Source organism: Psittacula echo, assembly GCF_963264785.1.
Source record: "Psittacula echo genome assembly, chromosome: 7".
Classification (NCBI taxonomy): Eukaryota; Metazoa; Chordata; class Aves; order Psittaciformes; family Psittacidae; genus Psittacula; species Psittacula echo.
The window spans coordinates 40243149-40363643 of record NC_137740.1 but is presented as its reverse complement, the minus strand read 5'-3'; the positions used below and the strand labels follow the sequence as shown (position 1 = coordinate 40363643).

Below are 120495 nucleotides of genomic sequence, written 5' to 3'. Positions count from 1 at the left end.
GCGCCGCCGGAGTCCTGCTCTGTGCCTGCGGAGCCGGGTGGTCCGTTGCCGGGAGCAGCTGCATGGCCCAGCCATTGCCGGGGATCGCCGCAGGCGGAGCAGCTGCCCCTTCCTGTCAGGCAGTGTAGTTACATGGGGCGTCGCTTCAGTGTTCAAGGAAACTCGAAGGATTTTGTCTCCTGATGCAACTGAATTTGTGTAAACCTAATTAGCTTTGCTCTAAAACCATTATTCATGAACTTCATGGGTGATACTAATTTCTGGAGGCAAACCGATGCTTAAATTAGTTCACATACGATCTTCATAGCACACTTCAGTGATACTATGGCAAGGGGGGGAAAAAGGAAGGAAGCATTCGTAGTGACATGGCCCACAACTATTTTGTTGTAGTTTAGGTAAGGCTTAGTACTTTGCTGACAGGTACGAATTTGGTGCTGAGTTGTATCATAAATCTTTCCAACTCACTATCCATAGGTGGTTTCAGATACAGCTGTGACATTTCATGGATCTATCCTGACCCCTTTGACACAGTTGCTTGTCCTCTATTTAGTCTGTACTAGAAGCCAAAGCCACTATCAAAATGCATTCTCTAGGCTTCTATAAAGTAAATGTAATACATTTGTATTTAATCTTGTCTCATTTGCTTGGTGCACTTGGAACACGTTTTGAATAGTGATGTGACCAGAATTTGCATCTGTAGCTGCAGTACATTCAGTAGCTGCATCTGTAAAGAATGATGTTCACTTTCCAACTTCAGTGTTAGTTTTTACAGTAGAAAATGTAGAAGGCTTTTATGATTACACACATACAGAGATCACACATTCGTTATGCAAATATACAACTTTATTTTAGTAAAGCATTTCTTCATTTTATTTTTGCACTTTGGACAGACTCCGGGTTATGATGACTGATAAGAATACATCCTCCTCAGCAATAAGAATCCACAGTAGAAAAGTCTTATGCAAGTAATTTTTTTTTTTTTTAACTTACTTATTTCTAAGAACCATCATAAACTGTTCTGAACATCATTTTTGGCATCAGAGCTAGGACCTGGCTCTTGAACAATCCTTGTCCCTTTATCAGTGCAACACTTAATGTTGGTAATGCAGAGCTTGTACATGAAATCTGGATTAGAATCAGCCAGGTCTATGGAACAGATATTGCTTGTGCGTTTCCTGATTTCCATGCTTCAACAAATATTCCCTGTCATTTACTTTTCCTTACATTTCCTGCTTATGTTTCCATTAGCTAGGCAGATCTCCTTCTTGCCGATTTTCTTTTTTTTTTTTTTTTTCTTCCCACATCTGCTATATTTCTGGTCAGGAAATCCAGTACTCCTGAGATTTGTTTACGCTTCCTTTCCCTAAGAATTTTCCATGCTATCTTTTGTACCATTCTTCTACTGCTTCCTTATGGGGTCACTTGCTGGCGTTTTTACTAGCTCAGACAGGTGTGCTAATTACAGCACCTGCTCCAGGGTTATGCAGCTATTACGTATCTTTTTTCTTTTTTTTTTTTTTTCCCTGCAATTTCCTTGTTTAAAACCTTTGGATATTAGATGATTGTATGTGTGTGTGTGGTTTTTGCACAGATAGTGATCTGAACATGAGCGGTTTTTTCACACAGCCTTTACAAGTGCTTTTTTGCTTCCTCCAGGCCTCTGTATCCTTGAGTAAAGGCACACCCAGCTACCGACTACATTCCTTTCCAGACGACATGGCTGTTCAAGGGAAAGCTCTGATAATGTGGTGCCCTCTCATATGTGTTAATTAGACCACTTCCATAAGAGGGTGTTGTATCTCATGAGTAAGTATATTCACATCTGTTCTAAACTTAAACAACATTTACTACGGCTAGAACTGTCTCCTTCAGCAAGCTGCATTTTTTACTGAATAACAGAATTAGCTGCTATTGTACCAATGTTGTAGGCTAAAGCATCTTTATCTACTAATCTGAAAGTGATTAAAACTGTAAGACTAAATTCTCATAGTATTGTTGTTATTCTATGTTTAGAAAATAGTAACTTCCTTCTTTGGACATAAAAATAGGATATGACCACCAGCTTTTATAGAAAATGACTCAACATGTTGAAGTCCATGGAAGACAATGCCACTTCCCTCACAATGGGATTGGATTAAGTGATAAAAAAAGCAAACCATAAGCGTGACGTACAAAGTCTCCTTATCATTACTTCTTTCTTCTAATTACAGGATTGTACATAAAAAAAAAAAAAAACAACAAAACAAAAACCCACCAAAAAACCCCAACCCAATAACATTATTTTATCTCCAGTCCATGTGTGGTTCAAATGTTTTTTAATAGCACAGATTTTTTTTTTGGTTTAACTGAAGGATTTATAAAGTACACTACTTTGAGTATACCCTATTTATCATGCATTTTTTAGCAGCAATTTCAGTCTGTATTTCAGTGGCACACTAAGCAAACAGATAAGAAATAAGTTCACTTTCAAATTTACCCTTAGATAATGTGCATCTAATGGTTTGAATAAACAATACCATGTTGTAATTTTTAATCTGGATACATCACTGCTTTGCATTAAAGCCCTACTTTTTTTTTTTCTTGATTTTTTTTTTTTTTCCCCCCTGAGAAAGCCCATACAGGTGAAAATCCATGCGTAATGTCTGCTACAAAAAACCTATTCAGCATTCCCTGGAAAAATCTCATGGTTTTGGGGTAACTTAGTAACAGTTACATAGTGCAGACCAGGAAGAGCTGCACAGTTCCTGCCTTCTGTTTGGGTATGTACTACACAAAGAGGCTTTAAAGTGGTCATTAACTACATCTAGTTGTTTTCATATACTTCAGTGAAGAAGAGCTGTATATAAAAAGAAAGCTTCTATTCCCTCCAAATAAATAATGAAGAAAAAGAATACAATGGAACAGCAGATGTATTACCTGAAATTTCACTACAGAAGGCATATATGTGCATCATACACACACATTTACACTTTGAAAAAAATATAGTTTGTCACGCAAAGGAATGATTTGCACTTGTGGGTATTGTTTGATAGGCTTTTTCGTATATTATGCTTTTGCTAATAGTTCTATATTAATATAATTTTCAAGAAACTTCTGGAAAGGTATACTTAAGAAAAATGTACTGTGTTTTTTAGCAAATGGGTCAGTGCTTAAGTTTCTGGTTTTTATCTGCATGCATTTCATAGCTATTTGTTTCTCAGGTAGCCTTAAACTTCAGTTGTCACCTCAGAACACACGCAAAGCATATGTGCATAGACAACTGTGCTGTGGTTTGTTTAATACAAAGAGCTGGTGTGTATTACAAAGTTTCACCAAAATAGCTATGTAAGCAGACGTCCTTTGCCAACATCTCCAGGCCAGCAAAACCTCTAATGTGAACACAGTCGGAAAAAAAACCCCAACAAACCAAAACCAAAAACAAACCAACAATTGAACTTGTGTCAGCTTAGTTCATGTTGTTTTATAAGTTGATGTAATTCTGCTGGCAAGGAAGCTATGTGAACATCTATAGATGACTGCTCAGGCATTCATTTCAGAAACAGCTGTGCTAATCAAAAAATGGCACTAAAGTTTGTGTCTCAGGGGTTATTCTCCTTATAGCAATGCCAGTGGAATGGGACATACAAACACTGCTCATCACATCAGTACAAAGGCAGATTTTACGTAAGCAATTTGGAGCAGTGATTTGGGAAAAGATGTAGTGCCTGGTTTGCAAACAGCTGAAGCCCTGTCAGTAGTCACCATGCTACAGCTTTAAGCTTCCTCACTGAGGTTAGCATGGCTCCTCCCAAAAAGACAGTTGAACAAAACACATAAAATACATAGGCATGCCATAATCAGTTTGCCTTGGGTAGCTTAAACTGCTGGTGAAAATGAGGCTTGGTAATACAGCTGACTTTGTATATAAATGACTTACTTAGGAAACAAATCCGTGTTTGTGGAAATGGTGGTAGTGTTAAAAGGACAAAAACACAGCTAGTCATTACAACTTTCAGTTACTCCAGACAGATTTGGAAGATGATTTTTGGCCAAATTATCTGGGATAAATAAGTCCTAAAATAGTCATGTAAAATAAACTGAGACCTGATCTGTTGCTTCAGGCTAGAAGTCCATAATTGCAATAAGAAAAGAAGAAATTGCTTAGTACAATATGATCTTATTGGCACGAGTTGTTCTGGAATAGTTACATCAGTCTGGCTCCCTCTGTGAACTCTGCTGACAATACCAGAATAACAACCCAACCAACAAGACTGAAATTCACAGGAGAAGCAGCTAAAGAAGAAAAATATCCTGGAATAGCTCTGCAAATATTAGCTGAAGGGTAGCATAGAATAGTGCTGAGAATCATACCAGCATGAAAAATACTTTTTCTAGCCTAATTTAACTTGCAGGAAGATACAGTAAGATCCACCATTCTTTGTTGGTAATAAAACCTGCATGTACACAGAGGGTTTTCTGGTGTAGATTTTGCCAGGAAACAAAGCTAATAGTTTAATTACAATCATTCAGATTTGCTGTTTTGGAAGAGTCTTCCGGTTTGCATTTCCTGTGTCCAACACAGAAGGCGTATGATTTGCTCAAGCTTAGCAGAACAATTTGAAGTGAGACTGATTATTCTGACATCTGCTATTGCTGTTAGTGTAAAATATTTCAGCTGTTACCCAATAAGTGTATAGATACATATAAATAAAAGAACAGAGTCGTATACTTCATAACACATCATGAAGTGTGGTTGGTTGCACTTGCTGCTCAGCCCTCTGTGTTCACCTTTCCTCACTTTGTAGAAGACCTACATAACTTGTTCTGCTTTATTTTTGAATTGCTGGATCCTCTGTTTCCCCTAGCGACTAGAAACAACACTCATGATCAGTATTCCCTGTTTTCGTCAAGTGTTTTCTTTTTGCCTGGAAAGTCATACTTGGTACTGATTTTTAACCTTTGCGGGAGAACAAGCAGGGATGAGAGAGAAATTGTTGTTCTAGGAAGCATGAGAGTTGACTAGTATAAAACCAGACATTTAAGATGTGGTCCTGTCATTGAGCATATACGTGACAGCAAGAATAGTTATCAAAGCAGAAAAAGAAGTACTTCTCTTCCATATCCCTTTTTGTTTAACTGCACAGGGAAAGGCCCGCAAGTGGGGGTGCATGTAGACCAGAAAGCAAATTTAGTCGTCAGGTGGACAGAAACAGGCAGCAGGGGACACCTGAACATGCTTGGCCTGGGTTCAAACAGTGACACACTGAAAGAGACCAGCTTCGTCAACACCACAGGCTAAGACAGCTCCCCTGTTACAAGAATGGTTATGGTGAGTACACACTTCCACTTCAGACTGTTTGCTGCCTGCCAGCAAACCAGAACTGCAATCTCCACCAAGAACTGAGAAATATTCATGAAACTTGTAAACTCTTAGATCTTAAAAGATACATTTGGATGTCGAAGAACACAATGGTGATTTTAGAAGCCATTCATGTAAAATTATTAACCAATTCCTGAAATTCAGAGCAAAAGTGTTTACAAGTTTTGTTTCAGTAACAGCTAAGTACTAATGGAGGGATTTCTCTAAAATTAGGGTTTGCTTAGGGCTTCTGCTAAAGACAAACCTATGAGGACAGAAATTCTTCTGTTATGTTACAGTAGATTTACAAACACAAAACACGTGAACAGCTGGGTAGAGAAGCTTCCCAACTTCTGCAGTTCTGGTATTTTAAGCATCTGTTCTAAGGAGTACTACTTTGAATGTCCATGCACACACAAGCACACCATCAAGTAAGATAGACTCCATAAAGTGAAATTTAGTTTTAATCTATTTACTTTAGCATTCTTTTTGGAAAAAAAAAAAACCCAGAACAACAACCTAACAAACTCAACACCATCCTCCCCCCCGCCAAAAAAAACCCCCAAAAACCGAACAAACAAAATGCCCAACAAACCCCCCAAAACCAAACCAAAGTAAACCCACTTTCACAGAGCAATAGATATGGAAAAGGAAAGAGTAAGATCAGTAGAAGATTCTTACATATTTAACAATGGTAAACAATGTACTTAATGTGTTTTGCAGCATATTTGGTCACTATGGTTTGCATCTTAGCCTGAATATTACCTACATTTTGGACCAATCAGAATGCAACTATTTAGAGTGGTGTCCCTATTACAAACTTTGTTATTTTCACAGATGGAGTGAAAGATTGCCTTTCCTTATGTAGTTAGAATAAATTTTAATAAAGAATCTGGAAGAAACAAGTTGTAAAACTGATGATTATGGTAATTCCTAAAATGTATTCTAAAATTTATTACACGGTCAAAGCTGCACTTTTATGTATGTAAAAGCACTCTGCTCACTATCTGCCATAGAACTACTGGTAGCCTTTAAAACCTGCCACAATTCAAACAAATAAAAATCCAGAACCCTAAATGAAATAATAGTATTTGCTATGGATACAAATAATCTGATGGACAAGTGAAACTTCAAGATACAACTGTACTAATAAAACTGCCACAACTTATACCTGAAAATAAAATCAGCAAGAGTATTTTAAAAAAGAGATTGTGCTGTAATATACCTGACCCTGAGCACAAAGCCAAGCACAGTGTGAGAGGAGACTTCCTTCCGTTTGTTTAGAGCAGTAAGGACCAGCAGAGCTTTACTCATGGAGTTTTGCCAAGTTATTCCTAACCTTGGGACTTCCTTTCCTATGCACTATCTATTGTTAATCTTTCAAAGTCACAGCATAGGAAACAGGCGTTCTTACAAAAACTAGGACTGAAACAAAGTCACCATTCATACCTTTGACTCGATACATGGACACATTTCCTAAACAGCACTAAATTTAAACCAGTAATATATTTAACATTAAATTCAAAACACAGTGTTAAAGACAAAATCTTAGTTCAGTGGGTTTTCTGTTAAATGAGAATTGTAGGCCTAATGCAAAGTTCAGGTATTGATTTTATTTATGTATGTATAAATTAACTCCACCGCTGTTTAGATGAAAATAGTTTTCCACGTGTAATTCAAGGAACATATAATTAATTAGCCAGGTGAAAAAATACTTAAGTCCAGTGCATTAAAAAATCATGAGAAAGCGTGGCAAGGACAAGCAAAAGTGCAAGAAAATATAGCTTACAGGAGATACTAAATACACTTCAGAGATGAGGAACTGATTCAAACCTGGATCAGAGACTTAAACGACAGATTTTACAAAATGGACAGTGATTATATGAGTTCATTCAAAGGATTAAAAACCAGAGAAGGAGAAAGAAAAGTGTTGCCTCGAGTTTACTCAGTACTTAAAAGAATATAAATATTTTTCAACACCAAACAAATTATGTTATCCTGAGCTTTAAGAATTGGGGGTTATATATTCTTAGCTAAGTGGCTTAGCAAATTCATTAGCAGATCGAGAAAGAATGTCTTAGTTACTGAAAACTGGAAGTTCTATTGTTTTCAGTTTAAAATTAATCATGAATTCAAAAAATATAAAGTGAAATACATCCCAAGCTAAGTATTTAGACAAACAATTCTTACTGGAAGGCAAACACCGAAATGATTATGTAGCGAAACTTCTCTTTTGTAGACAATAAAAAACAAACTTTCTGCCCCCTGCTGTTTAGACCAGGAAAAATATCCGGGATACAAATCTGTTGAGACATGTATAGCTAAGGCTGAGCCTACTTTGCTTTTGAGAAAATAATCCAGTTTGTACTTGAACTAGTTAGATGTTTAGTTGTTCTGTGCACTTGGACTCTGCACTGGCATAATGTTTGCCTGAATTTAGTGCCCCATCAAAAAGGTGCCAGGGAGCAACTCGCAAGTTGCTGAGTTGGTAAACCCAGACCTTACTGACACCCACAGGAAGGGCAGCTCTGCAAAACAACATTAAGTCTGACACGAAACAAAACAGTCAAAAGTTCTACTTCAAGGTCAAAATATTATACTCCATAGTCAAAAGATGTTATAGGTGAAGCAGTAATGTAATACACTCAGAACTTAACTGATGTTTGTAAACTGCTTCAAGGTTAAAATGTTGCATTGCCTACACATTGACTTTGATTAGTCACTTTGGAAAAAAAGTTACTGAACTTTCTAAGACACAAAAAGCTTCTAGGACTGGTATCCAAAACTTCTATTTTGCTGCTGTAAGTCCTAAACTACAGCTACAGTGAGAAGCTGGAATAAAGAGAAAAACCTGGCCTACATATAAGCTGTTCTGTATTTCACCTGAAAATGTAGACCAATTACAGGGGAAAAAAAAAAAAAAAGTACTAATCCAAAATCCTAAGTAGTAACAATTAATTACTTTTAAGTACCACATACTAGATGTGAAGAAAATTTTGTGACTCTATGAAAAAAGTCACCACATATGAATGGTAAATGAAACCCGTTACCGACTTGCATACAGAAGAAATGAAGTTTGTTCACACAATCATCACACTGCACAAAGCAATTACAGAACAAGCAACTCCCTGTTCCAGGAAACTGACCTCTTTAAATGAATGTTACTGATTAAAGCACTTTTGCCAGGCAGGTTTCCTTTGGAACAGTAGCTCTCAGAGGTCCAAACATTCAAACCAACAAGAAAACAATGCATTTGGGACCATAAAGACCCAGTCAATGCAGAAATTTGTGGTGTTGCCATGACAGTAAACACACAGCTACTGCCAAGATCTGTGTGTTATAGTTCCCTCTTGCCCATCTGTCCTTTTCAACGGCTTTATGATGTACCCTCACTAGTCACAGTGTAACATTAGGAAAAATATTTAACCCTAGTCCCAGAAGCTACAAACATTTGTATTAGATTACAACTGAAAAATTATTTTTGACATAACCTTTGTTAACACTTTTTTCTTGAAAATGGAAAAGCATCATTTACATTGCAATACTTGGCTAGTCTTTCCTTTGTGAGCACACTACCCAAGCAGGTAATAAAATGGTTGTGTTTCAACACAAGATCAGATTCAGCAGAAGTCAGTACTATTAACCTGCCTCCCAGCCTACAGTTTTGCTTCTGCCATTTCTCAGATCACCTTTTATCTCTAACCAGGATATGCTAGCTCACATCTAGGGCATGGGGTTGTCTGTGGCAACTGCTCCCTGCAGAAAGCTGAGGCTGCCTAAGCAGGGGCTACAGCTGACTGTGTTAGAGTGGATTACCCTGGTCATACTTACATAGAAGGGCAGAAAAGCAATGTAATGTCCAGCCTCCAAATTGACTGAATCTTCCACAGGAAGAGGGCAGCAGTCACACATTGACTCCTGCATGTACATGGGTCTAGATGGCGGAACCATTCTAGATGGAAGTGGTGAAGGACCATTCCCACCAGTATAGTTTTGTGGGTTTTTTTATTTTATTAACTTCAAACAGAAGCAAAACCAAGGGAAAAAGCTACTTGATAAATCTAAAAACAAATATGCAGCTTCATATAATATTGGGACAGCTCTACTGAATGTAGGAGAGCTCTTCAAGTGGAACAATACTGATTTACAGCTAAAGAAATTCTCAGCATAGCACACCACATTTCTACATTTGCAAGTAAAGCAAAACCAATTACCTATCTCCTATCAGGCAGGTGTGTCAGGTTAGCACCCAGAGGACATTTAGCCTATAATTATTACTGGTTCAAGATCCTGGCACAGGACAGCATTTCATCTGATCCAGATGTTTATTTTTCTTCAAAATCTATTTGTCAACATTGTTTTCAGTCATTTCACAAACTGCTCAGTAAGACAGCAACCACTGATCATTCCTATTTCATGTTGCGCACTATTCTCCTGCAATGGTTCATTTTCATTTCCCCCAGCGCCTGCTCCAGCTGCTGGATTAGGTGCAGGAGGGTGGAAGGGTCCGCTTGCAACACGTGGGCAGTGTGATCGTTGTTCTCATTAAGGTGTAGTTTTATAGTCACAGCAGGCTTGATCTGTTGTCTCAAACTCCTGCTTGCAAGCTGCATGGTGGGGTACAGATGAAATGGGAACAGGGAGACAAACAAATGTGGGTTATCAGCTTCCACATTTACAATTCACAACTGGTTTGAAGGACCTGCTCAGAGGACTGCTTAAAAAATCATTTTTGAATCCTTTAAAATCCACATGAAAGACACACACAATCTATTACTCAGTTTTCTCATTAGGCAATACTTATCCACTTGAATCAATGTGATAATATTTCTGAAAATCAGGTGACAATTTGAGATTGAATATATTTAGTATATGCAAATATTTTTAACCCACCAATGGAGCTATGAGATCAGTTTTCGTAAGGCAACAAATATATTGCATCATTACATATCCTAATCACCTCATAACTAGCTATCTCAGGTGCAATCACAAAATTATGTTGGTTTTAAACACATGAAAACCTGCTGCCTCTATTTCTTTAAACAATATAAATAGTTTAGTACTTGTTTATGATGTCAAAAACACGTAAAGTAAAATGCTGAACACTGAGAACAGCAGTTACCTGCACATCCAGTCTCCACTCAAGGTTGTGGTAGCTGGGAAGCTTTGGTGCCAGCTCACTCAGAACACTCCTGATCTCTTTCCTGTTATCAAGGTACAGCTGGAGCAGCAACTTGTTCAGTTCATCTGAGAATCCCAGAACATGAATGGAATCTTGGAAGTCTGTCTCAGAAATCTTGAAGTAACAATTTAGGATTTAATACAGAACTGTGCAATAATCATTATTTCTTGAGAAAAAAAAATAAAACTAAGTAAGTATTACATATGCTATGGTGAAGTTGTTCTCCTGCATGAACATATGAGGACAGATCTACACCCAGGACAAAACAAATAATCCGGGTCAAGTGACTTACATGTGTTGATGTATTACTGCTGGTTATTAGGAGCTTCAGGAACAGTTTTGGAATAGGTTTTTATAAGAAACATTCAACACCCTCACATTTAAGCCTTCATACCAGGGAACAAAATGCAACACAACAAAGCATCTGAGCTTTGTCACGAGGAAGTACATATTTTGGTTGTCAATTTATCAACAGTATGTGAACATAATACTGATACTCAAATACTCTGAAATGACCTGAATGTTGGCAGATGTAAGCAAGCACCAGGTACAACTTCAAGGCCCATGTTACAGTAACTCGGCAAGGCACCTAGAAGCCAATTCCCTCAGCTTCAGCCTTTGTGCTGAACCGGAAACACGTGGCTCACCCTGGTGGCAGCAGTTACATATTCAACAGCAAGCATCACGTCTTTACAGCACATTCATTCATAAACACATTCTGCCACATTCTATATTCTGCCACAGTACTCTGTATTTATCTGTTATTCAAGCCACCCTACCTCCCTCTAGGGAAGATTCTGCACTATTTCAACCTCTCCTCCACCTCACTTCACAATGCCTGCTTGAGTTTTATTTGGAATTCCTTGTCTCTTTATCCCTTCTCCATGTCATCATTGTTCAAATATCCTACTTTATCAAAAGTAGGAAGTTCTCCCAATAGAATCCATAATTATATTATTAACACCTGTTTACACCCACCCAAACTTCTGATGACAAGAGCTGGAAAAGATCTCAAACCCACCACATCAGATAAATGTTAGGATGCTTATCAGGCAGCTAGAACAGCACACATCCTGCGCAGCAGCTGAACAACAATAAAAACACCTTCACTCAAGTTTTGTTATTTAGAGCATGCTTAATCCTGAAGTATACTTCTCTATACCAACTAAATTACTGCATGTTCTCCCTATACATTATTAAAGCAGTGTCAAGTCTTAGCTTCAGACATGGAATACAAATTCCAGTCATCCACAGAGATACAGTGTTTCAGTAAGAGACCCCTTTTTTTTGAAATTAACACATGCCATCAGAATTGTGAACTAGGTTTTCTCTATTTATCGGTATTTTCAGAGCTCTACTTGTTTAGATGACACCTCTTGGTGTATCCTTGAATTTGAGAACAAAGGGATCCTCACCATAACTTTGGAGCTTTCAGTGAGAAGATACATCAGTCCTTCCACTCCATGCTGAATGGTGTCAACATCGATGTTAAGTTTTCCTTCAAAGAAAGCATAAAGTACCCTTTACTTCCCCATTAAGCTGCCAGAGCATCAATGCAAAAAACCTGCAAATTCATCCCAAGCCAACTTATAAAACATGCATAGAAAAGTAAAAAACCCGAGAAGGTTGCACCCCCCTCAAATTCGAATGTAAGGGGGACAAACAGCCAGTTCGATCCCCGACCCAAAACAACCCAGAACCCCCAGAAGCCCTAAACCGCTTCTTACGGCTCAGGAAGGAACCTGCGCACTCTCGCCCAACGCCGCGCTCGCGCACGCAGCAACGCAGGTTTTGCCGCGGCCGGGCCGGCCCGACACCCGGTAACACCACCCTAGACTGGGTTGAGCCAAGCCCTCTCTCTCTCCCCTACCCCTCGGGCCCCGTGCAGCCCGGCTCCCCCCGCCACTACCCGTGCCTTACTGGCGGCCGCCTCGTAGGCCCGCGGCGCCGCGCCCCGCCGCAGCAGCTCCACCGCCAGGCGCCCCAGCTCGCCGACCGCTGAAACGAGAGAAAACTACCCTGCACCCCCGCCGCGGCCCACGCCCGTGTGGGGTCTTCCCCGCCGACGACAGAGCCGCACCCCCAACCCTCCCCCTCCTCCCCATGGTGCCCATCTCGGTGCCGAACCTGCGGCGCCCGCCCGCGGCAAGCAGCCCAGATCCGCCCTCTGCGCCTCCGACAGCACCAGCAACATCTCTCCACCCCGCTCAGGAAAGGGCGCAGCTCTGCAACGGTACCCAGCTCTGCACCGGTACGCGCCTGCGCGGGCCAATGCGGGGGGTGGAGGCCCCTCCTGGAGGGAGGCTGGAGGCAGCGAGGTCGGTGCAGTGACCACCACCATTTGTGACCGCCTTGACACCGTTCTCGGTTCTGCCGAGCTGCGCTGAAGTGACGTAACGGATCGCAATCCCTTGTGCCCTTCGCTTCCCAGAAATCATAAACTAAAGGTGATTAGACAGTAAGTTTGACAGTGAAAAAAAGGAATACATATCTTATGCTTGAAAAGCAAGTATAAAAATGATGGGAAAAGGTAAAAGAGAAAATAAAACAATGGAGATAACATGCATGAAAAAAAGGAGAGGGAAAAAAACCCCAAACCTGAATATTTGTACACGTGAGTGAACTTCTCTAGGAATCCTGATAATTGCCTCAATGGCAGCTTTCTTTGTGCCAAGAACATCAACAGGATAGTGCAGAGAAATAGACTATACGCTGGCAAGGAAAAAAAAAATACACAAAGCCGAAGACTCGAAACATACAATGAGCCAACAGGTGATACATGCTATGTGACCCCCACCTTGCTACCTTCCTTCCCCCACCCTCTCCTCCTGTCCTAATACTTTTTGTGTTTAGTGTAACATTTCTCCAGGGTACTTTTCTGGTTGATTTTTTTTTTTTTTTTTAACACAGAGTGAGATTAAAGCTAGAGGAAGGGGAAAACCATCTTGTCTCCCGCACAGTGCTGGAGTTCGATGTGGCAGCTTGTTAAGCCCCCTCCTTTGCCGGGTGCACCCCGCCAATCCGCACGACCGGCGGGCTCCGCACTGAGGTAGAGGCACGGCGGTTACGTTACTCTCCGGCACCCGATCCCCACGTACTTCGGCGGGACAGTTCCGCCGTCCCTCACTCCAGCTGAGAGCTTGAGGGCGACGGCACACTTCGGCCAGGCCACGATTCCGCCACGCTCGAGGGGCTGAGGAGGCCGCTCTGGCTGCCATCATCGGATACCCGTGATAACAGCCACGGGGCTCGCCTTTCTCAGGTTCCGCTATTGCTGACAACACAAGCGACCTAGGAAGTCCAACAACCAACCACCGCGACCCCGCACGATGAAGCCAAACCCTTCTGCCTGCCCGGCCGCAGCTGCAGCCCCTGGTGACGCGGCACAGGAAGCCCCGCCCCTCGCGGGCGGGACCTGCTGCGGAGCACAGCACCGCCACTCACCCGCTAAGCCCGCCCTGCGTCACGCGCCAGTGCTTGAGTGGCAGCCCGGGTAAGCAATGGCCTGCCCCCCCGGCCAACGTCTCTTATTGCTGGGCGGTGGGCGGGACTTCCGCTGTGGCCGCGGAGCGGACTGAGAGGGCCATGGAGTTGGTGTAGGCGCGGCTCTCGGCTCCCCGCGCCGGGCCCTGTGCCGGGCCTGCAGGTGAGGGCCGCCACGGTGGGGACGCGGTCGAGAGGTCCTCTCAGCACCTTTCCCTGCTCCTGGGCGTCCTGGTTTCGTGGCGGTTAAGGGGTTACGGGCTCTGTCACGCCATTGCGCAGCGCTTATTTGCCTCCACCCTTGGAGCAGCGAGGCGGGGCGTCTGTCTGTGCAGCTTTGGCGGAGCCACGGCCGGCTCCGCTGCGGTGAGCCTGGTTGCTCCTTCCCGCAGGCCCTCACACAGGCTGCGCGGAGGTCCGCCTCATCGGGAGGGAGGGTGGTAAGGAAGGAACTGAAAAGGTCTTCGAACGTTGCTCCAGACTGGGTAAAGCTTGAAATCTTGCTCTGACATGTCACGGACCCGCCTGGTGTGTGATTCCCCTCGGGCTGGCTGTGCGCTGTGGGACTGGTTGTGCTTGGAAGAGAATGATTAGCGCGGAGCCTGGCTGGCTGACAACTCAGTTGCTTGTAGAAAGATGGAAACTGGTTGAGAGGAACAGCTCGTGCATCTTACCAGATCTGAACACGGAGCGTGTTCTGTGTGCGTTAGTTTTCAGTTTTGTGGATAGGTGGATGTTCTGTTGATAGAGATTTAGAATGTTGTCACTGAGTTTGTGTCAGGACAAGGTTTTTATGTGGTCCTGTGATTTTTGTAAAAATGTTTTTTTGTAAAAATGTTGTAAGCATTGTAATCCTATTCAGCACTAAAGTAGAAATGTACAGGTATGCGAGGTTTTTTTCACTAATGAAAGGGGAAAGAGCTGTTCTCTTGAGAGTTGTAGTATGAGCATAACTACTCAGATAAGGAATTGCTTTGTGTTGTCTTCTGTTGTGAAATACTTTTTGAGCTGATAGAGAGGTAAGCATCAAATTTTCAGAAGCTTCTATGTACTTTGTGGAGCTTGGTTTGTGGATAGTTGCCAAAAGCTCTGAAGATTCTTATCTGTGTCCCAAGCCATGTAATTTCTTTATGACATCTGTCTTAAAAGTGCTCCTAAGGCTTGTTCACATTGGCAAGCATGAAACTAGTATTTTTGGCAGGATGTAGGTACTGTATCTAGGAGAATGTTTTCCACTGAAGTTGTTTATTCTGGTTTGGGAGTCAGTGCATTAGTGTTAAAAACACTGTGTTTCACAGCTCCTATTATTAATGCTGACAATACCGTTAATGACTTAAGAGGTAGGCAAGACATTCTTAGTGTCCAGTACAGCAGATATCTGTTATGTGTTGTCTCTGTGTCGAGCTTATCCAGCCATCCTTATCTTCTTGTGAGAAGGGAGGTTTCGGTCTCCCCTTTCTTTGAAAGTGTAATCAGAAACATGTTATCTGTTGTACAAACAACAGTACTACTGCTGTCTTTTCTTCATGGACAATACCTTGTCGAGTATATTCCAAGTCAGCATGTTTACTTCATGGTTGTCTTGCTGCTTGTAGATGTGCACACCTCACGTTCTTCTCAGTTCTGAGCTGGTGATCCTGTTCAGTCCTGTGAGGGAGTGGTGTAGCTCCTCAGGCTTGTGAGTTCAAGAATGTAGTGTGGGAGGAAAAATGATTCTCAAAATACCTGGAGTTACTTAAGGAGAACTTACACTGGAAAATCAGATGTCAAGTGCTGAAGATTAATGCAGAGTCAAGTTTAACTTCTTTTGTGTGGTTTACTGTATAATCTTTTATTGCATAAACCTGTATTTCTGTGTGCTCTAAGCTGCCTTGTTCAATTAACAGTGTAATCTACAAATGAGCCACGGAATTCCAGGAATTGTAAGGTGGTTTATTTTTGGTTTTGTTTTTTAAACTTGTATTTGAGGCAATAGTTGTTAGGCCCAGAAGAATCTGTGTGTAACTCTTTGAGAAGACTGCACTTGCATGCATGTTGTTACCAAGGACAGCTCTAGTTCTGGTATTTTTCTGACTTGCTCAATACTATTTTAATGTTTCTCTGTCTTGTAAGGTACATGCTGAATTTACTGTCTTGGTTAAAATACTGTGATAGCTTCAAGTGTATTGTTGCTTCTGTCTGGTGGAAGTTGTTATTTTTTTAATTTTTTTTTTGTTCTTTATCCTTTCAGTTTCACTGACATCCTCTTTTTAGGCCAGGCTGATAAGGGAAACTGGTAAATCTTAATTTAGAAATAAAAATTCATGAATGTCACAATTAATTACAGGTTCCTCTGACTGTAGCTTCTGTTCCGCTAACTAGTTGAAAGTTGCACGAAGTATCATGTCTGAATGACCAAGTCAGAGTCATGAGAACTGTTTTTGAAAATACCAGCTGTTTCTTCCCATTAGTAATGGTGAACTTTAATTATCTTCGTGTTAGTGTCAGTTTAAATCAAATTTAACTGACTGGTATTTAATGTAATTAATATTGAGGACCTCCGATCATGGGGCAGTGCTTTTTGCTTAAAAACCCCATAAAGAATATGGCAGTAAGACAGGAGTTCTTAGGTACTTCTTGATTGTGAAAGAAAATGTAGTAGTCCTGAAGGAAAATGTAGCAGTCTTGGCTGTGATTCCTCAGTTAAGTCAACAAAGTTACAATTTTCACTATGAATTATCTACAGTCAAAACAAATCCACATAGAACCATTTAAATAAGAATCCTCAATTTTGAGGTTTTTAACACAAAAAAGTACAAACAACTTGAATGACCTAATTGAGTTCAGTTAGAATTACTTCTAATTTCTCCAATAAAAGAAGTTAGAGGAGATCTGGATGCTCTGATAACAATATTAATCATGTACCATCTAATTTTAAAACTTGAACCTGATTTTTTTTAACTATTATAGCAATATTGGATCCAATGTATTTGCTGCTGTTTTGTGTTACCACCATTTTAATTTTATGTCATTTCAAGTAATTCCTCACTGCAAGATTGTAAGAATCAGTGCAGAGGCTTAGGTGTTCATTTGTGGACCAAGAAATTCTTCCAAATTCAGCAATGCAGGTGGCTAGATTTCATGCTGAAGATAGCACTTAGTTGTTGCTTGTTTCATACTCTGAAGTAGGTAGTGCACTGGATCATATGGTTTTTGTTGAATATGTTGGAGGTTTGAATGTTGGATTTTTTTAGCTCAATCACATTTAGGTGAGAGTTTTTATAAGGGGCATAAGGTATTTTGTACCTCTGTCTTCTTAAGAGATTGCTTGTGTATGGACATGCTATAGCTAATCCAAAGAGGAATGTGGAGTTCCTCTGTAGACAGCTAATCATTGTCTGTCTTAAGACTGGATTATGACTGTAGCAACAGCGCAAAAAGAAATTGTCATATGTTAACTTGTCAGTGGGAAACGGAGGTCATGATCTTCGGCAGTGGGTTGTGTTTTTGTAGTGAAAGGCATTTGGAAGTGAGAGCTGAGGAGGAGGTTCTTCCTGGCTGCTCTCATAAACAGTGACTACTATTGTTCTCATGGGGATATTCCTGATGCCAGATGTTTTCTGGGAATTAATGGTGATCAGGTTGCACACTCGTATCTTACTGTATCCCAGGTTAGTTAGAGGCTGTGTTAGGGTACTTATCCATGACTACTTGTTCTAAAGAGTTTTTGTTGTTAAAACAGTCCTCTTCAAAGAAAAACAGAAAGGTATTTGTTTAAGCATGAAAATGTATTGCCTCACTTGGTGAGTAGTATTGTTTGGAATAAACCCATTCTCTGTCACTCCTTTTTAAGACCCTGTACAGCAGACTCACCTGTTGTCCAGGTGGGTCGTAATGAAGAATCCCACTTAATCTTTCCTCTCTAAGCTTGTGTGCTTGTAGCTGTCCCACTGAACCCATGTACTAGGGTCAGATCATAAGAGCATGTCACACAGAAATGAGCCACAATTGTTGTACCTCATGTTCTGTAGATGGAAGTGCTGCTGTTAAATGATCTAGGTTATTATGTAGCTAAAACACATTCTTTTAAAATGCAAATTCAGAAAACATCTCCAGTGTTATCAATGCTTATATATAGGCTCCTAGATTAAGTCTATTTTTTGTGACTCAGAGTATTGATGCAGAACATGTTGTATTAGAAGTTTGAAATTGTACATTGATACTGAGTTCTGTTTTAATAAAATGAAGTTGCTAGAATGTGACATCTGGGGAAAAGAAAGTGAAAGGGTTGAGTCAATAGAGAGGTATAGAAAACAAACACTGGTTTAATTCTTTTAGGGGTGGGGCAGAGACACATGGCAGTAATCCATCCTGTCTTTTGGGAACATTATACAGGACAGAAGCCTCAACATGTAGTGCCTGAGAGATGGAGAGAATATAGATGGGCATCTGGCCAGAATTCTTACACAGCTCCATGTCTTTCCAGTTCAGGTTGCATTTCTCAACAGCACAAGTTAAGCCTAAATCTCAAACCCTCACATTACTGCAGGCTGTGGGAAGTATATATTACAGGAATTTAACCCTCTTTAAAAACATTAGGAAACTTGTAAGTCATGGGGGAAGTATTAAAAGGTACAGTTTATGTGGAAATCCGAGGACTCTGAAACTGGGAAGTGCTACTTTTATGGCTGGTTGCACAACTTCAGTTTATCCATTTGCCCTTTTGTGTAGAAATAGGTATACAGTTTAATAAATTATATTCTCATATTTTTCCCGTACAGAACCTTGCTTCATTCAGTGCATGAGTGGCCTGCACTAAAAGGCATCAGTCATTATGTTGAAAGCTGAGATTTCTTCCTCTTCCTTGCCCAACCCAAGTTTTTGGATGCTTGATTTTGAGATTTAGCTAGTAAAATCTTAACCTTCATGTGAGTGTGTATTGCCTGTTGTTTCTGTTACCAGCTGATAGACCCACATGAGGTTAAATGCTCAAGGGCATTTAATGGTGTTCAGCATTTTAAATGAGAGCTTTGCAGACACCATTTCTTACTACCTTCAATGTGATATTTAGTAAATGTTGCAGATTAGTACCATGTTGTTCTTATTTTTGTAGATTGTGTGAGCATAAATTTGAGGGCCCTATAATTGTGAAGGAAGTTGGTCCTTCATGGGCATATAGTAAATTCTGTGATCCTAAGGAGCAGCCTTTGTCAGTCGTGGAAATGACATTTCAACCTGAATCATGTTTGTTGTCTAGACTAGGGACTCTTTTTGGTGCCAGAAAAATAGTTATGTGGAAGAGATAAGTGGAAAGTAATCTGTAACCCGTTTCAAAGAATACTGAGTTTCTAAGCTGTGGATTAATTAATATCTTGTGTTAGCTTTTGTCTTTGCTGAAAATAATTGAAATGTTCAAAATCTAAACACTGTATCTTTAGCACTTGTGTTGTATTTGATGGGCCAAATTTTGTGATTTAATATACACATGATTGTAAAATTGGCCAATTTTTGATAACTATAAATTACAGAACAAAATCTGTTCATTCAAATGTTTGGTTTTGGGCGTGGTTGTTTGGGGCTTTTGCTGGTGGTTGTTGGGGGGTTTTGGAGGAGTTTGGGTTGTTTTTTTGGGGTTTTTTTTTGGTTTTTTTTGAAGGAAACATGAAAGTCTCAGTGACTTCATTACGGGTGTAGGTATCATTCATTGCTCATACAAGGAAGGCAGTCAGGCCCTTAGTGTATTTTTTCAAATCATTTAAAAAAAAAAAATCTTTATGTGGCAAAGGAAAAATACGGAAATGTTTCGTTTGCTTCTTTCTAACCCCTCTACACACTTTTTTTCCTTGATTAATGATAAATCAGCAGTTTTTAAGAAGAGTTTCTCTCAAGAACCATGCCTATTTCCAGACACAAGCTGTTGCTTTTTGCTCCTATTTTTAATGAAAATTTATTAACAAAGCAGAATTAACCTCCGTTTAATACCATGAGCTTGTGAAATGCATACAGGCATACTTTACAGAGTACATGTACTCTTTTTTTAAAAGTCTTAAAAATACACATAGTTCACAGGAGAGTAAATCTCCTGTCCAGACTGTAAGTCATATATGTACGTTTGTGCATTTCACTGAAGCTTGTAGAACTAGTTTGTATTTCTTGCCTGTTGGTATCACACTGGTTTTGCAAGTGTGTATTTAGAAATAAATAAATGCTTTTAGTACAACTATTCCAGGTACATGAAATTTTGCTGATTTGGACTTATGCTAGAAGAAGGAAAGATTAAAATTAACAATGTCTAAAGTTTGTTAATAGCATATAAATGTTCATTCCTGTATATAGTTTGCACTGATACATGTTTCCTAAAGCTCTTTGAAGTGGTACTATTGCAGTTTTTGTTTTATGCATGCATTCCCATGGAGGTTACAAGCTCTTGAATGAATTAAAGATTACTTGTAATCAAAAGTAAACATAGAACAAAGTTTTGCGTACTACTTTAGAAAATTTTAACTGACCGATAGACCCCAATAAAAATCACAGAGGAAAATATTTGCTATATGTCTTGACTCTGGTTTGGTTTTCTTTGTTGCAGGTGCTAAGTAAAATATGCTGTTGTCAATAGGAATGCTGATGTTGTCTGCCACTCAGTTATACACTATTCTGACTGTTCAGTTATTTGCATTTCTGAATCTTTTACCTGTGGAGGCAGATATTTTAGCAGTAAGTATAAGAATTTTTTTCTATATAGACAAAATCTCTATAAAACTGAATCTTCTTTTAAACTATTCTCTTAATGAATCAGTAAAATAAATATTATAATAAGTAGCTCAGAATGGAATTGCCTCAACATTTTAGTTCAATAAAAAAAAAAAAAGTACATTTTCAAATGAGCTTACAGATGATGTGTGCTCAGATACTGTGACAGTGAGAGTACTTCATTCCCTTAGACATTTTAAAAGTTCAAATCTGATTAGATACCCCATAGCATGTTATAATCCTGTTAAACAATTTCATGATTCATTGGTTTAGACAGCAGTTTAAGTTTTGATGATGGATGCCGTTTTGTAGGGTAATGGTATATAAATGAAGTAAAATAATCTTTTGTGAGTAGTATAATTTATGTGTGTGCTAGAGGCTTTGTCAGTTAAGTGTGTGTTGCACCTAGATAGATGTGTATATATAATTTTTTTAAATAGCTGATAATATCTGCTATCATTAAGAATAATATTGTTAGTGTATGTAGAACTTTAAATTATCAGGCTAATAAAGAATATAATGACCATAGGGTTAGTGGTAAAAGTTGTTGCGGGGCTATATATTACTAGTTTTATATATAATTAAACATAAGTACTGCAGTCTTCATAGTCTCTGCTAGTTACAGTAATATCCAGGAGAGTTGTTAATATCAATTAATTTAAGAGAACAGAGTGAAAAAACCTTGAAACTAAATGTTAAAATAAAAGTACTTAAAATGTCGTGGTAATGTGGGGTTGATGAGTACTGGATTGTGCAACTTGGATCTTTGGGATGTTACTGTTCTATTATTTTTTGTAGATACAAATTTTAAGGAACAGTGCAGATAGATAATTGCTTTATTGTGGAACTTACATCGCCATTCTATTGTGAGATTTTAAAAATTACTTTCTACTGTAAAACTGAATTTCCCTCCCCCCGCTTCCTCTCTAACCAAGCACGTGCTTCCTCTTTTCATAAGAAACCTCGCTTTCGTTCTTGCTACTTCCTCCCTTAGATATTTAAAACAAAACAATCCACTAACCTAAAAAAAAGGGCATTTTTTAAGTTTAGTTTCATTTCTTTTATTTAAACGTGTGTGCAGTATTCTAAAATAATTCCATCTAAACATAAAGTGTGTTATTCATGAAGTGTTTGGGTATTTGGAAGTTACGGATCTATTCTGAGAATATCTCTGCAGCAGGAAATGAAAAGATGAACTAGGCACTTCTTTAAAGTTTGCTATAAAAAGAAGTCAGTGGAAAGCTTATGAGATACTCAGAAGAGGGAATGTTTGCACACTGTGTCACATGGAGTTGAAGGCAAACAAATATTTTATAATCTTGGAGATTTCATGGTTTAATTATTGTCTGTGGAGCAAGATTCCGCTCAAATTTTGGGTTCTCCAACAAAAGAAATTATTTTCCAGCTGATTTATGTGTATTATGCTTCAGTGTTCTCATGTAGTTGCAGCCTCGAATGATTATGTTTGTATAAAGTAGTTATATGTATATGAAGCATTATTGTTTATTTTTAAAATAATGGCTAAAAATAAACAGGCTTATGTCTGACTCCCACCTTAAGTTGGGGCTTGCTAAATGATTCAAAAGAGTAGCATGAGCTCAGGAAGGACATTTTAAGAAGGTGGATGAGTGAGTAAGCGAGGATGGAGGAAGGCAGGTTTTACTGGCGCAGTGCTGTGCTATGTGATGGTAGGATGGAAGATCAAGAGAAGAGGTTTTATGGAGCAGGTTGATTAAACAGAACAAAAATGCTTCCTTCAAATTTAGTTCCATTCCTGTCTTTTCCCTCTCAATTTTATTAAAGTCTGTGGAAAGGCAGCTCCTTTGAAATGTTGCTCCTTTGAAAGAGTTAAGGTAAATTGTGGTAGTGTTTTTCTGTGAACTATAGTTTGAGTTTCTGTGCCTACGTCTGGCTGTTAGGAAATGCCTTGTCCCTCTGAAAGAAACATAATCCTTACTTAACTGTTCTGTATGACAACTGTGTAATATAATGAATAGGCAAATATTTCTGAGTCACTAAGTTATGTAGTAAGACTTACCAGCTGATGTGCATTCAACTCAGTTATTGTATAATTCACAACTTTTGCAAGAAACTAACTCTATCACTTTTAATGAAAAAATACAGCATACATAAAATTTTCTTTTTTTTTAATTGTGTGAATTCTGCATTGGTTAGGCATATCATAGAGCTACAGAAGATGAACAGAGAAAAAGGAAACCAGTTTTCCACAGATCTAAGGTCTTTGTAGTATTCCTCTGCTTTGAAATGGAAGTTCATTGTTAATATAAAACAGAACCATATAGTTTTCAGCTGCTAACCTGAGTAGACAGCAGGTAATTTAGAAAGGATAATGTATGGAAGCTATTCTTTGCCTACAAGAAACCACCTGTTAGAAGTTGTTCTTCCCTCGATGTGAGCAAATTCAAAGGAAAAAAAAAAATTAAAAAAAAATACCCAAGCCAGCAAGACCACCACCATCCAAAAAAACCCCACACCCCAGAACCTCAGCTCTTTTGATTTTTGAGCTTTTTGGGTTGTTTATAGTCTGAAAGTGTGATGGGATTTGAATTGTAGACAGTAGAAAGAAAATTTAACATATGGATAATTTAACAGAAGATCTATTACTTCCTTGTATTGACAACTAGTTAAGAAAAGAATGATGTTGCCATGACAAGTGGAAGAAGCAATTTTGTGATTTCATTGACATGGTCACAAGAGGTTCTATGTCTGATAAATACTTTAATCTAAAAAACAAAAACGTGGTTTTGTTTATTTCTGTTTATATCTGTTATCTATTTCTCTCTTGTTGCAAACCTGAATTTTCTTTAAAATTTGTTTCTTTTAGTATAATCTTGAAAATGGAACCCAGACCTTTGATGACCTACCTGCTAGATTTGGCTATAGATTGCCAGCAGAAGGCTTGAAGGTAAAAAAAAAAAAAAAAAAAAATCCCCACTGTATCTGTTGAATATTTCTTCTATAAGCCAAAAAAGAAATTAAATGAATAGCACTGAGGAAAAATAAATACAGAACAGATTAATCTACTGCTCAAGCAAAACAGATGTGGAAAAGGCCTGAAATGAAACCTCAAGGTGACACTGTTTTCATGCCCACTGGTTTTATTTTGGGAAAAAGTTAGAGCTCTGTACTTGTTTACTGACTATATGAGAAACAGTGCAATTAAATAATTTGCCCAAGTAGTGAGCCAGTTTAATAACATCAAAAATAGATGCGAGGAGCTTTGATTCTAATCTTTTTAACTGTTAGACATCTGTTTTGTAACTAAGGTGAAGGTTGTCACCTCTGTAGAACTAATAATGAGTCTTAGTCTTGAATATAATACTCAAACTTCTTTCTTTGGATTTTAATTTTTTTGTAAAAAATAAGAAAAATCCAGTCCAGTCGTAACTAGCCTTTAATTTCTATGTGTGTATTTCTTGAACTGAAACGTAAAGTTGTGTGATTTGTATAAAACTTCTCCACAGAATACAGTTGGTTCCAGGCATACCACTCCAGTTAAAAAGAGTAAATGCTTTGCATGAAACTATGTAACATAGGTAACATTTGCTGTAGGAAGTGGGGGAACCTCAGGGACCTAAATTTGTGTGTCAGCAAATCAGTGCAGAATTTTCAGTGGATCTTGCTTTTAATTGTTATAGGGTGTGTGGCTGTCACCACAAACTTGATAAAGAACTGGTTGCTGGGTGCAGCTTCTCTTCTAAAAGGGAAATTATCATTACAAAATCCTATTTCTCAAAACCAAATTGCTCCTCTATTGGAGGTTAAACTTTATGAATAATACATATTTATGGATAAAATATAAGATTATATATAAAAAGTACATTTAAACTGGCAGTTTATAAATATATAAATTGTCTATTAGATATATTTTATATATTTAAACTATCAGTTTATGGCTATGTTTGTATATAATTACATAATTTCTACACAGGTGGTGACCTCTCTATATATAGCTAAATCTGTCAATGAAAACAGCTTCAACCTGTCAACTCTAGCAGTTTCTTGAACTCACAGGAGTGCAGCTTCTCATGATCTTTATTCACATAAAACAAATTACTTGCATTCTTATTTTCTGGCAATTCGCTGCTCTTTGTCTGTATGATAACCTCTTCTGGCTTTAAAAATTGTTTAAATCTGTGTGAATATTAATTATAGAGATATCCTTATGTCAAATGCTGCTCCACTGCATTAGCCTCCAAACTCCTCTGTCATGTTACGACTGTACTGCAGACACAGAGCAGATTTTCTGAAGAGGTATGTTTCAAATGAAGGGTAGGCAAAACCTGCTCAAGGTATACAGTCTGGATTTTTCTGTATGTTAATAATCAAAATCTGTTGTGAAGAGATTGACAGAAGTAAATCTAATTACTAACAATGTAATTATTACCTAATATTAATAAAATTAATAAAGCTGCTCCTTTCAGGTGATCTAGAGATTTGATCAAGGAAGAGATATTCTAGTAAAGGAAAAAGGAATGTCCGCTTTTTTTACAGCTAGAATGAATAGTTTTGTGAAGCATGCATGCTACTCTTTTTGGCATTTGCTTAATGGAAACTTCCGTATCCGTGGTGTTTACAAAGCATTTATAGTAGTACGGAAGACAGTTCAGAGGAGTAGTCAACCCTGAAGTCACACCATTGTGGAGAGGGACTAGTGTCAGTTTGTTCAGTATTTGGGTGAGCATGTTTTCCAGTTGATGTTAAAGCATGAGGTTAGGAAATTTTCTACTCCAACCATTTTCAGTGGTGGAGTACTAACTCAGTCACATAGAGACAATCCAAAGACTGCTTCAAGTCTGGTATTTCCAGAACTTCCTACATCTGTGGATCTTCCAACTATATCAGATTTGAGGACCTGTAGTCTTTGCTTAGAATAGTGAACAGCTATTCTGTATGCTAGTTCAATGTTGATTTCACACACATACCCTTCTTCCATTTTCCCCTTTAATTTCCAAGTATGAAATTGATGTTAGTGCTTCTCAGGCTGTTATACTTCAGTTCTTTTGATTAGTTTCCATATGTCTTGGGTTACAGTTCCACAATATTAATGTAGCATGTGCTGTCCTCTTTATCTGCTGAATTATACTGCAAAGTCTGAGTTACGAACTTCAGATGATGGAACTGGGAAAACTGTATTTTCTTTCTAATTCTTTATAGATATGAAGATTCTGATGAATCACAATAAATAGGAATGTAGCAGAAATCTTGCTATGATGTAGAACTGAATTGGTAATAAGAATTTGTTTAGCTATTGTATGGAAAAGTACTTGTACTTAGAATCATAGAATCATAGAATAGTTAGGGTTGGAAGGGACCTTAAGATCATCTAGTTCCAAACTCCCTGCCATGGGCAGGGACACCTCCTACTAAACCATGTTGCCCAAGGCTCTGTCCAAGCTGGCCTTGAACACTGCCAGGGATGGAGAATTCACAGCTTCCCTGGGCAACCCATTCCAGTGCCTCACAACCCTTACAGTAAAGAACTTCTTCCTTACATTCAATCTAAACTTTCCCTGTTTAAGTTTGAACCCGTTACCCCTGGTCCTATCACTACAATCCCTAATGAATAGTCCCTCCCCAGCATCCCTATAGCCCCCTTCATACACTGGAAGGCTGCTATGAGGTCTCCACGCAGCCTTCTCTTCTCCAGGCTGAACAGCCCCAACTTTCTCATCCTGTCTTTATACGGTAGGTGCTCCAGTCCCCTGATCATCCTCATGGCCCTCCTCTGGACTTGTTCCAACAGTTCCATGTCCTTTTTATGTTGAGGACACCAGAACTGCACACAGTACTCCAAGTGAGGTCTCACAAGAGCAGAGTAGAGGGGCAGGATCACCTCCTTCAACCTGGTGGTCGTGCTCCTTTTGATGCAGCCCAGGATACGGTTGGCTTTCTGGGCAGCATTGCACACTGCCGGTTCATGTTCATTTTCTCATTGACCAGCTTGTCTGCCAACTCCTTTGTTAAGGTAAAGAGAAATGAAGCACCTGTTTCTGTTCCTGTTTTATAGGGATTTCTAATAAATTCAAAACCAGAGAACGCATGTGAGCCTATAGCCCCACCTCCACTGAGAGACAATTCGTCCAGTGCTTTTATTGTGTTAATTAGAAGGCTTGAGTGCAACTTTGATATCAAGGTAAGATTCTTTTAATATTATCCATCCCCCCCCCCCGTTTCAAGGGCTGAAAGAATTTAGTGGTGCTTCGGAAAAATACCTATAGCTAACGTCAGGATAGATGCTGATTTGAAAGGAAGAGAAAATTTTGTCTACAGGCATATAAAGCAGTATAAGTATTCGATAGCAGTATCAGCTTTTCTTGCTAGTTAGACTCTTTGCTGCAAGGGATCACAACAGAGCTTCATGTGGCTCACACCGAGACCATGTAAACAATGGTAGTGTCATAGTTGGCTGATGGGGAGAGGAGGCAGTGCACTGTTGGGTAGAAATAGGCACTAATGGCAGGATGGAAATGTTTTTAAATGGGTACAACATGTAGGTGTTATGTTATAAAGTATTTATAAAAATTTTGACCTACAGCTGAAGTATTCTCTGTGTTAATTCTTTTTTTAAATACAAGATTAGAATTATTTGTGCTTGCCTAGAATATATGGTGTTATTGAAAATGGCCCTGATGCAGGGACAGCTGAGGATGTCTTAAGGAAAGCAGTGCTCTTCAATTTGCATTGACTTCCTTGCACTAAAAGGAGATCCAGCCCTGTCTGTTGCTATGTGGTATTGTTATTGACGAGTGAGCCAATCTCGCTTTAAAATATAAATTCATTAAATTGAGCAAGAAATAGCAGATAAAAAAAAAACAGCACTGGGTGCCCCGGGAGGCTCTGCTCCGCTCCGCCCCACCCAAGACGCACACCGGGTCTTTTTGGAGGCTGTCCCTTATACCTTTTTGGTTCGGGACTTCAGCCAATCCTGTGGTCTCCTTTGCTCGGATGTTTTGACGTGGCTCTTTTCCATTGGTTCTCCCTGCCGCTGGGGTCTCATTGTCGAGAAACTTCGAGAAGTTTCCAGAAGCCTCAAGAAGCTCCCAGAAGTTTCGAGAAGTCTCCCGGAAGTTTCGAGGAGCTCCCGCCCCCAGTCCAGTCGTCATAGCAACTTCCATCCCCCATATGCTGTAACAAGACACTACCTCAAACTACCCAACCCCCCTTCTCTTCTCTCTCGCTATCCCCTGCAGTAACACAACTGACTTCTCCTTCCTAATGCAGAAGTCGTAATGCAGAAGTGCAATAGTTAAAAAAAAAAAAAGAAAATATGATTCCACACAAAGTGATAGTTACAGAGAGTTTCTTAAAATGTAGCAAACAATATTTTCCTTTAAACCTTTTGATGAATAAACTCTAACCATTACAGTATGGTCAGTTATGTGGTATGGTGATTAAACATGTGAATTCTACCCAGACTGTAGATTCCACTGCTCACATAATCTACCTTAACATCAAACTGGGAAATGTCATATATTGTGAATCCTATCAGCGTGTGTAAATGGCTTAGTGAGAAAAGGAAGGGCAAATGACTAATTGTCATTTTCATATCCTCCTTGCCTATCTGATTGCTACCTCTAAACTGATGGAACAGTATTAGATTTGTAGAATCATAGAATGGCTAAGGTTGTTAGGGACTTTAAAGATCATACAGTTCCAGTCCCTCTGCAGTTTTACTGCTGAAGACATGGTTAAAGGAAGAGGTCAGAATTTTTCGAGTGGAACAGACTTTTAATCAGAAATACGTGCTCTCTGAAAATTACTTGTTTTGCTGAAGAAGCTGGCATTGTGACTGAGCCTTCAGCTTATTTACTGTGGTGCTGAACCACAAAAATCACATCTTTGTTGCTGGCCATAGAATTCTGAGATGGAGCAGCTTTGGAAAGCTACTCAGCTACAGACAAGAGTCAAGCAGGGGGAAGACATGCAGAATTGCTTTTCCACATAGCTATCAACTTCGTAAATGTAGATTCTTGTACTTTAATTTCACCCACCTTGATTTGCCACACACTGTTAATGGGGATTCCTTGCAGAAAATGGAAGATTTGTACATTACTGTTGAGGGATTTCCATGGTCAGTCCTTCAAGGATTAAGTCACACTAGCTTGGTGTGTAGAAATTTTTAATTATGTTTTGTATTTTGTGTCGTATCCATGGAAAAGAGGATTCGCACACTTTATTAAACAAAGAGTAAGGTGGAAGGTGGATGAGAAGTTCCAAGGCAAGCATGGGTATCTATGTACTCACTGACAAGTGAATTCGCTCTTATGTTGTTAATGCTGTTGCAGTATTGCATTATGTAATTTTATGCATAGTACAGCATTTTGCCCTAAAGTTTCTGCCATGAAGCGGCATGTGCACAGAGATGTGAGTTATATTACATGTCGGCTAGGTGACTGACAGGGTGTTTATTAGAAAGTCCTGTCTCTTCTTCTGTTTGACACTGAGAACTACAAATACAGGTGCATAGTTATTTCTTGATTTTTATTGTGTAAAAATATATACTATGCCAAAAACCATCTCCACTTGCAGACTCCCAAGGTGTCTGCATTTTCCAGCAATATTGTTTTGCTGTTTGGAATATAGCTGTTAGGAACACAGAGGGAGAGAATCTGAATTGCTGGCACTCTGAGGTGTGTAACTGTTGAGTAAAGAGTTGACTAATTTACTTATAGTGAAAGGTTACTGTGCAGTAAGAAGTCACTTCCTGAAGGTATTTCATTCTGCTTAGGTGTATCTTAAAAATGGGTTAGTGCTTCATTTTTGGTGCACAATTAATGCTTTTGTCTTTGGGGTCCTGAGTGGCAAGGATGAGCTTCACAATGTGATTGAACAGGCAGTTGCTACTGCTTTTTGCAGCTGGATGGGGTCATTAAGCCTGTGATAGCTTGTGTGGAAGGTGCCTGGCTGTAATTGTGTCAATGTCATCCTTTATTCAAGTAACCCTGTGTCACTGAGATCTCAAAAGCACATTTATGTGTGATTTTACAGAAACACCATAATTTTATAATCCAATAATTAAGCAAAGGGTCTGTGTTATAAGGAACTACCAGAAGTGTGCAGGGAACTGGAACACTTCCTTAAGTAATACAAATTATTTACAATTTGTCCTGAAGAACGTATTTCAGTGTATAATGGATGGTTAATAAATACCTATTCAGGACATGATGTCAAAGAAATAAACCAAGCAAACAAGAAAATGAATACTACATAGAAATTATCACTAATTACCATAGCACATTTATATGTGGCTATGAAAATTAAGAACCTGTGATAACCAGGGAGCTTTAAAGCTCAGATCACTCAAACTTTTGTGTTTCTTCAGTTTCAATGCTTGGTGACTTGTAAGTTATCCATGATGACTCCATTACTGGCATTCTGTTTCACCGGAGCAGATATATAGATATTCAAAGCTTTTAATCCTTTTTTGTCTTACTCTTGACTTTCATTTAAAATTCTCATGCCTTTTTTTTTTTTTTCCTGATTTTTTTTTTGCCTGTTTTTGCTGTTGTGAAGCATGCAAGAAGGCTTCATATATCAAGTTTCACCTAGAGAACCTCTTGTTATTTTTTTTCAGTATAATCAGTGGAAGCTTTCAAGCTTTACAACTTATGTGCCTCTCTTGGGAAGAGAAATAGGGTATGTGTGTATACATACACATGTATTTTCCCCTCTCCTGAGGGTAGACGTCTTGAAAAAGAGCACCCAGGTTTCCCCTCAGTTTTTCAGATCTGGTAATGATAGTCTGCTGTAGAAGAGAGGTGGGGGTGACTTCTTGTAGGACCAAGATTTGTTTGTGTGTGTGTAAGGAGGTGGTATTTGTTGACTGACAAATAAAGTTGTTGTGATGCCATAATATCCAAATACTGCAACTGTTTTCCAGTTCCAAAGGCATATAAAGCTGTGATCTTCTGTTCAGGTGTTCTTAATGATTGTTTGCCTGTTACATAAGTATTTGCATTACAGTGTCCTTAAGTAAATGCATGCATCTCAGTGCCCCATGCTAGCTTAGTTCAAAGCAAATCCATCCAGCTATTACCAAGCTTATTAATGTAGTTCTAAACAGGAGTTGAATAAAAGATGAAACCTGAATGTTTTCTCAAGGTTCTCTAGTGCTTTTTGCATCTTGCTATGAGTTTTGATGCTGCTGTGGATGCATTAAAGCAATATGTAAGGTGAATAGTTGTAACTTGGTTATGCTTATGTTAGTAATAGTCACTGCAGCAAATGCCATTTACATAGCCTTTAGACTTTGTCTATATTGACAAAATAGCCAGCATATATCATAAATGTAGCCAGTACACAATGCTTTTATAGTTTTGCATCCATATTTGTGATTTTATACTTTTCCATGAGAAAGCTTCTGATACCTGAGCTGTCAAATTAGTTTTCACATCTCTAAAGGCACAGAAAAGATACTACCCATGAGATTTCATAAGCTATCAAATAGTAATTTCTAGTTTACCAAAGTTAGTCCCTTTATTTTCTGTTATGATTAAATATTATTTTTATCTATCCATAGAAAGTTTTAAATTTTATTTTTAATATATGTAAAAAATGTCTGTCTGCAGACAATATTAGATTATTTTTCTGGAAAAGTAGTACAATTACAGGAGTATAAAATAATGACATCTTTGTTTTGAAACGTGCTAGTATTTATAACTTGCTGAAAGTGTACCGTGTCTTAGAGAGGGCAGCCAGGTTGCTGTATTTTGAAGCAATGGTTTTTCTAATGAGTACTTTGTGTGGCTCACAGGTTTTAAATGCGCAGAGAGCTGGATACAAGGCAGCTATAGTTCACAATGTTGATTCTGATGACCTCATAAGCATGGGATCCAACGACAGTAAGTACAGGTATCACTTCTTCTCTCCTGTTTGAAAATCATTTCACCCACTAGTGTACAGTATTAAAATCAGTATAAAGTATTATGATGAACACTCACTAAAAAAAAAACAAAACAAAAAACCAACACCAAAAAAACCCCAAAACGAACAACCAAAAAAACCCCAAAACGAACAACCAAAAAAACCCCAAAACGAACAACCAAAAAAACCCCAAAACGAACAACCAAAAAAACCCCAAAACGAACAACCAAAAAAACCCCAAAACGAACAACCAAAAAAACCCCAAAACGAACAACCAAAAAAACCCCAAAACGAACAACCAAAAAAACCCCAAAACGAACAACCAAAAAAACCCCAAAACGAACAACCAAAAAAACCCCAAAACGAACAACCAAAAAAACCCCAAAACGAACAACCAAAAAAACCCCAAAACGAACAACCAAAAAAACCCCAAAACGAACAACCAAAAAAACCCCAAAACGAACAACCAAAAAAACCCCAAAACGAACAACCAAAAAAACCCCAAAACGAACAACCAAAAAAACCCCAAAACGAACAACCAAAAAAACCCCAAAACGAACAACCAAAAAAACCCCAAAACGAACAACCAAAAAAACCCCAAAACGAACAACCAAAAAAACCCCAAAACGAACAACCAAAAAAACCCCAAAACGAACAACCAAAAAAACCCCAAAACGAACAACCAAAAAAACCCCAAAACGAACAACCAAAAAAACCCCAAAACGAACAACCAAAAAAACCCCAAAACGAACAACCAAAAAAACCCCAAAACGAACAACCAAAAAAACCCCAAAACGAACAACCAAAAAAACCCCAAAACGAACAACCAAAAAAACCCCAAAACGAACAACCAAAAAAACCCCAAAACGAACAACCAAAAAAACCCCAAAACGAACAACCAAAAAAACCCCAAAACGAACAACCAAAAAAACCCCAAAACGAACAACCAAAAAAACCCCAAAACGAACAACCAAAAAAACCCCAAAACGAACAACCAAAAAAACCCCAAAACGAACAACCAAAAAAACCCCAAAACGAACAACCAAAAAAACCCCAAAACGAACAACCAAAAAAACCCCAAAACGAACAACCAAAAAAACCCCAAAACGAACAACCAAAAAAACCCCAAAACGAACAACCAAAAAAACCCCAAAACGAACAACCAAAAAAACCCCAAAACGAACAACCAAAAAAACCCCAAAACGAACAACCAAAAAAACCCCAAAACGAACAAGCAAAAAAAACCCAAAACGAACAAGCAAAAAAAACCCAAAACAAACTACAAATGAACCCTCCAAAACCACCCCAACAAACAGCACAACAAAAAAACTCAACCCAACGACAAAACCACAAACACCACCAAAAAAAACCCCAAAACAAACAAAAAAAACCCACAGAAAAATCCACCCCAACCAGAAATCCTTTTAATATTTTAAAATAGGAGATGCTTGTATAAGAAAATATATATCTGCTTGTGTATTATTTGTGGCACTAAGTTTATATGTTCTTTGAGTGTTTCTTTTGGTTTTCCTTTAAATTTTAATTAAGCTATTTGAGATAGTCTATCTCAAATAGAGCAAATTTAGTCTAATTCAGCTAAATTTGAGATAGACTTGTATAACTGATGTGGAAATAGTTGATATGATCTTAAGTAGAAATATAATAAACTACTGTATTGGAAGGAAATTAAACTTTAAAATACGGCTTTTTTAGTATTTGATCGTAGTTCCGTAGTTTTGTGGTTGCACTGTTGTGCACATTTTCTGTTCCCTTGGACAACTACATTCTAATTTCATATGAATACGTATTACATATTTTCAGTTTTTCAGTTGGAAAAGAATCTTCAGAGACCAGTGCACCATTTTCTGATTATGATGCTAGTTGTTCCAATTTTAATCATATATGGAGTGAATGTGTTAGAACAGCTTGTAATCTAGTCAAAACTTTTGTTTTATGGTGTATGTTTTTTGTCTGTAGTTCTGTCATGACTTTCATTGTGGCACTTCTTTATTTTATTTAGTTTTTGAACGTGCTCAATATGGAACAAGAACATAAATGGGAACAAAAAAAGTCCTTCCAAGTGGAAACACCATTGAGTAAACTAGGAAATGAACTTTCAGGAAACTAAATGGCAGCTAGGTAGCCCAGAAAGCTACATGAAAGTGGTTTTGATGAATTCCCAACCCATGTGACTGTTATTTTCGGGTTTCGCTGAGAAATCAAAGTGTAGAACACATTCACAACAAATACAGACTTAGGTGGTGTGAGGTGACCCTAAGCCATATATGCTTTTGCCTTGGGAAACCTGAATGCTTTGCTATTAAGTAAACTCAAGATACTTTGACCCTAAAAATGTGAAGCATAAGTCAGAGGTGCAAATCAGAGGTGCAATAAAGTGAAGCTGAGGAGGTTTTCTACAATATGGGATTTATCTTTCAATGTTTTTCATTTATGCTGCATCTTGTGAGCTTCTTATTACCTTCACTATTAAGCAGTGAAGGGGGAGGAGACAGTTGCACTCAGTTTCTTGAGACTGAAATAAAAATCTGGGATTTATTCAGTCTATTCTTCCTTCTTTTTGACCTTTTCTAGCCAAAGGTGTTTCCAGTATGTTCTCTTACAATTAGGATGAAAAGGAGGGAAGAAAGATTAATTAAAATTTACAGTAACAGATCACAAAATCCTAAGTTTCCAGAAATTTTGGAAATTAGTGGAGATGTGTGACTGACAAAGTCTCTGAATAAGAGTGATGATCTGGTTAAGCTTACTCTGATGATTCTTCTTTTGTAAAAATATTTTGGCTGTATTTCCCATTAAATATTCTGCTAAGAACTTTGATTTCTGTACCTGCAATAAAATACCAAGATATTTGGTAGAAAAAATACTATCATTTCTTAAGTGATGTAAAGATATAGTATGTACATATCAGTCTAAATGTCATTATGTTAAAATGTCTTTATGTTGTAATAGTCTCATAATGTTAAAAAGTCTTATGTCTTAAGAATGCCCGTAGTGTCTGCATAGTAATAGGTTTTTTCCTACCTTTTTTAAATACAGTTGAGGTTTTAAAGAAGATTGACATTCCTTCTGTCTTTATTGGTGAGACATCAGCTAATTCTCTTAAAGAAGAATTTACTTACGAAAAGGGGTAAGTTATCTCATATGCAGCTGTGTTATTCCTTGCATTAAGTCATTGCCTCTTTTTTAATATTTATGGGTTTAAAATAGGATGCTTTGATGATAGAGGCTATAGGTATTCTGGGTAAAACTGTGTGCCTGAAAGCAATGGGCAGAAAAGATTTAAAAAATTAATGTAAATTTATTTCCTGCAGGAAGGTTACTATCTATTTAAGAAATGCTGCTTCTCTATTTTCATATAGCATTAAACATGAGTTTAGCTAATGATCTAGGAATGACAGAAATGCTTGTGAGAGCATGTGTATTTCAAATCTAAGGGTGTATTATTCTTACAATGTATTTCAGTTCCCATTGAAGTCAGATGCTGGGCTTTGGCGGTGGGGAGGGAATCATCCTGTATTAATAGCTCTAGAACAAATCACAGATAACTTCCTATGCTAGGTAAATCTGCAGGAATCATTTAAGATGTTTCTATCAGCATGCATGAGTAGGTTTGCACTGCTTCTGTTCTGCTTTTAAGGTTAAAACTTGAAAAGCATTGTGAGAACAAGATGGTTGAAAAACGTATCTTGAATAGGATGGAAAAGGAGGTGTGTTTTGTTATTAGTCTAACAGTCTTGCTTCTGTAGGTTTGCCTGTCGTTTCACTGAGTAAATCAGAACTAGATTGTGTCATCATTCTCAAGTAGATGCCTTGTTGATAAAACTACTTGATAAGTGTGGTTCCACAAGAGTAGTGGTTATAGAACTACTAATACTTTTATACATTGTACTTTCTCAGGTGTTTCTGGCTGTTTGTTCCAACAGAATAATAATGACATTTTACTTCCTCAAGTATCAATACATACTGCTATTCAGATATTCAGTTGCCAGCATCTGTATCAGATTGCCTAGGAAGATGTTTGGTTACTGTACTGTATTTTATTGACTTCTGAAAGGACAGAGGGTGCACCTTACTATGCTTCATGATTTGAAACTAAACCTTCCATATAACCCAGAAAACTTCAGTAAATAAGAGTGATTTTACAGTATGTTTTGACAGAGTTTATATAGTCATGTTTAATGTATGGTGTCCCTGCCCATGGCAGGGGGGTTGGAACTAGATGATCTTAAAATCCTTTCCAGCCTTAAGTATTCTATGATTCTATGTTATGTTTTTCTCATTCTGCTATCAAAGCAGCTATGAGATTGTTTTCCTGGTTGCTTTAGATGTATTTATGATTGAAGTGAGTAAGTAGTTTTGACTCCCAAAAATGTTAAAAGAAACATTGTTTTATCCTTTCGTTTATTGCTGTCTTTACATTACTTGGCTATCAGCTGAATTTTCTATGTTGTTGTGCATAGGTAGGTATTCCTTTAGTGTGCCTAGTGATAATGCTTTATTTCAGTAGGTTGGTTGGTTTTTTTTTCATTGTACTTACTCTTTAATTCATTATTAAATTCTAACTTATTTAGAAAGTGTTATCTTTTTCTCCCCACAGTGGCCATGTTGTGTTAATCCCAGAGTTCAGTCTTCCTTTGGAGTACTACTTAATCCCTTTCTTAATAATAGTAGGGATTTGTCTTATTCTCATTGTCATATTTATGGTAAGTTTCTTCTAATAACATTTTTTCTTTCAAATGATCATTAAAAAAAAAACCCCAACATTTACTGAATTTAAATGAAGAGATACAGTAAAGAAAGTAAAGGTCGAAGGAGGTGATCCTGCCGCTCTACTTTGCCTTTGTGAGACCCTACTTGCAGTTCTGTGTACAGTTCTGGTGTCCCCAGCATAAGAAGGACATGGAGCTGTTGGAGCAAGTCCAGAGGAGGGCCATAAGGGGGTTTGAGCACCTACCATATGAAGACAAGCTGAGAAAGTTGGGGCTGTTCAGTCTTCAGAAGAGAAGGCTGTATGGAGACCTCATAGCAGCCTTCCAGTATCTGAAGGGGGCCTACAAGGCTGCTGGGGAGGGACTCTTCATTGGGGACTGCAGCAATAGGACAAGGGATATGGGTTTAAAACTTAAACAGGGGAAGTTCAGGTTAGATACAAGGAAGAAGTTCTTTACTGTGAGGGTGATGAGGCAGTGGAACAGGTTGCCGAAAGAAGTGGTAAATGCTCCGTCACTGGCTGTGTTCAAGGCCAGGTTGGATAGGGCTTGGAGCAAACTGGTCTAGTGGGAGATAATCTTAAGGTCCTTTCCTACCCTAACCATCCTATGATAACAGTGAAAGCTCTGTGTTCTGTACGTACCTGTACTTGTAAACCCTTATTTTTTCAGTAAAATAAACGGGTGCAGAATTTTGGCGAAGGGGTGTCTTTAAGGGATCGCTTAGGATGTTCTGCTTGGTATAGAACTACTTAAAAAGAGTTATGCTCAATGCTATGCTTTGTTTTTTATCCAATAATGACCTGTCCTTGTGCTCTCATATGCTGAGACTATGTCCAACATTAACAGACTTGTACTGCATAATAAACTTTAGTCCTTTGTTCCACATTGCAGTTTGTTACTGCAGGTGTAGTAATGGATCAGCAAGCTTGGAACATGTTACAGCATACAGCATATGACTTACAGCATACACGTTACCTATAGAGGTTCTCAGCTGGACATGTGTCTCCTATACATAGCTCTGCTATTTAAACTTTATTATTTCAGAATACTTGGCATCCCACTTCTTGGAATCTCTGCTGGTCTCTAACCAATTTATTATTTTACTTTTTGATAAAAATCAAGTAATGCATCAACTATTCTATAACATTTTATTAAGTATTTCTTTGTTAGTGTTTTTTTTTTCACTGCAAATTACATATTTCATTGACAATCTTGGGCATATTTGGCATAATGAGAATTGCAGCAGCTCTTTGAAAACAAAGCAGAAGTGGTCAGCTAGAGATGATGTAAAATTCACCAATGCTTTGTCTGACCGTCTGGTCATAACCTTGATTGGAGGACTTTGTCTCAGTTAATGGGGTGAATGTACGGCCTTATTGTATCCTGAGGGTCAGCACTTTGAGGTGAGGAGAGATGGTATGTCTAACAGAGAGCCATTACCAGGAATAATATTCTCTGAACATCTGTTCCAATACTATCAGTATTCTAACTTGAGCATCACTAATAATCTGCTTAAAGTACACCTAAGTTGAAAATAGACAAAATACTAGTAATCTAATAAATGGAATGTAGAATGATGTGAAAGGGACTGTAGTATTATTTTGAAAATCATAAGTACTTGCTTTTCACCTTATCAAAATATGGTGCGAAGCCCTGGGCTGTCATTTTTTTGGAAGGGTACTGATAAGGGAATGAAGGTAATAAGAATAGTTAGGGGGTCTCTTATTTAAACAGCAATTTGGAATGTTACCATTGAAGAGAAAATTAATGAAGGAGGGGAGAAACATACTGTTGGCATTACTGACATAACAATACTGTTGTTATGAGGAGTGTGAGCTTGACTTTTATCATGACCACCACTGTGGAAATTCAGAAATAAGAGATGGTTTTTACGCTGAGAATATTTCTTCATATTTCACTTCAGAGTTTTTCACCAGTTTAGCTGCTTTTGTTTTTAATTAAGTTAGTTGCTGGACTTCAGTCCTGTTACCTACAGGTAAATAAATGAACTAAGTTACAGACTAATTTGCACCAATCACTTTAGCAGGGAACTAGAACTACATAACACAGTGCTAATCCCACTGGAAGGCCATGTCTCCTTAGAATTGCAGGTATTTCCCTCAATATGAAAACAGCAGTTTTCTGCATCCAGAGTGTCATTAGAAATGTTACAGGAGTGAGCTAAACAAATTTGTAAAGTGTTTTGACTATAGGGCATAGGTGCGATCTCTTAGCAGAAGAATTAAATCACAGAATGATTTGGGTTGGACACAGGAGTTGAGTGCACATGAAGTAATGATACTACAATCGGGTTGAATTTGGTCCTCATTCATTTGTGGTTTTCGCCTTGCTTATTTCAGGCAATCTTGTTTTTAACTAAGAAATTAATCTGAGGCTCTTTCATAGTGGTTACTAAATACCTGAATTACAGAAGTAAAACTGCCGTTTATGCATACATATGGGGTAAAAAAAGAGTCTGAACAAACAGTTTAGATCCAAGATGCTTAAAAAGTGAAGGCAGGTGTGATGCAAAAGAATAAATAAACTTTATTTTGTCAAAACCAATTACAGTTTCAAATGTTTCTAATAGTATTTGTGCATAATATACATACACTTGTTCTTTTTAAAAAATAATCTATTATGAAGTATACCCGTGCCTTTCAGGGATTCCTGAAGTGAGAGATGTTCATGCAGTTTATAATATTAATACTCTCTCGTTGTTTACCTTACCCACAGTGTAGGTAGGTGTAGAGCACTTCTTCAGATTTCAAATGACTTGTTAGTATGTATACTTTGGTTAAGGCCCTTTGCTTGTCTGTCATTGTATTGGAAAAAAGAATGTTGTATCACAGATGATAGAATTAGAAACTGAACAGAAATAGCTTTAGGGGCTATTAAGAAAATGGAAACAGTGTCTTTGTTATAGTTGAAGACAGCAACTAACTATGACTGGAAGTAACCACTTTAATCATTCCTAAACTACACCTAGATACTTTGGAAACAGTTCTGATGAATGTGGGAATAATAATACCCTAAGAGAGCTGTAATAATGCAAAACTGTGAGCAAAAACACTCAATGAATTGTGTTTTGTGTTGAAATGTGCCACCCCACTATACGTGGCTTTGATAGAGGATTGCTGCAATGGCCATTATTTTATATAGTAGAAACATTTTTTTTCCTGTTTCCTTTCCAAAAAAAAAAAAAAAAAAGCTTGTGTATTTTCAGCTTCAAGTGTCATGGTCATTGAAAACTTCCTTTAGGCTTGTTTGGCTTCATCCTTGAGTTCAGGCAAGGGAAGTGGTGGTTCAGTTAGAGCCAGTATTCCCTTCTGACTAACTTACTGTGTAGACTCATAAATCAAAATAGTTTTATGGTTTTTTTACTGTTTTAACTTTTCGTTTTGTCTTATATCTGTTTCCAGATAACAAAATTTGTGCAAGACAGACACAGAGCAAGGAGGAATCGGCTTAGGAAGGATCAGCTTAAGAAAATTCCTGTACATAAATTTAAGAAAGGCAAGTGAATCATTCTTTGTCTAACTAATTAGACTCCATTGTTTTTAACACCAAAAAACACTCTAAATTGAGGGGGATTTGTAGTTTTGGAGATAATTTTGAGTATGCTTGAAATAGAGTTTGGAGTGAAAGCACATGAAATACTTGACCCTGTTCTGACTGAAGAAGAGTTTTAACATTTCTGTAGCTGAAGCACAACTGATACCACATGCAGGCTCTGGCTGAGAATTAAAATGTTGGTTAATATACCATGGAATTGGTACAGAATTTCCACAAAAATTCTTTGTTGTGCTGTCATTAACAATGACCACAGCAGTTAGTCGCTGATGCATTATTTGGAGCTCCTCCCTGAAGGACTGTGTCCAGCTCTGAGATTGTCTAGAAACTGAGATACTAGTGGTGTATAAGTTGCCTGACATGGTAGAGACTATAAACCAAAACTATCTTGTTGGTATAATTTATCTGATTTTCCAGAGGAGTGGTCTTTTCATTCAATCACCATACTTCTGTCAGGACAAGAGAGATTTAAATTTAATGCCAAAATACTTGCTGTTGTGATTCTTTGTAGTGATTCATTTTTATGCAATATCTAATGACAAGGTGAGAAACAAAGCTGTTAGTTTATTCAGTGAAATAGAAAAGCTGCTGTAATTCCTTCTCTGTTGTAGTCTATTCCTTAGAAGTAGGAAAAAAAAATCTGCTACTTCATTTTGGTTTTTTTTACATGTGCTATCGTTTTACCATCATTGTTCATTCATAGAAGCTATTGCAAGGCATGAGAGGAAAAGGTGGGAAAAGTACTTACTTGAAACAATTACCACATAACACGTGTCAATAAAGAGTGTATTTTCTGAGGCACAAGGACCATGTTAGGGGATATGCCTGGATTCAAGGATAGAATGGCTTACTGTTCTTTGCCCCTGATAAAGCCAACTTGCATTATTCATGGCATCGCTCTAACTGTGCAAAGCAGATGTTCAATTTGAGCAATACCATGTTTGTGCAATGTTAGTCAGCCTCAAAGTAAAAAAGAAAAAGTGAAGTGTTTTCTTCTGCAGGATTGACTGAACCTTGCTACAATGCTATGGATTTAAAATTAACCCTGAAATATTATCATAAGCCAATAAAGCTAATCTTAATTTTGTTTCCTCCTCCTGATTCCTTGTGACATCAAATTAGAATAAAAATATGAAGTAAATTATGTTCTACCTTATATTGAAATTTGCAAGAAAAAAGTTACTTCGAGAAGGTCAATTAATGTCTTACTATAGATGATTACAATCAACTGAAAATCTCAAGAATCATGTGACTGAGTAGCCAGTATATGAAAATATTTTATTGCTCATTTCCTTATTCTCCTTCCTCTTTGCTTTTGCTGAATCTTGCACCATATAAATTGTTTGGAGCTCTGTCAGTCATTGTAAAGCAATTTGGCTGTAAATCTCTAGGTAGCCACTGTATTCAGTGGCTTATGAAAAACAGAACAAAAAGCTTATTTGTTCAACTAGAATTTCAGTTTCTTTAAGCAAATGATCACTTTGGTTCTACTGCTGTGAAATTAATCTCTTACATTACTTTAAGTCCTTTTACTAAAAGGACAGAATTTGACATAGTACTTGCAGTATATTGTTTTTAGTGTTTACAATGAAAATACATCACTTCATGTTTCTTTGTGAAACACAGGCTTTCTCAGGACATTACTGCACAGTCCATTCACTTCAGATCTCTTGATATTATATCCAAACAATCTTAACTTTTGGTTTGGAAGGATAGGTGAAACTAACTCCTGTGGACTATAATCCTGTTTTCAGGAATACTGGATTTTCTTTTTGTCTCCAGTGTGTTCCTAAAAATCTGTTAGTAGTGAAATGTTAGTCAACTACTGAAGCTAAGACACCATGGATACTATTTCTTGTTTCTTGCCTTGTTTTTTATATCATGAACTGCATAATAAATGGTTTCACTGTAAAAGGTTTTTAAGGGGGCTTTAGTGGTTGTCTAGAATTTTACGGGTTGATAGGCAAATGATGATGTAATGAAGATGCTTGTTCTGTATGGGAGATTGCACCCTGACATAACTGGAGATGTTAGCACAGAAAATACATGAATAATCTCTGAATAGGATTTAAGTCAAATACCACCATAACACATGGAAATTTTTTTACTGGTTTCAATAGGCTTTAGATCAGGTGCTTAGTATTTCTGTAATGAATAGCAGATGCAGAAACAAAAAGCTGAGGCATTGAATATCTTTGCAAAGTCTGAATCAACAAGCCTTGCCTTTGGATAATTCCACAGAATGCAATGTACTCTGTGTTTTCCACGATGGTAGATTTTTTTGGATTGTTGTGTTGTGGTTCCTTACAAATGATTACAGTTGGGTCATACAAAAATCAGTGGGGGTTTATATCTTTCGTATATCTTTTGTCTTTATAACAAAAGTGAACTCAGCAAAAAAAGACATCCATTTAATGTGCCTGTAATTTGATTTTTGACGAATCTGAATATTCAGAAGAATTATAGCTTTGATGTGAATTGGTACTTATCGTAGAATTTGTTTTTCAGAAATGCATAATATTATTTCCGTATTAGCTTAACTAAAATAGAATCTAGCAAAGACTGAAAAGATTTTTAGATTTTAATATCAATGAAATTACAGTGTAACCTCTAACTCCCATAGAAAAGAATATATTGTAAATTTAGTGAAGATGGAATGCTGCAAAAGGAAGAAATGTTTGGGCATATCATTAAGAAATTAAAAATGAACAGAGCAATTTTTTTTTCTACATCGAGTGTCGAAAACTGAAGATCCCAAGTGAGTGGTTAGATACCTGATAAAGAATCCAGAATTTGGGAGCTGCTACAGCCACAAGACTTCTAAAAATGGAACTGTTAAGTGAAAAAAGAGTTTTACTTTAGCAGTCAGCTTTGAAATGCTTTATACACACATGGAATAAAGCCCCAATACATGGGACAAATAATAAGCTGTAAGAGTACATTTCATTTTAAGTAAATACATATTTTTATGTATTGAATTTTTGTGTATTTGTCTTTATATGCAGATTGATAATACATGATTGAGAATAGTGGGGAATAGAGGTATCTCAAGGCTTTCTAAAAATCTGCTCCAGAGTAAGTGCAGTTCTGCAGTTTACTGTGTATCCCTAAATTGTTTTTTTTCCCCTGCAAATGGGAGTACAACTGATCATTACTGACCCTTCTGCTTAAATGCACAGTACAATTATGGTCTAATAGAGAAAACAAGTCATAAGGTCTGCCGGTCTTGGCAGTTTTGTTCTTGCATTTTTCATTGTTCACAAGTGCACATATATGTGGATGGGTAATTCTTTGTTTCTGAAAATACTTTATTTGTATGTGCCAAGTTAGGTAGAAGATAATACTAAAGACTTTTCATACACAGTTTATTTAAGTAAGATACTGTTACGGTTTAAGCCCAGCTGGTAACTCAGAACCATGCAGCTGTTTGCTCACTCTCCCACCTTCCCCCCTGCCCCTTCTCCTGGAGGGATGGGGAGGAGAATCGAAAGAATGTAACTCCCATGGGCTGAGATAAGAACAGTCCAGTAACTAAGGTATAACACAAATCACTACTGCTACCACCAGTAATAATAATGATAAGGGAAATAACAAGGGGTGAGAATACATCTGCTCACCACCCACCGGCCCAACCGGAGCAGCGATCTAGCCTTCCGGGTAACTTGTAGCAGTTTCCATACTTTTTCCCCAATTTTTGGTGATTTTGAGTTAGCTTCTAAAGTACAGTAATGGATATTTCAGAAAAAGTTGTCTGCAAAGTGTCTCTTTTACAAATTAAATCTGTTCTTCGTGGGGCATGTCATCATGAGGGATCAGCATTACTAGAAAAGTTTATCTGTATTTACATGGCCCAGAAATGGATGTGATGCTTTAGTATTGTGTCATTTTTTTCTGAATGTGCTGATGTTCATTTGCGTGGGGATGTCTTAGAGAGATAAGCCTACTCAAGAGCAGTGTGCTCTCATTTTCCCAGTATTTCTTATACATGTTGAATGACTAGTGGGGAGGTAAAAAGACAAGTATTACTTGAACGTGGGGTTTTTTTAATTTTCATTTTCTCTGAGCTGTGACACCCTTGACAGTACTGACTGATGGTTATCATGTTCAATGCAGAAATGAATGTTGATAATGTGCTGATTATAAATGATCTATAAATGTGGTTTGACTAATAGGAACAACAGAGAGAAGGAATGTCATAGCAAAAGAGGAAGCAATTTTCTTTTAAAAGCTATAGCTGAAGTACTTCACTGTGTTACATTAGACAAAAACTCGTATGTCAGTGATCTAGGTCTGGCAGTAATGGGCTCTATTTAATGACTTTGACTTTTCCTACCTGCCCATGAGGTGTTTTTTGTTTGTTTGTTTGTTTTCTCTCCTGCTTTCCCTTTATCTTCTCCTCTTGTATAGGAACTATTGGGAAAACTGATTCTCATGTCCACTGTGCTTATTTTGAAATGCCAGATTTCCACAGTGTTGTGTTCCAGTGGTGGTCATCTGCTCTGCCTTTATGTTGAATAATATATATTAACAAAAGTAACATGAACCACATTTTACAGGCTTCTATGCCACCACAGAAGCCCTTGTAATTTATCTTTGGGGAAACAGATGAGAATTCGGTTTTAATAATGGATTTCTGATATTTGGAAAATAGACATATGAACTGGGAGGTTCTGAGTTGCAACATATACTCTGATGTTTTGCATGCTAAGATAAAATAATTAAAATCTCCATCCACTTTCTTTCCATCCTCATAAACTAAGAGTTGGCATGTTTACTACTCTGCAGTGCTCTTTTGGAAGCTGAATACTTAATGTTACAATGCTCTATCAATACAATTTTTGGTTTTTGCGTTAATTCCTTTTATTACTTTCTAGCTTAAAAATGTTTTTAATTAAAGCAATGTAATTACTGCATATGTACTAATCTCCATAATTTACCTTTGCCAATAGTGAAGCACATTGCAGATGTGCTCCTTCACTTATCTTTGCAGTCTTGCTTCCATATTTTTTGCCTGTCAAATGACTAGCTTTAGCAAACCTGTAATATAAGTAATTTGCTGTGTCTTTGTTAATTGTACTTGTGCCACTGGCTGGTTTATTTAGTGTGATCTATAATAATGGAGAAGCCAGGCATTAGGTAACAGAAGACCTTACTGCATGAGAGATCAGTCTGTTGTTGTTATATAGGCGTGAATAGTTCTTGGAATCTGTCTTAACACCCACAAATAAAGAAATCCTTTTAATAATGTGAAGAAGTTGCCTTTTAAGGACATCTTGTGTGCCTTGGGTTTGTATCTGCTATATAATTGAGTACTGTTTGAAATGTTTTGTTGGTTTTATACCTTTGGAAAGACAAAAGTTACAAGTTTTTGTTCTGTTTTAAAGTGGAAGTATTACGCACAGGCAAAATACAGATTCAGTATAAATTCTGTCATGGCAATCATAAAACAGAAGCAATCAAGTGTATCCAGTATTTTGGTAAAATGAGAGGGTTCATTCTGCATTCCTTTGCTTATTAGGGGAGTTGAGGTTGTACAAGGAATACAAGAGCAAGCCTTATGAATGAGGCAAGAAAATAATTGTAGGCAAGTAGGCTTCCCTTACTGCCTTCCAAATATAGACCTAGTACCACAATGGAGAGCCCTTCACATGCTTTATGGTTTTTCCTGCTTTCATCTTTAATAGATGTCAGTTTTGTTTGTAGTACTTTTGAATCATTGAAGTCTTTGTGGGGAAAAAGAAATAATAATTTTGGCAGAACAGCAACAGGTGACAGTCATGATCCTGCATAAGATCCTATTCCATGTCTTCCACCCTATAGAAGAAAATTCCAGATGAAAACCACCACGTGTTGTCTATATTTTTTAAAAAAATTGACAGCACCTTTAGAAAAGCCCAGGACAGAACATGCTTTATACTGCAAATTTTTAAATCTACAGAAGCACCTGCTACCAATGTAGCTAAACACAAATTCAGATAAATTAAACCAGCCTGATTGTTAACGAGCTGGCTCAGTTCTTAGAATCATAGAATGGCTAGGGTTGGAAAGGACCTTAGACCATCTAATTCCCACTCCCTTGCCATGGGCAGGGACACCTCACACTAAACCATGTCTTCCAAGGCTCTGTCCAACCTGGCCTTGAACACCACCAGGGATGAAGCATTCACAACTTCCCTGGGCAGCCCAAGGAAGCTCACTTTTGTTAAAATCATCTGCAAAAGAGAGCTTGCAGAAATCCTGAATCAAAGCAGAGGAGTGCTTCCCTTGGTCTGGTAATGTGGAGCATAAGGCATGTCCTTATTTAAAAGCTGAGGGTACAGTTATTTCTATGTGGATATATGAATACTATTAGGCTACTACTGTAATTCTTTGGTATGTTTTTTAATTTTTATTATGAGAAGTATTTAAACATGATCAAGACTGATCATATGAGTTGAAGATTGTTTACAGCCTAAATTGGAAAAACTGTTAGGCTGCATTTGACTGACAGTATCCTGCATTTTGGAATTAGTATTTTCGTGTTGGGTTTTATTTGATTTTTTTTTTTACATTTGCAAAGAAAGTTTATTTTTCTCAGTGAAGTATATTGTTACACAGTTAATGAAAAATCCTGGTCAAATTGCTTTTTAGAACTTTTAAGTTTTGAATTTAACTTTTGTGCTTTATTAATGATCTTATTATGAACACATGAACAGAAAAATGGTACATCTTTGCCTCGTCTGTTGCTGAACAATTTAATTTTGCTGATCCTCTTTCCCTGAAAACTGATTTTCATGTAATACTTGAAATTTGAGCTGACAATGGCTATTCATTTTCTGTGCCTCTAGTGTTACTTCTGTTAGCTTTCTACAGGTTTCTTGGAAAGCTCGGCTCCTTTGATGCTAATGTAGAGCTCTTAGTTTTCCTACTCTGATATACTTGATCTCCTTACTCTTGTACTAAGATATAGAACCATGCTAAGTTGCAGTATGAAAACTAAGTTTTTATTTGAAAACTGACTGTAAATACCTAATTAGTTAATTTTGCCATCTGTAGAAAAGCATTGGGTTTAGCAGGATGGTATCAAAATGAATTTTGAGCTGAGTTTCTGGGAATTCTTTCCTGCCATGCAGTTTCATCACAGGCTTTTGTGTTGAAAGGAAATCTCTTCCGAGTAATGCAAAATCTGCTGGTTTCCTTCAACTGCATTCCTTCCTGATAATGTAGAGTAAGCTCATGACCCAAGTGTGGGCCTGCTGTAGCTATGCACTACTGAACTCTGCCCCATTATTTCCACCTTTTCCCCAAAGCAACACTTTGACAACTTGGCTATTGTGTATCACACCAATTTCTTTGAACAAGCCTGGGGTGTGAACTGCGATGTCAATCTCATGTGTAATCTGGAAAGTGGTTTGGGAAGTAATATAGGATTTGGTATCTAAACTCCGGTGTGTCACAGGTTACTATGGGTGATATGTGTATGTTGCAAGGTGAACTAAGTATGTGAAGACATTGTTTCGGCTGTTAACTCTAGCCCTAGCACGTGTCAGTCTTATGCATTTAAATCTGACATTTCCAATGTCAAGCCTTGGAGTGATGTGCAGCAATGAAGTTCTAGTGCAGCAGATAGGAAAAGACTTGACAGAAGTTTACTGGGAGTGGATTAAGGTGATGCTGCGGGGCATAGGAGTAGAGAATAGGGTTGTGAGGATAACTGATGAGGTAACACTTGTGGGTTGTATGGGGCTCAGGTTACGTGGAATTTTTAAGGAATTGGAAGGAAATGGGGAAGGATGCCCTGAGGGGCACTGGGAATGAGATACAGCATCTCGGCCCTTCTTTCTTTTACCTTGAGGTGACAAGATCGCAGGGACCTCATTTCTCTCATGAGGGTTGCTGCCTTGCTGTATGCTTTCTCCCTTTGGTATTTTAGTATATGAGGTAGTGAACCTTTTCTGCACATACTCTTTCTCGTAGGAGCTACACCTCCTTACTTCCCTAGCTCCTCTGCTGTATGGTAAGACCAAGAGTCTTAGCCCCTGAAGATGGTGAAATGTAAACTGCTGCACAGTGGAATGTTAAGAAGCAGCTGTGAAGACGGTACAGATTGGGAACAGGCAGACTTGGTCTAGGGCTCCTGTTATGAATACTTAGCCAAAATATCAAAATATGCAGGGAATGACATAGTTCTTTGGGATATCTGGGGTGTCCTCTTTTGGGCAATCTTTTTTTTCTGTCCAGTCTTTTATCACTGGTGCCTTTGCTTTCCTGTCACAAAGCTTATAACCAGGATGCAGGCACACTAGCACCACATGTTGAGCAGATGACTGCCTTTGTGATAGGATGTACAAATACGCACTGGATCACTTGACCATGTAGCTATCCAGTCCTTTAACCTGTTGGTCAAGTGGTAGGAAAGCTTACAGTTTAGCCTGCTGGCACATGGGCTTCTATCCCTGTGATAGGGAAGACTTAAGAGGGGGAGAGGTCGGCTGAACCAGGCAGATTTTTTTCTGGTACACTGTAGTTTAGAAATCTAAACCACGCTTCGTGGTTGGGAAGGTGCAGCCCTACCAAGCAGCTGCTTGTGAAGAGACAGTGCAGTACTGGGCAGTGCTAAGACACTGCTTAAGTTCCTGTCAGGGTTTGATCAGATAAGTATTCACAATACATACCTGAAATATGGCTCCTTATAAAATTAAATGTAGCTACGTCTTTATTTTAAAATATGTACTTTGCACTACTCACCTTTAATAATATAGCCTAGTAACTGGCAGTCTTAGACAGGAATTAGAGGATCTAGGCTTATTTCTCTCCATTGTCGTCTTTCTTTTCACTTCCAGCCTAACAGTTCCTGGTCTGATGACAGCTCTTCCTACCTCTCCCCTGCCCCAGCTTCTCTGGGTGATACTGCTCCTCTGTGTTGTTGATAGAGAAAGCTGAATCCCTTTTCAGTTTTCAAATATTTCTATAAAAAGTATCTGGCTATTTTATTTTACTCTTCTTGCATGATAGTTTCTCTGTTATATGATCATAATATTCTTTGTTTCTGTTTGAATTAATCTTTTGAGGATACAGGTGGCCACATTACAGACTCCTGAACAGTACTTAATGCTTCTGGAAAGACCGCTCTTTGGTGCTTTCTACTGTTGCATTTTATTTTTCCCCAGTTGTATCACACTAGCAACACTGTAGTGATCAACCAGTGCATTCTGTTTCTTCTCTGTTTTTTTTTTTAATAACTGATGAATTCAGGTTATGAGAAGGGCATAAGCTTCTGATGTAACTGCAAACTTTAGAGAGCCAGCATCTTCAGGAAATTTGATTGGTAAAAAGGGCAGTGTTGTGTAAAAGCCCTTGATAAAATGAAACAGGATTTTTTTTTTTTATTTTTTTTTTTATCTTTTTTATAAGAATGAACAAATACTATACATGTAGTGCTTCACATAGTTTGAAACATTTATTAACCTGAAGGGAAAGTGAATGAGCTGTAGCCCTAATAAGTACGGGTAGAAATACAGCAGTCAACTATGTAGTTTCAAAGAGCCTGCCCCTTGCATGGACAGGGAAGAGTAGTAGTTTCTTCAGCCTGGGAAGCTCAGTAAGAGAACCTGTATGCATGTGTTTGCAAAGGTCTGTTGCAAATCTGTTAAACTGATTCTCAATTATGTGCTGCAGGAGATGAATACGATGTATGTGCCATTTGTCTGGATGAATATGAGGATGGAGACAAGCTCAGAATCCTTCCATGTTCTCATGGTAAGCAGCTGTGTGTTAGGTTTGACATTTGTATTAAAACAGCTCTCTAAAACACCATGTCTAAACCCCACAGTGAATTTGTTTATTGATTTTGTAAAATTTATTTTTGCTAATACGCAGGAGTGTATGTCCAAATTGGGAAAAGAACAAACTTTTTTTGTCTTTTTAAATGCAGAAAAAGCTCACATTCCCACTTTTGTGTTTTTATTTGGATGTACACATGAAAGAACATCTGGGTTTAACACTCCCTAAATGTCTGTATTTAATGGGGAAACACATTCCAGAGTTACTTTTTAAATTTAAAAACAGTAGGCTTTTGCTTTCTACAAGGCAGTTAAACCATAAAAACATAATTCAGCTATTAGCGACATAGACATTGGACACGGGGATATAGTCCGTCCTGTAGCTTGAAGCCGTATATGCTACTGCCTTGGCTGCACTTGGAAGTCAGTGTTGTCAGTGCAAAAATTAGCAGAACATTTATACTGTGACAAGTAAAATACTGTACTGTGTGAACAGTCTTTCTGAAATACAGCCCACTGCAAAAGGTGTACCTAGTAGTCATGTATGTCTGTCCACAAGACAAGACTGCTTTTAAGTGCATACAGATACAAGAAGCATTTAAGAGCTTCTATCTAGAAGTCTCGAAGAGGTCTGGGCCCAAGAGCAGCTCTAATTTTTATTTATTTATAAAACCTGTGTCCACTCTATCACAATAGATTCATCCTTCCTAGCTTGAGACCCCTCTCTGCCTGAGTCCATTACAGCCATTTTGGCTGGATGCAGTTTTACCCAGAATTTTCCTCATTAGATTCCTGCTCTGATCAAGCACTGCAGCAGCAAATACCACAATCACTAAGAGATGTAAAAAAAGAGGCAACTGATGTTACGGCCTTACATCCGCAGTCAACACAGCAGGTGACAGACTGAGAGCTTTGTAGGTCCCAGTCATAAAAATTTCAAAACAGGCTGACAAAGAGTGCTTGGAAGAGAAAGAACAGATCCATAGCATCTGTCCCAGCTAGGGACTGCAAAGTTAACGAAACCCAATCACCAATATCAAAGATTGACAAAAAAAAACCCACTACGGTCAGTTTTCATGGAGAGCATGCTACTCGCGGGTTTTAATATGTACTAAACACAATATGCTCTTTGCCAGCTACAAGTCTCTGTTAATAAAGCAGAGCTTAGTTTTTAATAGCGTAAGACAGACACTTTCAGGTTTTTTTTGGTTTTTTCTTAAATCAGGCCAGTCTAGTCACAGTGCCAGCTGTAGAACTGATTTATTATTGGCTAAATCACATGATAATTTTATTTAATAACAAGGTGCTTCAATACATCTCAGTGGAAATTAAAGGCACTATGAGGAGAATGATGGTGGGCATGTTTGCGGCAAGATAGGTACGGATGGGAATAGATCCTCAAGAAGCTTTTAAAGCTTATGTTGTCAAACATGGCCCATTGCAAAATTGCTCTCGGATTTGTTCAGTAGAGGAAATAAGTATTCATTGCATATATCTGCTTGGCCAAGATCATCATCTGTTAGGTGTTTCGTACAGAAGGATAGGCAGTTTACATGCCAACAAACTTGCGACTAAAATTCTCTGAGTTAAATTCTAAAATTCTCTTGTGTTACTAAGCATAAATACAATTCAGCAGGTTTCCTTCTTTTCACTTGGTTAATGATGGACTTGTGTTTTGTTTTCTAACAGCGTATCACTGCAAGTGTGTGGACCCGTGGCTGACAAAAACAAAAAAAACGTGTCCTGTATGTAAGCAGAAAGTGGTCCCTTCTCAGGGGGACTCTGACTCTGAAACAGACAGTAGTCAAGAAGAGAATGAAGTGTCTGAAAACACTCCCTTGCTTAGACCATTAGCCTCAGTTAGTACTCAGTCATTTGGGGCTCTGTCAGAATCTCACTCCCATCAGAACATGACTGAGTCCTCAGAATATGAGGAAGATGACAATGACAATATTGATAGCAGTGATGCAGAAAATGGAACAAACGAAGAAAGCGTAGTGGTCCAACTGCAGCCCAATGATGAAAGGGAGTACAGAGTGGCAAATACTGTCTAAGACTACTAATGATGAATAGTGTATGAACAAAAGCATTCTGAAGGCTATACTTCACAAACCTTTACATAGGGAATATCTTTTAATCTCTAATCCATTTGGTTTCTTCAATAGGAGCAGCAGTTCATGTAGTAGTACTGTGGTTAAATCATTAGAGATTTCTGACACAGGTATTCAGTCACGCATTCTGTCTTCTCAAAATGAACAGTTTAACTGGACTTCACAATGCTAATAAATAATGTTAATAGTTTATATCAATAGAAATATCACAGACTCTAAATGTATCTTGTTGAAATGGGGTTTATCTGGAAGTAATTTTTTTTCCATTTTGTAGCTACAACTGGGTCATACTGATAGCAATATTTATTACATCTATGGTACGTGTTACCCCTTAAGCCCAACAGAACAACGTATTTGCATGTTTGCATAGAGTTTTCCTAAAAACTGTCACCACTTCTGAAAGAAAAATGTAGAACAGATTGATATTCTATATGGTGGTAATATCAAAACAAAGCAGAAGAAATTCCACTTTTATCTTAAAGCAGATTCCAAACTGTGGAGTTTCCCAAAGTAGCTGAGTTTAAGCAGTTCCATTGAGCAATTCCTAGCATAAGGAAACTTAGAATATATGTTTAGTTTTGAGTAATTCACAAGATAAGATCCACCATAAATAGATTCGCTATCCCTACCTGCTACTGTGATGTAGTCTGGTTTCCAGTGATGATGTGGGAGTTGGGGGGGCGGGGAGGGAGAAGAAAAGGGGCTGGCCAAAACAGAGGTTTTGTTCCACATCAAAAAATAATTTAGGTAAGTATTCTATTGATCCTCAACTCATATACCTCTTACTAAAGAGCGTTTTATGCTGCATTAGTCTGCTAAACTATGTATATATATAAAAAAAATCCTTTTCGAATACCTGATTTGAAAACAAGTGCTTATAACTGTTTAACAGAACTCAGTACTTACCAGTGTATCATGAAAAAGTAAATGTTATATAATACTTCTGTAACTATGTAGAAAGTAAAAACACACATATACTCAAAATGCAGAGATTTTTTTACATGGCCTTGAATAAGGAAAGCTTGAAAGAATGTTAATAAACATGTTTTCCACTTTAAATATCAAAAGGAATTTACTGAACTTTTACATTACTTACATTCATTTCATTATATTTATTACTAAGGTTAAAGTATTTTTAAAGATCCAGAACATGCAACTATTAAGCTTCCCTGGTAAGCAAGCAGCCTACACTTCACTGTGTATCATGGCACAAAGTGCTGGACTTATTACTGTGTGCGGGAGGACCAAGTTAAACAGAAAACCTTCACTGTTGTTCACTTTTAGTCGGAAGTTTGAGTCTGGGTCTGTACGTGTAATTTGTGTGGGAGAGGGAAGGAAGACCAGGGTGCTGTTAATTTTCCTGCCCACCTGCTGATACCTGTAGAGCTACAGTCTGTGAGCCTGTGTTCCAGAAGTCAGAAAACACTGAACCCTGGACTGTGGCGAATACAGGTGAGGAGTTTCCATTTGTTATTTCTGACCTAACACACCAAGCAGCAACACCCACCTTACTTCAGCTTGGCAAAGAAAATCAATTCTCTGGGACTGGGTAAGAGCAGAGAAAGTTTATTTTGCAGAATGAGACATGGAAAAGGTATAATAACGGAAGAATGACTCATCTTCAAATCACTGCCACCAGCAATCCATGGGGTTGATGACAAACAGTGTATTATTGTATTTTCACTTTGTAAAATTCCACTTTCAGTGTATGTATGCCTAGTTAAGTCCCAGTGTGAAAACATTTCTGAAAACTTACGAAGCTGAAAGATGCTTCTTAAAATGGGTTCCTACTGTTCAGGCACCCCAAAGCTAAGCGGTGCGATCCTGCTAAAGGAGGATCCATTGCAAAAGGAGGATTATAGGTGTGCAGGACTGCAAGGGGCTTGGGTTCAGCAGAAAAACCAGTTACATGGAACTTTGGACTGTCTGAACCAAAGCATTTCACTGTATTTCTTCTCATAACTTCTTCAAGGAAAATACTAATGCAAATTTATGACCTAGATCACAATTCAGTATTCAGACCTTCAGCATAGGAAAATAACCCTCAGTATTTAAATCATCTGTTGATACAGAAATGTGAAATGTATCAAAGTTATTCAAGGAATATACTTCACATGGACCCTAGCAAACTGGGTACACAGACAACATTCTGCTGTGGAAATTCAATAACAAACACCTTTGAAAAAGGAATTTGAGCAGCACCTAATTACTACCAAGAAAAAGTATACAGGTGACATACAAACACCTGTTCAGGAGAGGGGGATTGATCAGAAGGGAACAGTGTTAAGATAACTAAGGAATGTGGTGTGCGCTGCTGGTGGCTATTCCTGCCTCTGAGGTGGCATTACAGTTAATTCCAGCCTGTGGCCTTACTACAAAAAAAGCTTTGCGGAGTGATCCTCCCCCCAAAAAAGTTCTGCAGTCAGGATGTGAGTTGGGTTAAATTGGGTTTAGACAGTTTAGATACAGAGCAAAACAAGGATTCACACACATTTAAGGGAGAAATGAAAGATCTGCAATCTCTGTACTAGTTACTACTAAATGTAAACTTACTTAGCACTATGGGCTTTTTCTAGTCTGTTCTAACTTTAACACTAGCAGCCGGAAGGCAAGTTTGGACACTAAACAACTGGTGTACTTTGAGAAGGCAAGACCTTTTGTATACAAAGGTTTTAGGTTAGGTTGGGATCTACTGGCAAGCAAAGGAGCAGATACAGCATTCACACTGAAGATGAAGACGTAGGGGAGAACAAAGGCATTTTAATGGTCATCTCCAGCACCCAGGGAAGCAGTCTTAGCTAACCTCTTGTGGTTTGGGCTTTTCCTTCTTTCCCAGCCCCTAAGCTCCCATTGTCCACTACTGCATCTCACCAGTGCTGTGTTAGTTCACAGGGCTCGCCTTGGGTAGCAGAAGTGCCAAAAGCCAGGCAGAATTGCTTTGGGGTAAGAGACCTTAACTCCGTCCTTTCTGAGGGGAGCATGTTCTTAACCCTGTGGAGAGCTGACCCTGCCACATATCCTAATGAATAGATAACATGGCAAAGATCTCTAGCTTTCGTTCCAGGGGTTGTACATTAGATACCCATGTGGCAGGGGAACTCTCTAACCCTAATCACATAAATGTGGAGTTCCGTGACAAGGTATCATCTCACTTAAGATGATTTACCCCAAAGAGGGCCTGGCCTTTGACTAAAGAGGTATTATCATACTACTGCTGTCTTACAGAACTCAGAACTGCACCTACATCTAGTATTAGTGTAGTCAGCCATGCAGTGAAGAAGGGCCTCAGCGGATTTATGTTAGGAGGGAAAAAATTACCAACAGTCAGATTTTGTTTGGTTGGAATAAATTTATTTCATCTGTCTGTAAACAAGGTGTTTTTAATAGTTATGGCATTTTTTGAAATGCATATTAAATCAGATGAGTTAGACTGTATCCCAGATGTAACAAAGTGCAGGGAAAGAAATGGACAAATCAGCAACAAGAATTTGTTTAAATCTGTACATTACCCACAAGGCCCAACAATAGAAGCAAAGACTAGAATGTCCCTACAGTAGTGCCATTCGAAAGAAACCCTCGTAGTCAGTTAAAATCCATCTCACAATAGCAACAGTTCATTTTTTTTTTTTAACAATAGTATGGCACAGAATACATATTAAAAAAATTCATCACAAGACAGCCAAGTCAGTTATTCCAACCAATACCATCTCCCATTTATTCTTTTGTATAGAGAGTTCTGCAGTTCTCTTTAAATGGACATACAAGTTAGTACCGTGTCTGAACTGAGAGTTTGGTTACAGACATTTCAGATGACTAGTGCACAAGGCAGTTCACTCCATCATTTTGCAGCAAGGGTGTGACAGGCCAAATGAAGATTTAAAATTTGAAATGGCATCATTTTGACAGTTTAGCTTTCAAACTACCAACCTTCATCCAAACAGTGGCTTCAGAGCGGCAAAACTCTTTACCAGTGAGTGATCTGGCAGAAAGACCAGAGTCAGTCAGAGCGCCCGGTATAGCTGAAGGTGGCAGTTTTCCACAATGACATTGTAGTTCCATATTAAAAAACAAAAGCAAAAAAAAAAAAAAAAAAACCACCAAAAAAAAAAAAAAAAACCCACAAAAAAAAAAAACCACCACCAAACAAAACCACCAAAACCCCACCCCATGACCCCCAAGCTGCAAACTAAAGTTGGTCCTATGAAAAACTGAAACCAGACACACTCCAGATGGTTATATTGGGCTATCTAATGTCCATAATGGCAGCCTTTTACAATTCAACTACAGAACAGGAGCTGGCAAAAAAAAAAAAAAAAAAAAGTGCCTGAGCTATTGCAATGATGGAATGTCTGGGGGGATCCGTTCGGGATGTGGCTTTAAGGTCATGGGAGGAAGTGCGTCTGTACCCTTTCTTCCACAGTTTTGTGATTGCACTTGTTAAGCAGTACAAGCTTCAGACATCATGACAAGAAAATAAAAAGACTTAAGCCTACAGTGAAGTGCAACAACAAAACTAATAGAACGTTAATAGCTTCTGAGTTGCAACTTGGTTAAACAAACCAGGCACTATAAAAACGGGTGTGAGCAAACAAATGTGGAATAAAAAAAAAAAAGAGAGACAGACGTAAAGATATGCATGCACTTTTTTCCTCCCAACCATGCTCTATGAAAGGAAGACTAGTGAGCTGTGTAATTGCTCAAAGTGCTGAAGAGGCATTGATCAAATTAGATTGTACAATCGGCACCTTGTTTAGTATTTAAGTTGTTTTAGTCGTCAATATCACACTAACTGCTAAGACAAAGCAAAGCCTACACTTGGCATATTCCCCTCCCAAAAGTTTTTCAAGGTATCATGCATATCATCTTTGTGGTGCAGTAATGGTGCCAGATATGGGACTTGGTTACATACAGTGGTTAACATATAAATGAACAAAGGGTAACTGGAATTATGACATTAGGAAATGGGTAAATAAAAAACACAAACTACCATCTACAGTCTGGTAGCACTGAACACAACTGGGTGGTGATGAAGAGAGTTGCTAGGTGGATGGGGAGAGGCTGCTTAGACGTCAGACCTCCTCAGGTATAAAGCCAGTTCATATGCTTTCTTGTTGAGTGTCCCTCCATGGACACCTTCCTTTCCCATGACTATAACCAATGCTGGAGTACACAAGGAAACAAAACAGAAATTAACAGAATTAAAGGGAAAAAAAAAAAAAGAAAAAATAACACCTTTCCCCACCAACAAAGGGATACAAAGGAGACACAGGTTCATACCCCATCACCCTGCATTGCTAATAAAGTTTCCAGAATGTAAGGTTTAAAGCTCACCGCCAGGAAAGTTTAATAGCAATCTTCCCCTAATACTTAACAGTCTGCCTAGCAACTAGAACCCAGAGTCTCTCAAGTATTTTGCCATTGAGTATGCCTTCTTATTCAATCCGCCTCCATGGACCCCTTCTTTGCCCATTACAAAGACCAAGACTGAAAGAGAAAAGAAAAAAGTTTTAAAAAGAGTGTGTTAGACAATTAAATAATGCAAGTTTTAGGCAGTGCAATAAACACACTCAAATTCAAGATTTAGTATTTGGCTATAAAGCTAGTTTAACAGGAGTTTTGTAAAAATATAGACAGGGCTGGGGGAAGGCATGAGGTATCCTCAGGAATATTATGTGACTATGTAAGTCATAAGAGTTCATTGCTAAGAAAAATGCAATCAGTTATCTCAAAAAAGCATCACAAGTGCCTCTCCATCATCAGCACCATCCGCCATCACCCAGCAAGGAAACCCTTGCTGCATCTTTAAATGAAAAAAAAAAAAAAAAAAAAAAAAAAAAAAAGGTTTTTCCCCAGAAGTGCAACTGAAGAGCAGAAGCGGGAATATTTTTACATTCTTTTCTGTAGTGGTCACTACTGGTGTGAAAAACAGTAACTGCCTCAATACTAGCAAAAAAGCCAAGGGGTCAGAGAGCTATGACTTTTCACATAACCATGCAACTAGAAAACATGCTTTTTGTGTAAGACAAAACACAGTGAAGATCTTGGTGTTGACCCTCTCTCTATTCCCACAATTTTGGCGAAGCGTCCCAGTTGTCTAGTGGACAAGAACATCCAAAGACTTCTCAGCCAGTAAACACCACTTGCGAGTTGCCAGCAGATGTCACCAGCAAGTACACAGACACAATAAGCCCTCTGCTTCCACAAGCACAGCAGTTGTTTCCCAAGCTAGGAATACTGTAACTGGAAATACTGCAGTCAGCCTACCTACAAGTGACTGTACATCTCCATAGCAATTCCCTCACAGAAAGCTTAAGACAAACAGTTCTTTGGCATTTCACAACCAACAGCAGAACCATAACTCTGCTTATTTCACTTCAGTGCTGTAACTTTCTTCTGGTATTTTTGCCAACAGCTTTAGCCTACAGAATTTTTCCTCTAGTTTTGTTTTTATACTTACAAGAAACAGTCTGCTGCTCAGCAATTTGCTTCACAGCAAGGCAAAAAATGCTAGGCCAGGTATTTTGAACACAAAGGCTTATAGCCAGTATTTCAAGGCATGTTTTTACATCCAAATCTAGTGCCTTCCCCATGATAGGTTTCACTAGAAGTTAAGTGAGGAGCACAAGGAGTTGGTGTACTAGCATAAAGCAAGTTTCTCAATGATACCAAACTGGATGGGCTTTTAGCTCACAGACTTCAGAGAGCTCAACAGGAATGCAAGAAGAGTTAGTGTAGAACTTGTTAAGAGGTGAGCAGGAGAAATTCACACAAGAACTCACATCTTTGCAGAATAAACCTTCTGTTCAGAAGTTTACAACGTACGAGTCAGTTTCACTACTGATCATTACTAGATCCCTACCGTAAGCTTTAGATACCAAGCTACCTTACACTTGGTAGCTTACTTCAAGCTGTAGCTTGCTTTTCCCTGCTTGCCAGGGATATGGTTAACCGCTTCCTAGCCTAATGCCCACGTGGGAACAGGGACAAGCGTGATAATCAGCCAAAGACTCAGCCAACCACCCCCCTTGCGTCACTTCCGAAATTAACTATTAAATACAGGAGCCTGGTTTTCTTAATAGCTCAAGTCTATGCTTAGGGTCATATTCTTAAATTAGAAAGCTGAGAGTAAAGAACATCATGCTTACCTCGGCCAGCTCTGCCTACAGCAACATTGTACGTTGGCTCACCACCTTGACTCTTTGTCCTGATGTCCATTGTGCAGTCACCATCAACATACAGGCTATCTCTGATCACAGAGCACTTCTTTGCACCAAGGGTCAGACCGTTGGTGAAAAAACCCTCTCGGTCTTTTCCTACAATCATATCTATTTCTACTGGCTGTCAAAGAAAAAAGTCCAGAGTTAGCAGGGCAGTATTTTATTGTTTAATTTCTATTCAGAAAACATCCTGTCCTGTGTTGAGATGATGAGACAGTATATTTCCCCATGCTCCCACCACGACGTCTTCCAGAACACAGTGCTTTGTTAGTCACAGTTTGCACTTCACTGGTCTTTTACCACCGCAAGCAGTGGATCCGCTGCCCTGGAATACCTCAGCCCAAATCTGCAGCGACTCTCGGATCCAAGCTCTCATTACGGGAGGTGCTTCAGGGTTGAAACTAGCTAAGCATAGGATCCGTGTCTTGGCGATGGAACGCACTGACCCTGTGGAACCCAAACGCCTACTGGCACTTATCCCTGAAAGATCGGCTCAAATGCCACCCTCCTGCACCGGCGGAGCAAGAGCTCAGCCCTAGCCACGCTGCTGAGGCGCCTCCGCATACTCGGGGCAGCTGCTATACGCGGTGCCCCTACGCGGTACCGCCCGGCTCTGTGGCCGCCGTCCATCCCTACGTGAGAGTGGAGAGCACCCACCCCGGGCAGACAGCGCGGCCGCGGGGGTCGGGCGGCGGCGCGGCCCGGTGAGGCAGGGGGAAGACGGCGAGGGCCGGGCCCTCCTGCAGAGCGGCGGCCTCAAAGTGCAGCGTCACGACGGGCCCAGCCGCCCCAATCACGGCCCAGCACTGCGCGGCCGCCGCCACGGCCCCTAACCGACCCCGCTCTGCTCCAGCTCCGGGACCGGGTCCCTCCACGCCTGAGGCGGGGCGCGGCTCTGCTGGCGGGTCGTCCCGGGCAGGCCGCGCTGCAACACGCCGGCCGCCCCGCATGGCCCTTACGTAACGCCAGCACGGGTCCCGCCCGGCCGGGCGGACGGCGGGAGCGGTGCCGATGGGAGCGGAGCGGAACGGCTGCGGGAGCAGAAGCGAAAGACGGGCAGGGGTGGGGGGGATGGGGAGGGAGGAATCAATGGCAGTGCGCCATCTTGGCGATGAAAAACATGGAGCCAGCGGCGAGGTGGGCATTCACGAACGCCTCCTACGCCGCGCACGTAAGCCTCGCTGCAGCGCCGGGCCCGGGCGGCCCTACGCAAGCCCCACCACGCACACCCCGCGCGGCCTCTCCCGCCGCCTCCCGCGGCCCCGCCGCATCGAGCCGCGGCCCCCGCCCCCGCCGCCGAGAAGGGCCCCCGCGTCCGCGGCGCCGCCGCCGGCAGCAGCCACAGACAAAAAGGCAACGCGGGCTCGCTCCCCCAGCGCCGGGCCCGCCGCCGCCTTCCCCCACCGCCCCGCAAGGTGCCCCCCGTCCCTCGTGCGCCGCCGCCTCGTCCCGCCGCTAACGGCCGCGCTCGCTCCCACGGGGCCGGGCTCGCCCTTCCCCGCGCCCTGCCCTGCCTCCCCGCCGCCGCCCTTACCGTGATGCTCTGAAAGATGCCGCCGGCCGTGGCTGCCCAGACGTACTTGGCGTCGCAGTAGCCCACAATGGCGGCCTCCTGGCAGCAGCCATCGCACATCAGGTTGTCCACGTAGCTCTGCCAGCCGGCCATCTTCGCGCGGGCGGCGGTGGGGGCGAGCGGGGCGGGCGGCGAGGTGCGGGCCAGGCGGCAGGCGGCGGGGCTGGGCGAGGCTGTCCCGTCCCTCTCCTCTCCCTTCTCACAGCGGAGCAGACCCTAGCGCTGCAGCGGGCGGCGCGGCGCGGCCCAGCCCTCCGCGCTGCCGGCGCCGAGGGGCGGAGGGGAGGAGGAGCGCGTCCCAGCACCGCCCCCCGCACCGCCCGGCTCCGCGCGGCCGAGGCGGGAACGGCGGGGTTGCGGCGCCGTCCGACGGGTGGAGGAGCGCGGGGCTGGGGCGAGGGTGCCGGACGGCGGTGGGTCCGGTCCCGGTCGCGCCGGGCAGGTAGGTGTGGCGGGCCCGGGGTGCTCCGGCCCGGCGGGAGGGGTGCGCTCCCCGTGCTCTTCCGGACCCCTGGGGGGGGCTGGGGTCCCGCGCGCACTCGACGCAGCACCTCTGGGTGACCGGCCCGCCGCCCTGAGCCCCGATGTGGCAGTCGGCCCTGCCGCCTGGCACCGGTGCCTCTGCACGGTCGAGGCTGGGGCCGAGCACCCGTGCGGTGCCGGCGGTGCTGTGTGCCGTCTTCCCCGTTTGCTCTGAGGCTGGGGAAGTGCGAACGGTGCTCTAATGTCCAAGGAATGGCGATGTTCCCATCTCTGAAAGCATAGTCGTTGCCTAGGTAAAGCTCTGTTACTCCTCTGTTGGTAGTTGGCCATACCCTGCTGCCCTCCTTGCCCCTGCGAGCTGAACCAAAGTCCTGTCAATGTAGCGAGAGGATTTCTGTATCAAATTGCTGGTCTTGTATGGAGCCGGTGGGCTCCTCATCTCACAGGCTAACATCTGTTACATTTTATTTTTGTGTGGTTTTGTAAGTGGCTGTTTCAGGTTTTATTCTTCCAGGTACCACCAGGTTGAGATAATTTAGTTTCCACATTCCTTTGTAAGATGTCCAGGTCTGATCCCAGTTTTTTGCTACATTGGTATTGGGCTCTGGGCAGGATCACTGCTTGGAAGACTGGCCTGCTGCAAGTTGCAGAAATGTTCACCTGCAACATTAAGGGTGTGTTTTAGGGCTTGGCTCTATCCTTAACATTGAAGTTGGGGGGTGGTAGAGTGGGTCACCTTCCTTTTGAGCAGGGTGGTTTTGCCTTACATAGTATCTGTTGTGATTCTCTGGGAAATGGGGACAGCTTGGGATGTGAAGTGGTGGTCCATGCAATTAACTTTGAAGCTTTAATTCAAGAAGTTAGATCTTATACCTGAATATGCCAAGGCATGGCATACAATAATTGAATCTGTCTTTTCTGAGGTTATACTCACCAGGAAGAATATTTGCTACATATTTCTAATGAATATCCCTACAGCATGCTTCAGAGTGTAGTTTTAAAACCTGTTTTGGTTGTCATGGAATTGAGTGTTATTTAGATAGTATTAGAGATTGCTTACATTACTAGATACTTTAAAAAGCCCTTATTTGCATCTTTTAACTTAATTCTGTAAGTATCTTCTCTATTTTAATTTTAACAGTGCCTTTCCCACTCTGAATTTGGACAGCACCAGAACTTTGCTTTATTCTTTTCCAGCCATCCATGTATACCAAAAACATCCTTGTGTCTTTCTTGGGTGACTTGGTGTAGTGTGAGGTGTTCCTGCCCACGGCAGGGGCCTTGGAACTAGATGATTTTAAGGTCCTTTCCAACCCTAACCATTCTATGATTCTTGTTGTATCTCCCAGTGAGTTACAGGCTTTAAATTTGCTTTCAGCTCTTTAACTAGCCAAAGCTTTTTGTGAAGTTTGGGTTGACTTCATTGTCCTCCGATTTTTGCCATGGAAAGGAGAAAAAGTTCTCTTCTGTCTGAAGCTGCCACTGAAGGCCATTTCTCTTTTTATAATGCTTGACAGTAGGAAGTCCTAGTTTAACACTAGTACTTGCACAGAATGGAATGCATCCATCTTAAATGAACAGGAGGCTGATGGGTCCATTATTTTTAGAGTTCGTCCAAAATGTGGGGTTTGCATTTTTTGTTGGTTTTGCAAGCTGCAGTAAGGATTCCAAATTGCTTCACTTTAATAAGTGGATTTACTAAATACAGGGCAGACGTCTGATCATGCTGAACCCAGAGGCAGGCCTGGTGAATTTTGGAGTTGCCTGTGTGCCAGTGTCATTGTCCTTAATTAACAAGAGGTCAGCTTCACATGGACAGCGGGCTGCTTGGTACACACGTGGAGGAATCTGACGCAAGAACCTGTGGGTTTCCAGGGCTTTTACCAAAGGCTATGCCACCTCTTGCCTTGAGGTATCTCACCTTCCCACATGCACCCTTCTGCCCATTTGTCCATCCCTTATGCCTGAGGACCATGTGTGCATTTTGAGGCCCTACAATGTAATGTTCACTTTCATGGGAGGTAGAGGCCCAGCGGTCACTGCCAGCTAGGAGATGTCTGGGAGGAAGCACCGCTGCTCTAGGAGCTGCGGAGCTGCTGCAAGAGGCGCTGCTTGGCTGTCTCCGGGACTCCAGAGCCTTGCCAGTTTAGTGTGTGGTGGGTTCAGTGCTCCTTTGAAGAACTAAATGTTTCATATGGATGTCAAAGAATGCAGAGTGAGTCCTGTAATGCTACCACTGCTTTGTGGGGAATATCACTGTTTTTTAATTAAGCTGCATAAACCAGGTGATCAAGTAGTGTGAATGCTATTTTGATGAGCAGATTGCGTTCGTGACACAGGGAATACAGGTGTCTGCTTTTAATGATTTAAATTGGAAATAACTGCATGGAAGTCTGGGACCTCCTGAACAGAAATGATGAGAGTAGAGGATTTGCCACTTGCTTGGTGTCTGGGCTTTTAATCATGTTACTTGTGAAATAACTCTAGTAATATATTTAGAGAGTGAACTCTAAATTGGATTACCATTATTTAATGTTATGAAATTACCAGGTAGCATACCAGTATAATTTACAGATTCAGCAGCCACCAGTGCTATGTCTAAAACTCATACTCCTTTATTTTCACTATTAGGTGCCTCATTTGGATGTGTTCTAGGCTATACAATTATTATAATGCTATTTGTATAGACACTACTGCAAGAGCACCTTTGAAACTGTTCAATTTAAGAAGATGAGGATGTGCTCTGTATGACAAAGATTGTAAGAGAGACATTCCAGTTTTATTATTTGTTACAAGTCTTAACTGAAATCTGAGACATTTGTTAAATGAAGGATTTATGTATAAACAAAAATATAGTTGTTAAAATTGATAGATGGAGTGGCTCATTTAACATTGATACCTGGGCTGACATAGGAAATGGTGCTGTCTGAACATAAGCCATACATGTATCATAAATAGTTGCTAACCCATGATCTCTTGTATTTTAGTCTCTTTCAACATTCTGCCCAGTAGTTCTTTGTGGAAGTTTTTTGCACACTACAGCCACAGTTTGTTTTTTTAATGCAGCTTGTAACAGTTATTAGTCATTTTGCTTTGGTTCAGAACTTTGTCTGAAATTTGTGTTGGATCACATCTAAGAGAAATAATTATTTGAAAGAATGCCTGTGCTTAGCCAGAGTGTACTATTTGTAGCTTTTTGAGAAACTTGACTGCTTTTATATTAGCAACGTGAAAATTGAAATTGACAAAAAACTTGAAGGAGGATGTGTATTTTGTTAGTAAAATAACTCACATTTTTCTGTCAGGCTTTGTAAGTACTGGAGCATTTGGAGATAAATTTAAGCAGCATTTATGTGTAGATAGAAAGGGCAAATGACCATCAACAGAACACATCTTGACTTTTGAAAATTAACCTTTACAGAGCCAGAGCTCACCTGAGGCATCGATCGTTACCACAGTTCATGCCAGTTTGTTGTGCTGCTCTGGTAACTTCCTCTTCAGAGCATACTAGATTTCCTGTGGCAGTCTTTCTATTTACCACAAGTGCTTTTGGAAGTGCAGAGGGTAAAACCCATTTAGAAGTGTTACGAGTTAGCACATTCACTTCTGCTGATTAAAAGGCAAGAAGCAAGGAGCAGTCTGTCTCTTAGCCTCATGGGGATGACTTGAAACCTGGCTGTGCAGAGTCCTTCCACGGCTACTTAAGTGACTTGGCTGAAAAACAAGGAAGCCACCAAAGGCTGCCTGTTAGTTAGAAATAAATTGTAAAAATGACATACTAATGAGTAGAAAGCTTGAAGCTAGGATTTGAAAATAGTGATACAAAATGCAAGAATCAATAGATTAAAACCACAATGCAAATTTTTATTACATAGCTAGATCTGTGCATAAAAAAGGTCCTGTCAGTGCTAGCATAGATGTGGTTGTGCTACAGAGCCCTGTGCCAGCAGCACTTGAAGCCACCCAGAATGTTCTGAAAAAAAAAGGTGGTTTTCTGGTGTATCTTACATTGTTTGGAAAAGTGGTTTAACTCCATGTGTGGATGAGGGTTTTGTCTCCACAGAGGAGCTTTGCCTGGTATGGTTTTACCAGTATAGGTATCGCAACAAAACCTTTGTCTTTCCAAGGGTTAGTTAGATAAGCAGTTAAGAAGAGTTTCCCTTATCCTTTATTTAATCATCAAATTCAAACACTAGAAATACATATTCTAGTATGAGGCATCCCTGCCCATGGCAGGGGGGTTGGAACTTCATGATCTTAAGGTCCTTTCCAGCCCTAACTATTCTATGAGTCTATGACTCTATAAGACCTAAAATCTAACTTAAAATCAGATGCAAGGTTAGTGGTGTTGAAGTGTTAGATATGAGATTGCTTCTATTTTGGTGGCTTCCAGAAATGCTTTAAATCTGAGGAAGGACAGTTCTTTGTGGATCTGACTTATAGACTGGTCAGAGCATTAAAAAAAAAATGTCTGAAATCAGGAAGCTTTTCTTTTTTGAGGTTTTTAAGGTAAGTTCTTCATCTTGCATGTGGCCAATAAAAAATAAACCTTAATCCTAGAAATTAAAGTTCATTATATGTAGATTCTTACTTTGACAGATAGTCTTCAGTTCATATTGGTGTCTTTGGTGAGAGTCCCTGCATGAGTGAGTTGTGCAGAATTAGGTCTTTATGACCCAGCTTTCTTTGTATTTAGATTTATCAGGCAGGCTTTTCAGGGTACTTGGATCCTGCAATATTTTGTTTTGCTTTAAATAAAGCAAACAGAACCCAAATAGGTAGTCCTTTGTTAATTTTTCAATTATGAAACAAGGGTACTGTGAAATTCATTAAGTTTGTAGATAGCTGGATACAGTGGAGGGAAGGTGGTAGCATCTTCAAGCCAAGCTCTTTTGTTTACTTCATTTTATCCAAGCTCAGTGATGACTCATTAGATGCCTTTGTTAACTGATTATTTCAGTGGGTGAAAGGTTGTATGAAAGTTAATCTAAAAAGTGAACACTAATGCTAAGAAATGCTTTAAGGCAGCTGGAGGAGCCCAAAGTTAGAGTTAGAAAGATAGGGAGAGGAAGCAGAAAGGTGGAAAAGAGAGCAGAGCAAGCATGGGTTCTCAACAGAGTAATTTTTAACAGATGTTTATGCGGCGTGGTTAAGCAGGAGCAGCTAATAACCTAACTGCATGAAGTCTGCACCTCTGATCTCTGTGCAAACTTCACTGACTGCACTGAGAAATGATATTAGGTGGAAATGAACATTAAACTTTTCCCAGTTTTCATCTATAACTTTGGTTTGTTTTTTCTCTGCCAAAGTTGACTGGTATATAATTTTACATCTTAATATCTGACCTGCATTTCTGCATTGTGCTGGCATACCTTAAGGAGAAAGCCCAAAACCTTTCCTTAAGTCGCATTGCGTTGCAGGTACACTGCAGTCACAGCAGAAACCTCTCCTGCTGAACACCACCATGGGGTCAGCAGCAGCATTTCCTGCCAGTCCATGTATGTGCATGGTCGTGTTCTGGTTATTGAGCTGACAAGCCTTTATGTTTTTCTTATTCATACTTTCTTTAGGTGATTGTTTCTGCACCGCTCTCTGCTGCTTATTCAGTCTACCACGTGGTTTAGCCAGGAACTTTGAAGCTTTGTTCAGTATGTTATTTCCTTCATTAAGCTTTCTTTCAATGACAGTATGTGTAAATATTTTTATCTCGGTGCTGCTTCTTTCTCTGATCACAAATAATTTTGCTGTTGATGCTTGTTATTTGTTAAAAGTCCAAAGGATTTTTGTATCACAGATACATAAATTTATCTGTCATATATAATTTCTACCCAAAATATTCACTGTCTGCAAAAGCATTTAATAATAATTCTGAAGTAGAAAAAACATATTTTCCAAGGAAATTTATACAGTTCTAACCTTATAATGCTCTGTAAAATTGCAAATATACATTATTTTTTGAATGAAGCAGAAATTACTGCATGCTTTTCTTTTTTTTGCAATTCTTTTAAAAATTTGGTACCACATTTCTTTGTTGCCGTGAAGTACTTGATTTTAGCTATGAGTAGCAGTCAACCTGCCTGCAGTCAGCTCACCAAAGAAGAGCCAGTATATGTGTATTTAATATTTAGAATATTTTTGTGTAAATTTTGATAGTTGAAATACTAAGTTGCAGCACCCAGATAATTATTTCTGACACAGCTGTAGTGTTTTTCTCTGAATTACATCTAGTCAAATATCACATTTTTGAGAAACAAAGTATGTGAAATTTATTCTGCTCAAATCTGTCTACATAGTTATAAAAGAAGATCAAAGAAAAGTTTTAAAATACATGAATTGTGTGCTTAGAAATGTACTCAGTCTGGAAGTCTAATACTGCTGAACTGGAGAGCAGCCACTCTGTGTGCTCTGAAGAGTGTGGATGAAAGGAAATCTGAAAATGGAAAGAACGGGGAAAAGTGGAATTGAGTAAAGGGGAAAATAGCCTAAAAGTGGTGTGGTTTAATTCAGACTATTTTCTCTTCTTTTTAAATACCTCACTGAAGGAAACAAGTAATACCATATCTTGACCAAACAGCTATTTGTTATGAAAAGTAAAGGTGCTGAAAGCTTGATGGAGAAGAGGACTACAGAGCTGAGACAGATCTCTTCAGTGTCATGGTAAGCTGGCATCTGCAGAGACCTGGTACAAGGCTTCAGGAGTTGTGGTTTTGATTGTATTACTGGTCTTGTTGATGAATTGTGCCCCCAGCATCCCTTGTTTAACATTGTCTATATAGTAAGTGCCAAAGGAGGCAGGCACATATGCTGTTTCAAGCAGGTGCTGGACTTTTGTTATCACTCTTTGCAGCAACTGGGAGTGGACTTGTGGTGGTGTTACTGTGAGGAAGAAGAATCCAGTCATCTGCTGTGTGACTCTGCTCTCCTGTCCGTCTTCCTGGCATCTTCATCCAGCAATGCAGCTTGCACCACATCATCAAATCATGCTTAGAGTGTCTGCAGTTGCTCATACCTGGCTTTTGGTCATACATGTTTCTACGTATGTATTTCCTAGTGCATGCTCAGGTTATGTGAAAAATGCATCTAATACAGCTTGTCTGTACTCTGGATGAACATAAACGCCAAACTGGAAAAAGGCTTTTTAAAGATTAGCAACTCGGGTGTATTACATTTATCTAGATGAGACAAAGGATTCCTCCTATTTCAGTGTTCATTGAGACTCACATATAAAATGCAGAATGAGGACAGCTTTTCTTAAATGAAAATACATTACTTCAGTGTGTATATATATATATATAAAAGTTTTAAGTTACTGCTTTGAATAATCAGAATAACTGTCCTTTGCTATACAAACCTTGTCCTCATTATTAGGCTAAAATAACGTTCATAAGGCAGTTGTGACACGTAGCATGGTTTTGGTTACAGAGCAGAAACAGGTGCAGTTTTGCTGTTGGCATTGCATAAAAAAATTCAGAAAAACAGAGGAAGGGAACATCAGTACCAGCCAGACTTTTTTGTTTGTTGTATATAGATACCCAATTTCTTCTGTTATCATTGGTATGTGTCTAGGGAGAAGATAATCGTAAACTGCTGGCGGGTAGTCAAGTCATGTATTAAACATGCATCAGCCTCTCAAAACCAGGATCTAGATACAAGTTAGTATCAAGTTAGTGGATGAATTGGAATGCACACTCTTTGATTGGAAGGATATTTGGCTCTTATACTGAAATAGGACAGCTTGGAGGCAGCATTTAGGTAGAGGTATACTTGTTTCTCAAAACCTACTGTTGGCATGGACCTGGGGACAGCCATCCAAATAATGGCTGCAGCAGAGGAAATTGCACTTTTTAATGCTAGATTATACACCTTCATCTTTCTGTCGGACACACCTGTTTCTTCTTCTTGTTTACATACTTTTTTGTAGTTCCAACAAATATTTTTTTAAGAGTAGTTTGTGGCAAAACCTAAGATTGCACATCACGCCCTGTGCTTGAGGCATTGTAAGTGCACTGACATTGGTGTTAACTTCTGTTATTCGCTAGTGTGAAGGAAAATCATCCCTGTCAAATGACTGTTAAAGACTAAACAAAACAAAATAACCTTTGTAAGCAAAAAAAAGGGTTTGTTTTTAATTTAAATAACTAAATCTTTTTGTTGCTGTCTTGTTTTTTTAGAAACTATATGCTGTAGCAGAAAAAGAAATGCTGTGTGTGACAGCTTTGAGATGCTAGGCTTGCTGCTTCTTGATAAGTTTTGTGACTGTGTTTGCTGGTTTTGGACTGCAAGCGTTTCAGTAGCTTCCAAGACCCTGGCACTAGATGGAGCTTTAATCTACTTGCACTTAGAAGTGTATTAAGTTTAACCGCAAATTAAAAACAGGAAAGAATAAATTAAGATACATATGTCTGCTGCTACATTTACAGTGCTCTTTTCCCCTTTTGTTAGCAGAGTGGTGTAAATTATAATTTAAATTTAATTTAAATTAAAATTAAAGTATTGCAGCGGGATCTCCTTGATCTAGTAGGTTCTTTATAATCACTCTTACTAGCACCCTTTAATGTATTCTCAGGCTCATGGGAGAAGTTGCTGTAAGTTAGATTTGCTGAAAATGTGCTTCATGTTTAAGCTAATGACTAGTCTGTGCTGAATAAAGGTAATGCCATTTTCTGAACGAAGTTCTTGTTTATATTTCAGGATGGGGTGGGGGTGACCAAGCCTTCTGTTTGCTCTGCTCATTCAGTAATGCATTTGCATTTTTACTTCATGCTACCAAAGCCAGCAATTCAGAATCATCTGTTATCAGTCACTTCATTTTTCTCCATGTGTTACTCTTGGAAATATTGAGCAAATAGAAACAAATAAAAGCCAGCTTTGAAACTGTAGTGTTTAATACTTTTCATTTAGCAAGCACCACGTCTCCCAGGCTGCACAGTACATATCAGAAATTTAAGACTATCTCTGCCTTCCACAGAAGTAACTGGAAGTAGATTTGGTTTTTTTCTGAGGTGCCAGTGTTCTTATCAGCAAGAGACTGCTTCACTCCAAACCATTATCTAGACACTGAAGTAACAAATATGTAATCAGTTCCTACTCACAGCCCCTCTGCCATTTTATTAAATGATTTAATATTGTAAACCAGGAGATACATACTTGAGGAAAAAAATCAGAAGGCTCAGAACACTGGAGGTGATAAGAAGATGACTGCATATAGCATCTCACTCCCATTGCCTTCTCAGGATCTAATCCTTCAGTGTCTTTCACCTTTTATCGGCAGGACCGAGGGACTCCACATATACCACAGAATGAAAAACCTTTGTAGAAAACTGTACATGAATGCAGTATTGCCAATATGAAGAAAAGCTCATATTTCTGGAGGACTCCTACTTTACTACTAAACTGTTAAGGAACCATATTATTTATGGAAGACTACACGCGGTGCTGTAGATGACCGGGTTTGCATCTGGCAATGTGATTACAGTATGGGCTGTACACAGCAGGGGAACAGCACAAGCAGCTTTCAGAAAAACACCCTGCTGCAGAAAGTAATTTTAGAAGGGTGTTTTGTAGTTGACCTGGCAAAATTTTAATTGCTGCTTGTGACCAGACTAAGTGTATTCAAAGTCATAATCTCCATATATGAATCTCAAGTGAAGTCTGGTGATTAGGTATCTTTTAAGAATTTGCTCTTACAAAGTTGTCACCAGTTGCATTCAGACTGTCAAATGTCATTAGTACTGGTTTCAAGGGAAGTAGTTTGCCACCCTTTGAAGACAGAAGGAAGTAGTAGGAATGAATACACTGATACCCAATTCCTCATGCATCTGAAGAGCAGTGAGAAGTTGTAATTCCTAGTGGCATCACTGATACAGGGCATAAAAAGGTTAAATGTCATTACTTTATACTTTCATTTCATTTTGCAAAAGTAGCTTGTAAAGTTACTAAGGATCAAAGTTGCTGGAGCATTCTTTGCTGTATCTGGCAGCTGCTCTGCTGTTGTGCGTGTGGATACTGTTTTGTTAAATGGGTAGATCTGGCTGGTAAGATGTCCTTTGGCACAATATAGGAAGTATATCTACAGAAATAAGTGTGGTAAAATCTGCACAGTGCATAAACTAACTTCTGTTTCTTTTTTAGATGCTCTTTATCTCAATCTCATATGTACTGATTAATGTAGCTGGACAACTCTTCCTTTGCAAGTGGGAAAGAAGATGCATACATTTTCAAAGATGGCTAAAGGATTTACCCACAAAGCTTCCTCTGGCCTGAAGATCTGGAAAAGTTTCTCCTTTGGAAATGTAGAGGTTAGATACTAGATTAGATGTAGATGTTCAAATAAATAACTGTAATCCCTGAAGTCTGGATAATATCTTGGCAAGTAAACTAAGCAAGCTCAGGGAATGCAGAACAAAGGAATCTGTGGTGACTAGCGACTGATTAGTTTATACAGAGAGCAAGACCATGTTTATATAGATGTATGTTGTCTACTGCATTGCTGTTCTTCATTTAATTACTCCCAAGGGTGTGTCTTATGCCCTTGCTTTAAGAAATTCTTGACAAGCATGAGCTTGTCTGCATGGCTGAATTTTTAGTGTTCCCTTTAAAAATGGGTATACAAAACTGCAGACACAATTCCAGTGTTGTTCATGCCAATGCCACAAGGAGAGTTAAAATCACCTCCTTGTTCCTTCTTACTACATTGCACTTGCTCAAGCACAACCAGTTGCTGCAGGGTGGTAGGTCAAACTGAGACGTAATGCAGACAGGTCCCTTCCAACCCTAACCATTCTGTGATAAATTACAGTTTCACAGGAAGAAAAAAAATCTGTGATAAATAAACTACTCGGAATGTTCCTTACTAGTTGCAGGGATCAGGCTAATGAAACCAAGCCAGGAAGCAGCATCTCTGTTGGTGTAAACCCAAAGTAATACTATAACTTTGAATGGAATTAGTCCAGAGCAGCATGTGTTAGCATACTATGGGAGGGAAGCTCTGCCTTCCTGATAATTATTCTTACTAAAATCTCTGCTTGCCCATTTTTTGTAATGTTTTATTTACCTGCTGTATTAGATGCTTTTGGAGTTGGGTGCATCAGACACTTGAGGACAATGTTCTTTACAAATACTGCTTCTGAAAAAGTATGAAGTTCTTTCCTTTTGTTGTGTTGGCAGTCAGGCAGGATGACAGCACTGTGAGTGAAAAGTAGAAAGGGCAAACAGAGACATGTTCTGTAACCACCCAGGGCCTGAATCTGGTTGTGTACTGTTCCTTGTGATGATACCACTCCTGATCTCCGAATGATTCCCGATTCAAGAGAATAGGTCCACAGTCGCTGTGGCAACCAAACCACAGAAAGCAATTTATGACCTAAAGCTGAGGTTGCTCCTCTTTGAGCTTTGGGGTGGGTTTTCCCCTCCTAGCAAGCTACATTAAATGGCCAAGAAAGCATAGCAACTGTTCTTTGATTATGACAGTGCTTTGATAATTGCATTTTACTCTGACCTAATCTCAGTAATAGGAAAAAAAAACCCAAACAGAAGTTGGGAACTGAAATTATGGCACTCATGATTTTGCCATTAAAGCACTGAATTTTTTCTTTATTGCTTCACTACAAAATCTGACCTTGAATTCTGATCTTCTTCCAGGCCTATCTATTCAGAGACTTTGCTTTGACCAGTAGGAGTATACGAATAGGACAGGCAGGATTCACGGGAGTCCTCCGCAAGGCATGCAGTTGTTTGCAGCATCCAGTTAGACATGGCCTGCAAAGAATGCACAGAAATTGTCATTGTGTTCTCATCTTCTTTTTGATAGGTAAAGAAAGCTTTGTTTGTTTCTTCGGATAATTCTGTTATTTATATCAGGAGTGCCTGTGATGCTCAGTGTGTGACATTTGAGGAAATCTTTTTGAAATCTCACACGCAAACTTTACAGGTTTATTCTGTCATGTACCATTGCACTGAGTCTTAGTCACCCTGCAGCCTTCCAATGAAGCAGGACTTCAATTTCTATAATTAAAACAAATCAAAAACATTTATTAATTTAAAAAAAGAAATACATTCAGTCACTTTGATTCATCTTTATTTCTCTTCAGTGAGCAAAAATCTTTTGTCTCTCACAGCTGAATATTAATAGGTGAGCAGGAAATAATTTTGTCGCTTTGCTCCTCTCTGGACGAGACAAAACCACTTCTTGCATACAAGAGGCTTAGGCATAAAATAGACACTAGGCTACTCTGCAGTGTCAAGGCTGATATGCTTCCCAGTATATTCAGAAGATCTGGGTCTCTCGAGACTGTAACTTCAGAAAGTCACATTTGTGAGCTTAGGCAGCTGGTAAGCAGGAATGTTAGAGCTCTGGGTCCCTGAAGTGGCTGAACCCTTCTGAAGACTGTTGTGAGAAAGAGGATGTTAGAGTAGGAATTGAGTTCTAAACAGAGCCTAGTCCAACCTCCAATTGCTCTTCTCTCTGTGGTAGACATTTTGTCTCTGTGTCTTCCCGGGTCACGTACCACTTGTGTTTGAGTTTGTGTCCAGAATAGCTTGTGTTCAACAGTCTGCCAAGAGCACAGAAAGCCCTGTGTTGTAGGTAACTCCCAGTCTGACCTTTTGTACTGAGCCTGTCACCAACAGCTGGGAAAGGTCCCATCATCAAAGCTTTCTCTCTGTAGCAGAAGTATGTGCCTGCCTTTAACAGTTTACTGGCAATGTGTTTGTCTGGCATTGGATTGCTGGATTGTAGTAGTCATCTCAGGCTTCATCCCCATTGTTGGGGGAGGTCTCCTTGGGGGAGGTTTTCTTGAGCTGGGTTGTTTGGGGGATGGAAATTGGTGAGTTCTGCCTGTGCTGGCCTCCCAAGGTGTTCTGCTGCCTCTTGCTGCTACGTGCCATGGATGCTTTTGCCTGCTCCCACATGAATATAATACGAGATGCAGGGCATATGAGAGGAACAGGAGAGCAGCAGCTCTTCTATTCTTTAAAGGTCATTTAACCTTTAAAGGGCTGAATACTGGTTTGCTCAGGCAGGTTTTTTTTTGGATTTTTTCTTTTTCTGGTGGTACCAAAACAAACTCATTTAAATAATTATAACATTTTCCCTATATTTCCTTTCATGCCATTTTTTCACAGAGCCCACAGCAGTATTAACTGCCAGCTATTGCAGTATATGCTAAATACAGTGGAGCATCTGAGTCTTACGTAATAATGCTGTGCTGAGTACCTTTTGTGTTTCAACCTAGAAGAGCTCCATGTTGCTGTGATTACCTTGATGACAGACCATTGGATTTTGGTTGTTGTTGCAAGTGGAAAAAATAGCAATTGATACAGTAGAATTAATTTGCTTCACTACCAAGTTGTTACTTCTGATGGAACAGCAGGCTACATTGGGCAAAAGTATGTCAGGATGCAAAGATACTGTAGTCCCAGCACCTAGCACTATGCAGACCCTTGTTACAGAGAAGATCCTTTGTTCTTCAATGTATTAATGAGGAATTCCTTTCTACTTTCAGCTCTGATAATGGCAACTGTAGCACTTGCTCCAGCAGCTGATCTAACTAAGGAAGCAGTTGGTTTGTGTGTTTCTTGGAGGCTAATGCAGTGCTACTGCTAAATTTTTACAGCTCTGTCGTGTTAATGCCAGAAAAGAGAGAGTATTTGATTTTCTTAAAAAAACCAAACAATCTGACCACAAACCTTGCTTTTTGTGGTCAGCCCCTCATAAATGCTCTGGACTCCATTCAGTTCGTTCTACTGAATAATTTCAGCATAAGGCCCTTGTAAAGTTGGCTCTAAAATGGATTTAGTCCAAACCTTTTGTTTGTTAGTAAAGAAGAAGTTATAGACAGTAGATCTTTCTTGTTTAATATGTATAAGCTCCTTTTACAAGCTCTATCCAAAGAACATTCAGTTAATTACTCAAGGCATCTTGTTATTTGGAGCCACTGCTTGTAGGGGAAGTGAAACTGCTTTTGAGAAAGCGCAAGCAGTTCTTTCTGACTGCTTTGTTCCCGGTCCTACAGCCCTGCTGAGCACTGCATGTTGCTGCCTCACCAACAGGACACCCTTGCTGTGTCTGATTCTCTCAGTGCTCCAGCACAGGGGAGGAATAACTGACATCAGGCAAATGGCACCTAGGAACAAAACTGAGCAGCATGTGAGGAGAGTTTGGGTGGCTGGTGGGGCAAGGGGAGCTGAGCTGACTTCTCTGCTTTCCTGTCTGGCCAGTCCTCTCCATGCTGGAGGAGAGCTGGGCAGCGATGCAGAGGTGGTGCCAGATGTCGCAGGACACTGTATACTTGTTTTTTCCAAGGCAAGTCACCAGTGTTTTTAGATAAGTGCAGGAAGCTGGTGGTGATTCAGATTGGGGTTTAGGCACAGCTGCCAGCTGATGGGCAGCCTTTCTGCTTCCAGCAGAGCCTGGCTGTTCCTGAAAGGGTTGGCACATAGCTTTCCTGACCCCTTTTCCCAGCCCAGGAGAGCAGCAGTTGCATCGTGCACCTTCAGGGAATGGCCCTCAGTGTCAGGGATCCCTGTGCCCTTCCTTGGGGGACCCAAGAAGGGGTGTGCTGAAGAAGCCTGAGCCTGGTCAGGAGGTAGAAAGGGATGTAATGGGCAGGTTGTGAGGGCTTTTGCCCTTCCATCAGTGCTGTTGCTGCTCCCCTGTTACAGACTGGGAGGTTTCATGCTGGAAAAGCACTGTAAGAGCTCCTCAGCCTCCATCGTCCTCTCGCACTGGGCGTGAGGAGTAGGGCAGAGCGTTTCTTCTTGCCCAAAGCCCATGATGCCAGCCTTGTGCTGCTGCTGAGTCCCCTGCTGCCCCAGGCTGGCCCTCTGCCTGCTTGCTGGCATCCAGGCGCTGCTGTGACCCATGGAGGTGACTGACTCATGTGCTTTGGGCGTGCAAGGTGGGAACTGCTTTTCCTCATGTGCTGCGTTAGTGCAAAAAGCGGAGGCTTAATGTTAATCCCCTGGAGAGCTGGTGTAACTGCTGCCTGTTAGGACCGTGGCACAGCAATTAGACCCGGGTGATTAGCAAGGGAGTACTGTGGCTCTGCTCTGGCGCCGAGGGAGCACGTGTTCTCTTGTGCAGTGCGTGGAGCTGGGCCTGGGCCTGAATCTTGGCTTTGGGTGGAGGCACAAGGCAGAGGACTGGCTCCCAGGGTTGCTGGTTTCCATTCCTGGCCCAGGCAGAGTATGGGTTAGTAACCAAGGCAGGAGTCCAGAGTTCCCCTCCAGAGACACCGTGTAGCACTGCAGGAGTGAGATGGGACCCTGCATGTTACCATGTCCTCCTGCCGGTGGCCAGAGTCCTTTCCCTCCTCTCAGAGAGGCTCAGTCATACTCCTGACCAGTGAATGCACAGGACAGAGCCACAGCAGCTGTGGCAACAGTGAGGTGTCACAGTGGTTGTCCTGTCAGAGTACAGCAGCTTTCACATCAGAAAGAAAACATCCAATTGCAGAGGCGACTGCCCCTATGTAAATAGCAAACCAAGTGACCTAATTCAGCGCAGCAGCAGCTCCTTGGAGGCGTCCCTGAGCAGGCTCCATGGCGGCCGCACTTAAGCTGACTCATCACTTCCAGCAAGGCAGAGATTGGAGCTTTCAGGCCCTAAGGATTTCACTCTCTTTATTAATTTTAAATTGATTAAAATGAATTTTTAAAGTACCAGGAGAGACTTGCCTGAAGAAATGGTTGTAAAAAAAGAAGGAAATAATCTGTGGGAGTTAACTGTGTGCTTAACAGTCTCTGCCTCATAGAGCTGTGAGCACCCATTGCAGCTTGGTAGGAGTCTTATGTCAGCTATTATGTCCTGGTAGATTAGCAAAGATGGGATTAACCCATCATTATTATAAGAAAATGACAATTATAAGGTGTCTTTGCTTATACCCAGCACAAACCCACTGGTGTCCTCATCCATGCCAGGGTGATATTACAGGCTTCTGCTCTCAGCTACAAGGCTTTGTCCAGAAGTCAGGATCTCTTAGGGAAGTGCATCCCTACAGGAGCATCCTGTTCTCTCCCAGCATTGCCCAGTGCCTGACGAATCTCCTCATATGGTCCAGAGACTCCCTGGGGTAGCTTGTGGAGTGTCTTGTACCATAACAGGCTGTCGGGTCCTCTGCTCAGCCTCCAAGTACAGGTGCTGCAGCAAGTGTAGGCAGTAACGGGTGGAGGATCCCTTTTCCAATCAGAACTAAGCTTTTCCCCTGGGCCATTCTCACTTGCTGTTTGTGCCCCCACTCTGCTGGGTGGAAGATTCCTTATGCTGTGAAGCAAGAGGATTGTTGTCTTTTACGATTTCTATCTGCTCCAGTGTAAGAGCACAAGTCAAGGTTATACAGATACTTAAAGCTTTTCCATTCCACCTCTCAGCTTTCACACAGATGGGGAAGTGGGTGCAGTCTGCCATCGAGCCAGCACCCCAAGGATGCCTGTGGACCCACCCAAGGCAGCACCAGTGAGGATCCTTCCATGCCATGGTGGACTCCAGAGGTGTAGGAATCCCCTTGGATGTTACAGAAACATGGTCAGAGCCCTCTCCACACATGGAATTCTCCCTAAAGGTTTGTCCTGGGACACTATCCCTCAGCCTCCCACCTGCTGCTTTGGAGGGGGAAGGTGGGCAATGACACCCACCTCCATGGTGCTGCACCAAGAAAGTGGTGCAGGGTCTGGCCCTGATTGTCAGTAGGGATTGTTCTCTGTCAGTGAAGGTCAGGGCTAGCTCAGACAGCATAAACAGTAGATTAATTGATAAAGCTTTTTATACCAGCAAATTCAAAAGAAAAAAAAAAAAAAAGGCTGGTGGAGAGCTCTGTGGTACTTCAGAGAAGACAGAGGAGAAGGCTGAGAGTGGAGGAGCAGAATATGGAATTCACATGGAGATAATGAAGCAGCAGGTTTTGTCAGCCCCTTTTATGCCTATCTAAAAAAAGATACCTCTTATTTCAGTGAAACTGAAGAATAAAAAGAAAACAAAAACAAAACGTCTGCAAAAACAATTTGACATTTGCTATTGATTAAAGTAATGGGGCACACAGAGTTCTAAGTTGCATGAAAGCATTTTTGGTCTGCTTTAAAAAGTTCCTCTGAAAGATGTAGTGATATCACTCATATGCTGTCCACCTATCTGTCTCTTCTCATCTCTAGGTCTCAAAAGCTGAATTGCTTCTAATTCAAATGCCAAAGCAGAATCTATTTCTCATGTGCTCTGCACTCAGCCGTCAGACTTACATGCAATGCTGTAAAACAGATCCTGCTGAGGAAAAGCCTGGTTGATGGGGAGACCTATAGTTCCTATGCACCTCCTTGAACATCAGGAGGAGTCAACTGGGATGACTGGAGGAGCCCATCTCTTTCCCTTGCCCTCTAAGATCAGGTACAATGAGGTCTTTTTTAGTTCTTGATGTCCCACAGTCAGCAGCAGTGCTTTGTCCTGGGTCAGTCACCACTCCTGTGGTATGCTCCCTTTGGTTTCACCTTGGGAGACCTGTGAAAGATGGTAAAGGACTGGGTTATTTTGCATGGCGTGCGGATGAGTGTTTTATCTGAGAGTGACTTATGTGTATGTTTTAACATGTTTTAAGTTTTTGTGATCAAGATGCTTTCCAAATTAATAAATTATACCAATTAATTCCTTCCTGTGGTTAAATATTTAGTCATGTTTAGTGGTTTACCCGAATAAGGAAATTATAAAGTAGGATAAGAACAGTGGATTACAGAATGTTCTTACTTCATCCATTTTGTCAATTGCAGTTTTAGTTTTAATTATTTATAACACACCATAATGTACTAGTTAATTTACAGTAGCATATTTCTGTACAGTCATGAAACTAGTGACATGAGACTTACTGCAGCACTTGCTGTTTACTCTTTGCTGATGGATATACACATGAATTATGTGCAGATTAGAATGACTTTCAAATCTATATAGACTCAGCTGGAGGGTTAAGGTGTTTTAAACTTGCTAGTTCTTCATGTAGTTAAAAATAGAGTCATCTAAGACCTGATCCTAAAGAAGTACATGAAATCAGTATGACTATTTGTGGAAGGAAGGTTCTGGCAATGTGAAATTCTTTCAGTCTCTCTAGGGCCAGGCCTTAGTCAACAGTCATTAAAGAGCATGTTTTAGTGTTTTTAGAGCAATATTCTTGTATACGGTTATCTTATTCCTGTTTCCTTCTAGTTAAAAGGTACCTAACAAGACTGCCTTCTCTGTCTCGTATAAGTTGCTGCAAAATCTGTTTTAAGCTCTGCTGCTTGTTAATAATGAGCACGGGTGTGAAGTTCAGAGAAGTGCTGGCCCTGTGGGCCTGAAACATGGGTTTGACAAAACAAAATGCTGAGAGATTCACATGGCAAACTGACTTGAAAATAGAGAAAATATTTTTCACATTTTTTAAGTTTTGTCACTCAGCTGTGCTATTTGTAGTAGTAGTAGTAGACATAACATTTGCAGAAAGAAATGTGACAGATCTATTTAGCTGGCAATACAAGGTTTCTCTGTACTGATACCACATCTTGCCAACAGCTCCCATCCTGTGGTGAAAGTTGTGTGTAGTTACCTAACGAGACAACGGGCTGTCTCCATTATGCATTTCCATTTCTTTCAAGCCAGAGATAAGACATGCCCAGCTATGCCAGGAATTAAAACAACCCAACACGTTCATTCTTGTTGGGTGAAAATGTTGCCCTGTATTCTCAGAGCAAAACAATTATATTCTCTGTATTGTCACAGGCTCTGCTATTTAGTGGTAATAGCTGACAAGCATCAAAAAACCCCACAACAAAACAAATAAAAAAATGCAACTGATGACATTCTTCCTAGCAAGTGCCCTACCTTACTCCCTGCTTTGCTTCTTTTAGCTCTGGGCTAAGGGTACTGCTTCTGAAACAAGCATGATTCACCCCCTCCAGCTATACCAGCAGCTGGCCTCTGAGGGTTTGGTTCTCCTATTCAACCTCTTACAGTGGTTTGCTATGAAACATGCATAACCATGCTTTCTTGCAAGTCTGTACATGAAGCCACAAGGACTTGTGAAGGCAAGGACTGGTTGGATGAACAGAACCCAAGGGGCTTTGCCCCTTAAAATTCAGCATATGTGAATAGGTCCCATCAAGTAATTGAAATTCATTTTCTTTCTCCTTGAGACTTTTCTGGAGGAACCGCCATCACCTTGCTGGGTGGCCAAAGCAGTAGAGGTGCAGACCTGCGGGTACCTGCTGGGTAAGCACTTCTGCGCTCCTGCCAGCGGTGGTGGGTGGAAGGGCTGTGTTCAGGAGGGTCAGAAGCTTCTTGCGTAGCTCCTGGGTCCCACCAGCCCTTTTGTTGAGTCACACAGCTCCTGCAAGTCTCCGCAAGACTGAAGGCAGAGTCACATCCCACACTACTGCACAGGAGGTGAATGTGTGCACTGGCAAGCACACAGCCTCCTTTAGTTTTCTGAAGGACAAGGGTTGGGGTGTGAAACTTTCCCACAAAATCACCCTTGGCATTTATGCAAGCATCCCTCTGCTTGTTCCTGGCTTGTAGCCTCCCCCTTCAAGAAGTCAGTATGACAGATGATTTTTCCAGAAAGCATGTGACTGAGTAAACCCTGCAGGGTAGACAGTGGCTCTGTGAATAAGCCCCAGAGGGGAAGAGCACTCAGTGGAGATAGGCAAGGGTGACAGGATGCTCAGAGTAATGCAAAGAAGCTGACTTTATCTCAGCATGAAGGGGATGGGAAGGTGGCCTTTGTTTTAAATAAACAGATATCAACAGCTGAGTAAATCAACTGGGGGTGTAAATGTCTCCCTGAGTTAGCCAGGCTGGCAAGGGAGGGGGAAAGAGGGCCTATGTGGCTCAGCCCAGCCTAGGGTAAAACATCTGAACAGCTAACAAGGCAATTCTGAAGAGCAACAGGCTTGAGCTGGCATCAACCCACAAACCCCTGTTTGGGGATGCCCAGTGTTGTGACAGTGAGCGTACTATGGAGACTGGCAATGGGAATCAGGGAATCACACTGGTATGGGGACTGAACTGTGTATTACAATTGGTAACTCGCATTTATGTTGTGTTTTGTATTGTTCCGCTAAGTCAGAAATCCTGTGTGCAGACAGTGGCAGGAGTGCCCAATAGCTGTCAGGGCTGGTGGCTTTAGGCCATCTCACACTGCGTGGTGCCAGCACCTGTTCCAGTTCTGCACATCCCATTACTGTCTGGTCTCTATTTTCCCTCACAGACAACAGGGAGAGCACCCCTTTCAAACACTGTGGCTGGTGCAAATTATTTTTATAGTGGTACCTTTATTTCACACACATCCATCCAGATAAACAGGGTTCTGTGGTGTTCAGTCAGTAACAGATTCTTTGTCATTTAGTCTTGCTGATTTTTTTAAATTGTTAGCATCAAAATGCTGGTGGCCTGTGGTTTCTTGTCCTCGCCTATGCATCACAATCATTCAGTGCTGGGTAGTTAAAACAATCCATGCACAAGAAGCTGGGCACCCCAGCTCTGCCTGTCATCCTGATCTCCTGAGTATGGTGCCAGTGCTGCTCTTCAGCAGGTCAGTGGCTCTCTGAGCTTGTACTAGAGTTGTAGGGAGGCAGCAAGCACAACCGTATGGATGGAATAGTAATTAATGACGGTATTGTCCTCTGTGTCCTCCTATTAAGGAGGAAACTGCAACAGTTACTTGTTTAAACCATTTAAAACATGAACTTGGGCAGGTCTTTGTTGACCCATGTTGGGGGACAGAGAGTCCTTTGGTGGCAGTTGATTTCTCACATTTCTTGTGTGTATGAAGAATTCTTATGTAGCAAGAATATGTGAATGTATATTGCAGAAAGGCAGAAAATAATTGAAAGAATTACTCTATTCTTTTTTTGCTTCTAATTTGCTCTTTAGGATTTATTAGAAAGAAACCTAGGCAATGAAGAAACTACAGAAATCTCACCAGGAGCAACACCCACATGCCCGCACTCACCTGAATTCAATTGAGGCAAAGGAACTGAATATAAATGCATACAGAACAAAACAGGGCCAGCTGGAGGGTTTCCTGTCAGAGAAAGGAAGAGCCTGGGGAGGTAGCAGGCAGAAACACTAGGCAGTGACACAGTCTTCCTTGCTGTAAGTGGTGTATCTGGAAGAATGGGCACATCTTGATTTGGCCAAGTGAACTCTTCCAGCTAATGCTTTTTCATCTAACATTTGAAATGTTGGAGTAATTTATTTTTTTTTGTGTATATTTAAAAATGTGTGTGTATATATATAGGTGAGGTTAAATATGTATTCATTATCAAAGGCTCCAGAAACACTGGGCTGCTGTCTCTGAACATAAAGAGAAGCAACAGAAGATACAGAAAAGCTTGTCAGGGTTGCTGTGAGCAAACTAACAGCTGTGTAAGTTGTGTCAGTATTGGATTCGAGAAAATCTTTTGTTGATGTGTGGTGGTGCCATGCGGTTCAGGTTGTTGCTGGAGTGCTGCAGAGTGGGGAGACTGGTGCTTGCCTGCCTGCAGCATTTCCCTGCTGCGGCGGGGGGGCGCAGGTGGCAGGGCTGAGACTGCTTCGCAGTGGTCAGAGGAAAACGTAGGCTTGGGGAAAGTACCATGGGGATCCTGGTAAATGGGGCTGGAGGCACCAAAGGTGGCTGCAGAGGCTTTCAGCAGGAGTCCTTGCAGCTGAGATGCCACTGCCGACAGGCATGTATGTAGTATGGTGCAGCTACTGTTCCATTTCATCTAGTCTTGGCCTCATCTTCCTGCACCAGCAGCTTGACGCTGGGGGTGCCTGACCATGGTGTTGCAGGGAATGAGACCCACAGCACCATCTCTGCCCCATACAGCCCCTGTACTCTGTTGCTTCTGGCTTTCCTACAGGAGCAGAGGCAGGTGGCTCTCGCAGGTCCATAAAGCACCTTGTGGGTTTGACTATTTCACAGGCTTCTAAAGTTGTTAGGTTTCCAGTGTTTCCTTTACCAGTCATTAACAAAAAAGCTTCTTTAAGTCAAGTAAAAATGCATTTAATTCAGTACTTATCTTGCAGTCTCAATCTCATCATACCTCTAATTTTAATGTAGGCTGAGTCACTTTCATCCTACTGTTTTAAAATCAGACTACGGAGCATGGTCGTGTTCTGGTATGTTTGGGAAGTAGAACAATTTTTCTCTCTCTCTTAGTCAGATGTGTCCTGCCAAGTTTCCATCACTCTGTGCTCTTAGATACAAAAATAACATATAGCTGGGGATGGTTTGCAGAGTTAGTTTTATTACTGTAAGCAAAATTGAAATGTGAAGAATGCCAGCTTACATTATGCAGATTGATTTATAAAAATAAATTGAAGTATTAGTCCCAGTGAAATCTTTAACCCTGTTTTGAGATAATTCCTTTGGGAAGAATTTGCATTGTGTATGCAGTACAGTAGTTTGCAGTACTTGCTTTCTCTATTTTGCTTATCTGTGGCCTCCTGGTTCCTCTTCTGCCTGCCTGTAGAACCTTTCTCTGAGGTTGCAGTTGCTAATGCTTTTATGTTTAAAGTACTATGGGTTTTTTTTTCCCCATTCTTGTTCTTAAAAACATCTGATTTGGTTTTCGCAAATCCAAAAACTTCCCTTTGAGACAGATTCTTGGCATGGAAAACACAGGTGGAACAGCTGTAGTCTGGCAATGCTATAAACTCCTGGAAACAGTTGTGATATGAAGCCTTGACAGCAGGTAGAGCTATTGCAAATGCTGTATTTGCAAGTAAATGTCCCTGTGCATGCAGGAAGAGGGTACAGAAAATACAAGAGGAGCACCACAGTATGTGTGTGATTGGAATGCATCTAAAATATTGCACTCCTGGATCCACAGTTTAGGAAGAATGTGGCAAAACCAGAAAAATACTGAAAACGGGACACATCCAAGACTGAACAAGCTTGCTCTGTTTATATACAAAATGTGGTTGTGAATCTGGGCTGATCTAGTTTTTGCATTTACAGGATGGTTTCTTCACAAGAATTTGAAATGTAAAGCAGTGACTTTTTTTTGGAGGGGGAGAGAATGATAATTATTTATTTTTTGAGTACATTTGAACCTGCATCCTGGCAACAATGCGGGTCACAAGAGAAGCAAGTACATACACGTTACATGGACCTATGTAGAGTTTTTTCACCTCTTGGTCTGTAGAAAGTGTCTGTGCCACTCTTCCACCTCAGAGTGGGTGCTGTGCTGTCTTGCCATGTTCCACTACTGGTGCTGCACTGGCAGAGGGAGGTGGATGGAAGCAGCAAGACAAGCCCTGGGGCTCAGCTGTGTCATTGTAATGTTCTTCCTGGGCTGCTACAAGTGTCTCCTGCTAATGTTAAGTGCGGATTTTGGCCCATAATATGAAATGAAACCTGGTGAGATTTTGCTTTATTTCTACTATCAAACAGGCATTAAAGATTTCTGCTCACTCTTAAGTAATCAATCAGTTTGCACAACCAAGAAACCTCTGGTTTGCTTGGCTGGTTTTGGCAAGACTCAGGGATAGTCCTTGCTTACAGAGACACACTAGTAATTGTTTGCCATATTAGTGGAAACAACATATCTTTTAAATGAAAAAAGATAACTTGTTTTTAGTTTGTTTTTTCTGTTCATTTTCCACCACTGAGTAGTTTCAAACCAAATTCACTTTTCTGCTAGGTGAAACCATACAATAGCAAAAAAAAAATACAGTACATTATTCAGTAGGGGTTTTCTGTTTTGTACATAAGTTGCTATTTGTTATCTGCTTAAAAGTTGGTTTGGTTGAAAATAATGCTTACAGTATTATGTATAATTCCGTGTTTCCCACATTTATGATGGCATATAAGGAACAACAACATCAAAAAAAAAATTACAGTAGCAGACTTTTTTATTTCCTTACAGGAAGTTACACTAGGATTAAAGATTAAATGTAAAGGGAAGTCATATTATGCCCCTTTGAGGCTTCTTACTCTGAAGACCTTAGTATAAATTGAAAGCAAACTTCACATGTTCACGAAGGAGTGTAAAGTATGTTACCTTACACCTGTCAGGCATGAGCTTCGGCTCCTCTTTCTTCTAGGTGCAGCAGGTTTTATTGTGCTGCTCTGTTGCCACAGTGCTTCCCAAAACCCCCTTGCTTCCAAGACTAACTCATCACCCTGTGGGAGTCATGGTCCCACCAGGAGGACCTCTGGGGTCCTTACATGCCCCTATATATGCTTGTTGCCCATTTGGAGCCCAGTCCAAGGAAGTAAATAAGACTCTTGCTGACTTTCTTTCATCTGCTTGCCCTGAATCTCAACCTGACAGTGAGATGATGGTGGTGATCTCTGGTGGTTATTTGTGTTTCTGGAGACTGTGGGATCTCCCCCAAAGACCAGCCTTGTTGGACCAGATGCTGGACAAATGCAAAGCAGGTGTAAGACAATGTTTGTGCATCATCTGGTGCATTTGCTTGCTGAATGAGAACTAGGCCAGGATGGTCAGTCTCCTCTTGCAATAGCTACATCATCTGGCTGTGGCTTTCAGTTGCTGACAGGCAGGTGTCAGCCACTAAAACAGGTTGTGCCTCATTGCCAGTTCCCTAAAAGCTGCCACCTGCAAAAGCTAGTTTTCTATTTGTAGCCATGGGTTTATCTGCTGGTGTTTAAAAAAAAACCCTTGCACAAATGGATCTCGAGCCAGCTAGGCAGACACAAGCTTGCATGTCAATTAAATCTCCTTCCTTAGTGACTGCTGTCCTATTGCATCCCATATTATACATGGCACATTCCAGCTTTCTTACAAAGCAAGAGGTGATGGAGTATATAGCAACGCTGACTAATGTCACTTGTCAGGTGCCTTCTAAAGGACAAGGTGAGGCTGAATGTATATAATATACTTAGGAGAGTATGTTAGTCTGAATTTCTCCATAACTTCAGTACAACCGTAGAAACAGTGTTATCAGAAATACCACTTCCAATATTGAAGATAAATTTATTAAGACAAATGTAGAGTAAAATAAAGGAACACTTAAATACGTAAAGGTGTATCCTGTGAACAGTGTGTGGCAGGGCAAGGCTTCAAGTAGGTGGCCCCTTTGCACCCCTTATCTAGATTTGGCTTCTAGATAATTAAACTGACTTATGTTTTGCTAAGCTTTTGAAAGCAAATTCACCACTTGCAATGCAGGCTTTAGTTGGAATGAAACCGGTATTTGGCTAGGCAACAATTTTCTGTTCTCAGGCTGCGTTTGGGGTGTTTGTACAGTATTTATTTCTGCTTAAATGTGGGGCATGCACATTTATACCAGCAAGTTAAGTTCATCCACGTCTTGAGATAATTTTTTTTTTTTTGTGCCTGTCTCTTCCACAGAGCTTTCTTTAAGATTACAAAACCTTCCTACAGAATAAAGATTTTTTTCCCATGGGATGGCAAAAAACCCCCAACCTGTTGTAATGCTTTCTGCTGCTGAGGACTGGTGCATATTGAAGGACTCAAACCAGCTAGTTTTCTGGAAGGAACGACGTCATGGTGGCTTTCCCCTCCCCAGTTACCCAATTTAATGGATGTTTTTCTTTTCTGTTATTTTAAAGAGCATTTTCATTTTGGCCTGTGGCCTGCTTATGGTGAGACAGAGTGACTGTGCCCTCTGGCTCCCACAGATCTCCGTCTGTCTCTGTACCCTTCTTTTTTGAGAACCACTGTCAGTAGATCCTTCTCCTGCCCACTGCCAGCTTCTTGCAGTGGTGTCTCCACCTGAGCAAGGATGTGCTGAAGACATTTAGGCTGAATGTTCTCTGCTCTGTCATCTAAACGGTAAAGGCTACTTTAGTGAAGCCACTGTCTGCTCCTGGCTGAGCTTTCCTGTGTGTCAGCATGGACTTACCACTCTGTGGAGTAGCAAGGCTCTGGATGTGTGGGTGGTCAGCAGTTCACTTCTCTTACTCTATGAAGCATGCCAAGACACAGATTTTTGGAATTGGAACATTTGTACTTGGTGTCTCAAATGAAACAATAAGAAAGTGACTGTACCTACAGTAACTCATTCTCATTACACTGTGGAAATCATGAAAGTAAGTCTTTGTGCTATTAATCACAAGCAGGGCAAAAGCCTTCAGTAATGTCATCAACAGTAGCCATAAATCAGATATGTCAGTGAACTGGCTGTTGGTGCATGTTCCTAGGTATTTATCCTGTGTTTGCAACTGCAGCCTGTAAGCCTGACAGTGTTTTACTTACAAGATTGGTGAAATAGTTCTGTGTTCTTGCTATGATAACCACTGTGGTTGCAGCAGAGACTAGTTTAATTGCTGGTGCTGTCTAGGGTTGGGCTTAAATCACAGATGGCTGTGGTCTGAACTTGACAGAGGAGGCACAGCTTCCTGTTCACTTTGGTCTGTCTGGTAGCATGCACTAAAGGTTCACCTGGACTCTTCCTTAACTGTATATGTATTATGCCGTAACTTGCTTAGGTGAGATTGTAATGTCTGTGTTCAGCTGATCAGGGAAAAGGGAGCAAGGTAGTGAGCAATGTCTGTGCTTGTCCTCCGGTCCCTTCCCCTGGTCCAGGTCTGGTGACTATTGGCTGAAGTTTGCTCAAATGCCAAATGGATATTACTGTGACCAGCCCTCCCACAGGCTGATCTGTAGAAACACATGGCACATGGGAGTGTTTGTCACTTCTGTTCAGTTGTCTGCGTGGTTTTCTGGACCCAAACAGAAGATACTAACCTAAGTGCTGAAGAGTGAGGATCTAATAGGTACAATTCAGATGACCACAGCTTACTTCAGGTTATAATAAACCACACATATTTGAACAGTATATAACAAAGCCATGCTTCAACTGACTTCAGTTTTAACTAGATGAACTCAAAGAAAGAATTTTTTGAGAACTCTAAGCAGTTTCTGAGGAATTTATAGTCTGGATTAAATTGTCTCTTCATTGACCATAGAGTATAAACTGAGAAAATGTCAGTTTTCCAGCTTTCAGAGGGTGATAACTTTCATTTTTTTTTAATCAGGTTTTCTACGTCTGAAATAATGAAGTCTACCAATGTAACTGGAGTACCAACAATGCATTGTACTTCTGAGTCTTTACAAAGCCATTTTGGAGCCTTTCACATGCTACAGAAAGGGGGGGGGGAGGGGGGGAAAAGTTGAAGTACAGAAGTTTGGGGTTATGGGGGAGGGACGGAGGTATCTTAAATCACAGAAATATGATTATTAGTCACGTTCCCTCTGAAGCTTTCTCTTTCTAGACTAAACAAATCACATTCTTCCCATTTCTCACAGAATCGAAGGACAGTTGAGGTTGGAAGGGGCCTCTGCATCATCTAGTCCAACTCATCTCTTCAAAGCAGGGACAACGGAGCAGGTCGTGCAAAGTGCTGTCAGGCCTGTTGTGTCTCCTCAGCATGGAGACTGCACAACCTCCCTAGTAAGCCACCCCAGTGTTTGACCAGCCTCACAGGAAAAAGGTTTTCTCTTGTGCTTGAATGGGTCTTCCTGTATTTCAATTTGTGCCTCTCACCTGTTGCTCTGTTACTGCACATCACTGAGAAGAGTCTGGCTCTGTCCTGTTTACTGCCTCCATCAGTACTTATACATTGATAAAATCCCCCCAAGCCTTCTCAAGCCGGAGTGCTCCCAGCTTTCATCTTCTCCTTGTATGTCATGTGCTTCTATCCCTTTACTGAACTCTCAGGTATGTCCAAGTCTCTCTGGTATTAAGTGATATTTAATATTGCCAGATCTTGAGATCACACCAGTCCCAGCTGCTGTTCAGTTCCCCAGAAAGACTAATGTGCACAAATATAGTTCCTTCTGTGTTTTGCAGGGTGTTTTCTTCTAGTGAAATGCTCTGTAAATCACTTCAATCTCTGTATTAACTCTTATGTAAGCCTTTTCCTGGCTGGTGTCTGTGAAATGAGATGTCCTGAACTGCAACCGACGAATAAAATAATAGGATTTCTTCCCTCCCTGGTACCAACAGTTTGGTCACTTCAGTCTCCCTTCATGAATATAGACTTTAAGATTTCAGAGGTATAAGATTAAAAGATTTAGGAAATCCTAGGAAAAAATTAATGTTTCTGGCTGCAGTGGAAAGGCTGGAATCCATTTAAACCATCCGTAGATAGAGAACTCCAGTCTGGCAAACAGCCGGGGCTACTGTGAGTGTGGAGGAACCAGTGTGTGCTTGTCAAGGACACTTATTTAAATGGGAGAAGTGGCAAAGCTAAAACAGGGTTTGTGTGTGGTGACCAGAACTGGGTAGTATAAATCAGAAGGGTTTGAGTCTTTGTCTCATTCTCCCATGCTCATTGATCTTGACCAAGTTTCAGCAAGTGTAGCTCTTTTCCAGGAAGTTGTTTTTGTTATGAGAGGTTGGTAAAGTCCCAGATGTACTGCTGTGTGATGACTGCCTCCACAGCGGTGGGGCAGGCAGCTGGAGAAGAGGCAGAAAGACATGAGCTAGCTTGGCTGTGCATTGTGAGGCATGGTTTTTGGGGGCAGCAGAAAGGTTTAGCAGAGCTGGGAGGATGGGATTTACATATGGTGAGGTTTGTCTTGTTTTTTTCCCCTAATCTCTGTCGCCTCTGCAACACAGCCAGCATCCTCAGAGTCTCTCCACATGGAGAACTCCATGTGCAGAATGCTGGAACACATGGCTCACACGTTATCCTAAGTTAAGTCTTCATGTGGACACTGTCTGACAGTGGAGTAAGCTGCCTTGCATCCAGTGCAGGCTGGGGATGTCTGCTGTAGGTTCACACTGCAGCTGGCTGTGCGCTGACTTCTTCAGGCAGGCTGGCTCCAAGGCCCACACTGGATCCCTGACATGTCCCTGACTTCTACCTGGAGCAGGGATGCCATCAGCCCTGCGGCACAGGCTGTTTTCTTTACATTAAACTGTGTAATCTGTGCAGCTCTAGGTCTTCATAAATAGGGTTGGATTTTTTTGGCAATGAAGAAATACTGTGGTGATGGGACAGTTGTAACTCGTGACTGCCAAGGCACACGAAGCCCTCTGGAGAAGAAGCAGAGAACTTTAGGCTGGGTGTAGGTATAGTAATTGCCTTGAGTTTATCTCAATTGAGTTAATAATGTAACTGATTTATCAAAGAGGGTGTCCAACAAAAGGGTGTCTGGTGGCTGAAACAAGGGTTCTGTGACTGTTAATGTCTCGTGCTCCTGTGTTCCCATGGGATTAATGTGGTAAACACAGAGCAAACACAAGTGATGATTAGCACTCAAAAGCAGTTGATCTGTTCACTTAGAAAGTGCCATTTTGTGTCCTTGCCTTCAGGAGGGGTTTGTTTTCCAGTCTGTAAAGTGAGAATGACAGTCCCTGTCCAGAAGCCTCACTGTACCATGTGTAAGCAGTCACAGCTGCTGTTGTTGTCTGAAGTGATTTGTCACAATTCCTTTCTTGGGAGTTGCAGTATTTCTGTTCAGCAAAGGTACAGCTAACCTAGAAGTAAAGGAGTGAAAACAGTAAGTGTGAGATTGCGTGGTGCACAGAAAAAGGGAGGCAGCTCATCCCAATAAACCATGTTGAGGTGGAGCTGTGAATCCAGTCTGCAAGATGCAATCTAGGATCTGTCTGAGCTTCTAAAAGTGTATGTGGTAATCAGTGGTCATGTTTGCTGCTGCAGTGGCAGCCGGTGTTTTTGGGGAAGGGCACTAGCACAGACATATGTATCTGACAATGGGTTCATGAATGCAGTTAACAATCACATGGAACACAGCAGGTTAAGACTCTTGTTTCTCCTCTGTGGAGGCTCTCACTTACTGCAGTGGAGGTTGAGGCTTCCATTTCAGGCAGAAGTAGTCCTGCAAAGCCTGGTGCGTTTTGAGGAATGCTGATCATAGAATCGTTTGGGTTGGAAAAAGACAATAAGATACAACCATTAACCTGGCACTGCCAAGGCAACTGCTAAACTATGTCCTTGAGTGTGACACCTACATGTCTTTTAAATCCCTGCAGGGATGGTGACTCTACCACTTCAGTGGGCAGCCTATTCCAGCATTTGACAACCCCTTCAGGGAAGAATTTTTTCTTAATATCTAATCTAAACATCCCCTGGTGCAACTTGAGGTCATTACCTCTTGCCTTGTCTCTTCTTACTTGGGAAAAAAGACTGAGCCCCACCTCACTACAACTTCTTTTCAGGTAGCTGTAGAGAGCAATAAAGTCTCCACTGAGCCTTCTCTTCTGCATACTAAACAACCCCAGTGCCCTCAGCTGCTCCTCATAAGACTTATGCTGAAGACCCTTCACCAGCTTCACTGCCCTTCTTTGGTATTCTCCAGCACCTCAATGTCTTTCTTGTAGTGAGGGGCCTAGAACTGAACACAGTATTTGACGTGTGGCCTCACCAGTGCAGAGTACAGGGGGATGGTCACTCCCTAAGTGCTGCTGGCCACACTATTGCTGGTACAAGCCAGGATGCTCTTAGCCTTCTTGTCCATGTGGGCACAGTACTGGCTCTTGCTCAGCCAATGTTGACCAACACTCCCAGGTCCTTTTCTCCCAGGCAGCTTTCCAGCCACTCCTCTCAAGCCTGTGGCATTGCGAGAGGTTCTTGTGACCCACATGCAGGACCCAGCACTGTGCTTTTTCCTGGGCTGGTTTTTGGTCATTTGCTGCTTGTATTTGCTGCCTTGGAAGTCTCAGTAGGGTAAACATGAAGGTTACTGATGCTCATGATGTGTGTAGCATTTTTTTTAATTTTCTTTTTCCACAGACTGTCCAGTAGTCCTTTAACAGTTCTGAGCAACACCTACCTTTACAGAGGTTTTACATGTGTGTTCCATGCCATTTTCCACATTCTTTCATGCTCCAATTCTTTTACTTACCAGTTTGCCTTATAATCTTCTCCTCCACCTCTCTGAGTCCTGGGCTGTGGCATGTGGGTGGACAGTGGCCAGCACAGCACATGGTGTGAATAGCATGGAAGAGTGGATGTTTCTCACCTGAGTCAGCCCTGGGGGAGTGGCCACAGCAAAGACACTACAGACCAAATCTGGAAACTGTTTATTTGGATACTGAAGCATGGATGTTTGGGGTAAATTGTGTACATTGGAGCCTTCTGTTATGGAGGAAAGAAATCCTATTTGGTGCAGCAGCAGAACTAATGGCCCCCTGAGATCCTGCAGAGCTGGATGTTGGCTTTGAGCAGTAGCCAAAGCTATCCTGTGCAACTGGACAGAACCTGGGAATAAATGGAACTGTAGGTGCCTGTTGCTTGTGTGTGGTTGGGATAGAACAGGCTTGGCCTTGTGACAGTCCTCTCTGCTCCTACAGCTGTGCTAAAAAAACTCTGCCATAGGCTTCTTTAGCTGAAGACTTGTGTGAACTAAGCCCCTTTCAGGTTTCAACATATATCTGTTGTTTCCTTCCAGAAGCTGTTGCATGTCTATAGCATAGATTATTGCAAGCCAACACCGGGTGTGCTGGATTGAATGACATGCCACCTGGCATGGCTAAGACAGTTTCAGTGAAACTCCTGTTGATGAGATACTTTCAGCTGACATCATACTGCACCATGGGTTGGCTGATACGCCTCTTGGCAAGGCTGTGTCGGCACCAGCATGCTTCCAGAGCCACTGCCTGGGACATGTGTAACATCAGTGGTGAGTGGGAACTGCTCTCCACCACCTGTAGGTTGTATCCCTTTCCGTTACCAGGCAGAGCTTTAAAAAATCACTAGCATGCATCACCACATCCAGAGACATGGGCTATCTTTAACTATAGGGGTATTCTTCTGTAACCATCTCCTCAACAGTAGTGCTTGGCATCCTACTTCCTTTGCACAGGAATACTGTGAAGATGAATCTAGATAGTCTAGTCAGGTGTATTTGAGGCATCTACCTTACAGGCATTCGATTATAGTAACACCTGCCTCATCAGACACCCAGAGGGACAAAATAATTGCATGGGAATGCTGTTCATTTCTTTTTTTTCTTTTTTTTTTTTAAAAACCACTTTATTTCTCTTTTACTACTTGGGTTAGAGCCTTTGTTTCAACCATAGTCCAAACTGCCTTTGAAATCAGAAATGTGGCTGCACCCGGATGCACCACATTATTTCCTTTCTTCTTCAGACAGCGTAATTATTTTCCTCCCTGTCTTCATGAAGCGAGCAGCCTCTGGGGTGTTTTGCAGTACTACTGATGTTTAACATGAAGAGGCTGAGAAACTGATGTATGCAATGACTAAGTCACTTTCACAAGGTCATGCGGCGAATCACTGGTGACGCCAAGAATAGCGCCCCAAGTCTCTTGGCTCTCTCTAGCCCACCCAAAACACTACAGTCTGCCTTTTCCTGGTGAGCATGATCTGATTCATAATGCAGCAGTTCTGCTGTAAGGCTGGCTACCTCTCTGTGATCTCTCTGCTATTGCAGAGAAAGGCAGTCAGGCTCAGGCAGCAATAGAGATTGCACATCTCTAGCAAAAATGCTAAACCCCAGAAACAGTATTTAGCAGCTTATCTACAGATAAGCTTATAAAATGTACTGACTGGTTAAAAATAGGTTTTAAAGTTCGAGATGTTTGCCAAGAACTTTTTATTCTTTGGGTTTTGCTGCAGTACAAAAATACCTTTTCAATGATTCTGATTCATACTGGCTTTTTCTGGTCTTTCTGGAAAAATACCAGACTATTGATGGGTGGTTTTTGCTTTTAATTGTGCTCTTGAGTGCTAAACCTATTCCTGCTATTTGCTTGTAGTATGTTAGGCTATGTTTAGGCAATGCAAATATAAGTGGTTATTCAGTGCCTTTGGCACTCTGAACAGAATGTACCGAACTCCTGGGGCTTGTTACAAAGCCTCAGCCTCCGGCACTAACAAAGCCCGTGCAGTCAGTAGCTAAAATACGAGAACTACCTGGGCTTGACAGAGGGGGTTCAGAGTATCTTGGGAGTTCATGGATTATGAACTTGCACCCAATTTTTGCCCTGTGGGTTGGGTAAATGAAATACAGGGACCCCTGCCTATGTGCTGGCAGCTAAGGGTGCTCTCGAGAGATGAGCTGTGCTGTGCATGCATGTGCTGCCTGTCATGCTGGGGCCAGTCTGATTTAACCTTGTTGTCTGTGGATCTTTTTGTAGTGTGTAGTTTACCGATGAAGTTTGTCTGGCTGTATCAACACTTAGCTGAATGTGTTCCTGAATCATAATGGAGGCTTTCCTTCTAAGAACACCACAGTCCCTGGAAGTGGAATGAAACAGTGCGGTGCTGCTGCCTGCTGCGTGTTCGTTGGCAGCAGCTTGGGATTTTTTACAGTTGTTTGCCTTGTTACTCACCCTATTTTAAGCTTTGATGGAATAAGGATGGCATTTGATCACAGTACTGGGCACAACTGTTTGGCTTTCATAACCCATGTTTTAAACCAGGGGCTTTTTCCATATATGCTTGTGTCTTCAAATAATTTTAGACTTGTGGCGTTAGACTTGCACGTGCTTCTGCTGGCCTTTGCTGCTGCTGTATCTTATGAGAGAACTCCTGACTTAAGCGGGTGTTGTTTACCTAGGTGAGACCCCCCTCAAAGGAAGGAGTGTGGTGATGACTGAGTGGGGGTGATGTACACTGAACAAAGCACTTTCTCGCCTCCATCCTTCCTCTGGTTTTCGTGATGGGAGATGTCTTTGTAACTCTGTCTTTTGATTGGATTTTCTTTATCATCTCCGTATGTGTGCCAGTGTGTTCTGATCTTGGTTTTGGTCTTGGGTTTATTGAGCAGGTACTATGTAAAGACTTTACAGGATAAATCTCTCCCATCGTGGAAACAATCAGCTGCTAATGCTTGTTCTGTGTTCATCTACTGCGAGTTCACTGAAAGAGCAGCCTCTGTTTACCACATAAAATACATTTAAAACTGGTGCTCTGCGTTTTACCCACAGGACTGAAACTTCTGTGGGCAACTTGTCCTGTAAGCTTTGTCCTTCAGCTTTTTACTAGATCAGGTGCATTTGTGGTTAGCTGTGAAGTCTAGGCCCATGTTATTTTTTTTAATACTGTGCAGAGCAAGGCAGGCGGCTTGTTTCTTCTTGCAAGTGAATGTAGCCAGGAGATGAATTTTTGCCATGTGGGAGGAAAACCAGGACTGACAGTAACATGAAGTCAGAAGAAAAGGAAGCGCTTGGCTGAGAGAGGGACAGAGTACAGAGAGGAGGAGAGGCAGGTAGTGAGATGTCCGTTCTGGTTGTCTCTCATCTCCTCATGTAAGAAACCTGGGAAAGTAAATCACCAAAGCTGCTGCTTTACACTGTCTTTGGGTAATACGGAAAACCATGGGATTCTTACCTGCTTTATTCCATACAAGTGTTTTTTCAAGGCCCACGCAAATAACCAATATCCATAAAACTACCATGCATTTATTGTGTATGAAACTAGATCTCTACCCATATATTCTCCTGCTTTTGTATGTTGATGGCCACATTTTTATTAAATCTCTACCTTTGGGGTTATGTATTTCCAAGCTGCACGTGCATATACTGGCTTTGAGGCATTTTTGCACCATGTTTTTACACCCAAATATCTGCTACTTGTGACACCCTGGGACTGAGGTTGGACATTTTCTCTAACCTTTAAAATCGGGACTGCTGTGTTATTTTGCAAGCTGGTGCTTGATGTGTGAAAGAAAATCACATTCTGCATGAAGTAAAATTACAGTTCCTGAAGCTTCCATGGTGTATATAATATAGGTGGAAAGAAATCTGGAATAGCTGGTATCTTATAGTAAACTACAGTTTGTGCTTGTGCTGTTGGGGCTTGAGGAACAGCTTGTTACTGCAAATGCTGTTTCCCCTGAAGTGAAAAACTACAGCAATTCAGCCAAACACAGGTGCATAACACCTCAAAAGCCATGTATGCAGTCACAAAAGGCAGTGCTGTTTGAACCAGTTTTTAATAAGAAATACAAAGAATTTGATCATTAAAACATCTAGCTAATTCATTGACTGAATTTAAAGTAAAGACAAATGAACCAGAAGCTAACACAAATAAGCAAGTTCAGGCTGTTTGTGAGGAGATGGCCTTTACTGCCACCTCCTTCCTAGTATTTCCAATAGCATCCAGGACTGAGTGTGCATCATGCACCCAGAAAAAAAATAGAATATTTTGATCCTTAATAAAGACTTCTTAAGCTGGAGCATGAACTGCTCAGGTGTGGGAAGGGACAAGCAGGCCACTGACTGTGCTCACACCACTGGGGTCCTGCTGGCTCTCACCGGTGGTAACAGGCAGCATGGCTTGAGGGAAAGATCTCCAGAGGAGATCTGTGTGTGTGTGGGTTGGGGTGCTTGGCAACACATTCTCTGTCTCAGAGCCATCTGTTCCCTCCTGGCCTTCCCCTGAAAGGCCTGGGAAAGCAAGGAGCTGACGCCAGGGTCTGTTGGATTGCTGCAGACCTCCTGAAGCTGGGTACAAGGCTTCCAAGAGCTCAGCTGGCTCTGATCACTGTAGTTTTGCACAGTGGAGGGTTCTGGACTGCTCTGCACATTTACTGGTACCCTCATGGGCTTTGGGAAGTTGTTCTCTTGCCTTGTCCGTGAGATACATCAGCCTAGGGGCCATGTGCTGTCCCCTGGTGAGAGGGTGCCTGCATGGACTGGTTCAAATGTGTTCTGGCCATCTGTGCTCGAGTGCCTGGCCTTGGGGATGGTGCTACTACATCTGCAGCCTCTTCACACTCTCCTCCAGTGGCTTGCAATGCATGCAGGCATCTCTAAACACACCAAGCCTGCAGCAAGCTGGGAGGCTGTTTGCCTCTGTGCCATGCTGGAATCTGCTGCAGAGCTGCTGCAGGCTGCACCTCAGTGAGGTGGCTGTTTCAGCAGGACTTCTGTTCATGTTCATGCCTTGTAACTGAGCCCGTGGAAGGGATGCTTGGGAGCACACCCACAGCATGCTTGCATGCTGCTGAGGGGTCATGCTCCATCAGGTATGATGGTGGTAAGGCACCTCACCAAGGGTCCCTGTCTCGGTGGTCATGCAGAACTGTCACCAGGGCAAAGGGCTGCTCCTGCCCACCAGGCTTGTGTTTGATATCTGAAATGCCATAGGAATCTTCTGATGGAGGTACCTCTCAAAAAGTTATTACGCTTCAGTGTCTTTTGCTTGTAATTTCCAGAGCAACCTGTGTCCTGTAAAAACAATTTTTCACAAAGCTCTGAATATGTTTTCTAGTACTTCCTGGGGGTGTCCCTGATCCAAGCTCTGATTTGGTGTGAATGCATGAGAAGCTGTAAGACAAACTGGTTGCTTTCTGCACCTCAGTTCCATTTTTCTGCTTGTGCTAAGGGCCATAAAGCAGAAAAGAAATTGAAAAATGGTAGCTTAAGACAGTGCTGTACATGTACTTGTAAGAGCTGGCTACCCTTCCTCCTCCTTGACTCTTCTCTCTGCAATTAATGGATTTGGATAAAAAGCAGAAGATTCTTGTTTCACTGAGGCAAGCTTGCTGGCAGCTCCTTTTGGTGCTGTCACTGGCAGCCTGTGCTGCCCATGAGGTTCTGGCCCCTGGAAAGGCTGCCTGCCCTACAGTCACTGCAACAGCTGACTGCTGGGTGACCAGTTTGCTTTATTTAGAAAGTTGGTACATCCATAGGCTGTAACACGATAAATAGCGAGCAGCTGAATGCTTTGGAGCATACAAAGAACAATGCGGAGAGGTTGGGACTCACTGCATTTTAAACTTTTGCCATAGAAGGCAAAAGGAATACTATGGTTTTGCTTATTTGTGTAGTTCTCATGTGTGGTATTGTGAGTTGCAAAGAATGACTGAAGTAGACAATATTTGTGCTGGTAACAGGGATTGACATGTTTCCTGTCATGGAAAAGATGAAAAAGCCAATTCCACATCACCTTTCTTTTCTGAGACTTGTGAGTACCATCAGTGTTGCTGCTATTTTAATTTGTGAGCTATTGCCCATTGTGGTATCAACACCATTGCTATGAATGGTCAAATGTCACCTTCCCAGGAGTGTCAAGAAAGGAGTAAGAAGGCATGAGCCCTCCTGGTATTCCTCTGTGTCTCCTGCTCTTCACTTTTTGTTGTATCACATGCTGTTCGAACCAAAGCAGGGGCAGGAGAGAACAGATACTGAAGGTGGCAGCAGAAGAGGAAGGCATAAAGGGGCTAGAGGGAGGGGAGATCCCAGAGCAGTAGTAGAGAAGGCCAGGGCACCATCCTTGGTGTCAAAAAATTCCTGTGGCTGTGGTGGGTACCCTGTGCTGAGGAAAGAGCAGGCCTTAAGAAGCGTTCCCTGTCAGTCCTGGCTGGTGACAAGCCTGGCCACAGCAGCCTGTACCTTGAGCAAGGAGGAAAAAGCCATCCCTTCCTCCTCATTGAAGGAGGAACCTGGCCAGCCCTGAAGAAATCATCGCAGGTGTGTCCCCTGTGGTCAGCGCTGTGGAAGTCAAACCTCCAGCTCTGATGAGAAAATTGTGAGTTAATTTCTGCTTGTGGAGGACAGCAGCTATATTTGACGAAGGCAGCTAGAAAGGGCAGAACTGTCCAACTATCTCTTGCCTTCTAATCTGAACAGAACTGAAACATTAAATAGAAGAACTTGCAGATTCTCTTGAGGTTGTTTTTTCTTGCTGTAATCATAGGCAAAGAGGACTGGATTTTTCTGGAGCGTATACCTATAGGTAAAAAGCCCTGGGTACATTTGCCATCATAATGGACAATCAGTATTGGGCTTGACTGAAAAGCAGCTTGTGTGTGTGCAGCAGGTGTTTTATGCAGAAACTCAGAGAACATGATGCTGATAGCTTTTAAGGCTGTTCTAACAGGTGTTCTGAAAGGGACAGTTGGACAGAAATCCCCTTTAGTGAATCTGAGACTCTTGGGTCTTTTTTCTGTCAAAAAGGGACGATGACCTAATTGTCCCTCCTGTACTCATCATCCAAACTGGTGCATCATCTAGAGCCAGCAAATATCTCTTGCAGTGAGTGCATGTCAGTGGGTGCAGAACCAGACAGCTGAGAAACTTCTTGACGTTTCCTTTTGCCTCCTTGGGAGCAGAAGCTCCTTCCTACACCCTCAGCCCCCAGGAGCTGCTCTTCCCTAGACTGATGGATCCACTTGGTTTGTCCCTTGCTATACAGCTTGATACTTCTGAAAGGCTCCTAAGTATATCGGCCAGATACTTCAGGAAGAGAAGCAGTGAATCAGTGCTGAAACTGGCAGAACCTGCCTGTACTTCATGTTAGGGCTTGTCCCTCTGTGTGTGTGTGTGTGTGTGTGCACTCATGCATATCTCCTCTTCAGCACTTTATCTCCCTCTTCTCTTTAGTGCTTTATCTCACTTCTGCTCTTTAGTGCCCATTCTCTCTTGTCAGCTATCTGCATTACAGAGTGTAGGACACTCTTTAGGAGGAGTGCTGTGAAACAACCTTGTCTGTCATCTCCAAGAGAGCTATTCATATGTGAGTGGTGCATGTTTCACATGAGTGTGCTTTTCCTCCTAGGGTACTATAATATATACATGATCTTGTGATGTGCTACAGTAGCCAGCAGCGTACTTTTGGTCTTCCCATCTCTACTTGAGTAGAGATGTAGGCAGCTGAAGGTACATAGCCTAACTAATGTCTGTCTGCAGTTCTGCCATCTTGATTTGCTTTCCTGTATCATTCATTGTCATCTTGTATCAAGTGACTACCTTATGCAAGCACTATAGATTAGCTTCATAATCACCTGTCTGTAAATCATTTTCATGCTCTGGTTGTGAGTAATATCTGCATGCTTTAGTCATGTTCCATGTAATGACCTCAGTTTTCCTTGCATTTCTTAGCAGCATGGCTCCACTGTGCACAAAGAAATTACGCAGCGGTCAGGCTGGAGAGAACAAGAAAGACTGTCCCCAGGCAGTTTTATGCTTTTCATAGATACCTGAAATAAATAGAGAAAGTAGCTTGTGTCCAGAATATACACATGCAAATGTGTGACAAATGAACCAGTTTTCCATTTTTTGGTGAATTAAGTAAAGGAGGTGTACTCAGCCAGGCAATGAGCTCTGTGTTCCTGTGGCTACAGGAAACTTGTCTGCTAAAATGGGAGCCTGGTGGGCAGAGCCCAATCTGATTTTTGTCACTAGTGTCACATTATTGCTTGTGGACTGCTGCCCTCAGCCTGCGGTTACGAAGATGAATAGCTGGTAGGAAGGTAGCAAATATGTGCTACTTAAACATACATTGCCTAATGGCTGTCTTCCCAGTGCCCAGATGTATGGCTTGTTCTAGGACACTGGGACCTCCCTCTCTGCTGTGGTAGACACTTCTATTATTAGCTTAGTGGCAGTTTTCCATATGCCAACACTTGTGACTCCAGGACTGTTTAATTTTCGCTTCTCTGAAGTATTTAATTTGTCAGCTGTTGGCTTCTGTTCACTAAAGACCAAATGTCAAAGTCTTTACCTAGATTTTTGCTCTCTTAGGGCTGAAGCACGGGTCCTGTCTCAACAGACCGTTATATCTGTGCGGAATTAGACACAGGACAAAGTCTTAAATCTAGAAAGTCACTCACTACTGGGCTATTTGGTAGAAAACCCCTGTCTTCAGAGATGGGTATCTAATCTCTCTTGTTCTGGTAACTTCTGTTCAGAGAGATGAAAAATCAGTTCTGCTGAAAATACTCCCTGCTTGTATTTCGGTACCTGCCTGTGAAGATGTGGTGCACAGTTGCCAGCGCCTGTCTGCAGGTGCTGGCACTTCTCTGGTGGCTGAGGTATCTGAGGCTGTGAGATAATCACCCAGCAATTCACTGCTGGGAGCCTCTGTTTAATTATTGAACACAAGAATAGATGTATATTGAATTACCTTGCTGGCAAATATCATCTCCAGCATCTCATGTAACTCTACAATTTTCTTGGCTTGCCTACTTGCATAACATGAAATCTTCAAAGAATCTAAAAAAAGGTCGGAATATGTTTTTATATATTGCTTATATTGCAGTGCATGTTTCCAGAGAATATCAAGTTGTACACTGGCTTTGAAGATAGCCTTCCCTGGCAGTCAGTAGCATGTGATTACTCTTTAAAGTCAAGCCTGCATTTGGATTTGTAGCAGAATGAAGCAGGATGTGCATGGTACATTAAAAAGGCAACCAAAACCACAACCAATGAAAAACTAAACACCCCCACACCCTGGGGAAAAAAACCCCAAACAACCAAACAAAACGAAAGAGAGCAGCCTAACTTTGTTCTCACTTCTCTGCAGTATTTAATTTGTCAGCTCTTGTTGCAGAAGATCTGGCTGATATGTCTTGAGGAAATTGCAGCTGTAGTTCTGGTCCTGTGGTGCACATCATCACAAAGGCCTTCTGCATCTGTGCAGGGCTTTACTGGAGTCACTTGCAGCAGCACATAAAGATGGGGTGGGAAGAGAGAAAACATCTGCATTTGTAATTTTTCACAGCTTGCAGAGATGCAAGTAAATGCCAGTGTTGCCCCTCATCCCTCCTCCCCTGTCCTGCTGTTACATACAGATTGTAGGTGTTAGGTCTGCAAGCAGTTGTTGAGAAATTGGCCACAGATCCCTTGACCTTTAGTGCCTGTAAAATCCTCTGGATAATGTAGTCTTCAGTACTTACAGGCATGATACGATTTTTATATATGTTCTCTCAATGTGACAAGCAAAATCTCTCATTCCTTATTTTGCAAGAGAAATAAAACATGCCATGTCATTTTCCAAACTGTACTGAATTCCATGTAATCCTGGTAACAATTTACAGAGGAAGCACATTACACAATGCTTAACTGGAAGGAAAGGCAATACTGTAGTTAATCAAACATTTTTGTCATTTACAAGTTTTGGAGAATTTCATGCTGCTGAGTGATGTCGAGCAGACAGCTGTGGAGCCCGAGATCCCTCCTTTGTAGCCACCACAGATCGGTCAAATGTAGCAGCCCTAGCAGGTGCTGACAGAATAATTGCAGTGCTCGAATTTGTAATACTGCAGGCATTAATGGACTCCTGAAGCTGGTGAAAGGAGAGCTCCATCTACTGTTGTACGGAGGGAAGGCAAAAATAACTGGCATGGCCTTCCCCCACACCACAGGAAAGCTACTGAATACCATGTATTACTATTTCATTTTTATTTATTTTTATTTTTTTTTCTCCCTTCTTCCTGTGGCTTTTAGAGTCCTCTGTTTCAAATCCGGTTCCCTGCCTTGGATACTGTGCAGGTACATAGCTGGGGACAATCTGACAATCCCTACTTAGCCATTGCTGAAGAGGCAAGGCAGACAAAGGATTTGAGAACAGCAGCATGGAAACGAAGTGACTTTTACATGCACATATAGAATTAGGAGTATTACCAGAAACTGACCCCAATTTATAGTTAACAGGAGGGGGTTCATTCTTCAAAATGTATTGAATGCAGAGATTTCTTGGAGAGCTGCAGGCAACACTTGCTTTGGAGCTGCAAAAGCAGGGAAAAGGTGTATATAGCATATAGTTCTGCAGTTTTTTGCTTGATTTGCCACTACACTTTTATTAACTTAGTGTATCTCATATCGCTAAAAAAGTATTCATTCTGTAAGTATAGGTGGGCATTTATGAGAATTGAACCCTGCAAAAAATGCACAAAAAAAGGAGCACCCTCTCCTACCAAATTTGGAGATGCAATAAGAAATGCAAGCCCTGAACTGAGGTCTGGATGCAAGTTCTGCAAATGACTTCTGTCCTCCAATACTTTCAGCTGAAATCCTACTCTCTGCCCATTGGATAATGCTTTTGATAGGGGAGCAGATTGCCCAGAGAAGCTGTGGCTGCCCCATCTCCAGAACTGTTCAAAGCCAGGTTGGACAGGGCTTTGAGCAACTTGTCTAGCAGAAGATGTTCCTGCCTATAGCAGGAAGGTTGGAACTAGATGAGCTTTAAGGGCCTTTCCAACCCAAACCATTCTATGCTCAAGTACCAATTGTGCTGGCCTGAGATATATGTTATATATATATAGCAATTACTGATCAGTTTGAGTAGCTCCTAAAGCAGAGTGTGTACAGTTTAGTTCTAGAAAAAACAAAGATTTCAGGATTTAGAATACTTTTAAAAAGTACTAATTTTTCTCTGCAAATGATATGCTGGTAGTAAAAATGCGCTGTTATTCTGTGCTTGCGGGGAACACCAAGTGTCTAGATTCTTAGATTTCCTCAAAAAGCTTAGCTGATAGTTGTTCTGCACTGATGTTGGGGAGAGTTTGTGCTTGTGTTACTTGACTGAGAGTTCATCTCAAGTTGTGTGAACAGATGTTTCAGATTTGTGTTCAGCCTTGCAGAAGAGAGAGAACAGTCTAGTCCTCAGCATTTTCCATCTTTCATAGTAGTACTGCAACCTTGCATCTCCTGGATATGCTCTCAGATACCACATCTTCTGCTGATAGTTGCAGTCCCTTTTGTGCCTTGAGGGGGGGAAAAAAAAATCAACAGTGATTTTATTTGGGGGTTTGGGGCATGTCCTTTGTTTGTTTGTGGGTTTTTTTGTTGTTGTTTTTTGTTTTAACTGGATTTTTCTTTACCATGAAACTGAAATGCAAACTCTAAAAGAAAAGGAGAGATTTAGTTTTTTCCAGCCTAGTACTTCTCATGTGGGATGGTACGGAGTGAAACATGTGAGTAGAGGGTACTCAGTGTCCCAAGAGTTACAGAGGCCCTGACCTAAATGTTTTATTAATGCTGGCCTTTGCTATACATAAAGAAGTTTTTGCATCTAGGTATGTGTCTTGACTGCTTTGGAATGAGACTTCCCATGGATGCAGGATGTATCACAAGTCACAGTTGAATGTTGGATCAGAGAGGGACAGACACTGCCTGTACCAGGTTCTTCTGCTTTTGGGCCGGAAGTACAGCTGTGGCTGCTTTCTTTTTAGTGCTGCAGTTGGGTGTGAGCAGAGGTCCCACAGCCTTGTTTGGCCTACTTTGATAACCAGCCTGACTGCTGGCTTGGTCATAGCCAATGTGACACAGGTGCCTTTGTCAGAGAGAGGGACCCTGCTGGTCCTTGGAGCTTCAGCAAGAAAACACAACTTTGCAAGTTTTCCTACCTCTGACAAAGGTGCTAATAGCATTGGATTTTCTTTTGTGAAATGATGCATAGCTCTCTGAGCATCTTACAGTCATTATACTAATTAACTCTGTACTTGCTTACCAGTAATCTGTAACTTCAGAGCTTTGTGCCTGTTTGCTCAAAAGCCTTTTACTTGTAAATATTTTACTGTATAGAGCTGCAACTATTTCTGTAAAGCTGTAACAAACTAAATCCCTCTAACCCACTCTTGGAAAATACCATCTTTCTACATCCTGGTGCATGTTACACAGCTCAGAAGCTCTTAATGTAGCAACTTGTATGCATACAGCAAGAGGAACAACAAAAGAAACATGAAATACTTCTCATGACACAGCTGTCAACAATTAGACTGTGTGAGGCTTTGCTAGCAGAGGTTATGAAGAAGCCCATGGAAATCTGAAACAGCTTTCAAAAGAAAGCACTGAAAATATGTGCCAGAAACCGAGCAATAGATTGCAGATGTCAAATATATGTCTCTTCAGACTGTCAGGGAACAATTTGGTTTGACAAATGGAGCTGTGCAGAAGATGAACTGTCAGGCTGCAGAGCAGCAGTGTACAAAAATGATGAAGCAAGATTAAGCATGCCTGATACTGAATTTTATGGGAGAATTCACCCATATATTCAATGGCCAGATCCCACAGACTGCTGGGAGATGGAGAACCCTTCATTCCTTCAAACAATGCTGTTTAATTTTTATACCATGCCTGACATCTGTAAACCCTCAAACCTGTTTTCAGAAAGAAGATATGGTGGTATTCACCCATGAACGGGGGCACGGCACTAAAATGGTCTTTGAGAGGCTGGAGAGCAATGAATTGGTGGTACTGGAAAGACATGTTGAAGCCTCCCAGCCCTCAGCATTGTTCCTGCAGGGCTGGAGGGGATCAAGTTTGTTGTAAGCAGTGAATAAAGAGATGAAAATGTTAGAGGAGTGCTCACAGCAGCTCTGGCAAAATCTGTGGAGTGGCAGTGCCTGTTGCCAGGGACTGCAGAAGCAGGCTGGCCAACCGCATGTTCCCCAGGGCTGCAGCCAGTGTGGCAGAGCTGTCCCCATCCTCAGAACAACCTTGCCTTGGGTGGGAGTGCTCTCAGCAGGAAAAGAGCACAGAGGCATTAACTGATCGTAGGCCTTCACTTACAATGCAGTGGGACCAGGCCATAGGCACCACGCAGCCCCTGAAGGTTCGCTTCTACTGCAGAAGTCTGTGTAGCTTAGCCTCTGAGGTTCCCGGGGCTTTTGGCACTGTGCCGTGCAGAGAGTGGCTCACCCTTTCCTTGGTCACCTGTTTCTTTCACAAAGCATTTGCTGGATTCTCCTAAATTCTAACGCTACAGGCTAAATTTTGCCCATGGTAATGTGACCTGTTAACAACAGAGGGTTTGAATGAGGCTGTAAGTTTCCTATGTCCCAAGACAAGACTCTGGATTTGGTCATGTTGCTGTGCTTGGAGAGACCGTGAGGGTGGTGGGAGGTGGAGATCTACAGGGCTACAGCAAGTAGGTCTGAATTTGCATCTAAAATAGCTGAACTGTGATGTTTTCTCTTGACAAAACTGGTAAGAGACCACAGACGCTTACTTTCTGTGATTCAGAAACTTGCAAATCTTCTTTGATTCACACCTTATAAGTAAAATTAGCTTGTGCCTTGCTGTTGCCAAGCCTTTTCAAAGCAGAGATATTTGTACAAAGGAATTCAGCAGCAGAAACGGAATTCACTTGTGGATCAGATTACTATTATTTCTGGCTGGAAGCAGCACCAAAAATACTTGCAGGGATTTCCATTTTGCCTTTTGAAAGATGTTGTGCATATTGTTGATAGAAAAGTAGCTATTTGGGAGGATAATTCGTGTATGTTAATAGACAGGAAGGGAGATGAGCCCCACAAGGCTAACACAGTCATGAATGAGTGTTTAGCTTTGCACTGTAACATTCAGTTGCTTTTGAAATGGGGATCTTTAGCTGTTGTTCTTGAGAATGTTGTGATGTGAGCTACAATTGCTGCTGCTTGAGAGATGTTTCCAGCCAAAAGTCTAAGCTTTCATTCAAAGCGCAGTTTTTATGTCGATTCTGTATTGGCATCCTAGAGAGTTGTTTCAAACTTCTTCCTGCATGTGACAACTCTGCAGATGATGTTTAATGAAGGGAAATATTTTGATGTTAAAGTAGTGATCATTTGTGATACTGACAAATGTGATGTTACCTTAAAACCCATCAGTTGGGAGCATCAGTCCAAAAAAGTCTGGTGTTTAAAATACATGCTGATCAGTGGTGTATGTTTTACAGCCAGCTTTAAATAAAGCCTCAGTCCACTGGATAGTGCTCTCCTCAGGAGCAGACCCCAATGTCATCTGAAGAGCTGGGCTCAGCAGCTGATGGACCTGCACAGCCCGCAGAGGGGGAGCGGGGCACCGGGAAAGTGCCAACAGTGATAGTGAAACACTGTGTTCCCCTCTGGATGCCAGGACAGAGCAGATGTCTCCAACAGCATTAGCTACCTGGGGTAGTCAAGAACAGCTGTAAACTGTGGACTTTTAATACAGGTACCTGATTGCTTGTAATACAGTTGATTTTTAGAGTAAAGTCAGAGTCTTTTGATCATAGCCCTAAATGCTGATAAAAATGGGGAATGAACGGATGTCTGCAGTATAATATAGGACATTTTTATTCCTGGCAAACTGAGAATTTTAAAGCATAAGACTATAAAGCAGTTTTACTTAAGTAAGCATGTTATGTTGGAAATATGGCAGGTTATATTACTTTACCCCAAAATAATAAACTTCATGTCACTGTTAAGTGAAGTCTTACTAAGCAGCAACATGGTTTTGTGGCCATCTTGGCTAGGTTTCTTCATTCTGCTGGGTGGACTGTGCATAAAGAAATGTATCTCCAAGGAGTGAATTTTTTGGCTCTGGTAATGTGTGTGAAAGGGGACAGCAACATATAGGCTTGGCATACCTCAGGGGATGACTGTGGGAACCTGGGAACATTTCATGCCTGCAGCAAGTGTAGGAAGAGAGGAGGAGAGACTAACCTGCTGTGTGACTGCACTTAATTACATAGCTGCTCATAGAAGCAGAGCAGCACCGAAGAAGCCCAGCCATGCCCAGGTCTTTATGGCAGTTGAGGTGAAGAACACATATTACACTGTGCTCCTTCCTTCCACATGGGTCGCAGCAGAATTGGGAGATTCTTTCAAGAAGCCACAGGCAACATCTGGACCAGAAGGTGCAAATGAAATTGCTGTCCAGACCAAAAGCAAGCCAGATGCTGATGAAAGAACGGAAGAGGGACTGGTTCAGAAGCTCAACACTGTCAGTGATAAGAGGCTTCAGTTGCCAGCGGAGGCGGTAGCACGTTGTGGCTTTTCCAAATGTACCACTGTGAGATGTATTTATGGATCAGAAACTTCAAATGTTGTATAGAACTAAAAATAAAATTGTGTCGAGCTTGACAAATTGCAGGTGAGCACAGCACAGGCAGAAGGGCACGCACAGAGTTCTTGCATTAAAAGCCTGCAAGAGTCTGTGTGTTGCCATATACTTCGCAGCAGGTCTTCATCACATGTTCTCTGACATCGGGACACAGCAATTGTTTCAGTGCAATGACTTTGCAACTGTAATGGCAATGTGTTCAGTCTCTTGTTCTGGGTCTTAAAAAATAGCACCCTCATATTGTAAGTAAATGTATGATTCAATAGGGTGCATTTTTCTCTGCCTAAAATGTGTGACACAGCCTAGTAAGGTCAATGGAAGGGCTCCTATTCCTTTCAATAGATTTTGTTGCGCACCTTAGAAGAACATCTTCTGATTTATTTACAAAGCGTGCTCACAGAGGCTGGGCCTGTTTTCCACTCTGGCACTCTGATTTGGTGTTTAGCAGGAGATGTTTTCACTTCCTTAGCTGTTAATATTAGCAACTCCCTAGTATTCTAGGAACAGCACAAGCCTGGCATCACTTCAGACTTACCTGCACATAGGACCAAGTGACATTGCACAATTGCATCTCATAATCTGGTCCATGCTGCAGTCTTGCCCTGCAGCTGTGGGCACCACATGAGCAAGTGGTAGCAACAAAATGGGAAATTTGCCTATATCTAAGCACAACCCACTTGAAGGAAGTAGTTTTGACAATAATGTCATTGTAAATCTATTCTCATTGTCTTTCAGACTATATAGTAACTCTTGGTTATCACATGAAGCGATAGTATTATGTTATCAAAAAACAACAGAAATCAGATTTTTTTTTTGTCTTGAATTTCCAACTCAACTCCAATGAACCAGAACTTCATCCCAGAAATATTAATACAAAAAAAGGTAGTCACTTCTAGAGCTAGTGTATAAACCAAGTTGCTGCTTGAGGAAGAATATAGCACTGAGCTAGCTGTCCTGCTGAGTGGAGGGCTTGGAGCGGGAATCGCATTTTAGCATTGGCAGCAGGACAGCTGATGAGGCTCTTCCAGTGCACACCTAATGTGTCTACTCACAGACGTGCATCCAGCCACCTAGTCCTTCTCTCCGAGTCTTGAATTCTTATTTCTGAGTGGCTCAAGTAAATGAACAAATAGCTCTTTCTAAATGATGAGGCAAACTCTGCACTGGTAACATCCCTCAACTCCAGTGCAGAGGAGATTCAGCATCTGACAGCCTCACTTCTCTCCTGTCTTCTCTCTCCTGATCTTTTGTCCTTATCCTGCATGTGTTTTTATTTATCCATTTCTAATCTACTGTGTCTCATAAGTATTCATGCACGGGTGATGGTTAATGATGGCTCCCATGCCCTGGCATTTTTGTAAAACAGTGCTGATTTGTGAACACATAATCTCTTTTCAAGTTTGTTGTTTTTTGACACATTAATTGCTGGGAATGGTAAAAGCCCTGGCAGAAGTGTCAGTTGAGCTCCCTGTGTGGAAGGCATGCCAGGCTTTTACCAGGGCTTTTCCTTGAGGAGCAGGGAGAAGCATGAATGGGAGCTGATTTTATGGTTATTTCAGTCAAGAAAAATCAGGGATATGAATTGTTGAACTGTCATCAGTTTCAGTGACTGCAGTGCTCAAGCCTCTAATTTTAGTTTCATGCTAATGCTGTTGTCAGCTCTTTCTGTGAAGCAGGTGATGCAGTTCTAGATGTGGCTCCTCAGCTGTTACGACTGCATTGTCTAGTTCCTATAATCTAACACCCAGCAGGAATATCAGGACAGCGTTTGGAAATGCTTTAAAAGGCTTTGGGTTTTTACACTGGGTTTGTTGTAGGTATTTCTTTAGGGGTGTTGGGTTGGGGTGGTTTGGGGGGTTTGTTTTGTTGGGTTTTTTAGGGGTTTTTTTGGTTTTGTGTTTTGGTTTGGTTTGTTTTTTTTTCCACTGCCATCCCACTGCTGCCCTACCATGACCCACACAGGACCAGCCCTGCTCAGGCACAGTACCACCTTGGCTGACCCCCCATTTGGTAAAAGATAAAGGTTTACTTAACACAGTTGCATTGTCGCTTGCCCACAAATCTAAAACAGGGTGTCTGCAAATTTTGAGATGTTGCAGCGATGTGCTGCTCTGGCCCCATGCCTGTGAGGAGTAAAAAGGACAGAAGTGTTCTTTGGGCAGCAGCTGGCCATGGGTCTCCACTGTGTGTCCCTTGGACATGCCGGGCAGAAGGTGTCAGAACAAAGGGCAGCAGCAGGTTCAGCCCTGTCCTGGTGCTGGTGCGATCCCAGCACAGCCTGGTGCTCTTCTGAGCATAATGTGCTTTCCTCCATGCAGGCCCGCTCTGGATTGTAGCATGGCCACAGCAGCACATGAGCCCAGCCTGACGAGGAACAGTCAGCACTGCTGAGGGTGGGAATTTTAACTCTAACTGTGCTTCACAGTGTTACATTTGCTTGCAGTTACTTGTATGGCTCTAGTCTCCCCTATGTTATCTGTTATGGATCTTTGGTATCAAAGTGATGCCTGATGGGGTAACTGGGGCCATCTAGAAAATACCTGGACATGGTCAGGTGTTAAAGTGCAGTACGGAGGTTTATTCCTTTCTGGAAGATGCTGAATGTGTAGATGGGAGTGCATGGGAGACAAGTGCTTAGCATCCCTGCCAGGGGTGCTTGGCACCTCTGTCCATTAGAATTGTGGGATGGGAAAAACTTCCATGAAGTGTAGCAGTTTATTTAAACATATATTTAAAGAGCTGGACCCACAGCATTGGTTCCCTAACTTCAAAGACTGGTTGCTGACCTAGAGCAGTTGAGCTTTTATTTGCAAAGAATTGTTATTCTCCAATGAATTTGCAGGTAGGAATGCAGCATTATGTTAACTGTTAACACTGATTTTGGCTTCCCTGTTATACTCTCAGCCATCCTAGAGGATCCACACACAGGCCAGAAGATGGCAGGAACTCCAGAACAGGCTTTCCACAAAGAAAACAAAACTTTCTGAAGCTTCAATAATCTCTGCTGACTCATGCTGTTTCTGATGTATGTCCAAGACGATGGTCACATATGAGTCTTTAGAGTTCCTTTTGAAGGTCTGAAGGCTTTGTTTTCCAGGAGAAAAGCCTATCTGAGCATTATTTGTGCTGGACTGAATTTCAAACAAAATTGCTGCTAACAACTGACAGCAGACTCTGTATGACAGCTAGTGGTATGTAGCACAGGCCTGTCAAGGGATGGATAATCCCCCATCCTTAAATACGCTATTTATGTTGGCAGTATACAGACTTCTAGGGTTTTTACCAGCTATCCCAGACATAACACTTCAAAAGCACCGCTGAGGAAACATCTATGCAAATCTGTTTCAGAACTTCCTAACTAAATAATGTGAGTGGGCAAATATGTTGCAGCCCACTGGGGCTTACAGCGGAAGAACGTTCAAAAGTAAAAGGAAAATATGTTGGAAATATTAACTTTTATTTTTATTTTTTTAAACTATCACACAGACCTGGAAATTCTGTCAACTGAGGGGATATACGAATTTGTCATTGCAGCTTAATTTTCCCTGGTTAATTTACTTTTCATATTCATCAGATACCAAGGTACTAAACTGAAACCCTTCCTCACGTTTCTCTAAACTTGAACTGGTAGTTGTCAATGAATGGTCAGCACTTTCACAGGAAACATCACCATGTTTCATTTAAGTATTACAAGGATGCTGTATGTCAGGATTTCTGTGAGAGGAGCTATGGGGCTATGCTGCTGCATGGCCTCTGCTTATAGTGCTGCTGCTAGGGGCAGGGAGCAGCCAAAAGCAGCCCCTAAGCAGGTGCGGAGAGTAGCCTGATGAGCCTGGCCAAGGGCAGGATTTTCTGTCTGCTGAGCAATGGTATGCTGTGCCCCTCAGCCTTGGCTTGCTAAATATACTGCTTGTTGGAAGTGACCTGGTGGGATTGCAATTCATTGCTGGCCCTGGCTGCTAATTTCCATTCTTGGGTTTAGGTCAGCCTATTGTAATAGAAGTTCTCATGCAGCACAAGGCGTCCTCCGCTCGCACCACAGTGAAGAATGTCCCACCAGCTGAACAGCCTGTCAGGGCTTGCAAAGTTTCACAAAAGTCTGCACTAAAGCAATCATATTCATACATTCCTCAGATTTTGCCTCAAGTTCTTCTGGTTCTGGCCTGCTACCCAAATATGCTGGAGAGCTGCATCTGTGCGAACACCACCCTCAGTGTCCAGTTTACTCCTCCTCTTCACAGTTTTCAGAAAGCAGCTAGTAGAGTTAGCAGAGTCAGATGTTTTGTGAGTTTGGGGAAGGAGGGACTTGGTGTTATACCCCCTCAGTTCTGTAGCCATATTGGACACTTTAAATTTTCTGTGGTTTGTATTCTAAGGAAATTACCTTGTGTTCTAAGGAAATTACCATTAAATGAAATTAGAGATGAATGAAATTGAGTGTCTGATGAGAAATTTACATAGATTCTATTTGGTTTCATCTCAAAAACAAGGAATTTTTAATTCTTCTTTTTTTTTGGGGGGGGGGGGGGGATAAAACTCCAAACAAGAGTCAGGAATGTCTTTTTTTATTTAAATGAAACATTTTGACATTCCCAGACTCAATAACGTTCAGTTTGTGGAACTGGCTTCAAAGTCAATTTCCACTTGAAGACTTTTCCCTGTTAAGCTGCATTTTTCAGCTAATACCTCATGAACTTAAATCTCTCCAAGTGTCAGGGTCCCCAGGGAGAGGTCAGCAGCTCCCAGGGTGTGTTGCACAGATTGGCATCAAGACATCTGCATTGCATTAGGGGAAATATGATCTTCCTGGAGGCTCTGCAGCTCTAACACAGCCTACAAGGAGATGCAGTGTAACATTTGCTTTAACTGACATGTAACAGAACATTTTAGAATAAACACACACACACACATACAAAACCCCACCAAACAATGAAATAGGTTGCTTCCATTTTTTCTCAGCAAAATGTTGAGGGTTTTCAGAGAAGAAAATAATGGTTTTCCACATTATTTTATAAAGTCCTCTCTGGATGCTGGATTGCTCAATAACAACAGGTTAGGCTGCTGGCAACTGTACTAGAAAGTTACAGTGGAGACTTTCTTGGTTTTTACCATCTGAATCCAGGGATCCAGTTTCTGGCTTTCTCTTATGCTGCCTGGTGCAATCACCACAGGCCTGGTTAGAGTTAATTGAATTAAATGGGAAGCTTGCCAGGGACTCCAGTGATCTTGGTTCAGTCATTAGCACGAAAACAATGTAAGGATTATCTGCTGTTTGCTATCCCAGGTGTTAGTGGTGACACCAGCCAACAAGTTAAGGTCTTGTCAAAAGCAGTATGTTCTGGAAAAGAGAGTAGCCTTGTCTGACTGGATGTGTATGTACCAGTTTTTTTAAATGCAAGCTTTCCTCATTGGAATAATTTTATTTCATTCCTCACTTTGAAAAGCTTGATGTGTTTCATATCTTCTCTTTTCGGTTGTCACCTGCAGTTGTATTTTTCAGGGGTTTTGCAAACCTATGAGGTGGATTTACTCATTGTTCTGATGGACAGTATTTCTGGAGGATTTGCTTTCCAGCCCTTTGTGGCTGGCTTTGCCAAGAGTCCTGAAGGGTGATCAGTGGTGCAGGTGGTTGTTGCTGCAGCTGCCAGGCTGAGCCACTGCTCCAAAGCATTTGCTGCTGTCACGTGGGCTTTGCAAGGCAGGGAGGAAGGAGTTGGCCTGTTTGATTCGGAGGGATATTGCTTTGATAAATAAAGAACAGCTTTGACTACTGCAGGAAAGTGTGGGGTTTTGCTGTTTAGTATCCTAGATGAGAAATTCTGGTCATGAAAGTCTTGTATAATTACTGAGGAAGCAATGGGAAAAGTAATATTCTCATGGGCCCCAAGAGACCCTCTAGCAAATCAAAGAAGAATTAACATGCCTTAAATACTTCTTAAACAAGATGGGGGGGAACCCAAAACTTGTTCCTTTTCCTGTTCCTCCAGCATTTCAGACTTTTCTTCCGATTTACAAATAAGCAAATGGGAGACAAGGTCAATTTGTGAGTACCTTTTTGTGGAAGGCTGTTCGCCTGGCATGGGCTGACCTGTCCTGAAGGGCTGCGCATGCCCCCACAGAGTCCCAGAGGGCAGAGCCAGCCATGGTCCCCACATGCCACCCACGGTAGTGCCTGCATCCCACCTATGGTAGTGCCTCCGGAAGTAAAGCGCAACTGCGTTCTCAGGCTTGGGAGTGTTAATTAATGAGCAGAACTGATGCCAATAGTACTGCATGAACTGCTGAACTCAAAATGTTTTCCTTGTCCAGGGTTTATGGGGGCTGTGATTGGAGCTGGGCTATAAACAGGGGTTTGGGAAGTGCTTCCAAAGCAGATCAGCCATCTGCCCAGCTGGAGCAGTTTCTAGTCCTGCTGGATGTCACCACATAAATTCTCTCTGGGCGAGTCTGAGCCCTGTGTCTTTTTTGGTGGTGAAGTCCTGCCAGGAGCCAGAGAAGCTGTGGCTCCTGTTTGTTAAAGCTTGGTCCATGCCAGGCTTGGCCCACAGAGGTGAGAATAGCCAGAGGTGGCTCTACATCAACCCCCTGACCTAGGTTTCTTAATGCGTTTGTTCTTTAATAAACCACTTCTTAAAACACAGTACTCTGTGCAATAGGATTTGCAGTTATGCTGACTCCATGATTTTTCAACAATAACCCCAATGCATTCTGAATGTTGTGAAAGGCTGTTTGGTTTAAGGAGTAATTTTTGAACTCTTTTTGAGGGACCTTAAATATTTCTGAACTTTCAAACTAATTTCTTGTAATTCAGTATTTATTGTTGCACTTAGCATGAAATATAGAACAAAGCCTAAATTTAAGGATGCTCTTGACTTTAGCAGTAAACACTGACAGCATTTTTAATATATACTGTATTTTAGTGGTGAATACTTAAAATTCTTATTGTGTTTTGTGTCCTCAGCTATTTCTCTCTCTGCTGTGGTTAGCCCTAGATTCTGCATTGGAATGAGCAACATGCAGAGATCTAAGACTTGTGATAAGCTTAGCCTAGACTGGTCTAATGCATGCTTCGTAGAGAAGCAGAGGTATTTTCTAACAAAGATGTAAAATTTTTTTTTTTTCATCTTTTGTCCTTTAACATGAAGTTCCATCTGCATGTTACAAAATGCAAAAAAAAGGGTTAAAGACCACAGCAACCAACGAACTGAGTGTAGCAAATGCAGTAGACAAAGAAACCTGTCATGGGTTCTGCTCTATATTATGCTGCTCTGCAAAGGCCATCCTGATGCAGCCACCAGCACAGCATACAGTGAGTGTCCTGCCTCAGGCTGTGTGAGGTCAGTAGCTGTGGTTGCAGGGGTGATCCCCTCACACACTGAGCTCAGTTACACAAGCCTGCTGCGAGCCCCAGAGGCAAAACTGCCCAGGGCATAGGCCTGGAGAGACCATCTGCTCTGGTCCCTTCCACACCACATTGGCTCTTTTCTGTGCAGCAAAGCATCTGAGGGGCTGAAGGTGCATCCCAGCCCTGCTGGGAGGTCGATTGTGCAGCAGATGGGCTTTGCTCTTGCATGAGCCTTTTTGTTACTGACTTCAGACACTGGAGACCGAGCCAGCCTCTTGGGTCACAGCCTCCATTACAGACCTTTCATATGCAGGAAGAACAGTGCCACTTGCATTCATGTCTGCAAGACTCTTAATAGGTCGTGACTCTCACCTAGGTAGAGCCTGCCAGTCCAAGATCACCAATTTCAGTCTGTTCTGTCATTGCGAAATAGTTCATTCTTATGGATAAATCAGAATTAATGTTCTGTGGCAGTGGAAGTATGGTTCAGTAGAGGGTCAGTGTGGCGCTGACTGACAGCCTAAGGCTATGGGCCTTGACCTGGGTCTGGCCTGCAAAGGGTAGTACAGTTTCCAAGGCACAGCTGTTAATTTCTCACATACTCTGGAGTATTATCAAGAAGTATAAATATACAGGGCTTAGGCAAAGGCAAAAATCCACAAAATGTCTTTTGTATTGTTTGACAAAATCACATAAATGTTTCTTTCATGTAAAATATCCTTGGTGTTTTGCTGATTCCAAAGAGAAATGCATTCAAGGTGGTAACTGCAGTAACTAGTAAATAGAATTATAACTGCTTTCTGAAAGTAAAAACCCACTGTAATGATATAAGGGCAGAGCTGGTACAAAAAAAATAGTCTTTATTAGAGTGAAAATGGGACAGATGTGAAACATTATGCTAGTATTTCCTCAAGGGCAGCACTTAAGGAGTTCTTTGCTTACAGAAATGTATCACAGAAGGTTTGTATCAAAGTAACGTTAGCATAAGTTATTTGTGTAAGAGGAGATAACCATCTCTCTTTTGGAATTTCACAGATAGGCTTATCAGATGTGAGAAATATGGCACAGACGTAATGAAAGCCTTCAAAAGATGCTCTTTGTCCCCAGGCCTTTCTCTGGAGAACATAATGTCCTGAGGGGACACTGAAACAACAGTTGTCTGTGAAAGTGAAAAAGCAGATATGTTCAAATTACAGTAATAAAGAAGGTGCACAGCTCACTGTAGTGTACCCTGTGACCAGCAAGTTACAATAGGTAATGAACTGATGTGTTAAAAGACTCCAGGTTTCACAGTGCAGCAGAATGATACTAAGGTGCTTTGTGGCCAAACTCCCCAACACTCCAACATTTGCCATAGTGCCAGTGTAGGCTTTGGTTGCACACACGCACTGTGCACGGGCCCCTTGGTCTTGCTGGCTCTGTACCTAGGTTTCCTTTTCATTAAAGCTGCAGCATTGGTGAGATGTCTTCATCTTCTCCTGAAGTACTGACCAAATGTGGCTGTTGTCTTACACACTCTGCAGGAGCCCCACAGGAACTGGTGTTTTCACATAGTGCTTGGTCTGTAACATGTTGAAGCCAGTGAGTGGCCTTTGAACAAACAGCTGGTGCTACAGCTGCTGTCTTGATGCTCCATGCTGCCGAAACATGCAGCTCATCCTCGGCACGGAAATGGGGAGAAGGTGCCATTGGCCCTGGAGAAAAGTTTCTGGCAAGGGTCCCATCTCCAGGAGGAGGGTGATGGCTGTAGAGTCAAAATGGGCTGGCAGCACAGAGGCACAGGAACCATAAAGCTGTGGGGTCTCCAAAGCACCTCTGCTCTCTCTCCTGATTTGGGTGCATTGTGGATTTTGCAGGTCCTTGGGCCAGTCTTCCAGCCTGGGAGGACTCTGTTCTCAGCTCTGCTTTCCTCTGGGCCCAAGGCAAGTGAGCAAAGTGGTGTCTGGGGGGAATTCAGAGATCCAGCTTTCCAGGAGTGAAAGGAAGTTAAGGACAACATCTCTCCCAGCTTGCACTTTGAGCAAGTGTCAGAAAGAAAAGGAGTAAGTAAAGCATGCTGGATTGCACCAGGCCCATTTTCAGATGAACACTAGCCGTAAAAATGATTGGTATTTAATGAACTGTGCAAAGTTGAACTGGTTTAACTGAAGGCATGTTTTGTAAATTGATTTCACTAAGCTGGTTCAAAATCCCCATCAAATCTTGCCCTGAGTTAATACAGAGTTGTCTCTGGAATATTACGTTATGCTCACTGAGAATAACTTTAAGCTAAAATCATGACCTGATCTAAATATGTCTGTGCTATTCTTTATGCCAATTGAATAGTTATTTTTAGTTTAAGAACCAATGATTGGTGTAACTTGTGGCCCAAGGCTATGATCATCTGTTTGTGGGCAGAGAGAAATGTTAATGATTTGATCTAATGAGGCTGATGATTTCCATCAATGAGTCTGAGATAAAAAAAAAAAGCCACTGAAGAACTCTCCAGAACCACAGCGTCTTGCACAGAAGGACAGAGGGCATCTCAAAAAATGCCACTGGGATCTGTACCAAAGGGTTCCAGCTCTTTCTAGCTGTGTTGTAGCAAATATTGTTCTGTGACATCCTCGTGTTTTAACACTCAAAGTAGCAGCTGGGGATAAAACACTTGCTTTTGTTTCTGAGCAAGAAATCAGTGGGTGAGAAGACAGGACTGTATTTCAGAGCAGTGAAAAGGGCCTCAGAAAGCTCTGCTTTACCTCTGCTAGATGTAAAGAAGAAGTTGTGATGTCTCAGAGATACCACAGAAGGAGCCAGAGGGTGCCCATAACTTTCCAAAACTCCCTGGGCTTGTGTTTGTCCCACTGTCACAACTCCTAGGCTGTAAGGAGAGCTGAAGCATGTCTGCAGGGGAATTTTGGGAGAGAATGGCTTATATCAGGTATTCAGACTGCACAGTAATTAAATTGTAACAGTAAAGAAGTTAGTAAAGGTGAAGTTTAGTAGCTATCTACTTCCTTTTAGCAGATGTATGTCTTTGGGTTAAGCCACTGCTTTGGCATCCTAAAAAAAGCTTTCCAGCAATGTTGCTTTAGTGACGTGGATAATCTTTCTGCATCTCCTTCCTTATATAAAACACAGGCAAACTTCCCTTCTCCTCAGCAGACTTGTTTGGGTCAGAGACTGCCTCTGAAGGTACAAAAATCATACCCAGCACCATAAAGAATTGATCCCGGAGCTCAGTTCAGCTCTAAGAGTGCTGCTGCAGCAGGAGCAGATAGCAACAGGAACATCCAGCCATGCTGGCCATGCAATACTCACTAACGCAGAGGGTGGAGGGAGGCTGTTTTACCTCACTGCAGAGCCTGATTTTGAGTGTTCCTATAAACAACTTTCTCAGAAGCGAAGGTGAAATCTCATGCTCCAAAAGCATCTATTAGTATGTAATAATCAAATTATTTCTTCTTTTTAAATTTTAATGCAGAGGAATATATGTTTTGTACATTATACAAATCCATAAAGTGCTAGAATGTAAGTACCAATCCTTGATTCTATTAGGCTTCAAAATAGAAATGCTTTGAGTTTTCTTTTAATTTCTATTTCAAGTCATTTCTGAATTCTGTGGAAGTTTCCCATAAAAGGGCTTTGTTTTCAGCTGTAGTTCCTGCTTTTCCCTGACAGCGCAGCGAAGGGGATGGTTAGGTATGCTGTCACACTGAGTTGGTCATGTTAGCAAATTCTTTTCTAAAAAGAGGTGTCAGATTGTTCAGCCAGCTGAAGTAATCCAGTTGGCAGCAGAGTGACTTAATTCAATAAGCAGAATTTTAAAAACACTGTGGTTCTTTGTTTAACAGCCAGATTCTACAAAATTAGCTCCAGCTCTGGAATAATTTCTCTCCCCACCCTGCCCATACTATCCCCCTTCTGTCCTGCATGTCACTACCTCTTCTCATTGCCTTGTTTTGTCTGGTACTGTTCAGCACTGGAGTCGTTCTGCACGTCTCCTATGGTGATCTGCTCAGCCCAGAGTCAAGTCAAGGCTCTTGATTTCAGCTCAGGGAGCAAGGCAGCTGGAAAGGATACAGGCATCTCAGTGTCCGGTACTGCTGTCCCACTGTGCATGCCCCATGCAGTAATTCACTTCTCTCTGGAGGGAGTGCCAGGTGTCTAAAATAAATCCTCAGCAGGAATGCATGACTTGTGCAAGCAGATGACAGAGGTTGATCTAAATCTATCTGCAGACATGGCTGGGCAGGGAGGATCCATATCCCTTCAGCACTGGGAGGGAAGATCATACACCCACAGCACACTGCTGGATTTTACACAGGCAAACTTTTGTAAAGGGTTGAGTTCAGTTACCTTGAGCAAGGAGCTTGCTTTGACCTGTTACTGCTGTTGCACCGTGAGCACCAACCACCAGCAAATCTGGTAGAAGTTAAAAACACTCAAGAAAGAGAAACTGCCTGGGCTATGGTCCTAAGTTTTCTACACTGCTGCTCCTCGCTCCTGGGAAAATGCTTTGTTCTTTTCTTTTTTTTTCTTCCTTGTCTATTGGGGTGGATGTGCAGACAAGTTACCTGCCTGGTGTTGCTGGCAGTTCCTGGTAGGAGTAGGCTCCACTACTGCTCAGAGATGCTTCTTAACATATTCTCTCTCTTTCATATTTTGCCTTTCCAGAGTACAGTGTGTTTGTGCACTGACCGGGTTCAGGGTTGTACATTTCATATTGCCAGCAGCCCTGGAGCTTTTTTCCAAAGATATTTCTTCCTTTCTCTTCACCTGTGCTCCTCTTTGTACCTTTCTTACTTTGAGAAAACCATCCCTGTTGGTTAGTGTTTTTCTTCGTAGAGGAGAATATCACTTTGATCTGTGTTGCTTGAAACCACACAAAGTTTGTTCCCAAGCATGTCCTGCAGAAACATTCCCCACGGAAAGGGCTCTGAGACTACTGATCACAGTTGGCAAGGGCATTTTCCCCTCTACAGTCCTCTGCTGGCTTTCTGTCCATGCAGCGTGTGTCCAGCAGCAACAGCTGGGAAAATAAAAAATGCTGAAGAAAGATAGTGTACAAAATACCACTCCATACTGGATATGCGTGTATAGCAGGCAGCTCCCTGGGAGCAGCAGCTGCCTGTTCCAGGTCTTCAGTGCAAACCTGGCCGTAAGGCACTGTTGGAGGAACTTCCAGGGACAGTGCCAGGGAAAATGGGGGAACAGCACAGATCCACACGCTGTCTGCAAGGGGAGGTGGCTTCAGGACTGCTCTCACAGCTGTTCTTCCTCTGAATTCACCTCTTTTTCTTGCTCTCCTTACGCCCGTGGAAAGCAGAAAGGGATCAGGACAAACTGAAGGGAGTTTTCCTGGTGCTGCCTGCTCTCCCAAGGACGGTAGGGGAGAGTGGCATGTATGTCGCCACTGTGTTTGAGTTCACAAACCAGGAGAGCTGGAGGAAGTGTAAAATGTTTTGCCCAGATCAGGTTCCTTCTGAGAAGACCTGGAGGAGTGAAGCAGGGTTAGTGGTCAGGCCCAGGGCACAATTGCTCCAGCAGCAACATGCAGAGCAAGAGCAAAGCACCCTGTGCCCTGCGGCACCTGAGCTGTTCCATCATTTCAGGGAGGAGGCAGCCAGCCAGGCTTAGTCCC

At 41.3% G+C, this 120495-nt stretch overlaps 3 protein-coding genes across 7 annotated transcripts; 1 reads left to right on the top strand and 2 right to left on the bottom strand.

Moving 5' to 3' along the window:
- Nucleotides 1-6931: 6931 nt before the first annotated feature.
- Nucleotides 6932-12866, bottom strand: COMMD2 (COMM domain containing 2). Of its 2 annotated transcripts, XM_080622777.1 has the most exons (5): nt 12648-12866; nt 12441-12518; nt 11936-12018; nt 10461-10634; nt 6932-9945 (listed from the first exon to the last, which is right to left on the bottom strand). In XM_080622777.1, exons 1-5 carry the CDS (start codon nt 12859-12861, stop codon nt 9748-9750), a joined length of 747 nt encoding a protein of 248 aa, XP_080478903.1. In that variant the 5' UTR covers nt 12862-12866; the 3' UTR covers nt 6932-9747. The 2 variants fall into 2 exon arrangements, with proteins under 2 accessions (XP_080478903.1, XP_080478904.1); XM_080622778.1 differs by lacking the exon at nt 12441-12518.
- Nucleotides 12867-13943: 1077 nt separating this feature from the next.
- Nucleotides 13944-55688, top strand: RNF13 (ring finger protein 13). Of its 4 annotated transcripts, none has more exons than XM_080622774.1 (10): nt 13944-14013; nt 20569-20696; nt 23578-23658; nt 26764-26889; nt 31510-31597; nt 34677-34767; nt 36238-36343; nt 39775-39868; nt 49583-49663; nt 51376-55688. In XM_080622774.1, the coding sequence occupies exons 2-10, from the start codon at nt 20583-20585 to the stop codon at nt 51738-51740; spliced, it is 1146 nt and encodes a 381-aa protein (XP_080478900.1). In that variant the 5' UTR covers nt 13944-14013; nt 20569-20582; the 3' UTR covers nt 51741-55688. The 4 variants fall into 4 exon arrangements, with proteins under 4 accessions (XP_080478900.1, XP_080478899.1, XP_080478901.1 ...); XM_080622773.1 differs by lacking the exon at nt 13944-14013 and adding an exon at nt 14065-14166; XM_080622775.1 differs by lacking the exon at nt 13944-14013 and adding an exon at nt 14173-14488.
- A 140-nt stretch (nt 55689-55828) lies between these two features.
- PFN2 (profilin 2) lies at nt 55829-60935 on the bottom strand. Its single transcript, XM_080622779.1, has 3 exons — nt 60549-60935; nt 58943-59135; nt 55829-57281 (listed from the first exon to the last, which is right to left on the bottom strand). Exons 1-3 carry the CDS (start codon nt 60678-60680, stop codon nt 57184-57186), a joined length of 423 nt encoding a protein of 140 aa, XP_080478905.1. The 5' UTR covers nt 60681-60935; the 3' UTR covers nt 55829-57183.
- Nucleotides 60936-120495: the final 59560 nt, after the last annotated feature.

What these genes read in the sequence shown, in the direction of transcription:
- COMMD2 (XM_080622777.1), bottom strand. Translation starts at nt 12,861, where the DNA reads ATGGTGGTGGTCACTGCACCGACCTCGCTGCCTCCAGCCTCCCTCCAG. An exon ending in GCCGCGGGCGGGCGCCGCAG is followed by an intron (nt 12,519 to 12,647) that starts GTTCGGCACCGA and finishes CTCTCGTTTCAG; the next exon opens with CGGTCGGCGAGCTGGGGCGC. An exon ending in AGTGGAGACTGGATGTGCAG is followed by an intron (nt 9,946 to 10,460) that starts GTAACTGCTGTT and finishes CCCACCATGCAG; the next exon opens with CTTGCAAGCAGGAGTTTGAG.
- RNF13 (XM_080622774.1), top strand. Translation starts at nt 20,583, where the DNA reads ATGCTGTTGTCAATAGGAATGCTGATGTTGTCTGCCACTCAGTTATAC. An exon ending in AGTGCAACTTTGATATCAAG is followed by an intron (nt 26,890 to 31,509) that starts GTAAGATTCTTT and finishes TGTGGCTCACAG; the next exon opens with GTTTTAAATGCGCAGAGAGC. An exon ending in TTCTCATTGTCATATTTATG is followed by an intron (nt 36,344 to 39,774) that starts GTAAGTTTCTTC and finishes ATCTGTTTCCAG; the next exon opens with ATAACAAAATTTGTGCAAGA.
- PFN2 (XM_080622779.1), bottom strand. Translation starts at nt 60,680, where the DNA reads ATGGCCGGCTGGCAGAGCTACGTGGACAACCTGATGTGCGATGGCTGC. An exon ending in GCATCTTTCAGAGCATCACG is followed by an intron (nt 59,136 to 60,548) that starts GTAAGGGCGGCG and finishes TTTCTTTGACAG; the next exon opens with CCAGTAGAAATAGATATGAT. An exon ending in TGTAGGCAGAGCTGGCCGAG is followed by an intron (nt 57,282 to 58,942) that starts GTAAGCATGATG and finishes TTTCTCTTTCAG; the next exon opens with TCTTGGTCTTTGTAATGGGC.